The sequence below is a fragment of the Camelus bactrianus genome, chromosome 36, assembly GCF_048773025.1.
Source record: "Camelus bactrianus isolate YW-2024 breed Bactrian camel chromosome 36, ASM4877302v1, whole genome shotgun sequence".
NCBI lineage: Eukaryota > Metazoa > Chordata > Mammalia > Artiodactyla > Camelidae > Camelus > Camelus bactrianus.
The window spans coordinates 8,945,300-9,089,478 of NC_133574.1; the positions used below are offsets into that span (position 1 = coordinate 8,945,300).

General features: G+C 37.7%; 3 protein-coding genes and 10 pseudogenes across 3 annotated transcripts; 4 read left to right on the top strand and 9 right to left on the bottom strand.

The window, feature by feature from the left end:
* Positions 1–1,115: 1,115 nt before the first annotated feature.
* LOC141576089 (olfactory receptor 5M11-like) lies at positions 1,116–2,372 on the bottom strand (annotated as a pseudogene).
* Positions 2,373–9,943: 7,571 nt separating this feature from the next.
* On the bottom strand, positions 9,944–10,881 carry LOC141576139 (olfactory receptor 5M5-like; annotated as a pseudogene).
* A 2,780-nt stretch (positions 10,882–13,661) lies between these two features.
* LOC141576090 (olfactory receptor 5M5-like) lies at positions 13,662–21,708 on the top strand (annotated as a pseudogene).
* A 5,483-nt stretch (positions 21,709–27,191) lies between these two features.
* LOC141576128 (olfactory receptor 5M10-like) lies at positions 27,192–28,139 on the bottom strand. The gene has a single exon (XM_074358615.1). It carries the CDS (start codon positions 28,137–28,139, stop codon positions 27,192–27,194), a length of 948 nt encoding a protein of 315 aa, XP_074214716.1.
* A 9,342-nt stretch (positions 28,140–37,481) lies between these two features.
* On the bottom strand, positions 37,482–38,413 carry LOC105071220 (olfactory receptor 5M10-like; annotated as a pseudogene).
* Positions 38,414–51,169: 12,756 nt separating this feature from the next.
* On the bottom strand, positions 51,170–52,111 carry LOC141576188 (olfactory receptor 5AP2-like). Its single transcript, XM_074358653.1, is given in 1 exon segment — positions 51,170–52,111. A coding segment is annotated over 1 exon segment (942 nt).
* Positions 52,112–65,765: 13,654 nt separating this feature from the next.
* LOC141576071 (olfactory receptor 5AR1-like) lies at positions 65,766–66,679 on the top strand (annotated as a pseudogene).
* A 7,521-nt stretch (positions 66,680–74,200) lies between these two features.
* LOC141576134 (olfactory receptor 2B8-like) lies at positions 74,201–75,130 on the bottom strand. Its single transcript, XM_074358620.1, has one exon. It carries the CDS (start codon positions 75,128–75,130, stop codon positions 74,201–74,203), a length of 930 nt encoding a protein of 309 aa, XP_074214721.1.
* Positions 75,131–90,974: 15,844 nt separating this feature from the next.
* Positions 90,975–91,893, top strand: LOC141576091 (olfactory receptor 9G1-like; annotated as a pseudogene).
* A 3,020-nt stretch (positions 91,894–94,913) lies between these two features.
* LOC141576092 (olfactory receptor 9G19-like) lies at positions 94,914–103,045 on the top strand (annotated as a pseudogene).
* An 852-nt stretch (positions 103,046–103,897) lies between these two features.
* Positions 103,898–104,861, bottom strand: LOC141576185 (olfactory receptor 9G4-like; annotated as a pseudogene).
* An 8,827-nt stretch (positions 104,862–113,688) lies between these two features.
* On the bottom strand, positions 113,689–127,807 carry LOC141576093 (olfactory receptor 9G19-like; annotated as a pseudogene).
* Positions 127,808–138,049: 10,242 nt separating this feature from the next.
* LOC141576156 (olfactory receptor 5G9-like) lies at positions 138,050–139,001 on the bottom strand (annotated as a pseudogene).
* Between the last annotated feature and the right edge of the window lie 5,178 nt (positions 139,002–144,179).

A 144,179-nucleotide genomic window follows, 5' to 3' on the forward strand; every position in this document is an offset into this window, starting at 1 on the left:
CTTGGTGATGGTGTTTTGTGTATGACAACAAAAGACAGGCAACAACAACATAATTAGACACATGAGACTACATTCAACTTAAAGCTTTTGCACAAGAAGAGAAACAATCAGCAAAATGAAAATGAAACCTATGGTTTGGGGAGAAAATATTTGCAAAATTTTTTTAACCAAAGTATTTGTAAACCATGTATAATTAAGAAGCAATCACATATATTCACAAAACTAAAACTGAAACCCATGAAATTGAATTTAAAAAGTAAATAATTTAATTTTTTAAAAAATAAGCAAAGGACCTGAATAAATATTTTTCCAAAAGAAGACATACAAATGGCCAACGAGTAGATGAAAATGTGCTCAAAATCACCAGTCAAGAGATGAATGGAAATTAAAATCACAGTTAGATATACATTTACATTGTCAGAATGGCTGGTATCAAACAGACAAGTGATAACTAGTACTGGAAAGAATGTGGAGAAAAGGGAACTCATTACTGATGGAAATGCAGATTGGTATAGTCACTACGAAAAACAATACAGAGATGTCTTTAAAATTCAAAAATAGAACTACCGTATGCTTCAGTAAATGCATTTCTGGACTAGAAGTATATCCAGAGGAAATAAAATCATGACCTATAAGAGGATTTTGCTCCATGTTCATTGCAACATTATTCATCACAGCCAAGACATGGACACAACCTAAGGGCCAATCAATAAATTAATATATAAAGATGATATCATACACACACACACACACACACACACACACACACACACACACACAACATCAGAACATTATTCAGCCTAAAAATAAAAGTAAATTGCTATCTGCTACCACATGAAAGATCCTTGAGGTCATTATGTTAAGTGAAATAAGTCAGACAAATGGAAAGGAAAACACTGTATGATCTCACATTTATGCTGGTCCACGGACAAAACATTGAGGGGAAAGAGCCTAGACTAATAAGTGCAGCTCATTTTCTCTCAGACCCAAGGACATCTGAGACATATCCATAAAGAATATGAAAACTCATCATAAAATGCAAAGATATTTAGCCAAGAATTTAGAGTTTATGGTTTATTGGAAACTGAAGGCGTTGCCGCCTTAGTGACCATATTTTATCTGAGGACTCTCTTCAATGCTCGTTTTATGTCTTTGTTCTGCAGACTGTAGATCAGTGGGTTGAGAACTGGGCTTACAAAGGTGTAGAAGACAGCTATTATTTTGGATTCCTCAACAGTCTTCTCTGATGGTGGTCTTGCATACATGCAGGAGAGAGTCCCATAAAATGGGTTACAGCCAGCATGTGGGAACCAAAGGTGGAGAATGCCTTGTGCCTTCCCTCTGCTGACTTGATCTTGAGAATGGCAGCAATGATGAAGGCATAAGACACCAGGATGATGGTGAAGAATTTGGAGAGGTTGAAGCCAGCTGATATGAGCATGGCAAGCTCTTTGACATAAGTGTCAGAACAAGAAAGCTTGATGAGTGGCGGGTCAGCACAGTAGAAGTGGTTGACGTTATTGGTCTACAGAAGTTCAAGTGGAAGGTCTGGATGGCCTGGAACAGCCCATCTGAGAAACCACAGGCATAAGGGAATGTGGCCAAGCAAAGGCAGACACGCATGGACATCTTCATACTGTAGTGCAGAGGGCTGCATATATATAGCCACTTAGCAGTCATAGGCCATTGCTGCCAGCAAGTAAAAGTCAGTGAGGAGTAGTGCTATGAAAAGGTAACACTGTGCAAAGCAGCCAGCAAAGGTGGTGGTCTTCCTCTCTGACAACAGGTTAGTCAGCATCTGGGGGGTTGCATTCAACGTGGAGCACAAGTCCACAAAGGCCAGGTTAGTGAGGAAGAAGTACATGGGCGTGTGCAGGCGAGGGTCCAGTCTGATTACCAGCACCATGCCCAGGTTGCCTAGGAGGGTGACAAGGTAAACAACCAGATACAGCACAAAGAGCAGAGGCTGGAGCTCTGGGCAATCCATGAGCCCCAGGAGAATGAATTGTGTTATCACACTGTCATTGGTGATGGGCAATCTCTGAGCCTGTGCCTGCACCTGGAACAAATGCAATGAAAGCAGACGTGAAGGTGCAAATCGCAGTACTGACTATTGAAATGATTTTCCTCTCCGCCTCCAGATACTATCCCAAATAAATACTGCCGTAACCTGATGTCATACTTCTGCTGAATCATTATTTCCATTTTCTCTATACTGCACTACTATTATATTTACCCTAGGTTCACCTGTATGAATGGCTGTACCTACTGATAAGTATACTTATGCCTAAGCCATTGTCTAAGCTGTCTATATACCAAAATACTATTGTATTTCTCTCTCTTACCTGCAGGCTGTACCTATAGATAACCATAATTATACCTACAGCTCTACCTATCTATACATCAAAGCTGCATATCCCCTACCTCCCTGCACTGTTTTCTCCCTATAAGGCTCAATTTAAAAGCCAGTCCTTTCTGAGAATGTCTCAGCCCATTCCTGTCGTATATGAGTATAAATTAATCCCTCTCTACTATTTGCTTCATGCACACCCTACATACTCTATTTTGAGCGCATTATATCCCCATAATGTATCCTCTTTCTACTCATATATTATTTCTTCAGTGTCTGGGACAAAGTCTAGTTCATTATTGTACTGTGACTTCTAGGCATATATTTATATACTGAATTGTAAAAAGGAAAAGAAAAAAAAAACAGTATGAGCATGAAAGAATGAATTATTTGAAAACTTGCACTCATCTCTGTATCCCTACAGAGCTTTTTGTGACGTCAGATCCTTAGAAGAGCTAAGGATTTTTTTAACTTTAGTGTACAAAGCTTTTATTTGAGAAGCTTTTTAATCAAGCAAATTGACAGAAAGTTGGTTTCAGAAAGTGTCACGTGGGATACTGGAATCTTCACGTTTAACAATTATCCAGGAGACTCTAATGAAGATGCTCCTAGAATCACACTTTAAAAAGGCACAGTCAAATATGTCAAATAAATGAATAAAGAATTATCAAATCAAATGAATTCTCAGGCAGTATTTTGAGAACAGTCTACAGTAAAGACATAATATGTTGATAAAGAAAAGAAGTAACTTTGGTGCGGTTAGTATTTAAGTTGTTGATCACAATTGTATTTATCCAGCGGTATTACAGTCCTGATGGATTTTTATCTCGCATTCACCACTTAACTATCCTGAGTCCTCTCCTCCTTTCTCCCCAGATGCTTTTGTTTTTGTCTGTTCACTTTTGGTTAATTTTTCAAAACCTACACAATTCTTGTTTCATTTCTATGTTACTTTATTATAAGTTTTAGAAAGGTAGTGACAAGTTATTTTGCACCTATATCTCCTTCACCAAGAACATTATGTGCTTAGTTAATATTTGCTGAATATGCTAATAATAGTTACTGATAACATACAGTGATCCTTAACCAAGATTCATGTCATTTTTCTCATTTGCAAATGGACATAATATCTGTCCTGTCTCCTTCTCACGTCTTTGTGGATGTCAGACTAGATATTCATAAGACAAGTATTTCTTGGTACTCAGCATATTGTGTGATTAGGCACTTCAGTTACAAAATGAACAAAACCTTCAAAAACCCCTGCCTTTGTGGCACCCAGATTCTAGTGAACAGACTGTGCTGTAAGTAAGTCCATAGTGGTTCAAATGGAATTTGGAAGACAGGAAGTTCACATTTTAATAATAATACCAACAAAATTCATGAAAAGTTGACTCTTTTAGCAACAAATTGAAGGAGAAGGAAAGCAAGCAACAAGGCTCTTTTAAGAAGGGTGTTCTAGGAGGAATAAACAACAGAACTACTACTGAGCTGTCACCCCCACTCCTGGGCATATGTCCAGAAAAATACCAAAAGCAATAATTTGAAAAGATACATGCACCCCAATGCTCATAGCAGCACTGTTTACAGTTGACAAGGTATGGAAACAATCTAAGTGTCCATCTGCAGGTGAATGAATAAAGAAGATACAACGTATATGCAAATGGAATATTACTCAGCCATAAAAAAGAATGAAAATTTCCCATTTGTGGCAACATGGATGGACTTGGAGAGCATTATGCTAAGTGAAATAAGTCAAAAAGAGAAAGACAAATACTGTATGATATCACCTCTATGTGGAATCTAAAAAATACAACAAACTAGTGAATAAAACAAAAAAGCAGACACAGATATAGAGAACAAACTAGTGGTTACCAGTGGGGAGAGGGAAAGGGGGAGAGGCAAGTTGGGGTAGAGGAAAAGGGTTGTTATGGGATTATACAAAATTATGTGTGAAACTTTTGAAAACTGTAAAGCACTACAGAATTTAAAGAATCTTTCATTCAATAAAAATTACAGTAAAATACATATAACATGAAATTTATATAAAAAAGAAAATATGAAGACACCATACGTGACCTTTCTTTGAAACTTGTACACATGGGTACAGAGTTCACACAGAGCAGCACAGAAGGTCATAAGTGAGGTGTTTCCTAAAACACAGATGTTTCACTTCATTGAGAATCTGATCCATCTCTACCTATCAGTTTCCTGCCAAAATGTCACAACCTCCACTGGAGAACAGGAGTTGGTGGTTAGTTGCAGCTTCTCTGCAAGAAGTGTCAGCAAGAAATACTCTGAGAAAAAAGGGTATCTATTTGTATGACAGCAGCAAGGTGGCTCAAGAGAGTCCTCATACTCTTCAGCACCCAGAGAGAGAGAGGTGGCGGTTACCAGGACAGAACATAATGGAAAGACAAAGATCAGGATGCTGGAATTCCAAAGTTATAAAGACACAGCAGGAAACTGGACTTGAGGTTTCACTTGCAGAAGGTCTCATTTATTATATGTCACTTAATGATTGCCTGTCGGATCTGAAATATCTTTAACTCACAAGCTCAGAAATTTATGTGGGATACAGACGTAACCAACTGAAGTAGAGCAGTAGTGCTGATAAGTGGAAAGAGGTTTAAAAAATAGGATTATAAAGAGTACGTGTTTACAGAGAAGGAAAATCACAGCTGGTCTGGCTGCCTGAGTCAGGCCAGAGGAAAGATTTGAACATCTTCTGCAGGTGGCTATTAGATTCCTGTGCTCTGAGGATAAGAAGTCTTATATTTAGGATCAGCTCTGTCTTATGCATGAAGACATGTCCTTATAATTGTGTGGGGTGAACAGAGTGTTTGCCTTTCTTGGTTCTTTTGCTCTAGCAATGGGTCTGTAAAATGTTGTCCAGAAAGATCAATAGAATTTCAATAAGTTTTTTGTCCAGGAAATTAGTTGCAGTTCAAACTCTGATACTGAAAACAGAAAGGGTTGCTTGTATATATTTTGAGCAAACAAGGTACAAATATGTGGGCATCAGTTTGAGACTTTAATACAATCTCCTCTTGACTGAAAATAAAGTAGAAACACAAAGACTTACTTCTGGTTCTGATAAGCATCTATTTTCTCAAACTGTGATTGAGGGAGTTCACTAATGCCTCTGTAAGCCCACAAAGGCAACCATATTTCTAGCAGGATATGGGAGGCAGGGGCCTGCCCTTAAAGCAGATCTCAGAAGGACTGAAGAGCTGCAGGAATGAGTGTGGCATTGGGAGTCACTTTTTTCAGAATTAATTGGAACACTTGGGGATCAGAAAGCAAATTGCAAGTCTCAGTCATATTCTCCATAATTTCAAATTACTGTTTTACCCTAAGACTTTTATGGGAACCACACGAAGAATTTCAACTTGAAATTCTGATGATCGTCTGAGTTTTTATGTTCTTCTTTTATACTGAAACTGTCTCCTCTCCAAAATCCAGAGCTCTTATCAGAGTTCTCCTTGATGGGCATTGCTGTCTGGAACAGGATCAGGCATAAGCAGAAACAGACAAGGTAATTGGCAAACACCTTTTATGCAGGTAATTTAGTTGATTTCTCAAAAGAAAAAACAAAAACTAACAGATAGGGACTTATTCTGAAGTCTTAGCTAAAGAAGTAGAAGCGCCACTCCAGGAACAGTGATGTCTAACTCACCCTGCCACGTGGCTGTCGAGTGGGGGGTGGGATTTGAATGCCTACTTTCACATACCAAGTTGACTTCTTTTTCTATTGTAGGTAGCTGCCATCCCTCAACCTGAAGTCACAGTTTGTCTTCCTTTTCTTCACATTTTTTGAAATATTCCCTTAGCTTTCCCTTCATCAGTGCTTTCCTTATTCTCATCAGATTTAACTTGGTCCTGGCATGAATTGAAGGGATCACATTGAAGTCTTCTCAAAAGATCCTTTCTCTGCCTCCCCAGAACTAGGTTTGACCTTCATCCCCCATGCTGTGGTACCACTCTGCCCCATCCTTGGGTAACACCCTGTGTTTTATTTACCTGCTGATAATTCTGTAGCCAGCATTAGATTGCAAACCCTTATGAACAAAGACTGTAACCTCGACTGCAAGTACAGGCTGCGGAGATAACAGCTGTTCAATGAATATTGCTGAACGGTTTAGGGAGTGTGCATGTTTAATTCAGTGAATGTACAGTAAATCTTGGGTGTTTCTTCCCAAGTAACTTTGCTTCTTATTGAATGTATAACCTCAGCCCTCAAAAGTGAAGCTCTGCAGAGAGATGATGTGGGATGAGTGAATAAGTTAAAAAAAGAGGAAAGAAAACAAACTGGAGTAACTAGTGATAGGTACGAGGCACTGAATACTTAGTCTGTGCCAGGCATTAGCCTTATTGCCTCACAAGACTGAGCTCACTATTCCTCACAAACATCGTGGGTTGTTAGTATTATTATCTTCATTTTACAGATGGGAAACCGAGGCCAGTAGAGGTGAATCAACTTTCACTTGTATATAGAGCTAGTAAGTTGAGAGGCTGGGATTCAAACTGGCTGATATGTAATCTTCCAAATCATCTTGCTTAGGAAAGACATGTGACAAGCTCACACAATAGTACACAGTCTCTGGGTACAGGGGCATTCATTCATTCATCCATATAGTTAAATATTTAGGGAAAACCTTCTATTTGCCACCATATGGTCAACACAGAGGGTGTAAGAGAAAGCCAAAAGGTGATTTGTGTCCTTAAAGTGCTTCTGCTTTATGATGGGAGGGACGAGGCATGAAAGGTCTACAGTCAGGTTTCAGATTATTATGAATTAGTGAAAACCATGTTGGGAAGGCAAGAGAATAGAGCTTGCACTGCTCAAAGAACTATACTGTAAAGGGCATAGTGATTATTAACTTAATAGATATTTATTGAGAGCCATTTATATTCTAGGCTTGGGGATAAATGCTGACCTTAAATTAGTGAGCAAAACTAGAATGGACCTGGCCCTCATGAAGCTGACAATTCTCCGGCAATATAACCATGAATTGATCATACAGATAATGTTAAATTACAGTTGGGAAAAGTTCTATAAATCAAAGTTATATGGTACTGTGAGAATGTATATTAAGAGGATAAGACGTTGAGAGATCAGCCAGGTAGGCACTGAAAATGCAAGAGGAGATCTATAACTAAATCCCAACAAAGACAAAAACTGAAGCTGAAAATTAGCAAATTAAAAAAAGCCAATATGTTACTTACAGAGAAATAACCAATCATCTGGCAGGGCAACCATCTGTACAACCAAACTAAAAGAAGCCAGAAAATGAAACATTTTTCAATACTGAATGCAAGTATCTGTCTGTCTACATTCATACCTAAATAAATTCTTCTTTGAGAATGAAAGTTAAGACAGGAAATTCTCAGACAAGTGAAAACAGAGAAACTTTCACTGAAAGAATTGATTAAGGGCATTCATCTCACAGAAGAAAACGAAATCATGAATGAAGGGTAAAAATCCTGAAAGGGTAGAAATCATGAAAGAACAGTGAGATGCTTTGAAAAAGGTCACTAAAGTTAAATGAACATTGATACTGAATAAATATTAAACACAATTATAATTGTTATCATATGTAAAATATATACTAATATTTAATATTCATCATTAAATAATTTATTATTCTATGCCTGCAAATGAAAGCATATGTTAGAAGCAGGATGTAGCCAGACTTAAACAGTCTAAGTTTCTTTTATTGCAAAGTAGACTTACTGATCAATGGAGACTTAGTTAATTCAAGTAGGTATATTAAAACTTAAGGGAATTATTAAAAATAGAACATGGAATGTGTAATAATCAAAGAAGAATTAAAAAGAAAAAGAATTTAGAAAATACAATTGAATCCTTAGTCAGTAAAGGGAAAGGCAGAGGGAAAATTTTTTTAAAGCACAAAATAACCTGTTAGAAAGAATCCCAAAGTATCAATATTCACAATAAAATAAGAAACTCGGTGATTAAAAAGACTCAGGGCTTGAAAATAAGAGTATTGTGATAAGTGAAAAAGTCAGACAAAGACAAACACTGTATGTTATCACTTATCTGTGGAATCCATAATATGAAACAAAACTAGTGATTATAACAAAAAAGAAACAGACTCACAGATATAGAGAACAAACTAGTGGTTACCAGTGGGGAAAGGGAAGGGCAAAGGGCCAAGATGGGGTAGGAAATTAAGAGATGCAAATGACTGTATATAAAGTAAATACCTTATGAGGGTATATGTACAGCACAGGGAATGCAGCCAATATATTATAATAACTATAAATGGAAGATAACCTTTAAAAATTGTAAGTCACTGTACTATAAATCCAGAACTCTATAATATCTAAATCAGCTATACTTCAATATGAAAAAGGGAGAAATACACACAATAGGTGTTAAGTAACTAAAAATGATTTAAAAAATACTGCTTATGGTAAATGCACATCAGACAGAACAGGCTTTTAGAGTGTAAGTATCAGAGATGGGATGAAAACTATAAATAGTAAAAGGAATATTATGAGTTTATTACTTGACATGGTCTAATTTTAACCTCAAGGTTTACAAAGAAAAATTGCAAAAAGAAATAAAGTCCACAAACATCTCTCTCAGTTGTATGTATGAAACAAATGCTTGGAGGGATAAGACCTGGAAAAAGCAGAAAATTCAACTAGATTGACTACTAGACCCCTGCTCTGCTCAGCTCCCATCTTTTATGAGAGATTTTCAGCACCAGAGGCTTCCCTGCCTTCTGTGCCTGAGGAGGAGACACCAAAGAATGCGGTGGGGCCCATGACTGGAGAGGTGCGCAGTATATGGAACAAAAGCAGCTTTGAATGAAGACTTGACAGTGATCAGATATGCTTGAATGAGCGGTCTTTATGGCATTTTCTATTTTGGGGTCCATGCTGGTAATAGTTTATGATGAAAAAAATGAAACCACAAAACCAGTTTCACTACAGGGATATATATTGTTTAAAAAAATTAAAAGAAATAATAAAAAAAAATTGAAGGAAATCAGGCATTTCCATCAAAAAGCTTTATGAATGAGGATTCTATTGGGCCAGTGCTAACATGGAAAGATAGTTCTTAGAGTAATGACCTGAGATCCCTAAAGATCTTCATTGATAAATAATTTGAACAGAAGGAGAACCCAACCAAATAATCAAACAAAAACCTCTCATGCTACGGTTAACAAGTTTCTGGAAAATAGTTTGGAAGTCATTAAACCCCCCAAATTCTAACAAATTGTCATTGCTGTAGCATCATCTTTCACTTATGTCTTTTATAACTTTGTACCTGTATGACTACTGTGGATAAAATTATCTGTCCTTTATTGACTATTGAATTTTAGAGCAATAACAATGCTATCTAGTCTTGTCTTTGACTTTCTATGTGTGTGTGTTTTTTTTAAATAGAATGAGGCAATGCTGTGAACACAAGCTAATACTTTGACACTTTCTTCCAAGTCTCACAGGCAAATTACAGGAGACAAAAACAAACTCCATGACAGATAGTGATTTGTTATTTTAAATGCTCACTAATTGGTAGAGAACATTGATATGTTACATACCTGTGACCAAATGTCTATGCTACTGGGCAAACAATTTCTTTTGAATCACTTTCCTTACTGTGTTTTTAACATCTTTGTTTCAAAAACTATAGATCAAAGGATTTAACATGGGACTCACAAAAGTATAAAAGACAGCTACAATTTCCCCCTGTTCTACAGATGCCTCAGAAGGGGGCCTCAGATGCATGCAGAACAGTGTCCCATAAAAGATAGTGACAGTAGTCAGATGGGACCCGCAGGTGGAGAAGGCCTTGTGCCTCCCCTCTGCTGAGTGGATGCGCAGGATGGCTGAGAAGATGAAGATGTAGGAGATGAGGATGATGGTGAAAGAACAGGTGAGATTGGCACCAGCCACCACGAACATGGCAGTCTCTTTGACGTAAGTGTCTGAGCAGGCCAGGACCATGAGAGGTGGGTCTGCACAGTAAAAGTGGGTGATTGCATTGGGTCCACAGAAGGAGAGGCAGAGCAGCAGGATGTCTGTGCCAGACCCTTTGCAAACCCATAAATATAATTAGCAGCAACAAGAGAGAGGCAGACACGTCAGGACACTTTACTTCCATATGACAAGGGTTTGCAGATGGCCACGTAGCGGCCATAAGCCATCACTGCGAACATGTAATAATCTGTGATCACCAGGGCAATGAAAAGGTGGAACTGTATAAAGCAACCTAGCAAGGAAATGGTTCTTCTCTTGGACAAGAGATTAAGCAGCATCTGAGGAGTGACACTGGTGGCGTAACAGAGATCTACAAAGGAGAGGTGACTGACGAAGAAGTACATCGGAGTGTGAAGTTTTGAGTCAGTTCTGATTAAGAAAATGACGCTCACATTGCTGATTACCGTGATGAGGTAGATGACTAGGAACCCTGCCAAAAGGACAGGCTGCAGCTCCGCCCAGTCTGTCCGTCCCAGGAGAATAAACTCAGTCCCCACAGTGTAGTTTGTCCTTACCATTATGCTTGCTTAACTTCAAATGAGGTCTAAAGTAAAGGAAATAAAAATGCATTTGTCTCTGGTCATTTTTCCATTACCCACATCATGTCGTCGGATACTTAATCCTCTCTCCAACTTGTAAAAGCTGTAACACAAGGAAATAGCATAGCAAGTATGAGATTGATGTTTCAGGTACCTAAACTAATAGAGTTCCCTTGTGTATAGGCAGTCACACTTCCAAATCCTGTTTTGAAAGTTTTTCATACTTGAAAAGCTTGTATTCTTTCCTGATTTAGTTTTCATAAATTGTTTACTTATACTTCCCTTAAACATTACTTTTCCTTGAAATTAGGATCCTTTGTTTCCTATTATACCTTTTTTATTATATTATATTATTATATTACAGTGTTAATTTCTGGTGTACAGCATAGTGATCCCATTATACATATGTATTTATTTACATTCTTTTTTTGTATTGTTTTTCCCTATAGGCTATTACAAGGTATTGATTATAGTTCCCTGTACTATCAGTATGCCTTTTGATGTGGTATCAAAGCATCAGTCACATGTTTTCACAGCTACATGGACTCAAGGAGGTGGCACTGATAAATGACACGGATCTTTCTAGAACTGGACTCTGTCCACCAGCCCTTCTAAACTCAAGATCATTTTCAGGATGATCCCTCACCCTGCAATGCATGTCCCTTTCCCCTGCTCTTGTCTGTATCAAATGGCCCACATATCACCAAATCTTAAGATTCAGCTCAGGATACCTGAGCCTTTGTAAAATATAGCCAGTTATTGGGGGCATGAGTGTGTTCATGGGGCATGAAAGTAAATCCGTGCTCTTTGTGTAGAAACAGATAAGCATGCCGCACATGAACCATATGCCTGTGGCACGTAACACCATGCATGACAGTGATAGTAAATACTCAAGCTGGGAAAGGTTAGGGGAAAAATAAAATATTAAAAGACACCCTGGATGGGGAGGAGACAATCATCAGAAGAATAGCAGAATTTAGATTAAGGTGTTTGATAATTCATCAGAATATGTTTCAGGCCATAATTTTATTTTTGTTCATTAAAATATTTATTTCTGGGGTGTAAAGTGTATTTTAACAACGACTAATCCTACCTGTGAAAGAAGAGTGATTCTCAGTGACAGCGTGGCTGGGAAGGACCAGAGGACTTTATAGCAGACTCGTCATAGAGGGACCAGCTCCCTGTGGTGCAATTATTTCCAGCAGACAGCCATTCAGACTATAGACAACCACCACTGTTTTATTCTTTTTAAATTATAACCTGATTGAGAACATGATTTTCTTTGCCACTCCCCAGTATCATCAAGACATCAAATCTCCTGAAACTGAAGCAATGGGATTCATTATTTATTTTAATTTATGCCTGAGTGCCTCGATATTTGGAGACTTTACTTGGGAGAAATATTAAGTTATCTTGCTTACAAAGGATAAAATAGAGCATGGTGTGCGGAGTAAGTTTGGGGTCTAGAAAACTGTTGGAGATCAATCAAGTATTGTTGAACTTGGACTGGTTATTTCCTGATTTTATTTTATTTTTTAATAGGTATTATACTGCACAGCAATGGAGTCACTGTGGGTATTCAGATAATATAAATGTGCTAGTGATTCTTCCTTTGTCAGCCTGCCCACCCAGACCCGCTGTCTTGTTTCCAGCTGATTTTTGCCAGTGGGAGAAACCAGCAGCATGTCAGAGGTGGGAGGAAGAGAAGAGTAGCCAAACTGCCCTTTCCTTTTCTCCCAGTTTCACAGTGAATGCACTGGAGTAGCTGCATTCTTCCAAGTAATCTCCTGCTGGGGTGTGTGTTGAGAAGAAGGTGGCCAGGGCTCTTCCTGGTTCTGGTCCTCCCTGGACTCCAGACAGTTGTCCCTGCCTGGACCACATCAGGGCTACGATGGAAATTGCCTTCTGCAATCAGCCTCCAGATGCTTAAGTCTTTGACTGATTTCTTTAACATTTCTTTCACTGATTCTCTGTCTTTTCCTTAAATTCCCTTCAGTTAAACCGTCTGAGTAGCATTTTGTTTTATTCCATGTCCCTTATTCAGGTGAGAGTGGTACATGGTACTTACTCAATAAATATTACATTGGAAGTTGGAGCAGTAATAGTCATTATTGTAATAATAATTACTCCTCTTGTTAAAGTTTGAGATATCCCTGGCTTCATCATTGTTGGATGTTAAAGGGGTCATTGAATCACCCTCCTTCTGGCTCCTGATTTGGCGGAACACTACACAGGGGAGTCAGATATTAATATTACTGGCATTGCCACAGGTAAAGTCGGTTTCAGAACGTGGCTTAGACATGCTTTCCTGCCCCTCTCCTCTGGATGGAAGTCACCTGGGCACAGCAGAGCAGTGAGACAACTCTTGTTCCCTCCTTCCCTTTCCAGAGCCATGACACATCAGCACATCTGACTGAGATGAGACACACGTGTCAGTCACATAGAGAAGAGGATGTCTTGTACTGACAGCCAGGCAGCTGCAAATGATGCTTTTCATCATCTCACCAATCTCCATTCACCCTGCCACAGCAAGCCTGTGGGGGTCGATGGAGAGAAATCAGAAATGTCCTTCAGTCTCTTTTCCTCCAAAGTCATTTAAAAACCTCTGCCTCAATCCTTGTTATTGCAGTTGGCACCCCTGTTCACCTGTGTACATCCCAGAAGTCTCCGTCATCCTTGATTTCCTCCTCCCACTCCCTCCCACAGCCAGATATCACCTCCTTGACTTTTTAAATGCCTTAAGAGTCAAATTTTCCCACATGAGGAAGAAGAAGGAGAAGGATGGGGAAGAGGAGGAGAAGATGGAAGATTATGAGGTGGAGGAGGAGAAGAGAAGAAGGAAGGAATTCCTGCAAATAAAAGTAACCTTAGAGGAGTTTGCAACATTCCTTTGACAGTTATTGGGAGATCGCCTTTCTTAAAAGCTAATCAACTTTTATTAATTCATTTCTTAAATAAAAATTTCAACTTTAAGGAAGTGCCATGATCTGGAATTGAAAGATGCAAGAAAAGTAAGTAACGGCTCTGCCCACTTTTTATCTCATCCACTGCCAGCACACTGTCAGCCTAGTACCAGTCCTCTGTGCCTAGATGTATAGAAATCATAATATATTTTATAATATATATTATATAATGCATACATTTGTATATAAGTATATGTCTATGTAATGAATATATGTATATATATTCCTAAATTTTGAGAAATCTGAAACATAACTTACTATTAAACATCTAAACCCCTATGGTTTGGAGTGATTTCAGAGCCAGCCCAGAAATACATAAGACAGCAGTATTTGATTTGAAACCTAGCTCTGTGTTCTAGGAAAAATTGATTTAATTTCTCTGATATTCAGGTCTTTAATCTGTAAGAAATACTTACAATATCTGTATCACAAGGACATTGCAAATGTTCAATAAACTTTGTCTTTCCTTGGCAATGAATGCGTACAACCATTTCTCAGTACTTAGCATACTCGTGGCTGCTATCTGATAAGCACTCAGCAGAGGATACCAGCTGTCATGCTAAGAGGGTTGCAAATATATGTGCTCCACTGCCAGACAGGGTAAAGAAAATGTGAAAATGTAGCTTGAAAATCTCTGGAAGTGCTCTCCTCTTCCACAGGAGTCCAATCCAGCTGAGCAGAGAGATGGTAAAACAAGTTTTTAGTGTGTGTTTTTTATTAGTGAATCAACTATAAAACCAATTAGTTCTATTTGTTCAACCTGAATTTAGGAAAATCCAGAGATAATGGAGACTACCAAGGGCATGTATCCAAGATTATAAGGCTGAAGATGACTGTAAAAACATCTGCAAAACCATCTCAACATGTCAACTATCATAAGATTAGTGAGCAAATTTGAATTTCTGTAATGAACCCAACATGTCACTTTAATGAGGAAACATAATTTCTTAACTACTTGTTGAAACATAATTTCTTCTAACCAACATATTTAATGAAGGATTTGACAGTGGCCTATATTTAGGCCCAAGTGTTATAAACTATGAATAAATTATAATATTATAGAAGAACTTTCATCCATTTCAAGTTCTTTATTTTACTATTCTGAAAATAGTTTTTGTCCAGTAGGTTTGTTGAAACATGGCTTTGTTTTTTCCCTAACCTGCAAGATCTTTGCCCAAGAGCTTTTGTTTCTTCCTTGCAATTTTATGGGAACTAGTGTATAAAAATTATATATATTTCACTCATCTTTTCAGAAAAAAATGTTAATGGCCCAATATCTTTAATTATATTACCTGGGGCCTTACGTCAATGTGTAATTACATACATGAACTTGTGAAGTGTGGTTTTCTTTTAAAGAGCAGCTTTGGGCTTAGTCAATAATTTAAATAAACTCTTTTGGTGGATCCTTCCCTTCAAGGCAATGGCCAGCCCTTCATACTCTCATCTTTTTTTCCCTCATATGACTGAGGAGGCCTCCCAGCACTGGAAAGGGAGGCTTTGATCTGCACTCATTACCTTCCTGCTTCTCTCTGGTCTGTCTTGGTCTCTGACATGGATGGTTACTGTTTGCTCTGCTGCTGGCCACCAGGACCAGTGCAATCTGGGGTCACTATTCCCTCTGGGCTGGACAGGGCCTGCTGACCCTCCCTGCTGACACTCCCTGCTAACCCAGCTGCATCTTGGCTCTTAAGGGAATTACAGACCCTGCTTAGGTCTGCTCTGTCTACATCATGAGTCCTGGCCTAGAACATCTGCTGTGGGTTCTCAGCTTCACTGGTGCACCTGTCCCAGTCATCCCATTTAGCTATTTGCCTATTCCTCTATTAGGAAGATGTGGAATTTTGGAAACCTGGGTGCTGTTTATGTCCCATGAAAATGAGAAACTGTCGGAGCATTAACCCAAGTCCAAGTGCGGATGAACTGCTGTGTGAATCCAAGGTTTACTCCGCTGTGGCCGCCCACCAGACTGACTCAGGGCCACGCCTCCAGCAAGTAGTGTGGGACAACCAGGCTCAGAGAGCTCTCCTAAGGCCTTAAATCATTTTTTTAAAATGGATTATTAGTATGCCTATGCCCAAAGGCAAGACTTACTGCTGTTTATTTTTTTCTGTAATAATCTACATTTTTTTTATGTGAGTAGTGAATGGTAGATGGAGTTAAAGAGAGGAAGATTGGCTTAATCATACAGAAGTTATAATATTATTGCATTATTTTTCTTATTTATAGTAGGATTATTATACATCTGGTCAGAAATACTAGGACTTGACTCTAATTTCAAGCACTAATGTAGATAAGGACTAAAGAAAAATACTGTGTGAGTTAATATATATCAGGAGTCATGAATTAAAATATCTTTGGATAAGTGGTCTATGCTAATGTCTACTTGAATTAATTTCATTTAAACTGATCTTTCAGTTGGATCTGAGGGTCTAAAAACTGATTCCCTGTGTTTTAATTCACAAGATGAAATGTTCTTAGATTACTCACAAAAATGGGATAATGTACTGTTTACATGAAAGTCCATGAATTCACAACTTTCTGCCTAGCATCATTATTTTTTTATTCAGTAACTCTTCTTTAAAGATTAAATATGCACTCAAAGTGTTTACAGATTGCTACTGGGGATAGCAGATGAAATTGGTGTTAATTTTGTCCTTAGACAATTACTGTCCTTAAAAGAATAGAAAAGTTAAGAAGGAGGCATGGACCACAAGAGAGGTAGAGACAACAGTGGGCACTAGGAAGAGGGAAACATTATCCCAGCTGAGGATAAGGTACGCACACACATGGCAGAGACCTTTCAGTATAAAGGGAAGAATAGCTTTTTATCTGCCCAAGAACTACTTTCAGTATCAAAATCAGTAGGATGTGTTTTTGCATTTTCTAAAAGACACTATGTACATCTAATGATTAACCCATAAATTAAGATCTGCTTCATTAAGATGTAACTTTCATCAGCACCTCTGGAGGGAGTTCTAATGACGTTCCATGGGTGATTTCTTGATGAATCCTTCAGGGCCGGATCCCATTCAGATATAAACCCCCCTATTTGGGGACCTTCATGGAGGCCAAGAAACCACTGTTCTCCACAGGTAAGTCTGACTGTTCTGAAAATCAAGAACTCATAAGAAATACTGCTTGTTTTCTTACTGTTTCTTCTTTGGAACACAAAATGGAATTAGTAGTGACTATAAGATTGCCAGATTGAGACCAAACAGGAGGCAGACAAAGTCCAGACTCCTTCTGCCAAAGACAGCAAGTGACTTGTGATGTATCAGGAGGCCAGGCAGGACTTACCACCACTCCAGACCTTAGTTACAGATGCATTTTCCAACACAGCTAAGATGAAAAGCAAGCTTAGATGTGGAGCTTTAGCTAATTCAAGGAATTTTAAAGATATATTTCTCTTTTAACTTGTTTTCCTTCCCCAAGCCTATAACCTAAAAATTTGCTACAAGAAAATATACTCCCACTCCATATGCCTTTAATGATTTCAGACACTTATTTTTAAGAGAAAAATTTAAAGGGATTTAGATGAGTGTAAGGCTAAAGATGAGAAGAAAAAAATATGTGAACACCTTTCCTTCCTCATCTGGAAAGGCTTCTGTTAGGTTTTTTCAATTCAGTATTACATTGAAAAGTGATAGCATTGCTCCCTCCGTAATAATCAAAGCAGATTTACATTGCCTTGTGTAGTAACTCAGTCTCCACTGGTATCATCAGGGAAGTAAGAAATCTACATACCAGGAAAAGTCAGGTGACATGAGTGGAAAAGTGTACATTACTCATTCCATCCATTCATTCAACTAATGGATCCTACTCATTGACCACGATTCAAGCATTTGCCCAAATTCTGGGGATATGGCCCAAAGAAATTCCCTAAAATTCTAAACATGGGAGGGCTGACAAAACATGAAACTAAACTTATTTATGTAAGTAAATAATAACTTCAGAAGTGATCAATGGTAGAAAAGATAGATCATAGTTCATGGTAAAAAAGCTATGTGAAATGGAGTCACTTAGACAAGTGGTCAAGCCAGCCTTTCAGAGGAGGCGTCATTAGAAGAGAAACCTAAATGAAGTGATGGAATGAGTCACTTACAGGTCTGAGGGGAGAATATTTTAGGCAGAGGGACCAGTGTGTGCACAGGCCTTGAGGCAGGAATGTGCTCAGCATGTTTAAGGAACGACCAGAAGGTCACTGTGGCAGGAAAAAAAGGACTGAAGGGAAAGTGGTGGAAGTGTTTGGAGTGATGGAAGAGATCACGTAAGTCCTTGTGGATCCTGGTATGAAGTGAAGATTTTAGCCCAAGTGTGATGGAACGTTAGCCAAACACTTTAGGTCACTAACAGGATGTGATTTATGTTTATAACAAGATCAGTGGCTTGTGTTGGAGGATAGAAAGTTTCCAACTGGAAGAAGAAAATCATTAACAGTAGCTTTGGCAAGAGATAATTTCATCTTAGACCTGACTGGTAGTGGAGGAGATGCTGACAAGCTGTTCTAAGATTCAATAGGCAATGTGCTGAAGTAGAGCAGAGATTTCCTGCTAGTTTAGATGGAAGGTGTGACATCAAAGGTATGAGGTTAAATGAAATAGGAATATTAAATATACAATACAATGAATATTAAACATATAATACAAAATAAATTGGGATTTTGTGGGACACAAAGAGATTAGTGAAATCATAAGGAGTACTGGGGGAAGAAAAATGCAGACTATCAATTGTTGGTTTGAAACAAAGGTGACAGGATGAAGAGAAATTCAAAGGACCCAAGAGGTTGATTGCTGTTGGAGAATAAGTAAGAAATCAGGAAGAAACTGAATCTGAATAAATATACAATGAGGCTCTCAAGGAGTATATGCCACTCCAGTTACAGCAGGTGTGCCTGCACTGGCAATGATAGAACCAATCTCCAGAAAGCCAGTCACCCCCTCCACTCCCTCCCTGATCGAGCACTGATGTCATGGTCAGACACGGGCAGCAGTTATGTTTGAGCATCTGAGGTTCTGATTCCAAAGAGGGACATGAAAGAGCCAACTCAGGTTCAGACGTGTTGGTGGGTGTTGCAAAGCAGCCAGCACAGGTGGTACAGGGACTTCAAAGGTAAGGTGGGTGTTGCAAAGCAGCCAGCACAGGTGGTACATGGACTTCAAAGGTAAGGTGGGTGTTGCAAAGCAGCCAGCACAGGTGGTACATGGACTTCAAAGGTAAGGTGGGTGTTGCAAAGCAGCCAGCACAGGTGGTACATGGACTTCAAAGGTAAGGTGGGTGTTGCAAAGCAGCCAGCACAGGTGGTACATGGACTTCAGAGGTAAGGTGGGTGTTGCAAAGCAGCCAGCACAGGTGGTACATGGACTTCAAAGTATGTTTATCAAATATATTTTCCCATTTAAGCAGCACCACCAACCGCGGGAGGCACCTGCTAAAACTCCTCCATCTCTGAAGGAGGTAACAACTTATTGAAACCTTTCTTTTCAAAACCAGTTTTTTGGGGTGCTTATCCATTTTTATCTATTCTTGAATTGCACACAATTAATTTCTCTTTTTTACACATGAAAAATCATTCTTCTCTTAAAAGAGAATATGAAAATGAAGCTATTTCCCTGGTGCAATGGCCCCGAGGCCACCGAGTTTGTTCTGCTGGGACTGACCACTCACCGAGACCTGCAGCCCGTCTTCTGTGTGGTCTTCCTCCTGAGTTACCTCGTCACGGGAGCCTTGGGATGATTTTATTAATCAGATTCACTCCCAGCTGCAAACCCCCATGTGCTTTTTCCTCACCCACTTAGCGTGCGTAGATATGTTTTATTCTACGAATGTCTCTCCTCAGATGCTTGCACACTTCTTATCTGAGAAGAAGACCATTTCCTACACGGGATGTCTGGCCGAATGTTTTGTTTTTGTGACCCTGCTCCTTACTGAGTATTACATGCTTGGTGCCATGGCCTATGACAAGTACGTGGCCATCTGCAGTCCCCTACATTACAACAGCAGAATGTCCAGGCCACTCTTCATCTGCCTGGTCATCCTCCCCTACTTCTGGAGGTCCATAGTGGTCACAATGCAGGTGATACTGACCTCTCACTTGTCCTTTTGTGGATCCAACATCATCAACCATTTCTAATGTGTGGACCCAGCCCTCTTAACGTTGACGTGTTCTAACACTTACGTAAAGCAAACCGCCCTGTTTGTGTCCACTGGGATTAACCTCACAGGTTCCCTTCTCATAATCCTCATCCCCCATGTTTTTGTTTTCATCACCATCATGAGGATCCGTTCCAGTGAAGGGCAGGGCAAAGCCTTCTCCACCTGTGGCTCCCAACTGACAGCTGTCTCTATGTTCTATGAGTCCCTGTTCTGCATGTATCTGAGACCAGCAAATGAGCAATCTGTTGAACAAGGGAAAATTGTCTCAGTGTTTTGTATTTTTGTGAGTCCCATGCTGAATCCATTTATCTACAGCCTGAGAAACAAGGATGTGAAACAGGCTTTGAGAAGGGTATTTAGAGAAGCCTTGGTACAATGGGGAAAAGCTCTATCTTACCAGTTTCCCAATAAAAGAAGAAAGAATCCCTCAAAACAATCCAAAAGTATCCCTTGTTGGTTCTGCCAACATTGGGATGCAACTCTCTGGAACAGCAGTCATAGTTTATATGCACGCAGGGCTTGGGGTTGAGTGAGAGTCTATGGAAACAGAATGGCAAAGCTGAGTGGAAATGACGGTGGGCAGGAATCACGACAGCAGAAGTCAGTTGTCTACGATTCAGCCGGTTCATGGTTTTAGCATCACTCAGGAACTCATTTCCACTTGGTTAGTTAGCAGAGAAGTTCTCCCTTTCACTTCCTAGGTCACCAGTATGGAGCATCCCTAAGCTGCTCTCACCAGCAAAGTGATGCACATTGTAGTAAATTTCCTCAAGAAACTGGTTTTCTTCCCTGGTACATCTTATGTATATTCCTTAAAGAAATCTGATTATCTTCTCAGAAAAATCTCATTTCTCTAATTTTCTGTGTTTGCTCTGAATAAATCTTTGATGAATTTTTATGTCTACTTTGCTTGAATGGAGACCCATATATGTTTATTCTTTCAATCAAAAACCTGATGTTTTACATTTTAATGACCCAATGATTCATTTCATTTCCTTTAAATAAAACACCCTTATTAATATGAGATACCCATTCCTGATTTAGAATTTTCATTTCTTAAATAAGATATTTATATAATCTTGTCCCTACAATATTAACAATTGTTTGTGCCACAGTTTTACACATTTCTTTTCAGGTCACATCTCGCCACAAACAATTTTAAAATAACATCTAGTTTAATATGCATGAAATTTCGTTTTAGTGTTTTGCAACTAAATTGTAGCATAAGCATATTTCAGGCTGCTTGATACTCTTTGGAACTGACCTTTATTTAAAAGCATAATGTAACAACACTGACATGACATATATAGTTCACCACCTCCTTTTAATAATTAGGGAGTTTTTACTTTTGCCTCTTTAGGAAAATCTTTACACCTGTAATTTATTGCTTCTGATCAGTTATTATATTAAGATAGATTTCCACCATTTTATTCATTGTTGCTTTATATTTCTCTCATTTTGAATGCAGTGATATAAGAAAGCAACACCAGCCAATGAACACTTTAGTTTCCCCACATCCTTAATGGCCTTGGGAGTCTCATTTGATTGTGTGCATGTGTGAATATTGTAGATATAAATACAATGCAGAAAGCATTCATGCATCAAATACAATTTGTTGGAACTCAACTTTTACTTATTTTACTTTTTCTCAATTTCATAGTGTGCTAGCTACAATGACAGTGATATTTAATCTCAAGAAGAAAAGAGCCTTTATCCAGAGGAAATTTCTCTTGAGAAGTAAACTTCTGAATGAAACAAAAATTGGGGTTCCAGATTAAAACATTGTAGGTAGAGAAATTGACAGTCAGTGGCCCTCATCACTCACTCCTAACAGACACATAAGGATAGCTCTGATTACCTCTGAAGATCTCAGCCTATCCTGAAGAACAATATATTTAAAGGGAAAAATAATAGAAGCTTGATTTAGAAGGACCCTGAGTGGCCATCCAGTTCAACAATTTTACAGAACATATTTGAGTCCCTGCTTTTTTTTCCTATTTTCATATTCCAATTCTAACATTAATAAATAAATATTCTTTAATTTTATATCTTGGGATATGGATAGTTTGTTGGTTGTTTTTTCTTTTTAAATTTCTTTTTATCCCCTTTTATTAGTGGGGGAGGTAAGTAGATTATTTATTCATTTATTTTAATGGAGGTATTGGAGATTGAACCCAGACCTAGTGCATGCTATGCATGCACTCTACCACTGAGCTTTACTTTCTCCCCCTCGATGAGTTTGGATATATGTACTTTTTGTTTTTGTGCTTATAAAGCAATAATTGTTTATCATGGGAAATGCGTGCATAAGACATAAAGAACAAGTTTTAATTTTTGCTTAACCCTAGTATTTTATAAACTATCATAATGTATATATTGAAGTACCCTTCTTTTTCATAAAAATACATATAAAATGATTTGTCCTTTTTTAAATTGGGAACTTCTTTGTTTTAATGTCTGTATACATTCTAGTGCAAAACATGTCACATAATATTTAAACTCTCCTCTAAGATCACAGCCAGCACAACCTTCCGGGGGTTCTAGTTATATACAGCAGGACTCAGTTCTATTTGCATATGTCTGTGCTTAATTGTGTATTAAATGTAGGCAGGCCTCACTTTGAATATGCTGTGGTCACAGAGTTCCATGCAAAGCAAAGACACATTTCCAGGTTCCACCAGATTCATTTATAGGAGATCACGGAGAGTGAGGTCTGCCTGCATTAATATGTCAGTGGTTCCCTTTTTCTCAACTATAAAACTGACATTATGATGAAAATCTTCACCTAAGTTTCTTACTATACATTCAGCACATGCTGAAAAGTAGACTGAGTAAAAGTGTTCATTTCTAAGGCTCCTAAAAACATAATGTTAAATTAATTTCTAGAAAAAAATGTATTACTATTTTTCCTGACATCATCAATGTACAAAAAAGTGCCAGTCTTTCAACTCTCTTAAATATAATACACAAAACAGTATTTAATTCATATTTTTATTACCAAGAGTTTTACTCACTAATTTTAACATTTTAAAATTTTTATCAATTTTCTATTCATAGCCTTCAACATGTTGTTATTTGAATGATTTCTATGAACTTATATTTTGGTACTGTCTCCACTTTGTTTTATTTGAAGTAAAACCTTTTGTCAACATGTTGGGTGCTGCTTAATTTTAAATTGTTTTATGATCAAATTCAAGTGACTTCTATTGTGAATTTCTTGCACTGCTATTAAGCTGAGAGACATCCTTTCACATTGCAGAAATATTTCAGTTATTTCAGTTTTGATCAACACGGAATTTTTTCAGTGACTGACTCACAGTTGAGGGTATGCATGGCATGTCAGTTCTTTAGAGGGGCAGTGGTTGGCAAAAGGAAATTCCAGTAGGAATAGGAGTCTGTATTTAGATATCTTTGTTGGAAAACTATGTTACATTATGGACACCGGGATGGTGCAAAAATATGTTTTTAGAAATGTTGATAATTAAACAGCATTAATGTCCCTAGGTTACATGATTTCCTCCTCATTTATAGGCCACGACCTTTCTGGCAAAAAAAAATTAAGTCACCTGTACATTTCATCCCTAAGCTGCTCTCCCTGAAGCCCCCATTCCATACATCTGCTCTTTGTATCTGGGGACTGAACTATAGCGATACTACTATTTTAATTTTTGAAAATTTTTATTGACATGTAGTTAATTTACAATGTTAGTTTCAGGTCTACAGCAAAGTGATTCAGTTATGCATGTACATTTTCTTTTCAGATGTTCTTCCATTATATGTTATTATAAGAAATTGAATACAGTTCCCTGTGCTATGCAGTAGGTCTATAGCAATATTACAAATAACAAAATATGTTTGAACATTTTCCAGTAATTTACAGTAAATATTTATCATGTGTATGGTGATATTCAATTGTTTGTTTTTATGTATATGTATGCATATAGCTCATAAATTGAACCACTATATACATAATTTCTGGGTTGAAAATATTGGATAGCTAGCAATATCTGCTTTGTATTCTCCTGAGATAAATTTGAAAGGGAAAAATAATGAATATGGAATTTCTCTACTAGGAATTAAAGTGTGTTTTAAATCCACATAAATTACAAGAATTTAACTTAAAATACTTATAGATTGGTCAAAGAAGAAATAAAAAGATTCATTCATTGTACAGAGAAGATAGAATCATAAATTGTGGGAAAATAAAGCATTGCTTAACAAACAGCAGTGGGAAATGGGTTAAAATGTGAGAAAAATTTTATATGTAATATTACAACATACAACAACATTGTATCTCAAATATTCAAGATACTTCTGTAAAATATGGCTGTGAAAATATTTAACTAATGTATGTCCTTTACTGGTTAAATATATATATATATTGAATTCTTCTGTTCCATTTTAAAAATTCCTTTCCTAAGAATTTCAGTTGAGACAACAGAGAAGCTAATAATCTTAACTACTATTTTCTAACATTAATAAAATTACAATGAATGAATGTGACAAAGCAGAGGGATTCTGAAGGCAAATTAGTGGCTACCAATGGGGAAAGGACAGGGGAAGGAGCAAGACAGGGCTATGAGATCAGAGGTACAAACTACTATGCATAAAATAAGTAAGTTGCAGTAAAACATTGTACAGCACAAGGAGTAAGGTGGAGATTTTGCTATCACTTTCTTTTTTTCTTTTTTTTTAATTAAAGTATATTCAAATTATAATGTGTCAATCTCTGGTGTACAGCATAATGTCCCAGTCATACATATACATACATATATTCATTTTCATATTCTTTTTTACTAAAAGTTATTACAAGATATTGACTATAGTTTCCTGTGCTGTAAAGAAGAAACTTGTTTCTTTATCTATTTTTATATATAGTAGTTAATATTTACAAATCTCAAACTCCCAAATTTATCCTCTCCCATCCTCTTTTCCCACAGTAAACATAAGATTGTTTACTATGTCTGTTTCCATTTTGTATACTACTCAGCCATAAAAAAAGAATAAAATAACACCATTTGAAGCAACATGGATGGAACTGGAGATCATCATTCTAAGTGAAGTAAGCCAGAAAGAGAAAGAAAATACCGTATTATATCACTCATATCTGTAATTTAAAAAAAGAAAAAAAAGGAGACACTAATGAACTCATATACAATAACTTTAAATAGAGTATAATCCATAAAAACATTGAATCACTCTGTTGTACACCTGAAACTAAATAATACTGTAAATCAATTATACTTCAATTAAAAAAAAAAAGGAAAAAGAAAGGTACAGTGAAATGTTTACTCTCAAACATTACTAGTCATAAGTGTACATGGTTGATGCCTTCTGGAGAAAAATTTACCCACAGAAAAATTTAGCACTTAAGTCAGCATTTCCACATTTAGGAATCTATCCTAAAGGAAAAATCAGAAGGATATATACATAGATATATGAGACAATCGTAAAAACAAACAGGATAAATATGATAGAATAATGGTTTCTGAAATAAACAAAAAATACATCAAATGCAGAGAGAAGCTCTCTTTTAATAAGAGATTACAAATAAATTGTGCTTTTATTCAAAATTGAAACTACATTTTATTCCAAAATTGAAATAGCTTTCAGTATTTTCAATTTTATTTTCTACAACAGATATGTAATATTTTTATAATTAAGTTTAAGTATGATTTGATATTATGTATTACACTACATTAAAAATTATGTTCACTAAAATTTAGTCTGTATGAAAAAACAAACATTATATTATCAAGTAAAAATCAATATTCAAATTTGTATGTGGCATAATATTCCAACTGTGTCTTATTAATTATAAGAGTATATAAGAGTATCAATTTATTGAAAAAATATAACAAATACATATAGGAATTTTCCTTTGGTTTGGGACATACCATTGGTAAATGCTACTTTCTCACATCTGTCCCCATATTTATTTATCTATAATGAAAATATTCAATAGAATCAGTCTATTCAATCAACTGAGACTTAAGAATGAAGTTCAGGTTTCTAAAACTGCAGGTCATCTGGATGATTTTTTGGAAATTAATTTGAACACATTATAGTAAATTTAGACATTGGTTCATATAAGCACTTAGTACTGTGGTCTTAGTTAAAAACAGAGTACACGATATTAGAATACAAACATTTAAAGCAGTTTAAAGAAAGTTAAATTGGTTTTTCAATTTGCAATCATCTGGTTGACCACTAATGCACGAACAATGTGAATGATTCACATATCTCTTTATATACACTTCTATACTATTGATTTTCTCAATTGAAAATTTGAGAATGACTACAATAATCTTATCTAAAAAATAATGTTTCACAGATAGATTTATAAACCAAAGTAAACATTGGGTGTTCTCTTCCAGAGAGATGGGTAGACACTTATTCATCTGTATATTGTTTCAAGGCATTTTTTCTATCTACAGGTCAATTGATAGACTCTATTAACTCTTGATAAAGTAGACCTGAGTCAGCGCTACTACATGAAAAGTACAACGAGAATACCATTGTACTTTTTGATGACTGAATTGGATCCATATCCCTGGAAACTCATGGAGACATTGACAATTTTTATTTTCAATATGGAGGAGCATAACCCAGTATTTACAAATGGACAAAAAGTTTCTCAGTATATCTATGATGTGAGTTGGGGGGAAAATTAAATTAAAGTTTAAAGCATTGGGAGATCCATATATTTAAAATTTCCCCAAGATGAATCCAGAGATTAATTAGGCACTGGAGCCATTGTTCTATATCACAGATTGAAGAAGAAATTAGCTCATAACATTTCTAAAAAATGAAGTGTAAAACAAAACTCAGTTTAGAACCTCACGGTAATTCTGCAGACCATTAAATTCAAATGAGATGAATTTCTAATGTTACCATCACAATGAGTTAATTATAATATTTACACTCAAATATGTAAAGATGTTAAATTGTTATATGGAATTATTGAATATTACTCAATTTATTTTCAGAGGTTCTCCAATAAAGAAACTATATTTTCATTTCAACATTAAAGTTTGTATTAAAATAATTTGTCTTGAAGGTATTAATTTTGAGGAGATTTTATGAAGACAAATTATGACTATAAAGGACTAGGTTTCCTTTTGGAGGGAATCACTATGTTCTTACAGACACTTAGTATTTACAAACAGATGGCTAAAGTGCAGTTCTGTGAAAGGGATTTCCCTTAACCATTTGCTTCATGGCATAGATCACGTGCTTATTCCGTAAACTGTAGATCAACGGGTTCAGCATTGGACTCAAAAAAGTATAGAAGACTGCAATTATTTTGGACTGCTCTACAGACTTCTCAGATGGGAGCCTTAAGTACATGCAAAAGAGGGTTCCATAAAATATAGTGACTGTTGTCAGGTGGGAACCACAAGTAGAAAAGGCCTTGTGCCTGCCTTCTGTAGAGCTGATCCTCAAGATGCTGACCATGATGAAAACATAGGACAGGAGAATGATGAGGAGAGAGCTGCAGAGGGTAAAACCAGCAACTGCAAACATTGCCATCTTCTTGACTCGGGTGTCAGAGCAGGCCAGCATCATGAGAGGAGGGTCAGCACAGTAGAAATGGTTGATTTCATGGGAGCCACAGAAGGACAGGTGGAAAGTCAGCAGTGCCTGAGAGAGCCCATGAAGGAAGCCACAAGAATAAGGGACAGTGACTAGAGAGAGGCAGATGCTCTTGGACATCCTGCTGCTGTAATGTAAAGGGCTGCAAATGGCCACATAGCGATCCAACGCCATTGAAGCAAGGATATAAAGCTCTGTGATCACCAGGGCAATGAAGAGCAGACACTGTGTGAAGCATCCAGGATAGGAGATGGTCTTCTGGTCTGAGAGGAAATTGTACAGCATATTTGGAGTGATGTTGGATGAATAGCAAATGTCTACAAAGGACAGGTGGCTGAGGAAGAAATACATGGGGGTTTGGAGGTGGGCATTGGTCCTGATCAGCAACATCATGCCCAGGTTCCCTGCCAGTGTGATTACATATATCACCAGAAACACCCCAAACAGTATGTTCTCTAACACTGGGTTGTCTGTGAGTCCCAGGAGAATGAATTCTGTCACCAGAGTGTGGTTTGGGGAAGACATTTTTTGTGCCTTGAAAACTGGAAGTGACAAAGAATGTGAGGAGTTTTGTCTGATCCAGTTTCTGCATTTATTCCATCCCTTTTATGTTTACTCACTGACCTATTAATCTATGGAGAAATCATGCTTTTCTTTCAATAAATACATCAAAATTTCTACACAAACATTTTTCCTGTATATCTGGCTTATCGCTATCTTCTCTATAGCTCAAGCTCTCTTTCTCTCCCCTGTGTATATACATATAGGATTAATTCATTATTAATATACAATTATACTATATATGGATATACTCTAAAAATATTGTGTATTTTAATACATATATTCATACATTTATACCTGTCTTCTTGGAGAACTTCACATTCGATATTTTTTCAAACTTTGTGGGAAAAAAAAGCCAAAGGAATGAAAATCAGTTATAAAAAGCATCAGGACATTAGCATCACTCAAATGGACAAATGAAGGAGTTTGGGTTTCTAGGATCCCAGCAGCTCTGATAGCCTATTGTTCAGATACAAAACAGAAGATTCATGTTCAGTACAGCATTTTCACCTGAACCGCATTGCTGTCTGGCTTGATTTCATTCAAAGGATGTTGAATTGGTGAAATTTATCTCAACATATGGCTAAAAAGTTTCAGAATGAAGAATTTTTCTCTCTGCTCTTTGTGAATTCACACACTCATTTATTCTTTTACGCTGCAGAGATTGAATTTTTTTTCCTGTTTTAGTGTCTGGTGTTACAGCAATGAACAAATCCCCCAACCTCATGGAGCATATATTGTAGGAGAAGGAATAGATTAAACACACAGATACAGATATATCACATGACATCTGTTAGAAGTAAGTACAATGAAGAAAAATACAGGTGAGGTGCTTTTAGATGCAAGTTTTCCACATGGTGAAATATTAAACTCCACACATAAGAACAAAACATATATTTAGTGAACAAATGTATGAAATTACCTACCTGTAAAAGTGGACCTACTATATTTTGAAAAAAACAATGTGGGAAGATTTATAATGTATTTCCTAAGTATATTCCCTAGACTATTCTAAAAATCATCCTAGAAAACAATTAAAATTGTCTTTGATTCTCAAAAGCGTAATGATAATTTGATTCTTTGGGAGCTAGACTCTCCTTTGAGGCCAAAATCACTGCATAACATCTATTTACAGTGCTTCATACTATGTGTGAAATATTTGGCACAGACAGAGAAATTAGCCATTAATTTTAGTACCATGGGATGAAGAAAATGTGAGCCGAGAAGTTTAGTTTTTAGGTTATAGAAAGGACGAGGGAATTCCAACCAAAAGCTTTGTTTATGAACACTAAGATGAGGTCACCTGATGAAATTGAGAAGTAGAAACATGAAGTATGAAAGAGATTTGAGGAGCAGAAAGTCTAGGAAAGCCACAGATTAGGGAAAAATACTCATATTCAGTAATTTTAACAAGGATTTCTATTCAGAATACATAAAGACCCTCCACTGTTCACTGATCAAAATACAACCAGGCTAATTTTTAACAAGTCTAAGATGTGAAGAGATACTTCATAAAAGAAAATATGAATATCCAATAACCATATGAAAAGAATTTCAATATTTATAATTGTCAAGAAAATATAAATTATAACTACCTAGACATACCACTTCACAACCCCATCAATTAAAAAATTAAAAAATTGCCAAACTATTGACAATGACAATTTAAATTAACTGTCATAGTACATCACTTGATGAAGTGTAAAATAATTCAGCTTCTTTGGAAAACTAGTTTCTTCTTCTAAAATTACTTAAAGTGTTTTAGTCCCTTATACAACTATGACCCAGAAAGTATTAGGAGTTTATCAAAGAACAAAGAATACATATATCCACAAAGAAACTCACATGTTGGAAGCTATATAGATAAACAAATTCTGATACACCCATATAATGGAACACTACACAGAAATAAAAAATGAACAAAGCACTAATATAACTTAAATGAATCTCAAAACCATTGTATTAGAAGGAGTTAACTTCTGAATGAAGTGTGATGGCCTCCCAAAATTTGCTCTTCCACGAAAACACTGGCAAAACTTGTCAAAGTTAACTTTTCAGAATTCTGAATAGTAACTGAAGGCTTGAAAAAAATCCTACGAGTATATATTCAACTAAAAATATCAGAATCTCACTAAGAATGAGTTTTGTGGGTTTTTTTTTTTGCACCCTATTCCCACGCCCTCTCCCTACCTGTGTAGCTGCCTTGAAAACTTGATTTATGATTGCATGGCTGTGCACAGTTGTCCAACTGCATTAAACATTTCTACATTTTATTCTAAGTAAATTTACCTCACCGAAATTGATTTAAAGGTAAGTTTTACTTTCATCGAAGTCAAGCAGATCCAATTATTCACCGGATGTTTAATACTGAAATACTCTTAATACAAAACAACAGAGGCACAATGCTATCAGGAGTCTTCCTAGCTATGTTAAAGCAAGTCAGAAGCTAAGCATTGAGATCTCAGGTTTTCTCCAAGCCGATTCTTCACCTGAACAGTTTTTTGGTTTTTTTAAACAATTACATCAAGAATGGAATTCAAAAAAGCTAGCTGGCTTATCTCTGATCTCCACTCATTTACTTGTTTCCAGTATCAAGAAAGCCTGGAAGAAGATTGAGGAGGAGGAGGGAAAAAAGGGGGAGGGGGAGGAGGAGGAGAGGAGGAGGAGGGGAAGACAGAGGAGGAGGAGGAGACGAAGAAGGAGAAGAAGAAGGGGAAGGGGAAGTGAGAGGGAGGGGGAGAAAAGGGCTTAGATGAGGAGTTGTAAGTAGCAAATTGGAGTGGGCAAAAGAAATACTTAGGAGACTTCTTTCTGAACATTCACGACTCTGCTCCTCACCAAGTCTTAACTGCTCAGTGCCATGGATATGGTCAGCCCATGATCATCTGCATGGACAGCAGAATGTCCAGGCCATTTTGCATTTGCCTGGTCACTCTCCCCTACCTCTGGGGGTCCATGGTGGCCACAGTGAAGGTGATACTGACCTCTTGCTTGTCTTTTTGTGAGCCCAACGCCATCAACCATTTCTACTGTGCTGACCAGCCCTCTCGTTAACGTGTTCTGACACTGAATGAAGCAAACTGCCCTGTTTGTGTCCACAGGGATTAACCTCACAGGTTCCCTCCTTATCATACTCATCTCTTACATTTCATTTTTATCACCATTATGAAGGTTTATTCCAATGAAAGGCAGAGCAAAGTCTTCTCCACCTGCGGCTCCCACCTGACAGCTGTCAGTGTGTTTTATAGAAGCATGTATCCAAGACCACTAAATGAGCTATTTGTTGAACAAGTAAAAAGTGTGGTAGAATTTGTATTTTTGTGGGTCCCAGGCTGAATCCATTTCTCCATAGCCTTAGGAACAAGGATGTGAAACAGGCTTTAAGAAGAATATTTATGAGAAACCTTGGTATAATGGAGAAAAATTCTATTTCAACAGGCTCCCAATTGGAAAAAAAAAAGTCTCAAAAACAATAAAAAATTATCCCTTTGAGGTGGGAAGCCCCATAAAAAGACTAGTAGGACCCCTGGGCAGGGCCGCTGCTCTCTTCTTAGCACCATCCGGTTCCCTGGCCCAGAGGCTCTATCTCACTTTTTGACTCTAATGTGGATAACTTACACCTAGAATTCTATTGGTTCCCTGAGCTCACTTTCCTTCACTCCTGATTGGTTATTATTCTCACTTCTGATTGGTTATTACTCTCACTTCTGATTGGTCCATTTGTAGTACTTCATTTGCATGGAGCTCACTCCTGATTGGTCTATTTCTACAAAGCTTGTTCCTGGTTGGTCAACTTCTGTTGTACTTTATTTGCATATGATGTTGCAAAGTGTAAAACTGGCAGCCTATAAAAGGCCTGTGTAAACCTACAGACAAGGTCCAGAGCTTAAGTGTTAACCTTTGGGCTTGATGGTATAATAAACCTGAGTTCTCCAACTCTCCGAGTGCTGCTTGGTTTCTCACCCGGATCCAGGATGCTGTCACAACTGAGCTATAAAACCGAGCTGTAACACATTTTTCTGCAACACCTTGTAGGTCTGCCTGAATGTAATTCTCTGGGATAACAGTCATACAATATATATATTTGCAGAGTTTGGGATCAGGTGAGTCTAACTGAAACAATGAAAGAGAAAATTGTTTGGAAATGACAGTTGATGGAAGCACAGCATCAGAAATGAGCTATTAATGCTTAAGCAAAGTCATTGTTTTAGTCTCATTCAAGAACTTATTCTGGTAGATTAGTTAGCATAAAGTTTCTTCCTTTCACTTCCTAGGTCAGCAACATTTAAGCCTGGCTGAGAAACCCTTACCAGCAAAGTCAAGTGTACTGCAATGTATTTTATGAATATGAAAATGATTTACTTTCATAGGATGTATACATAGTCCCTTTCCTGGAAACTGATTATTTTCTCAAAAGAAACTCAAATCTCAAATTTTGATCATTTTTTTTACTGCACTTTTGGTACATTTCTTAGTCTGTTTCTCTGGAATATAAAACTATATATGTTTCATTATTTCAACAAAGAACTTGATAGTGTATATTTTTTAATGATTCCACAATTTATTTCATTGGTTTCTTTCAACCAAAACAGATTCCTTTCTCAATAAAGGATACCCACTTGTGATTTAGAATTTTCCTTTTTTAGAGAAGTGTTTTATATCATCTGTCCCTACAGCATTAGTAACTGTTCTTATACTTTACATATTACCTTTCATTTCTTATCTTCCCACAAAGAGTTTTGACTTAGCTGCTGCTCAAGTACACATGAAGATTAGGTTTTAGTGTTTTACAAATAAATAGCAGCATACGCATGTTCCAGATTGCCAGATATTCTTTGAAACTGGTTTTATTGAAGAGCATAATATGACTTGACATTGATATGTGACATTTTATGACATTACCTCCTTTTAAAATTTAGGGAGTTTTTTATTTTTTCCTTCCTTAAGAAAATCTTTAGCATATAAGTTATTATTTCTGATCATAAACTATGTTAAGGCAGATTTCTAAAGTTTTATTTTTACTTCTCCTTATATTTCTTTCTTTTTGGATGTAGTGATGTGTGAAATTACCAACAGTTGAGAGTACTCAAATTTTCCTACATCCTCAGTGAAACTCATTCTGTTGAGAGTGTTCATTTCATTGTGTACATGTGTGAATATATAAGCAGATATAAATTCAACACAGAAAACATTGATCCATCGACATCATTTATTGGAAATCAGCTTTAATGTGTGTCACTTCATCTCGATGTCATCGTATGCTAGGAAACTGACAATGATGTTTAAGCTTGAGGAGATGGGAAAAAAACCTTTTTGGATGAATTTTCTCTTGAGAAGTAAACTTCTGAATGAAAGAAAAATTTTGTTTTCCAGATTAAAACACTATGGATAGAGAATGATTTACTTGCCCCATCGCCTACATAACAAATATAAATTTATAGCTTTGTTTACAACTGAAGAAATTCAACCTATTCAGAAGCACAACAGTTTTAAGGGGGAAAATAATAGAAGCTTGAATTAGAAGACACCTGGATGACCATTTGGTTCAACACTTTCATAGAACAGGTTTTGAACCTCTGCTTTTTCCTACTTTTATATTTAAATTCTAATAATAAATAAAGACCCTTCAACTTTGCATCTTGGGATCTGGATGAATTGAAAATACGTAAGTTTTTGTTTGCTTGTTTTCTTGCCTATCTAAGAAAGAATTGTTTATCATGGAAAATCGGTACATGGATATAAAAAACAAGTTTTATGTTTCCTTAATTCTCATATATTACAAAGCTATCAAACACTTCTTTTTCCATAAACAGCTATGCAAAGTGATTTTCCCTTCCCTTAACTGGGATCTTCTTCATTTTACTGTCTATATACATTCTAATGCAAAATCTGTCACATAATATTCAAACTTTCCTCTATGATCACAGGCAACACAGCTTTCCAGGGTTTCTAGTTACATACAGCCAACCTCAGTTCTATTTGCATATGTCTATGCCTAACTGTACTGAATGCAGGAAGACCCCACTTTGCACAGTATTGTGTTCATGCAGATCCACACAAAGCAAAGACATTTCCAAGTTCCACCAATTTCAGTTGCAGGAGATCGTGCCAAGTAAGGGCTGCCTGTATTAATACATCACTTCTTTCCTTCTTCTCAGCTATAAAACAAATATTACTATGAAAATTTTACCTACATTTCTTTGTATGCCTGCAACACGTTTTTTAAAAAATAGGGCTTACAAAGTAAAATTTTTAAAATAGGACTTACAAAGTAAAAGTATAGAATGTTTTTAAGACTTCTGAAAACAACATTAAATTGATCTCCAGAAAAACTGTATATTATTATTTTTCCTGACACAAAGTATATAGTGCCAGTCATTTTGAACTCTCTTAAATATAGATACACAAAACAGTATGTAATTTCATATTTGTGATTACTAACAATTTTTCTCATTAATTTCAGCATTTGGGGTTTTTATTAATTTTTTTATATTTAGCTTTCAACATTAATTTATATGATAACGTTTTTTGTACTTCATATGATTTCTATGAGCTTATCATACATTAATAAGTTTACTACTTTACTTTATCTGGGGCAAATACTTCACCAAACTATTAGCTGTCTCTTTTACCATCAAATTTGACTGATTTTTCCACTGTGAATTTCTCCACTGCAGTGATGCTCAGAAATATTTCCTTCTGATTATTTAAAAACTTAAGACATATTTTAACTTGGATCAATATAGAATTTTTCTCAGTGATTTGAAATTACTCACAGTGGAGGAATATGTGTATTTGGACGACAAGTCCTGGCAAAGGACAACATAGTTAGGGGTAAGAGTCTACATTTATACACCTTTGTGGAAAAATAATGTTGCATAATGGAAGTCTAATAAAAGGTAAAGTGCAAAAATAACTGTGTAAAAAGTTAATAAATACACAGCATTAATGTGCACAGGTTAAATGCTTTTCTCCTTGACTGTGGGTCACTTTTCCAGCCAAAAAAACTTAACTCTCCTACACCTTCTATCCCATCTCTGTGGGCTCCACTGCATACATCTCCCATCAGACTTGGGGACCAAACTAGAACAATATTACTAAGATATTTCTCCATATTTTTCAAATAATCTATAATAGATATGTAATCTGTGGAAAGCTAGATTGGAGTTTCATGTTTATATGTGCATATACTTTCTAAATTGAACTCTCATATGCATAATATCTTAGGTAAATATATTGAATAGCTATAAATATCTGATTTGTGTTCTCCTAAGATGAATTTGGAAGCAAAAATAATAAAGATGGAATTTCTCTATCAGAAATTAAAACATATTTTAAATCTACATTAGTGATAAGAATTTGGCTTAAAATACATAAACAAACTGGTAAAAAAAATTAACAGAAATGGATTCATTTAGGGTACAATGAAAGGTAACATCACAAATTGGTGGGAAAATAAAGGGTTGCTTCAAAGAGAGCAGGAAGAAATAGGTTAAAATGTCAAGGGAAAAGTTACACATTTTTATATATTTTCAGTATTTCTTTGTTTTTTATAATCAATATGTATTATTTTTGTAATTAAGTATGATTTAACTATTAATATTAATGGCATTAAAATGTTGTTCACAAAAATAGTCTGTTTGAAACATAAACCTTATACTATCAAGTAAAAATCAATGTTCAAATTTGTATACAGCACATGATTACAATTTTATTTTATCAATTATAATAATATATGTGTATAAAAATATTGAGAAGAAATATAAAAAAACACAAACATAAATAATCCTTTGGTTTAAGACATAACACTCATACAAGTTATTTTTTCACATCTCTTTGTATTGTCTAGTTATTTATAATAAACATGTGTGCTTTTATAATCTGGAAAACATATTCATAAAATACAGTCTAGATAGATTTTCCAAATATCAAAATTGCCTGCTTTACATGAAACAGTGAGACAACTCTACTATAATGATGACAGATGATCATGTTTACCTGAAATGTCAGAGGAAACCCACATTAGGGGTTACTAGTCATATCCTCTCGTCATGATCACCATGAACACATATAGCAACAACCTCATCAGTTTATCATCCCAGCATTTGCAGAGTGTTAAGGGGTTAAATCACTGCAGTGTGAATTGGAAAGAGAGAAAATTTGGAATCAAGGGATTCCCAAAATTTGGGAATCAAGCCTCTGTACTACTAAGTGGCTGAGTGACTTTGGGTAAGTCATTTAATCTCTCTGCCTAGGATTCCAAATGCTGTAAATGGAGACAATAATCTTCTCACTAATTTCTTTGGGAGGATTAAACTTGCAGTGATGTAAAAGTGAGCACTAAACTATAATTGAGTATTACTTATGATTATTTTTAAATCTGTTGATTTATGTTCTATCCTATCTCTGAAGAATTTATGAGGCTGGTTTCACCCAAAGACTTAAAAATGAAAAAAAAATTTAAATCACAAATAGATATAAATAAATAGAATATTTAAAAAAAGAAGGAGGGGAGATGTCAAGATGGCAGAGTAGAGAGACTCACAGCTCAGCCTCTCCCACAAATACTCCAAGAATTACATCTACAAATCCACTGAATCACACAAAACACCTGCTGAACTCTGGCAGTGTCTCTCACTTTAAAATACAGGAGGATTCTCACAAAATCGGATAAACAACAAGTCCATACTGTATAGCACAGGGAACTCTGTTCAATATCTTGTAGTAACTTATGGTGAAAGAGAATATGAAAATGAATATATGCATGTTCATATGTGACTAAAATATTATGCTGTACACCAGAAACTGACACAACATTGTAAACTGACTATACTTCAATTTAAAAAAATGCAAATATATATATATATAAAAAGGAGAGACCACAAATAGATCAAGCATTTTGATTAAGACAGTGGCCAAAATTGAGTTTAAATCTGAGTCCTGAAAGTCACAGTGGTTCTCAGAACTATAAAATAAAAGAAAGCACATAATTATTTACACAAACTGTAAGTAATTAGCAAAATGTATAAGTACTTTGCAGTGATTTTAAAACACATTTTGAAAGAGGATTATAAATCTTGATATGAGAACATTCTGATTGCTAAGAATAAGACACAATTCTTTGCTTAGCCAAAAGGAAGTTTGTTATAAGTTAAAGGAATGTCCCACACTAAATGATGTTGATCCTCAAAAATTGAAACTGGGAACTCTATCACAGACAGAATCCAATGTTACTCATTTCTAGGTTCTAAACACTAAGTTGCCACAGACAGTCATTTCAAATGAGCAGATCCTTAAACTGCTATTTTATGAAAGATTTCTCTTAATCATCTGCTGTAAGGCTTGGATAACATCCCCGTTCCTCATACTGTAGACCAACGGGTTCAGTATTGGACTAAAAAAACTATAAATACTGCAATTATTTTGGACTACTTGACAGACTTCTCAGATGGGGACTTTAAGTATATGCAAAAAAAGGTTCCATAAAATATAGTGACTGTTATCAGGTGGGAACCACAAGTAGAAAAGGCTTTGTGCCTGCCTTCTGTAAAGCTGATCCTCAGGATGCTGGCCATGATGAAAACATAGGACTGGAGAATGATGAGGAGAGAGCTGCAGAGGGTAAAACCAGCAACTGCAAACATTGCCGTCTTCTTGACTCAGGTGTCAGAGCAGGCCAGCATCATGAGAGGAGGGTCAGCACAGTAGAAATGGTTGATTTCACGGGAGCCTCAGAAGGACAGGTGGAAAGTCAGCAGTGCCTGAGAGACCACATGAAGGAAGCCACAAGAGTAATGGACAGTGACTAGAGAGAGGCAGATGCTCTTGGACATCCTGCTGCTGTAATGTAAATGGTTGCAAATGGCCACATAGAGATCCAACGCCATTGAAGCAAGGATATAAAGCTCTGTGATCACCAGGGCAATGAAGAGCAGACACTGTGTGAAGCATCCGGCATAGAAGATGGTCTTCTGGTCTGAGAGGAAATTGTACAGCATATTTGGAGTGATGTTGGATGAATAGCAAATGTCTACAAAGGACAGGTGGCTGAGGAAGAAGTATATGGGAGTTTGGAGGTGGGCGTTGGTCCTGATCAGCACGATCATGCCCAGGTTCCCTGCCAGCGTGATTATGTAGATCACCAGAAACACCCCAAACAGGATCTTCTCTAGCACTGGGTTGTCTGTGAGTCCAAGGAGAATGACTTCTGTCACCAGAGTGTGGTTTGGGGAAGACATTTTCTTGTCCCTTGAAAAACTGAATTGACAAAAAAGATGAAGAATTCTGTCTAACCCAGACTCTGCATTTATTCCATTCTTGTATCATTTACTTTTGATCTATTTATCTCTGGGAAAATTACTCTTCTCAACTAATGCATCAGAATGTTTCCATAATTATTTTCACTTTACATCTCTATGTTAATTCTCTCTATATATCTCACACACTTCCAAACTCTTTCTGTCTTAATTGTGTGTATGTGTGTGTGTGTGTGTGTTTGTGTGTGTACAATTTTTACCTGTCTTCTTGGAGAGCTTCATATTTGGTATTTTTTCAAATTTTGTGAAAAAGAAAGCCAAAGGAATAAAAATGAGATATGAAAAGCAGCAGATTATTTGCATCATTCAAGTGGACAAATGAAGGGAGCTGAATTTCTAGGTTCCCTGCAGCTTTGATAGACTAGTGTTTCAGATACAAAATAGAAGACACACTAAGTACAGCATTTTCACTTGAAACTCATATTTGTCTGGCTTAATTGCATTCACAGGATGTTGACTTAGTAAATTTATCTCTTGCTATATGGCTAAGAAGGTACAGAATGAAGAATTGTTCTCTCTGCTTGGTAAATTCACCCACTCATTATTTATGTACACTGCAAATATTGATTTTTTTTCTGTTCTAAGTTCCGAGGTTACAGCAGTGAAGAAATTCCTCAGCCTCATAAGCATATATTGTAGGGGAAGGAATAGATACTAAACACACAGCCAAGGATTCACAACAGAATTTCAGTTAGAAGAAAATATTATGAAGAAAAATAAAGGTGGGGTGCTTTCAGATGGCCATTCAGCAAAGTTCTCTCTGAGAAGGCAGAAATGGAACAGTAAATAAACAATTCAAGTATCTGAAGAAAAATGTGGAAGTTTTCTTTGTCCCCATTTTTTGCAACTAACATATAAAAGAAATTTGTTTAGGGACGCACATTAGGATAATGTTTAAACATGGACTTAGATCGCAGCTGGATCCACTGTCTCCGGTTTGTTAGTTTTTTTTTTTTTTTTTTTTTAAGAAAATAAGGTATAACTGGAAAAAAATGTGCATTAATAATTTCACCCTAAGGCTATTTTATTTAGTTTTCACATATACATCAAAAGAGCCTGCCAAAGCTGACTTACTATATTTTCTAAAAACAAGGTGGGAAGATTTATAATACATTTCTTAGGAACATTCCCTAGAGTATTTTTACAATAAATTTAAAAAGCCAATTAAAGTAGTTTATATTTCTCAAGGATATAACCTTTGATGTATTGAGGCATCAGATTCTTCTTTGAAGCCAAAATCTCTGCCAAACATCTGTGTATTCTGTTCAGTATTAGTGCCTGAGATCTTTAACACAGATTGAGAAATCAGCCATCAGTTTTATGGAATATGGGAGGAGGAGAATGTGGGTAGATAAGTTTTATATTTTTAGTATATAAAAATGAGAGTATCCTCATCAGAAGGCTTCAGTGTTTCTCCATAAACACTGAGGTAAAGTCATCTAATAAGAGTGAAAAGTAAGAACATAAAAGAGATGCAAGATTTGAGGAGCAGTGTGTGAGGAACAGAAAAGTGAGCCATGGGAGGAAGGAAGTCAGGGGGAAGGCTCATTTGGAGGGTGGCATCATGGGCTTATCCTGGAATCAATCTGCCCTAATGAGTTGATTTCATCAATACTCTAGGAAACAAAGATGGGTCTGAGTATCAAGATCATTCATAAAATTGATGATTCATAAAGCTGGTGATTTAGGAGGAGGTTTCAAAGTGGAATGAAGATTATTTGGACAGTATCAATTCCATAGCACTGTGTTTGTTAGAGAATAAGGAATCAAGAGATGACCATGCTAGTCTGTATCTTCCAAGGCACTGTTAATTCCAGTCAACACAGTCACAGGAATTAAAAGTGTGCTCTCACCAAGACAAGAGAGGCATCTTTAATTATGTTAGATCTCCAAATGATGGGTTACACTGTGAGAAAGCAGCCAGTGAGATAAATCTGTATAGCAATACAAAAATGTAGATTGTTACCAACGTATCACATCAGAGAAAATTTGAGCAGTACCATGTATTTTTTAAATTGAGATGGAAAGACTTCTGTATCTCAACTTTGATGTGCTCTTTCCTGATTCTTTGCAAAAATAAAATAATACAATTTAAAGAATAAAATCTATTGCTTAAAGATTCCCATGAAATAACAGTTTTTTGTTTGATTTTAGAGCTCATTATAGGATTGTAAAGTGCATGATTCCTGTTCCCTTAACGTGGAGAGTCCTTGTTTTACAAAAACATAGTTGAAGGTTTGGTCCATCTTTAAGTAGAATGTCAGCTTTTAGTTTGAAGGAAAATTTTGCCTAAAGTACTTATGTATGTGTTTTATGATATACTTTAAAATATAATACCATTACAATAATCGTAACATTTACAAAAGCTTTTTAGAACAAGAGATAGGACTACTCGACAGTAACTGAATGGGTAGCCGAAAGGTAGTGTATTTGCTATTTCAGATCTGGAAGGGCAAAGTATCAATATTTTTCAGTATGGGATCCCTTGATCAGAAACCCACAACAAGAATTTGATGTTTTTTTTTTTTATATATATCATGATGAATAAGATTAGAGGGCACAGACTTTACCTAGATGTATGATGCTAACTCAAAAAAAGAGTTTTATGCATTCTTATTTTATTTTATAGAAAGCCTTCAGATGATTGTGTTTAAATTATACTTGAAGACATGAATTCCTTCCTTAATATCACTCTGCTTCAATTGCAGTGACTAATTGATGTGTGTCTGCTAAAAGAACACAATGACTTTAGCTACACAAATGTCACAGCAGCCTTATAGTTGGAAACATCCCACTGCCATTGTAAATTTGTTACTTGTGTTTTTGTGATTATTTAATTGGCTATATTTTTTGAGTTATAGCAGATTAAACATTGTACTGGAAGTTCTAATCTATATAATAAAGTTGCACTGATTGGAAAGGAGAAAACAAAATCATGTTATTCACAGGTCACATGAGAGCTTACATAGAGTCTCCTTTTAAAATATGTAAAAGAAATACTAACTAGACTTATTGTGCTGACCATTTTGCAATATATACTAACATCAAATCATGTTATACATCCGAATATTTTTTAATATGCAAAAGTAAAATTAAGAGTATGTTTCGGAAGGTCACATGACTATAAGATCAATATACATAGATTATTTACATTATTATGTAGAAACCAACCACAACTGGAAAAAATTAATAACTCTTATAATAACAACAAAAGCATAAACCACTTAAAATGAATATTAAAAACCTGGAAGAGTTATGTACTTAACTATAAAACACTGCAGAGATAAATTAAAGAAGACCTAAATAATGGAGAAATATATTTCATGGTTTAGAGTATTTAATATTTTTAAGTTGCCATTTTTTCCAAAATTGATCAATAGTTTTAATGCCAGTCCAGTCTACATTTCAATTGGCTTATTTTTTAATGGATAAACTGATTGTAAAATATATAGAGGTATAAAAGAGATTTATATTCACCAAAGCAATTATGAGAGAGAAGAAACATTATTAAATAATTCACACTATCTAATTTTAAGAGTTAACAAGAAACTACAGTACTCAAAACAATGTGCAGATCCAAAGATAACAAACAGATTAATGATACAGAATAGAAAATCCAGAAATATGTCCACTCATATATAGTGAATGGATTTTAGAACAAAAGTACAAATGTATTTCAATGGGGAATATTATTGGAAAAATTGATATCTATATATAAAAATTGACTTCAATCCCTATATCACACCATAATCAAATATTTCTATATTAATTTGATGTGAATCATAAGACTAAATATAAATACTAAGTCTACAAGTCCTCTTGGGAAAGGAAAAATAGAAGAAAGTCTTTATAATCATGAGGTAATCAAAAATTTCTTAGGAAGGACAGAAAAAGCATTAATTGCAACACAGAAAATATTGTGAAACAAAAAATTGCTACTATAATTGCTTCAGGGAACCACAAACTGTTCCCATATAAGTAAAATTAACCAATATTGTGTGTGCTCCGACTTCTACACTAACCAGTATTCCCCATCTCCTTCCCTCTACTAGGGCTTCCCATTTCTTGAGAAACAATATTGGAATTAAGTTAGTTAATAACCCTACAATAACACCAGACCCAGAAGATCTAGCCAAAGTAATTAATGAGGATGACTACACTAAAAAACAAATTTTCAATGTAGATGAAATATCCTTATATTGGAAGATATCAGCTAGAACTCTCGTGGTTAGACAGAAGTCTCTGTCTTAAAAGTGTCAAATGACAGTATACACAAGATCTTATGGTAGCTTACAGAGAAAAAAATGTGACAATGAATATATATATGTTCATGTATAACTGAAAAATTGTGCTCTACCCTGGAATTTGACACAACATTGTAAAATGATTATAAATCAATAAAAAATGTTAAAAAAACAAAAAGTGTCAAATGACATGCTGACTTCCTTGTTAGAGATTAATATAGCTCGTGACTTAAAATTGAAGTCAATGCTTATTCACCATTCCAAAAGTTGTAGGGCCCTTAAGAAGTACAAAAAATCTACTCTACCTGTGCTCTATAAATGAAACAATAAAGCCTGGAGGGCAGCACATCTCTTTACAGTGTGGTTTCTGACTATTTTAAGCCCATTGCTGTGATCTACTGTTCAGAGAAAAAACTTTTTTTTTCAAAATATGATTACTTAGCAATGTTGCACCTGGTCACTCAAGAACTCTGATGGAGATGTACAACAAGACTAATGTGTTTTTAATGCCTGCTAACACAATGTCCATTCTGCCAAGGAGTCATTTTGACTTTCATGTCTTACTGTTTAAGAAACACATTTTGTAAGGTTATGGCTGCCATCGATAGTGATTCCTCTGATGGATCTGGGCAAAGGAAACTGAAAATCTTCTGGAAAGGATTCTCCATTCTGGAGGCCATTAAGAACATTTGTGATTCTTGGGAAGATGTCAAAATATCAACACTAGCAGGAGTTTGGAAAACATGGATCCCAACCTTCAAGGGATCCACAAGTCTGAGGGGTTCAAGATTGCAGTGGGGGAGTAACTGCAGATGTGGTGGAAACAGCAAGAGAACTGGAATTAGAAGTAGAGCCTGAAGGTGGGACTGAGTTGTTACAACTTTATGATCAGAATTTAACGGATGAGGAGCTGCTTCTCATGGATGAGCAAAGCAAGTTGTTTCTTGAGATAAAAATCTACTCTTGGTAAAGATGCTGTGAAGACTGTTGAAATGAGAGCAAAGAATTTAGAATACTATGTGAACTAAGTTGAAACAGCAGTGGCAGAGTTTTTGAGGACTGACTACAATTTTGAAGGAAGCTCTACTGTGGATAAAATGCTATGGAACAGGATTGCATGCTACAGAGAAATTGTTTGTGTAAGGAAGGATCAAATGATGTGACAAATTCCATTGTTGTCTCATTTTAAGAAATTACCACCTAATATTCAGCAGCTGCTGTCCTTATCAGTCAGCAGTCATCAACATGGAAGCAATATTTTCCTCCAGCAATAAAATATTATGACTCGCTGAAGGCTCAGATGATGGTTTGCAGTTTTTCCAAATAAAGTATTTTTAACTAAGGTATGTACATTTTTTTAAAGACATAATGCTATTGCACACCTAATAGACTATAGTATAAATGTAACTCTTAAACATGCATTGGGAAACCACAAAAAATGTGATTTGTTTTATTGTGATATTCACTTTATTGGAGTAGTCTTGAACCAAACCCACAATATCTCTGAGGTATGCCAGTACTGGGTTTTATACCTCTGAACAGGGAGTTGAAATGGGATATTTGGTTATTTTCAAGCATATAGGCTCTGTGGAATAAGTGGGATTTATGCAGAGTGACCATATTCCTCAGGATGCCTGGGACATTTGGTCCAACCCTGCTATCAGAAAAAAGCCTCACTAGGGTATGTCACAGCTCAGAGATAGAGCACCTGCCCAGCATGCACGAGGTCTTGGGTTCAATCCCCAGTACCTCCAGAGATTAAAAAATTAATAAATAAATCTAATTACCTCCCCAAGAAAATAAAAAAGAAAAGAAAAATTAAAAAATGCCTCACTACAGAATGAAATGGACCCAGGGTGAATGGAAGAGGACTGGTCATTTCTAAGTTATCTCTGAGTCCTAAAATCCCATGCTTTGATGATTCTAAGTACAGAAGCAAAAAGAGGTTGTTTTAAAAACTTTACCTAAGGAAATTTTGACTTCCTTGTTTCTCAAACTATAGATGAGAGGATTCAACATGGGGATGACCACCGTATGAAACACAGACACCACTTTGTCTTGGTCCATCGCATAGCTGGAGCTGGGGTGCAGATACATGAACAGGATTGTGCCAAAAAAGATGGTGACCACCATCAAGTGGGAAGCACAGGTGGAGAAGGCTTTGTACCTCCCATTCACTGAATGGATCCTCAAGATGGCCATGAGGATATAGAGATAAGAAATGAGAATAGTCAGGAGGCAGCTCAGTTCATTAAAACTGGCAAAAGAAAAATGAGAACTTCATGGACACGTGTGTCAGAACAAGAGAGTTTCAGGACGGGTGGAATGTCACAAGAAAAAGTGGTTGATGACATTTGAGTGGCAGAAAGACAGTTGGGAGGTAAGGCCAGTGTGAATGGCGGCATTTATAAAGCCTGCAAAATATGTGGCCAACACCAGCATGACATTAAGATGGGGGACATAGTGACTGTGTAAAGAAAGGGCTTGCAGATGGCCACATAATGGTCATAGGCCACCACAGTCAACAGGAAGCCCTCAATGCCAGCAAAGGAACCAAAAAAGAAGAACTGAGTGGCACATTCATTGAATGAAATGACTAAGTTGTCGGTCCAGAAATTTACTAGCATATTAGGGGCAATGACAGAAGAATAACAGAAGTCAACAAGGGACAGATTGCTGAGGAAAAAGTACATGGGCATGTGGAGATGCGAGTCAATCTTGATTAACAGGATCATGCCGAGATTTCCAAAAACAGTGATCATATAGATGACTAGAAATACCTTAAAAAGGAGACACTGTAAGTCTAGATGATTACTGAATCCCCAGAGAATAAATTCAGTCACTGTGGAATGGTTGCTTATACTTTTGTCTCCAAAAGGGTGAGTCATTTGCTGAGATAAGAAACCAAGGAAATAAATTACACAAAAATATCAGGGAAATCAAACAACTTGTTCTTTGCTATAGGTAAGATTATTTCCAAGATGTCCTAAGAACATGAAAAAACCTTTTTTTTTTTTTACTGCCAAACAACAACAACAACAAAACAATGTAACTAAACAGTAAAATAACTTATTTTATTTAAAAATGAATATTTATGCTCGTGTGTGTGTGAAGGCTTTGATAGTATATTTTTCTATATCCTAACCTACCCCTCAAATTTTATCTCCTCCCTCCTTGATCATACTACCTTCACTATCTGTCGTCCAATTCCTCTGCATTCCTCTTGCAATTAAATGTATGATACAGTTGAATAGACTTGCTGTATCCAGTTCTGCTTTTCCTGTTTTCTCCTAAGCCCACTTTAATCAGGCTTTCATCCCATCACTCCACAGAAACTGATCTCTTCAAAGTCATCGGGGGTCTTTATGTTGCCAAATCCAGTGGTCAATTCTCAGCCATCGTTTTGATCTATCCATAACATTGGGCAGAGGTGATGGCTAACTACATCTTGAAAAAGTTCCTTCTCTTATCTTCCAGGACACCAGACTCTGAGTGTCCCTCTTACGATATGGTTGTTCCTTCTCAGTCTTCATTTATTCCTCTTCTTCTCTCTGACCCTTAAGGTTAGACTCACTCAGAACTCACATCATGACCCTCTTCTCTTTCCTGCTTACACTCTACCTTGGTGATCTTACTCAGTATCATGACTTTAAATTCTGTCTACATACTTACAACTCCTGAATGTACATATTCAACCCTGACCTCTTTTCCAAACTCAACTTACAATTCAGTTGCTTACTCGTATCTCCACATTAATACTGAATAGTGGCGCGACATGACCCAAATCTGATTTACTCATGACCTCCTTTAATGTATTCCAAATATAGAATTCCCTGCCTCAAGTCAGTGACAGCTCTCTACTCATATTTGTTCAGATAAAATTAAATATAAACAAATAAATACTAGAGAAATCATTCTTTTTTCTTTCTCACACACTCCATAACCAGTCTCTAAGATAATTATATTGTCTCTACCTTCAAGAAATCTATATCAAGAATCCAACTACCTCCTACCACCTCCATTGCTATCGTGAAGGCTCAAGCCAACATCATCTTCCACCTACATAACTACAACAGTCTTCTGACTGATCTTTCTATCCCTAAACTTGGCTAAAATGTTATCCTGTAAAATATCACTTTTAAAAATTTACAGCCATTTTATAAAGCCCTACTGTATGCATACATATACAAGTATAAATTTTATATGTAACAAACACATAAAGTGACATAAATGGAATATTAGCCTATATGATATATATGATCCTATATGTATGTGTATGTGTATACATATGTGTTTGGGTATATGTAGATAAAGGCTGAAAATTGCAGTCATTTTCTCAATGGGTGCATAAAAAGCATAAAATAATTTGCTCTTACATGCACACATGCCAGGTACTTTGCCACTCTCCCTGCACAAAATTAAATTTCCCTGCTTTATACACACACACAAACACACACCACATATACATATATTCACACACATATGCTTGTATACATATACTTATATGTATGTGTATGCACATGTTGAATATTTGAAAAAATTATCATCTGTTATTAGTCATTCTAAATTTCTCTCTTCTAAAAAAATCCATGTTAGTTTAGTTGATACTATTAAAATCAGTGTTTCAAACATAGTGCAATTAAGATATTTAATCTTAATTACTTGAATGTTTTTTGAGTCCTCCTGGAAACTTTCTATACCTCAACACTTTGAAGTAAATTAAATCATCTTACCTTTTGTCCTTAAAAAATATTCCCTGGAAGTAGTGGTGTCTATTAGTTTAGTTTAGTTTAGTTTTATTTTTTGGGTTTTGGAAGAATACAAGTTTTCTTCTTTACAATGTGAAGTTCACAGCTTTGATGAAAATGGAAGTGGCATCACAAATTCAGCTGTGGTAGAGTTAAGGCATAGTTAATTAATTAACTATGAGCAGAAAGAGTAGAAACAATGCTGCTTCTGAATCTGAGGCAGAGGGTCAGCCTATTAAGTTTGTGACAACGCTCTTGAGATTTAATCATCTCTACAAAACACTAAAAAGTCTGAAGCTTGAAATGTGCTAATCCAAAATTAAGGCATTCATTTATTTTTCACTCAGATAATTGAACTACATTCTCCCCAATGAACCATTTATACCCTGGGGAGTAACTTAGGCATTGAGAGAAACACAAAATCTCTTTTATAGTCTCAAGCCTCCACTGTGCACAACATTGAATTAAATGGTACAGGATTGATTAAATCCTGCCTCTAAATTTCAGAATTGCACTCAAAATAAAATCTCTACTCCTTTCTATTAGAATATAATTCATATCACACTCATTAATTCATTCAACAAATATTTAGTGAATTTTTTTTATGTAGCAGAAGCATCCTTGGTACTGATAGAGGAGCCAACAAAGTCAATCTTGTTTATTTCTTCATGCAGTTTTCAGTCTGGGGTGGGGGGAAAACAGCTATTACAATGCAATATGAAAAAAATAAAGTCCAAGGCCTATTTATCAGCTTTCTTTATTATTCCTTTTATAAACCAAAGAGGGTCTTGTCTCAGGGCCTTTGTATTCACTGTAATTTTATGTGTAAGGCTCTTCCACAGACATTCATGTGATACTCACCCTCACTCAAATGTCATTTCCACAGTGAGCTCATCTCTGACACAGCCAGTCCCTATTCTCTTGTCTGCTTTAACTTCTTTAAAGCACCACTCATATCCATGTCACACACACACATACACACACAAATGACTATGCACACGTGCACACAAATTAAGTACAGACAATGATGTCTTCCTCGTTTGAATACAAGTTTCATGAAGTGAGAAACTTTGTTTTCTCACCTGTGTATCTTCAATTTGTATTACATGCTGGTTTTTCCACTAATAGTTTTGTTATTGTTGTTGTTGAGGGGGAGTGGGGAGGAGTCTGGATCAAGGTGGCAGAGTAGGAAGATGCTGAGCCCACATCCTTCCACAGACACACCAAAACTACAACCACAGCAAAACACCTGTCTCTGAGAACGACCTGAAGACCAACAGAGCAGATTGTCTACAACTAAGGATATGGAGAAAAGGCCACATGGAGATGGGTGGGAGCAACGGAGACATGGTCTGGTCAGAACCCACACTCTGGTGTGGAGACCCAGAAGCAGGAGGGACATCACAACCTCAAAGGTCCAGTCTGAGGGGTGAGGGGTCTGGGACCTACATCTGGCTCCCCAGCCTGGGGGACCTGCACTAGGAAGATGAGCTCCCATAACATCTGTCTTTGAAAACCAGCGGGGGTGAGTTCTGGGAGAGCCAGAGGACTGTGGGAAACTGAAACTTCACTCTTGAAGGGCTTGCAACAAACTCACCACTGAGTCCCAGTACAGAGGCAGCAGCTTGAAAAGTGTTGGAGCCACATGAGAAGAAGATCCATTGATTGATTTTACAATATGTGCCAGAGGGGCAGGGATCTAGTGAAACCTTCCCTAGTAATGAAAGTGCTAGTGGGCACCTACTTTTTTTCTCTCCCTCCACCTAGCTGGCCCAGTGCTGGCAGGACTGTTTCTGTCACTGTCCATCAGCCTAACCAACATCATACACCCTTCCCCAGCATACTCCTGAGGACCAGCTCACTCAAGCCTTCTACCATGGACAGGTTCTCCAAACCAGCTTCTTTTCCACCCCAGCTGGCAGGCAGCCCCATCCAGTATTAGCACCCTTCTTGGCTCCCACCCTGTCTCACCCACAGGTAACCCCAGCCAGCACTGGCTCCCACCCAAAGATCAGCAATAGACAGTGGAATACTGAGGGTTTTTTCTAACTGCACGAAGTAGCTTAAGCGGAGGACACGGAGAAGTTAACGATTAAGTTTAACTGGTTGGGATTCAATCAGATGCATACATGAAGAAAATGTAGAACCATGGAATGGAAAGTGATTGAGAATGAATCATTATATAATGGACCATGGAATCTCAGATGGGCAATCAGTGAAATGTGGATATAGGAATACTGATGAATAATGACAAAATATCACCTTTTTCTTTTTTAGATTGGTGAATAAGAAGCAGTTAAAGGATAGATATTATACTGGATGAGTTAGAATAAAAGGGAGCAGGGAGGAAGGTGCCAGCCATGATAGCTTTGAATGTCTTCGAGAGAAACCATGGTTAGTAGTTGACAGAGGAAGTTGTAGGGAGACCAGAGAACTGTTATGGGTGGATAGGATGAGTTTTCTCTTCCTTTGTGGTCTCTCAGAAGATTTTCAGGGATGAGGTGGTCTAACCTGGAGCATGTGGCACACTAGTGTTCTCTGTTCTTGTCTTCCGTAGATAGTGGGGTGGACAGAAATAGGAAATAGACATTTACCTGATTCCAAATCATTATTTAGTCCTTCTTCAGTATGCCATACTATCAAAGAAGTATTTTTTTCCCATTGCTCTAAGATTGACAGCCCCCAGCCTTATAATAATAAGCTATAGGTAGATAAGTTAATTTGGTAAATGTTTATTGAAAACTATCTAAACTTTGACAAGGCTAGACATAAAATTTTAAATTACTTTAACTTTGAGATTACTACCCTCAAAATATTCCAATTCACAAAGTCAGTAAAATATTCACCTGCTATTGGTGTGGTATCCATGTTACTATAAGACCCGATAACACTCTTTCTTGTGTATTGTTTGGTACTCCTGACATTCATGTGAGGGGAATAGTGTCACTATTTATAATGCATGCTGTGATACAGTGTCCAGATTTGCCTTTCAGGGTTGAAGTATTTATTTCCCCAGCTTCTAAGTGTATTGGCAACTGATATCTCACAGCTGAGTTCCACTCTTGGAATAATCTTTGCTGCATGGAATTGTCATGCCCAAGACTATACCCCCTTCCAGTAGGGGACCCATATCCAAAACTGGTCATTGTGGCATTACAAATACCTGGCCCTTTTTTCACAATTTGGAATATATCTAAAGGATCATCTCAACCCCAGGGTTCTATGTGGAATTGGCTAAGTCCCCTGTTGTGACTTCATCACAATTCAACTTCTACCCAGCCCTGGTTCTTCTACTCCCTTACACATACCGTTCCTGGGAACACTCTCCAGTCAACTTCCTGCATGCAAGTATCTGTCTCACAGTCTGTTTGCCCAGGTCCCAATCAAAGACACCAATATTTGTAAATAATAAAACTGAGAGTGAAAAAAGCTAAATATTGGCATTGAGACTTAGACCCAGGTCAGCCAATTCCAAGTATTGATACTTTACCAGACACCACGTCCCCCACTATGTTGATTCATCCTATAAGCCCATGAATACACATTTAAGACACCAAGAGATTAAGAAGCATACCTCACTTTAAACAATCTGCCTTAACACAGAAAAACAGCTTAAGCAATCTGACAATACAATTAATACAAAAACATATTTTCTTCTTCGTAACAGGGTGATGTGTAATATGGCTTTACAGTATCTGTTTCTGTAAGATCTTCTGTAGGGCCCCTTTCACATCCTTATTTTTCAAACTGTAGATTAGAGGATTTAGCATAGGGATCGCTACTGTATAAAAGACAGAGACAATCTTATCCTGCTCCATTGAGTAGCTAGATGTAGGGCGCAAGTACATGAAGAGAATTGTCCAAAAGAATATGGTGACAGCCATGAGGTGAGAGGCAAAGGTGAAGAAGGCTTTGTGCCTACCCTCTAATGAGGGCATCCTCAAGATGGCAATGAGGATTCACAGGTAGGAAACAAGGACAATTGCAACACAACTGATGACATTAAAACTGGAGAAAGCCATGGTCACGATGCCATTGATGTGGGTGTCAGAGCAAGAGAGTTTGAGCAGGGGTGGAGAGTCACAGTAGAAATGGTTGATCTTATTGGAGCCACAAAAGGATAATCTAAAAGTTATTCTCGTGTGTATGGCTGCATTCCCAAAGCCTGCTAGGAATGAGGTAGCCACTAGCAAGGAGCAGATTCTCCCAGACATGAGAACTGGATACAGCAGAGGGTTCCAAATGGCTGCATAGCGGTCATATGCCATCATGGCTAACAGGAAGCATTCAGTCCCCAGGAAGGAGCCAAAGAAGTAAAACTGGGCAGCACACCCATTAAAAGAAATGGCCTTATTTTCAGACACGAGGTTCACCAGCATCTTAGGAGTGTAAGAGGCATCAACAAAGGAGAGGCTGCTGGGAAAGAAGTACGTGGGGGTGTGGAGACAGGGATCAATCTTAATTCGCACGATCATCCCCAAATTACCCACCATGGTTGCCGTGTAGATGAACAGAAACAATCCAAAGAGGACAATTTGTAGATCTGGATTCTCTGAGAGTCCTAAGAGGATAAATTCTGTCACTTCTGTTTGATTCTCACCTTGGATCTCTTTCATATGCCTGATCATCTGAGCTGCAGCAAGAGAGAAGATGAAACATGGCATTTGGTCAGATGGATACATGACAGAGCTATAAACATCATGTTACTGATATGCACACATGCAAATTCTAACAGAAGACAGCAAAGTGAAAAACTTACTATGAAGTGTGTTGGACTTGATGCCAAGTCAAAAGACATGAAAAGAGTTGAGTTCTACGTGTGTTGCACACTAAGAAATGACCTTGACACGAGTGACTTAATACCCATTAACTAAGATCACTTCTGGCATTAACTATTTATTGGGTAATTCCAGGAACTTATGCTTAAGATGCATCATTATTTATGATAAATAAATTAAGTGATATATTAATATACCATTTAGACACAACTTCTAGAAAAAAAAGGTCAAAATGAATTCAGGCCACTAATTATTCTTCCACAGTACTAATGGAATGTACACAAAATATTGAAAGTTAGTGAAATTAATAAACATCACTAAACAATAATAAGTCACTAAACTAAATAATAATAATAATAATAGTAATAATAATAATAATAGTAATAATAATAATAATAATAATGAAGTTTGAATTTCCTGGGGGTGGGAGAAATTTTAAAAACTGAAGGCCAAGCTAGGAGACAGGATGTTCCCATACAGCTAGCATGGTTCTGACCCTACCCTAATTTCTCAGTATCAGCATTTACAGGAAAAAAAGTTAAATAAATATTGAGCATTTTGGATAGTTGCCTTCAGTATTTAGAGAATCAAGTTGTAAGAATGAGTAGACATCCCAGATGAAAACAATAGATCAGATGCAACAAAGAAAACTCCTACATAACACACAGATTCACAGAATCACCACAGAACCAGAACACATCACCACCAGCATGTGGAATATTCCAGCCACTGTATTCAGTCTGGGGAATAATTTTAAACTAGGTCATCTAAGTGGAACTAAAATTCACCCCTTGCAGTGTGTAATGAAGTGAAATTCCAGACTAAAGAAAAAAGAAAGATACATGGAAAAAGATAAAAGAATGAAAGAAAGGGTGGAGGTAGGAAAGGAGGGGAAGAAGGGAAGAAAGGAGGGAAAGGAGGAAGGAAGGGAGGAAGAAAGGAAGGAAGGAAGGAAGGAAGGAAGGAAGGAAGGAAGGAAGGAAGGAAGGAAGGAAGGAAGGAAGGAGGAAAAATCAAAATAGATGTCCAGCCTAGATCTCTCAAGTAAAAGTTTAGGCAACAGCTCCAGGGGAATTCTCCATTTCCACTTTAACTCCCTACCTCGATGACCTCAGATTATTAAACAGTAGATAGAATGGTGCTAATCTAGCTGTCAAATTATAGCTCTAAGTGTTAAATCCTCTATCATTTGCAACAGCAAGTTATTTGATATTGTCTCAAATTTAAATGTGGGATCAAAGTAATCCACTATGTGCGCTAACACCGGAGCTAAAGGATGTACTGAGCACAGTTGGGGAGAAGGCTCATAGACACTGCCACACACAGAACTGCCTATCTGTGCTCTGCTCCACTTGCTTCCCCCTGGGGCGGGCGGGGGCTCAGTGCCCTCACCAGCAACAGAACCTGGCATGTTTGTACAGTATTGCAGTACTTCTCAAAGTGTCATTGCACTCATTATCTAATCTAAGCCTCCCCACGGAACAGTGAGGGGGATACGCATGAGTCCAGGAGTGTTAATAAGACAACCTTCTGTTACAAGAGGTCAGTGAAGTAGAGGAGCGAATCAGTGGTGAACCCTGGGTTTCTTGATGCCACATTGTTTGTTCCCCAGCACTACCTTGCCTCCCTTCAGATTTCACTGCACAGAGGTACAGCCTAGTCCTCTTCCTTGAATAATCTTGCTGTTTGAATTTCAAAGAAGAGCAGAAGGAATTAGAAAGAAGGAATAAATCTTTTCCTCTCATCTTCAACCAGAAAATTTCCCTTTGAGTACCTTTCTCTCAGAAATAGTAAAAAGAATAAAATGCCCCAGACATTGTGTGTGTGTGCTAGACACACAAAGAAAGGCAATGATGGGTAATGATAACAAGTACTGAACTGTGCTGAGCATTTCCCATGTTCTGTAAGCACCATGTTAAGTATTCTTCCTACACTATTTTATTTAAATCCTATGAGATAAGCAGTGTTGTAGTCTTTTTTATGCACGTGGGAGATGGGAGGCACAAAAGATCGGTGACCTTTGCCCAAAATCCCAGAGATCACCTACCGATTTATAGCCAGCCAATGCAACACTTGAGGTGATTTATAAGGACCCCATCAGTGATGGATGTGAGCACTAACGCACAGAGCAATGGATATTGTAATTCTCAGAACCTCATTGATGCGCTAGAACACACTTAGTTACATTGGGAGAAATCCGTATACCTCCTGAAGAGAAAATACCGTTACGGTGGTTGAAAACTGTCTTTCTCAGAACTCACATTCATTAGATAGTATTTTTAGCAAAATACCACTTGTTTTACATCTAGTGCTGTGGAATACATGCTTCCATCTTTCCTCTATGCTAGCAAATGCATTGCCTGTTTCCTCTGAAACATTCCCCTTCCCCAGCCTGAGACTTTGCAGTCAAGCCTCTAGTCCAGAGATCCTTCATCTGGGTTGTCAATTTCTAGGAGTTTGTGAAAATATTAGTGAGATTTCCTGAGAATTGCTGGTGTTTAAAAAGGTCTTGAAATCATATTATTTATTGATCCTTATAATCTTCCTAATGACTAATAAAACTTTATTAATAAAAATGGACAGAGTATTTAACATACTGTCTTAGCCATTCTGTACTCTTGGAACTTTGGGTCTGTGGGTAGATTGCAGAAATTAACAGGATATTACATTTTTCCTCAGGTCAGTAAATTATATGGACACAACTTTTTATATCTTCTTCTTACCTTTGATCCTTTTGCTTGTTCTTGTCTAAGGCTTAAATTCATCAAAAAAAAAAAAAAAAGAAAAAAGAAAAACAAATGTTCTTCTTAGAGGAGGCAGTCACTCTAATTCTCCCAGGTTAAGCAGCAGGCAGAGTTGGAATGCACTTTAGACATCATTTGTTAAAGAGATAAGAAAACTGAAATGCTTTATACCTTCCCTGTCATAAGAGAGTCATGCCTGCATTCAGCAGAGATTGAGTCTTTTCTCCTTCACTTTTTCTTACACTGTCCCAATCTGTTATGTTACAGTAAAACACAATTCAAAATACAGAAAACATTGCTGTGGTACAGCTGTGATACTGTTTGCAGTTATTTCCAGTTGCAGAGGCTCTAGACCAGAGTCTGGAGTGGGCATCCTGACTTATTTTAAGTAGGAGGCACTTCTTGTTCTTTGGTCTCTGGGGACTTCAACCCTCACGTCACCTCATTTTAATCTACTTGTTTTTGTTTCCCTCTGAAACTAAGGAAAGCACATGTCCTTTCCATATTTCTCTCCTTTACCCTCAGGACACCTGGGCCCAGTGAAAAAATGAATTTTCAGTCCTTTATTCCAAACAATTATTCAAAGTTCTTTTTCTGTCTCTTCTGATAGTTGGTGGCCTGGTCCCCTTAGATACATTGGAAGAATCCAAAGCAGAGCAGGTTTGCTCAGCCGTTGTTCTTGCCTTCTCTAAGGACTTCGAGTACAGATGAGAAGTTGTGCTGCCTGAATCACAGTGAGGGGAAAACTGGAGGGGATGCAGGGACATAGCAAGGACAAGGATGGACTTGGTCTTCAGTCCTGGCTCCATGCCTCTCTGGTTCTGTGTCTTTAGATAGATAGTGCACTAAATCTCTTTGTGCCTTAGGTTCTTTATTTCTGTGTGAGAGTACTGATACCTGCTTCACAGGGTGACTCCGTAGGTAAATCAAAGAACATGCATTGTTGCATCACATGAATATAGACAGGTGTTAATAAATAAGACTTCCCTCCACCCTGACTCTCCTCCTAACTGTCCAGAGTAAGAAAGAGTTGTTAGCCCATAAAGTCGAGATGGAGACTTACAAGCTTTCCTATTGCCTAGATATATCTTCCATACAAGAGGTACAGGGTCTGAGACAAATTGATCATCATCTGATGAGCATTTGCATTATCTGCACCGCTTTGAGAAGACACTCTGACTTGTCTCTCAGTACAGTGTAATCAGTTTGCACTAAATGCTGGGGGACACAAAAGCTTAAAGGATGTGTTGCTTTGTCTCTAGCAATTCACACAAAATTCACATTATTTTAACTCTTAGCCACTCACTTTTTTTTTTTTTTTTTTTGGTATTTTGGAGGGAAAACATAGTAAGCTCTTCTCAACACAGAGTCTGAAGCAAGATTGGCAAATAGTGAATTTTATTTAATAAGCAAATAAATACTCTTCCTCAATTAAGAGTGAATTAGTTGTTATATAGGAACAAACTGATATTATTCTTGTTATAGCCATGAGGCCCCTGAAAAAAAAGAAACAAATCGGGGTGGGCCTTGACTTACTGGTGCAAAGTATGTAAGGATGCTTATAATTAAAACAGTGTATTACTGATAGATCAATTTTACAGAATTGGTGAAAGAACAAGGGAACAGAATAGAAAAATACAGATACAGACCCAATAAAATGAAATGAAAACCCAATATATGATAATAGCATCTCAAAACTGTGGGGAAAGGAAACTTTTTAACAACAATTGTTGATAGCCTTATAGAAAAAGAGAAAACTTGGTATTTTCCACTTACTAGACCCTGTAAAATTTCAATGAGTTATAATTATAAAAATTTAAAAATATTAAACAACACAAGCACTAGGAGAAAATATGGTGCAGTCCTTTGTTAATGGAAGCATAATTTAAAATTACATGACAGTTATTTTTCATTTTATCTTGTCAAATACACCAATTTTTAAATTTAATTGCATCTGAACTTTGAATATAAATAGGAATCAAAATCCAGAAATAGTAAAATTGAAAATTGGTAAATCTGACAAAATAAAGGAAAAGAAGGAAAAGAAAGGAGGTGTGGAAGGAGGGGAGGAGGGAAGGAAGGAGGAAAGGAGAGAAAGAGAATGAGAAAGGGAAGGAGGGAGGAAGGAAGAAAGTAAAGAATGGAAATTATTGTATGGTAAGGAATTTCTTAGCATAATCAAAAGAAAAATGATAAATTGGGGAAAATTCACACCTTATATACTAGACAGACAGAAGATGTCTCCAATATATAAAGAATATCTAAAAATTAATAAATAAAAGAATCTGTGAATAAATCCAAAATACAGAAGAGATATGCCCTGGGAAAATATGGATACAAGACATGAACAAATATTTCAAAAGTAGAAATACAGATGGCTCTTAAATATGTGAAAGTATTTTCAACCTTTCTATCAGCCAGGATCCAGACATGAAACAGAAAAACCACACAGTAATTATATCAGTAAAATTTAATGTAAAGATTTATTACCTGGTAACAGGGAATTAACTAACATTGAGTGATCAAGAAAAGTCTAAATTATACAGGAAGAATAGACACAAAGGGCAGCCACTACCTCTGGGGCTGAGGCAGCACACAAAGCTGGGATCAAATTTGGAAGAAGCCCCCAATCTCCAAGGCTCTTTTTGACATAGTTATGCTGGGTATGCCTATAACTCTATATATGGCCAAGACATTCTCTGGCCAGGTCTACTAATCAAGAAACCACTCACTAGTGTTCCACTGAAACTCACTGGTCAGCCATACCCTGAGGTTCCAGCAAGACTTGCTGGAAAGCCACCTCTATGGTACTAATGAAACTTGATGGGAAACTACTTGCAGGAGTGTTGGTCAACCTTGATGAATGGTGCACACCACTGAGTATTCCATATGCCGCTGGCTACCACACATCATCCAGCCACAGGAAAGAACACATCAGTATGAAAAAGAGAGCCTTCTCCTCCAGCAGAGTTCCTCCAGCATTCTCTACTGACTAGCATAGTACTGTCCAGCTGGAGAAGGGGAAATGTTCATAGTATGAGGTCCAGTATCAACAAAGCAAAGCAGAGATGGATGGTTTTGGAGCTGAGAGACAAAAAATATTATGCTGGCATGATATTATTCCTAATAAGAAAAAAATATAAATATGACTACCCTCAGAGAATATTTGCCAACTTTTTTTTAATTGAAGTATAGTGGATTTACAATGTTGTGTTAATTTCTGGTGTATAGCATAGTGATTCAGTTATATATATATATTCCTTTTCATTATAGACTATTACAAGGCATTGAATATAGTTTCCTGTACTATACAGTAGGACCTTGTTATCTATTTTAGTTAATATCTGCAAATTCCAAACTCCCAATTTATCCTTCCCCACCCTCTTCCTCCCCATAACCATGTTTGATTTCTATGTCTGTGAGTCTGTTTCTGTTTTATAAATAAGTTCATTTGTCTCATTTTTTAAAGTCCACATATAAATGCTATCATATGGCATTTGTCTTTCTCTGCCTGACTTACTTCACTTAGTATGATAATCTCTAGGCTTATCCACATTGCCGCAAAATGGCATTATTTCATTTTTTATGGCTGAATAATTTTCCACTGTGGAAAAATATTGTATTTTTATCACTGAGTAATATCCCAATATTTCACATTTTCTTTATCCAGTCATCTGTCAATGGAGATTTAGGTTGCTTCCATGACTTGGCTGTTGTAAAAAGTGCTGATGTGAAAATTAGGGTGCATGTACCTTTATAAAAATTTGAGTTTTCTCCAAATATATGCCCTAGAGTGGGATTGCTAGATCATAGGGTAATTCTATTTTTTTTAGTTTTTAAGGAAAGTCTGTACTATTTTCCATAATGACTACACCAAACGACATCCCCACCAACAATGTAGGAGGGTTTCCTTGTTTCCACACCCCCTCCAGCATTTACCATTTGTGGACTTTTTAATGATGGCCATTCTGACTGATGTGAGGTGATACCTCATTGTAGTTTTGATCTGCATTTCTCTGTTAATTAGCAATATGGAGCAGTTTTTCATGTGCTTATCGGCAATTTGTATGTCTTAATTGGAGAAATGATTATTTAGGTCTTCTGCCCATTTTTGGAATGGGTTATTTGGGTTTGTTTTTTTTTTTCTTGTTGTACTTAAGTTGTATGAGCTGTTTGTATATTCTGGAAATTAAGCCCTTGTCAGTTGCATCATTTTCAAATACTTTCTCCTATTCCATAGGCTGTCTTTTCCTTTTGTTTATAATCTCCTTTGCTATGCAAAAGTTTATAAGCTTGATTAGGTACCACTTGTTTAGTTTTGCTTTTATCTCTATTGCCTTGGTAGGCTGACCAGGAGAACACTGCTATGATTATATAAGAGAATGTTTTGCCTGTATTCCTTTCTAGGAGGTTTATGGTGTCTTGTCTTATGTTGAAGTCTTTAAGCCATTTTGAGTCTATTTTTTGCCAATTCTTAGATTGGCAAATATAGATAGTGAACTAGAGAGAGAACAGACAGATAAATTTAGATGAGAAATAAATACAAACATTTGGCAACAAACTTTATGGAAGACTGTGGGGAAACGGGCACTTTCATACACTGCCAGGGGAAAACTATAATATTAGCAAAGTTGCACATTAAATTTCCCTTTGACATAACAATCCCACTTCTAGGAGCCCACTCACGTGATGTGCTGGTAAAAGTAGGAAAAAGCATATGCACTAGGCTATTTATTGTTGCATTATTTTCTTCCAATAGCAAAAGGTCAGAACCAACTCAAATGTCTGTCAACAGGATGCTTGGTAAATAGGCAATGGTACAGCCACACAATGGGTTACTACGAAGCTGGAGATATGAGAGAATATCTATTTTAAATCAAGTTTGACTTGAAAACAAATTTTATTAGTAAGAAAGTATGTAAATGTTATTAGAAATTAATTTTTCATCATAAAATGAGATTTTAGAATAAAATTAAAGAAGCTAGATTAGAAAACAAGATTCAACTATATACTGTCTAAAAGAGTTCCTTAAGGACACACACAGGCTAAATGTGAATAAATGGAAAAGTATTACAAAGATTTTTTATTAGCTTCTTTGATTTTATTTTTAATGTTTTCTTTTTGGATAAAAATTTATCTCAGGTCAAGTAGAATTTCCAAATTAAGTGGCTTTTTAAAAAATTGTGTAAGCAGTAATATTCTTAAAACCACTAATTTCCCTTTTTCTTTATACAATGGAGAGCTGAAACAAATTTATATGCCATCTCTTGAAATTAAAAAAGAATTAAAGCATGTAATCATGTTTTTGACATTTGAATCTTATCTTTCTTTCCTCCTGTTTTCTTTGTGAATATATACCAGGGGTAAAAAAATGGAAGTGTCTGGAAAGCTGCCCTAGATCTCTTCCTGGGTAGGAATCTTTGCCTTATGAGTGGCAGTCTTCTCGCCCTTCTTATCAAAGGAGACGCAGCATGAGCACTGTACTCAGACAGATGAGTGTTTTCATTCTGAAACTATTAATGCTAAGTTGTGTGTCCTGGAAAAGTTAAACAATTCTCACTCATTCACTTAACCTATAAACCAATGAGTCATTCACTTCATCTGAAACCAGAGGCAATACTGTTATCTTCAGAAGACTCAGTTGATCACATGTGGAAAGTACCCCACAAAGTCTCTGGTGAATAAGTGTTCCTTAAAAAAAATAGTAAAATTAGTTTCATGGAGCCCCAGTTGTTCCTTTTCCTGCCCACCAAATCAGCCTCTCAAAAAAGATCAATCTCACTAGTTTTTGTTATGTGAAGTTTCAGTCCCTCATGACAGATTCTCTCAGGTTAAAACAGAATTTAACTTAAATGTCCATCAACAGATGACTGGATGAAGAAGTTGTGGTATATTTATACAATGGAATACTGCTCAGCCATAAAAAATGATAAAATATTGCCATTTGCAGCAACATGAATGGACCTGGAGAGTGTCATTCTAAGTGAAGTAAGCCAGAAATAGAAAGAAAAATACCATATGATATCACTTATATGTGGACTCTAAAAAAAAAATATATATATATATATACACACACACATATATATGTATAAACTATGAACTCATCTACAAAACAGAAATAGACTTGCAGACATAGTAAACAATCTTATGGTTACTGGGGAAAAGGGGTGGGAGGGGATAAATTGGGGAGTTTGAGATTTACATATGTTAGCCACTATATATAAAAATAGATTTTTAAAAAGTTTCCTCTGTATAACACAGGGAACTATGCTCAATACCTTGTAATAAACTTTAATGAAAAAAATATGAAAACAAATATATGTATGTATATGCATGACTGGGACATTGTGCTGTACACCAGAAACTGATGCATTGTAATTGACTGTATTTCAATTAAAAAAATATAGTTTAAATATGGCTACTCTATATAAGATGGGAAGTATCATCATACTCTTTGAAAAAACTTCAGGCATCAGCAAGCAGACCTTTCTAAATTGCCACCAAAATCACACCATGAAGGCAGCTTTGGGCTTGTGAAAATAATGCATGCAGCACTCATTACTGACTCTACCATCACAACTAGAAGGGAGAAAAGAATTTCCTTCTTTTACCATTAAAATTGAAGAAAGTGAGAGTGAAACTCCTTAGGGGATGACAGTTCATCAAATCCTTGAGTCTCCTGTGAGTGCAGAAGTCATTGCATCACATTTTCTCTGGGGATGATTTGTGACTCTGAAGCTTAAATGCCTCCCACAAACAGAAGCAAAGGTGGGATGGGCAAGTGGCTCAGAGACAACTACTAGAGTGATTGACTGTCTTTGGATTCTTCTCAGAATATTTGTTCAGCACAGCACATTAAGAGAAGAGGAGACATTCGACCTCTCCCCAAAGGTGAAAAACAGGTCAGTATTTGGGCCAGAAAGAGAATGAGACATGATCTTCTGGCAGTGGAGCATTATTCTACCCAGTGCTCATTTGGGCATGGATTTCCCTGGCACCAGGCTCATACCATCTTAACATTTCAAAAACAGTCGTTGACCATGGGTTTGGCTTTTGGGTGTCTCATTATAAGTCAGAATTCAAAAATTGCTAGAATTGGAAATTATTATAGAGTGTTCATTGCCCCATTCATTTCACAGACAAGGAAGCTTCATCTCACATAGCAGTTCATCAAGTTGGAACAACTAATTTGTAGGAAAAATGGTACTATAATCAGGATTCCACACTCTTAAAGCCCCAGTATTATTCTCATATAAACATGCAAAAGCAGATAATATGTAGAAATCTAAAATATATTTGCCTATGTTTGCTTCTGTAAGACAATGCTTTTGCTGGTCTTTCTAAAATATTAGAGTTTATTATTAACCATAGAATATGTTTCTTTACTCACTGACCATTTCCTCAAGAGTCAGATCACTTGAACTTTAGTTACATGAGACTAAAAAGAAAAATACAGACATTTTCTTTTCTCTTCTTTTGTCTTAGCCAGCTTTGATTTTGAATTTTATAGCCTCATCACTACTTGTTTTATTATTCAATGGAAATGCTATAGAATTAAGGTCATACCTTTCCTAAAAGTTAAGACAGTCCATGATATATCACATTTATGAAATAAGCATTGAATCCTTTTATTTCAGGGAGTCATGAGTACACACTCATCTAATGAATTAAATCACCTTCACTTACACACAACTGCCAAACGTATTAGGCACTTAACACAAGTTACTAAATTCACACCATATGTATATATGTGTACGTGTGTGTGTGTATATAGAGATAATAAATATGTATATATAATATAACCATTTTGCATAAAGTTACTAATCTTATTTAACAAATGAAAAAACCAAGACTCCAAGAAGGTAAGTAGTGTGCTAGAAATTAATAGCAGAAAGTAGCAAAACCTGGATTTGTCTGTTCACTATGAGAAAGCAAGCTGGGTACTTTATGATTGGTGAAACACCTTCTCACCCCCTTCATCACTTAACTGGAATATTGAATCTACAAGGGAGGAAAGAATGGTTTTTGAATCACATTTTCAAAATTGAGTGGAATTGCTCAGCCCTGGATCAGTCCTAACTCCCAGGGCTGTGTTCTTACCAGGCATCTCACCCTCCTCTAACTGCTACAGCCAGGGATCACCCTTGTATTTTGAATCTTGATGTCTAGGTCTATTTCCTCATTTATGAAATTATGAATCTGGACTAAAGGAATACTTCCAGTGTCAACAACAGGATTATTTTCCTTCTTGCTAAAGTGGAAGCACAAGTTGAGAGGGGAAGGACTATGGTAGATCCTTTTTATATTTTTCATGGTGAGTTATTTTTATATTCCTATGTGAAGCAGTTGGATGGTGGGGATGAACACAGTGCTATAGATGAAATTGGCAGGTTCTGATTCCACTGCTGGTTCTGCAACTAACTCACTGTGTGACTTCATGAGTTATCTCAGCCCAAGTTCTTGTTTCCTCATTAATATAACCTATGAAATAATGTATGCAATCACATGTGGTAAGAATGAGCTGAAATGAAGTTGAGATAGGTAGTTTGTTCTTTTCTAACAGTTTTATTGCGGTATACCTGATGTACAATACATAGTTTATATTTAAAGTATAAAATTTAATATATTTTAATATATATATATGCCCATGAAACCATCATCATAATCAACATAGTAAGCTAATCCACCTTCCCTCAAAGTTTCCTTATGCCCCTTGGTAGTCCCTCCTTCCTGCTCCTTTTCCCACACACCTGTACCCCGGCAGTCACTGATCTATTTGTCACTATTGACTAGCATGCAGTTTCTAGATTTTTAGAAATGGAATCATATAAGGTACTCCTGTTTTGAGTTTCATCCCTTGTGTTGCAAGTATCAACTGTCAAGAGGTTTCCAAAGTGTTTGCACTATTTGACATTCCCACCAACAAGGATGAAATTTTCAGTCCTTCCATTTCCTTGTCAACGATCAGGATGACCCACATGTTTTTAATTTTAACCATTCTAACAAACGTGTAGGAATATCTCAGTTAGCAATAACCATTCTAATAAAAGTGTAGCAATAAATTTAATTTGTGTGCTCCTAATATGAATGATGAGAACATTTTCATACATTTATTAGTCATTCATACATCTTCTTTGGTGGAGTGTCTGTTTAAACATTTGGCCCATTCTTTTGGGGTTATTTTCTTATTATTAAATTTAAAATTTTTCCTATATTGTGGTTACAAGTTCTTTATGAGAACTGTATTTTTTCAAATAATTTTCCCAAGGTTTGTTTTTTCATTCTCTGTTTCCTAATTGACCTAAGGTATGATGGAATGATGCACACATTCACAATATATTAAAAAAGAATTGAATAGGGATAAATATAAGTACTTTACAAATTATAAACTTTCAGACAAATGTATGGTTTTGATTATCCACTTTTAGAGCAGCTTCTCTGTTGCAGGTGCTTGGGTTCTGTGCAGAAACTTAAGGATGGGGGCACCACTATCAATCATCCCAGGATTTAAGATAGCCACGCCCCCATGAAAGATGCATTATACTACTCTGCTTTCTTGTCTTAAGCAGTAAGCCAATTAGAGAAGACACAGCATGACTTCTTCTTTCAGGTTTAGGTAGAGGATGCTACTTATTTCTAACTTACTCCATGTTTGGGTTTGGTTTGATTGGGTTTGGTTTGGTTTTGCTCACTTCCTTCTTAGAATTCTTCAATGGACCAGATATCCCTCCAATCAAAGAGAAAAAAAGTTTACCAAATCCATGCTTCTCTTGCCCACAGAGTTGGATAACACTTTCTCTATTTCTTCTGAGACAGGGACCCTTCAGTCTTAACCCCAAACTGAGCTGTGCAATGATCTGTTGGCTAGGCAGTAAGACTGTCCAAAGACACAGCTGTGTCTTCACCCTGATTATGCATCAGGCCAAACTTCTGGGTGTTTCTAAAGATCAGGGAAACCAGAGACTAATTCTGTGTCCATGCATAAAAGGCAAGGCAGAAAAAAGGACAGACACAAAAATAAAGATACATCAACTCCATCAAATCACACATTCACAGAAGACAATGAAGTGAAGCAGTCTATACTCAGACAGACCCAGCTCAGCTGTTTATTGGCTGTTGACTGTGCTAAAGTTACTTAGTATCTAGCCTTGTTCATTTCAGATATAAGATGGAGATAATGCTGGCATTTACTTAATAGATTTATAGTGAGGATGAAATTATATAATGTGTGAAAGCACTAAAAATTCTGGCATATAGTTCACATTCAGTTAATTCCTGGTTTTTTAAAAATTATTATTATTCACTACTCTTTGTAATATTTCTCACCCTCTGCTCCAAGTATTTCTCTTTCTGTGTGTGTGTGAATGTGTGTGTGAGTGATATGTTACATGTTAAGACCCCTGTGTCTTTCCTTTTTTATGTGTGCCTATCTGCAGTGAGAGTTAATGTTTATCCATTATCTGCTTTGTTTTAGAAAGAAGAAAGAAGACACTCAAAACTGTTATTCTTTACTAATTAATTATAGAGATAATTGCACAGATCAGGTCAAACATTTGGTACCATGTGATAAATGACAACAGGGCACCAATTTCTTCAGAGAAATTGCTTATTTGACTGGATTGCTGGAGAAGACAAATGACCATCGCTCTTATCAAAGTCATTTGAGTTACCCTATGGGTCACAGAATCTAATTACTGGGAAGCTTTTTAAGAGTCACCCCAAATGATAAAGCAAACCGAGGCACACATAAAATTGGAAAGATGGATAAAGAAAACCACTCAGTGGTGACTGAGTTTATCTTTATGGGCATCACTCAAGACCCTCAGCTGCAGATCATCTTCTTTGTGGTCTTCCTCTTGGTCCACCTGGTCAACGTGGTGGGGAATGTTGGTATGATTACCCCGATCATAACAGACACCCAGCTTCACACACCCATGTACTTCTTCCTCTGCAACCTCTCCTTTGTCGACCCAGGCTGCTCCTCAGCCATTGCCCCCAGGATGCTGGCTGACTTCCTACCAAAGCACAGAATCATCTCCTTCTCCAGCTGTGCCACCCCGTTAGCTTTCTTTCTAGGTTTTGTGGATGCTGAGTGTTATGTCCTGGCTGCCATGGCCTATTACCATTTCATGGCTACCTGTCAACCCCTCCACTACAGCACTTTCATGTCCAAGCGAGTCTGCTTGGCTCTTCATGCTGGGTTCCTACCTGGCTGGTCTGGTGAGTTTAGTCACCCACACTTCCCTCACCTTCAGTCTGAGTTACTGTGGTTCCAGTATCATCAACCACTTCTGCAAAATCCCACCTCTTCTAGCCCTCTCTTGCTCAGACACCTACATCAGCGAGATCTTGCTCTTCAGTCTGTGTGGCTTCATTGAATTCAGCACCGTCCTCATCACCTTCATCTCCTATGCCTTCATCCTCATCGCCATCATCAGAATACGCTCCGCTGAAGGAGACCTGTGGGTCTCACCTCACTGGAGTCACACTTTTTTATGGCACAGTCATGTTCATGTACCTGAGGCCAACATCCAGCTACTTCCTGGATCAAGACAAGTGGGCCTCTGTGTTCTACACTGTTATCATCCCCATGTTGAATTCTTTGATCTACAGTTTATGAAACAAGGATGTGAAAGCTGCTTTCAAAAAACTAATTAGAAAAAAACCTCAATAAAAACAAAAAAGGGGAAAATCTGTTATTGCCACATGTAAAAAATAGTGGTAGATAGGTGGTGGCAGAAGGTGGAAAATGCAAATAACTTTCCAATAAACACTACTCAATGTACCAGCTACCTGCTTCATCAACCTTATTTTTTTTTTAACTGAGGTAGAGTTGATGTATCATATTGCATAATTTTTAAGTATACTGCATAGTGATTCAAAAATTTTAAAGGTTATACTTCATTTTTAGTTATTATAAAATGTTGGCTGTATTCCTTGTGTTGTGCAATATGTCCTTATAGCTTACTTACTCTGCTTTGTTACAGTCATTAGTTGTATTTTTAGATTCCACATATAAGTGATATCATACAGTCTTTGCCTTTCTCTGTCTGACTTATTTCACTAAGCATAACACCCTGCAAGTCAATCTTAAATTCTGGAGGGTTTTCAGGAAACTTTAACTCTATGGTGTGAAGCAAATATAAATTAGTATTTCTGAAAGTCATGCAGAGCAAGATGTATTAGTTAATTTTTATTTTTAAATTAAAATTGGCTCACGTGTTGATAAGAAATGGAGACAAGACTTGAAAAGGGCAATAGGTAGCTAATCACTCTAAAGCATATTTGTTTTCAGGGTCATGAGGAATGACAGACACAAATGTTGAAAAGATATTTACTATGAAAGGGAGTCAGAGAAAATTTAATTAAACACGTGGGAATGGGGCTGGTGTGAGCGGTGACTTAATGTATCCCAGAATCCTATCACTCATGTACTCAGCAAAAACTTACAAATGCTAGATTTGTGCCTCCAGAGGACACAAACTTAAGACACACCTGTGCCAATGACAGGAATTCGATGTGCTTCCAGTTACTCTGTTATCTCTCAGAAGCTGCTGCCACCAATACAATCAGGAGACACGCAAAGCCCAAGAATAACAGCTGAGATTAGGCTCTGCTAACTAAGTGTGTGAGTATTGACAGCATCCTTTTTTTTCTGTCCTCAGTTTTCCCTTATGTCAGGTGGTTGGTTCCACCTAATAATCACTGGACCCTTTGGTATATTCTAAAGGGGTGGGCATCTCATTTTTGTCCACCTCGCATACCGACCTCCTCCCAGCCCTCAGGGAAGCCCTAGGATTCTAGGACTGTGGAAATTTTTGTAAGAAAGATATAGTTTAGATCCATCCCTAAGGCTAATTTTAGCAAGACTGTAATGTCTACAGGACTGATTGTCCTGATCAATCCCCAATCTCCCCTATGCCTTTCTCTCCCCCTCTTCTAATCTCAATTAAACCCTAGCCTTTTCTATGGCAGCTAAGCATCTTCATGCTTTCCACCATCATCCCCAGGCCCTTCTCAAAGCATAGTTTCGTTAACCCTGATGTATCAATGACAACAGAGGAGGACATAACTCCTCTTTGCATGGTCTCAAGGCTATAAATCTTGAATTAAAAAACAGGACTGCCAGGTATCAGCAGCAGGTAAAGGCAGCAGACTGAGATCTGAGGAGAGCTAAGGTTTTCTCAGATGTGCTGAAATTCCATCACACCATCTGTTTCAAATACTGACATTTAATAATGTTTTTGTCTCAGCCTTTCCTCTCGTGCAGTATAGTCAAGGGTCAGGGAAATGCAGTGGCTGCCCTGAAGTATAAGAGCAACCTCATTCATCATGAAAGGTACTAAAGAGTTTTAGAGATAAAAGACTCAGGATTCACCACACTTTCTAGTGGGTGTCATTATATATGAGTTGAAATTGACCTGGTTCAAAATCACTCAGTCATATTATGAATTCCTAAAAACATCCCTGATGTCACATTATGGAGAAAGTAAAGGGCTTAATAGACAGGTGTGGAGTGGGCAGTCCTGAAATAGTCCAGAGATTTAGTCTTCAGGTTTTCAGGTTTTTTAAAAATATAATCCAATGTGTAAATCTATATGCTGTGTGAAAAACAAAAAATTAGGGTAGGACTTTCCTTTTTCATTAACTACAAACCAAGTAGTCTATGTCCTAATTGAAAGGGCAGTTGCCTCAGGATAAGGAAGATCTTTGAATCCCACTTCTGTATCTCTACTCACTGACCTCGTTGCTAAAGGACTACTTTTTTTTTTCTTAATTTATTGTTGTATCCAGTCAATAAACAAAACACTTTAAATCTGTTTAGGTTCTTACCACAATCATTAGATATAGGTATTATTCTCATTTTAAAGATGATAAAACTGACATAGAAAAGTCAACAACAAACTTGTCAAAGTTAAGTAGTAAAACCAAAAACTGACCCAGGGGCTGCACTCTCCACTCTGACTTATGACAAAACTCAGGCTTTGGACTATTTAGAAAGAAGCCCTCACTCAGATTCTGCTCTCTCTTTCTGTAGGACCTTGGGCAAGTTACTTAATCTCTATAAGCCTAAATTTCATCTTACAAATGGGAATAACTTACTTTTTAAGATTTTTCAAATGATATGCTGTAATCCTTGTAAAGAATCTGTCACATAAGAGACATTTAATAAACAGTAGCTCCTTCTATTTTTCCTTCATTTACATCTTAACTATCTGTCATCTTGGGTCAATGTGTTGTCATAAAATGAGGAAGCTTTTTTCCCCCATGTAATTGGTTTTAGAAGCACAAATATCAACTTAAAATGACAAGAGAAAAATGGATGGAAGTTGGATCACGTTAGTCTTTGTCCCAGTCCTGCCAGTAATCATGTCGGATAAGTCCCATAATGTCTCTGTACTTTAATCTATTCATCAATGAAATAAGGGATATTATTTACACCTCATCTGTCCTTTTGGTTTGCTCAAATAAGCGGTAAATAAATGTCTGATGTTTGAAAAGGCCTGAATTCTCCTTTATACATTAAAAACTTTAGCCAGTACTAAAAACATAGCAAAAGTAGACATTTCAATCATACTCTCTACAAATAGACTGCAAAAATCTTATGAACTGCTGTTTTCTCTAATCAGAAATGAGCTGGTAACTACTGCACTAGGAGTTATAAAAGGCAAAAATCAGTGCAGATGTGGTTAAGATGGAAGGGATCAGAATGAGAAAAAGCTGAAATTAAATTCTGCTTTTTCCACACTCAAGAAAAATCTCAGGTGACATTTTTTTAAACAATCTGTGTTTAAGACTTAAGACTTGGTGGGTAGATTTATAGATGTAGATGTAGATATCAATGCAGATATAGATGTTCTGTCTTTACTGAGTTGACATGCATAGGGAGATAAATTAAATGCAAATATCATGTATTACAGGAAAACAAAACAATAAATATGAGAAGAGGACTGCAGACAAAGTGCTGTGGGAAGTCACACCTGAAAGGCAGCACCTCCTCTTGGGAGATCAGGGAATTTTATGGAGGAGGGGGCATGTGAGTTGTTTTTGAAGAAAGATCCAGAAATTAAACAGGAAAGAAAACCAATAGGGAATGCCAGAAGGAAGAAACATAGTGAAGAAAGGTACAGAGGCTGGAAACCGTGGGACTGTTCCATGGGCCATTTTGGCCAGCTGTCCAGTGGGAAAGTTTGATGGTGAAGCTGGAATGCAGCTCAAGATCTGGCACCAATTTAAGGACAAGGGAATTTGTAACTTGGGGAGTAGGGAGTTTATCACTCATGAATTCTGGAGACGATTCCTCTTTGCTCCCTGAAGTCCTTTCACATATCCATCCACAGAAAGACCTTTGGAGAAACCAGTGTAGCAACACAGCCTTTAGGTGGGTAAATCCAAGTAGACATTGGCTACTTCAGATAGGTTTAGTGGCATAAGATGGTATGCTTTTCTTAATAAAACTTGAATAAAACTCTTACCTTTAGCCATAATTATGTGTGGTCTTCTCCCAGGGGAGGAATGTAAGCTGAAGTCTCTCCCTTCAATTTCTGCCATAGAGAGGCTACCTGGAATAATTAGGGTCTAAGATTCCTTGTCCTATTCCACAGTTACCCCTATTCCCTAACACATAAGCTATAAAATTGCCAAAGTCCTTTGCTTGGCACTCCAAGTCCTCTTCCTTAAACACTGCATGGTATTATTTCTCCCTGATCTCTTTGTGCAACAAATTCTCCTATAAAACTATTTCTTGAATGGTCTTGACATTTTTCTACCTCTGTATTTTTACCAGTTCTCTCCTCTTTCTACTCCCTGCTTCCCTGATTATCCCAACTCCATGTCTCAGAACATCCAAACTTGGCTCTTCCTTCAAGGACCAGCTAAATACTACTCCTCCAGTTGCCCTCTTTCTCTGACCTACTGGGCTGGTAAAAAAAACTTACTCTTCTGAACAGCAAAATCATTTCATTTGTAACTTTCTTGTGATTGTGTGTGGATGTTATAGTTATGCACATACACGTGTAAATGCCTAAAATGCAGACACTGTGTGAGATGTACCTGGGTGTCCCTCTCACAACAATGAACACTTAAAGAATGTTTATGAAAAGAAAGGAGTGAGATGAAATGTTTGGTGTCTAGATTGCTTCAAACAACCAGACACCAAAAATGTGCAGCCAGTGAGGGGCTTTGGAAGCTGGTGTGTTGGTATCTGTGTGTTTAGCTCTGTTAGGGCAAAGTTAGTGAGAATAATGAGCCTTGTTCTGGAGACTGGAATGGGAGCCTATGATGAAATCAACACCATGAATGCCATCCATAGATGACATCTGAAATTCTACATTTTCAGCTTCATCTTAGTCATTTCCTTCCACATCCCACCTCCCAGAAGTTCAAGTTATGTGGAACTCAAGTACACCTTAAACTTCCTCCCTTTGCATACTTTTGCTTATACGAGTCTATGCTTCAAACACCACTAAACCACCTAGAAAACACGTTCTTCTGCTTTCTGTCACAAATCAACCATCACTTCTTCTAGAAATCATTCCTGAACTCACTTTCCAGGTTTTCCCATCTGTAAAATGATACCAGTAATGCCTACAACATGGGGTTTCTGTGAGAACTAACCAACAGAGTGTTACCATGGCCAATGGCCCCCTTGCTTAGGAGTTTTTGCTCATTGTCCTGGGATAAGTATCAACAGTGCTACATTTCACTCTCAAAAGTGCTCTAATCCAGATATTAAAATATGAGAAAATCCTAAGGCATGCATTTAAGCACTTTGGGGCTTAATTAATGGCAGCTGCCCTTTGGGCTAGATTCACACGTAAATCCGCTATAACATTAAAACATATGCCCCTTATGAGTATGATAACTCACTTCTGCTGAGCCCTAGTCCAGTGTTCTGTAAAACAGGGAAGTGTGCAACATGGTAGAAAGTGGCAGGCACAACTTGAACTGGGGAAGTGATTAGGGAAGCTTTGTAAGTGTCTGGCCCATGGTCGTGTTCAGTCTGATGTTTTGATTAGTCAGGACTTAGACGGTGTTGTGCTGTGAAGCACTTGATGGAAGACTCACATGGCCTGTGACTGTGGTGAGCTGATTCACAGCAAGTTCAAATAGCCTAAAAAGGCACTATTATAGGAATAAATGAAGGCAAGAGGTAAAAGAGATGATAGCAAAGAAGCAGTTCAGCTTTCAGATTATGCTGGAAGAATAGTACTAATGAGAAATAATTAGCTTCACTGGGACTTCCTTCCTTTTCAATATTTTACAATCCTCATACTTACTAACTGGAATGCTGAATTAGTGTTTTTCACTTTAAAGGGAAAGACACCCATTAGGAAAGCTGGTAACATAATGTATGGTTAGAGTGTTTTTTATATCCTCTATACCTACAATGATGACATTAAAACATTTCAATCTTGCATTATTGTCCTTAAAATTAATCAGCCACGTCCAAAAAATGAAAGCAATTTCCAAAGAAATTCTGACAGGTTTATAATATATAAATTTTATAATCAATTCATAATAAGTCTATTCTAGAGAGGATAGAGATATCTAGATAAAGACAGATGATTGATTGCTTGCTTTTTACATTTTAAGTCAATTCTAAGCCAGTGATGTCTACATTACTTATCTCATCAAGGAGACTTCATTTATGTATTTGCTGATTGTATACAACCTTTGTATGTAGTTAGAAGAAATGGTATTTAATTATTGGATATCTACAAGAGGAAATATATTCTTTTTATTTTATTCTAAATCATGAAATAAACAAGTTGGAAAATTTTAGGAATTGCTTATGTCTAATGTAACAATTTAGTCAAAGGCCATATTTAAGCTTATTAAGTAGACTAATATAAAGTTATATTTTCTATTCTCTTAATTTGAAGAATAATTCTTTTCTAAAGATACCACTGGTTGAAAAGCTTCAAAACACAGGAAATATTTGTTTCCACCCATTTGTGACACATATATGTATATCTTTCTCCCACACGGCATCCAGGAAAACCTCTCAAAAAAATAAGTGGTGTCATACCACCCTTCTTTTTAACACTTACACTTTGCTGAAAATACATCCCTGCTCCTGACCATAAGCAGCATTGCCCTGCATGGTGCATCTCCTGTCTGCCTCCCCAGACACACCTCCTGTTTCTCACTAGTTTCCTTTATCCCCTCAAATGAACAAACCATCTCACATTTCCAGTCTTTGTCCACAACCATGCTCCAAACAGAAGCTCCTCTCGATCTGACTCCTACCCCTCCTTCCTTTGTGTGCAGCCTCCTCAGAGAAGGTCATCCTTCCTATGGCTGTCACCACCCCTTGATAATCATGCCCCTTATTCCATTCAGTAAAATTTGTCAACGGAAGTGTGTATAGTATATGTTATTACAAATATCTATATATGAAGAAAGGAGTTATTTCTATTTTATTTGCAATTATAATCTATAGCCATTCAACAATGTGTAGTGAATGAATTAATTAATCTATTAATACTTGATCAAATCTTCCACTTCTGATCATTGCTATCCCCCTGTCCATACAATCAGCCTAAGACCACCGGGAATAAGCCTACAGTCACATAAAATCAGATTTATTGATCCATTGCAAAGAAAAATACCACATACTAGGATTTGGGGGGAAGGGTGGAGTTAAGATAAAATTTAAATGAAGCAACATTTTGAGAGATTCATTGCAAAGCAGGGCTATATATAAAGGGGTCAAAATTAGGTTTAAACCACAAAGTAGATGCAGGGTCCTGTCTCCTTGGAAACTACAAAACTAAGATCGATGCAGAATGTTGCAACCAAAGACCCTTATGTGAAGTTCTGCACCTGAGTTGAATGTTGAGAATGCTTCTCCCCGCCAAAGTGTTTTACATCCTTCAGGCAGGAGTAAGATGTTTCTTCTTACTGATATAATTTGAAGCAATTAATTTCAGAGAGTCTGTGATTTTAGAGAACCAAGATTTCTCAAGGAGTGAGAAATTAGTAGTCACTCAATAAAGGATGTTGTTCTGAAAGTTATGGTTTGCCCTTAGGGGAGACATGTTTCTTGTTGAGTCTGCAGCTGGAACCAAGTGTCTTTTATGAATGATAGGGCAGATGCTAACTGTCCCAGCTATTTTATATTCTATCATTTCATATTGGAAAGTCCATTATCTTAGGTTAACAGTTAACCTCAGTGTCACACTAAGAGCTGTCATGTCCTCTGTTTCACAACAGCTCTCCTTAAAGCTCCTTTTACATCTTGGTTCCTTAGACTGTAGATCAAGGGGTTGAGCATGGGTGTGACCACAGTATAGAACACCGCAATGATCTTGCCCCCAGCCCTGGAGGACTTTGACTGGGGTCTCATGTACATGAAGATGGCAGTTCCATAGAATAAGGCCACCACTGTCAGATGAGAAGCACAGGTGGATAGTGCCTTGTGCCTTCCAGAGGCTGATCGCATCCTGAGGACTGATAGAAGGATTCTGGCATAGGAAACAACAATAAGGAGGAAAGGAATGAAGACAATGATGACACTGAAGATAAAGACAACCATCTCAGTAACTGAGGTGTCAGTGCAAGCCAACCTCAGGATGGAAGGAACTTCACAAAAAAGGTGATTCAGGACATCGGGCCCACAGTAGGGCAAACTCAAAGTGAGGATGTTGATGACCATGGAACTCAGGAAACTACTGGACCAAGAAATGGCTGCCAACTGGATGCAGGTGCTCTGGCCCATAATGAGAGTATAATGATGGGGATGACAAATAGCTACATATCTGTCATAAGCCATGACACCAAGAAGAACACACTCAGTCATCCCAAAGGAGAGGGAGAAGAACATCTGAGTAGCACAGCTGGAGAAGTGGATGGTCCTTTTCCCCACCATGTTGGACAGCATTTGTGGGACATTGGTGGATGTATAGCAGATGTCCAGAAAGGATAAATTAGTGAGGAAGAAGTACATGGGGGTTTGGAGAAATGGTTCTATCTGGATAATAAGGATAATAATAACATTCCCCACCACTGTTAACAAATAGAACAATAACATAATAAAAAGAATGAGCCTTATCGTTGGCTGAGATGAGAGCCCCAGTAACACAAATTCAGTCACAGTGAAGTTTGTTTTTATCAGATTCATTTCTTGGTCACCTCCCTCTCATAGAACCATTCACTCACCTAAAGAAAAAAAATCAAATGCCCTATACGTCACAGTGCTGAAAATTCAAGATAAAAATAAGATAGCGAGGAGATTATATCTTGAGTATCTGAGTTGTACTATCTATTGAAGTATCTATTGAAGGGGATATTCCAAAAGAATATTCAAACTCAAACACTGATTAAATTAAACAGATATTCTAGTCTTTACTCTGAGGGGAGGCCCTCTTGGCTGCTCATAATCTTTTCAAATCATATGCATTCTTCAAAGCCTTGCTCACGCTCACCTATTCAGAAAGATCTGATTATGTCTTTGTTCTACACCCAACACAGAACAACTCAAGTAAAAGCCAAAAAAGACACTGTTTGATGTGCTGTTCACAAACCTAAAAATAAAGGCCAGAACATTGGCTTGCACTTCTGTATCACCCTGATGCAACTTTCTACTTTCTAGTGTTTAGACATCCTGAAGCCCTAAGAACAAAGACTGTGGACACCAACAACAAAACCCATGATGGGTCACACTAACTGCCAATTCTTCCAGCTTCACCACTTCCATGCAATGGGGGTCTTTGATGGGTTTATTATATTTACAATAAGAATAATGATGGAACCATTTTTTGAGGATTAAATTGAATAGTGTGTATAAAGAATTTAAGGCAATGCTTACACATAGGAAACAACCCACAAATAACAACTATTATTATAGCCCTAGTAACACACAGTATTCCTACCCTTAGCCAGAATTCACTTCTTTGATAAAAACCAATTCAGAGAAAAAAGATTATTAAAAAAGATCCAGACAAGTTACCAGGTCTAGTCACTGAGCACGTCTTAGCCCCCACCTTGTGATTGCTTATTTAGTTTAGGGGCAGAGTTAACGTGTTTGGTTAACTGGCTTTCAGCAGATGAAAGCAGGAAGTTAGAAGGACATGGGGTGAGGAAGAGTCCTGGAGGCAGGCAGAGCTGTAAGGGCAAAAAGAAGCTCCCAATCATTCATACATTCATTTGTTCATTCTTTTTTCTTTCTTTCTTCTTTTTATAAACTATATTTTTGGTAATCTAGTATGTACCATATGCTGAGCCTGTTCTATTAAACACAACAGACATTTTGATACTCTCATAAAACCTCACAGTCCAGTGGGAAGCTGAGATGAAGGAAGCATTCTGATTCCTGAAGGAACAGGGACTCTTATGAAGAAGATATTTGAAGAACCAAGTAGATGCAGGTCATGAAAAAGACTACTTCATGCAAAGCATCATTTTTCAAATACTATTAATTTGCATATAATATATTTTAGACAGCTTCCTTATCTTTTGACTTAAACAGGGATTTTTGAATCAAATAAATCATGAACTGGTAAACTAAGTGATCTAAAATATGAAGTCCAGGAGTAAAGGAGGGATGAGCCTGGAGACAGGAGAGAGGAGTTAAGTCACAGTCCTGTTTACACCAAGGGTAGGAAGGAAGGGTGGTTACAGAACTCCCTTCCAGGCCCTCCAAACAATGGCTAGAAAGTCCTGCTGAAAATAATAACTGTTTTGGTAACATTTAGGGGTGATTATGATGACAGCAAGGGACATCCACAGTGAGTTTCTGAGTTGACAACAAGGCGGCACACCATCAGATCATGGGACTAGTGGGGAAGCACGCAGAATCTGGAGAGCTGAAATCACATGCCTAGTTCCACCACATGCCAGCTGGGAGGCTTTCCTTGCTCAAGTCACACGGCCAGTCTGTGCTTAACTTTCTTTATCTGCAGGAAGGGGGCAAGAGTGACATCCTCATACGCAGAGCTGATGGTCGAGGTAAATGAGGTAATACATGTGAAGCCCAATAACCTAAAACTAAAGATCCCTTTCATTAGGGGATCTTTGTTACATGTGCAGAACAGGAATTATTGGCACTCCTCATCCCCTCCCCAGGCCAATGATGGAGACACTAAGACTTTAAGACAGTAAACAACTTGTCCAAAATCACTTGAAAAATTTCTGAATATATATGCAAGCACCCACAATACATGTATATAATATATCTATATTTATATCTATAGTAGTAAAACCAGGACAAAAATAAAGTCTTGGTTCCAGAGGCATGCATGCTTATGTAGAATTTGTTCCCATGAAGGAACATAAATTTATTGGTTCAACATTTAAACACTCTGTAGTTTGATGACTCAATCAAAAAGATAGTCTCATGGTTTCTTCAAATGCACAGTTTCCTCAAAGAGCATTTTTAGCCACTTTACAGCTGAAACTCCTCAAAGCCAGCTTGACTCTATTCAATTGTCAGTTTTTCAGGATATAAATCTGTTTTTGTTTCTATAAGAACACACAGAACTTCATCTCCCTCATAAAGACAAGAGGAATAAAGACACATTTGTAAATAAATATAATGCCCATAGTACAAAGCAAACCCACCAAATTAAATATGGGTTTGCAGAAGCCCTGGATGTTTTGTAATTACCAGTAGATTCTATATAATCATCTCAATCAAACAGGAATCACTGAGTAAACTGTACACCCTCCATTTCACTTCACAAGATGAAAGCCACTGTTGCCACATGCCTTCTTGTCTGTCTGGAAAACTCCTAATGAATATTTTACATACTAAGCATGCATGACATCCTCTTTGAAACTCTCCCTCATTTAACTCACCCAGAGTTAATCAGAGTCTCCTCTGCTGAACCACTTCCATCCTTTAACATACTCCATTGTTGCACATGTGGGTGTATGTGTATGTGAATAAAAATGTATTAGCCGATCTTGCCAATTGACTTTGGGTTTCTAGGGATCCTGTAGGTCTTATTTATATTTTTTGCATTCCTTAGTACATAGTAAGCACTCTGGACAAGGACAATCAGAATATAATTCTGACTCCACCGTTTCTCTGCTGGGTCAGTTTGTAAGTTTCCCAACTTCTCTAAGCCTCATTTTCTCACATGTGAAATGGGAACTCTATTAATCCACAGAATTATCTTGAGGATTACATTAGAAAGTACATCTAGTAATTTACCACAGTATCTGACACATAGTGAAAATATTATAGTAACAATATTACATAAATGTCACATTATGCAGTTTGCTAGAAATATACTTGTGCTCTAAGAGCAGAGGAATATTAGACACAATCACATCAGCAGTACTTGATGTATCACTGCAGAGGTGTTCAGAGCCTGCACAAACTCACACACTCCATATGCATATTTAGTATTGCCAAAGTTTGTGATTTCATTGGTTATCAGCTCATCAATCAATGAAACTTACTGTTTAAAAAATCAACGTAAGAACTAAGAAGTTTAAGGACTAAGAGTAAAGAGAGCATAGGGATGATTCTGCTCCCTCCCTTACTAAGGAAGAATAATTGGTAGGACTACCAGGAAGACCCTAAATATTTTTCTAATGAATCCACCTCTGAGTTATGAAAATATGCTAGAAAAGGGATGACCATTTGAAGAAAAATACCACTTACAGTGTTTATAAATTGCCAATGTTCATAGAAGCACTGTTTATAATAGCCAAGACATGGAAACAACCTGAATGTCCATCAACAGATGACTGGATAAAGAAGCTGTAGTATAGTTATATAATGGAATAAACTCAGCCATAAAAAAACAAAAATATAATAATATAATTTGCAGCAACATAGACGGATCTGGAAATTGTCATTCTAAGTGAAGTAAGCCAGAAAGAGAAAGAAAAAATATCATATAATATCACTTATATGTGGAATTAAAAAAAAAAAAAAAGCCAAACTTATTTACAAAACAGAAACAAATTCACAGACATAGAAAACAAACTTATGTTTACCAGATGGGACGAGGGTGGGAAAGGATAAATTAGGAGTTTGAGATTTGCAGATGTTAACTAATATATATATAAAAGATAAACAACAATTTTATATTGTGTAAAACAGGGAACTATAGTCAATATCTTGTAGTAACTTCTGGTGAAAAAGTATATGAAAATGAATATATGTACGTTCATGTATGACTGAAGCATTGTTCTGTACACCAGAAATTGACACAATATTATAAGCTGACTAAATTTAAATAAAAAAAAATTAAATTGCACCGTAGATGATAATGTACCACTTACTGTGAATTAGTTTCACAAATCCTCTTGAACAAAAGATTGGGATCTGGTTTTAACAGCACATGGGAGAGAAAGAGGAAACTATGACAGCAGGGGCTCCTGGAAGGCCCTGCTCTAAGAGAGGCCAACAATGCCATGTAGCAAAACATAATAAAAGTTAATCAATTCTGATGCTTAGTAGAGACAATAAAATCATCTTTCCACCCTCTCGTCCCAAGAAAAAACCTTTCTCTGTGGAAAGGAAAAAAAAAAAGTCACTAAAAGAAATCAAATGCTACCTATTATAATTCTCTATTACATGACAAAGGTGTGTAAATACTTTGCTGGTAGTAAATCACATCTTTACAATGACTGCAATGTATTTATATCCATTTTAAATATGAGAAAATTGAAGATCCTAGAGATTATACACCTGTCTCAAAGTCAGGACACATGGCAAAGCCATAATTTCTACTTGAGTTGAACTTTTTCCAAAATGTCCTTTAGTTAAATAACTGATAGTTTTATTTTACTATTGCTGTTGTTTTTGTAATATTTTAGTAAGCAATTGTAATCATAGGCACAAGAGATAAAAAATATCCTAATGTCATAATGATGTGTAGAAATAATCTGTTTCATACCTGTCTTTACCATAGTCATGCAAAAAAAGCCCATGAAAGACAGAATAGACATGATATCCACATGCAAAAAATATATAATTTCATAGAGATACAAATAAATCTTCTCCTATAATAACCACAAATGAGATACTGCTATAATACAACTCAGCCCTTTTATAGATTAAAAAGAGAGTTAATGAATGCATACACAGTAAAATCCCTAAGTCACCTGAGTTTCCTCATTTTTGGATGTTAGGCTGAATTTTAGATTGCTGAGGGACAATGTCCCAGACCAGTAATTAAAATGTAATGAGTTGTTCTGAGGGATTCCTGGCTGATGTGGGTGTTACTTGCTCCCTCTCTTCTCCCTCCCGAGTGTGAACCTTCGCCATGATTAAACCATGCCTTCCAAGTGACCTCAGTGTTCTCATCCTGGAATGTAGAGATGTTTATGATCCTTGTATATATTCAATTGTCCACATAGCAAATTCAATCTCTAGGGTCTCTTCTCCCCAATCACAGCAAACTCTGGAACCATCTTCAACTGCATAGCTAGAAAACACAAACTTTTTATAAGGAAACAGTAAGGCCAGAAGGGGCACTACCAGTTTGGTGAGCTCAAACATATCATGTCACTTTCATAAGCCTCGGTTTATTCATTTTTCAAATGGGTGTTAAAGTATCTAGACCACTGCATTGCGCCCCTGTCGTGGAGCTCAAGGGAAGAAAAGGAGGAAGAAAGGAAGGGAATAAAAAGCAAAAGGTTAATATTAATTAAGTCTTTTCAATGTACAAAGAGGCAGCTGAGTCAAATAATGCATCCAAATGACAGTGTAACTTAATCTCAATATTCTAAAATCCTGGATGCAGTGGAGTTGGTTGCTGTCCCTTATTTATTTAATATCAATGCCCAGGACTTATTCTGAGTTAGAATCTCTGCAGACAGAACTCAGATATATGTATTTTCCCAAAGCTCCCCAGGGGAGCCCTTGAAACCTTATTTTCCCAATATTTCTACTGGAAAAGGACACAATTGTGGTTTTAGACAAACCTAAGACCCAAATCTGTATTCTTTTAAGGAGTTTCATGTTGTTACTTCCATTTTTTCCCTACCTTATTCCAACTTTTAAGAACTGTTGTGTGAAAACAATCTAAAATTTACAACCTCCACCAAAGCCTTTTTGGAACATCCAGTTCCACTTTGCCTTCTTCATGAAGCTGGGGACTCCAGGACTGGATCCCCACTGGGTGTCATCCCCCTGAGGCTGCACTGTAGTAGGAGCTGCTCAGTGGGCAAAGGAGAAACAGCACATGGCAGACATGGCATCCTGTAAGAGACGCTTTCTCACATGAGTCTCACAACTCCGGGAAACAAAGGGGGCTACGCTAGGATGAGATCTGATAGGAGCAGATCACTTGGCCTGTTCTGTGTCATTCATAAATCATGTGAAAAGCACATAAACACTGGTGAGATTGCCTTAAACTAAGAAAACATCTGCACATCTCAGACTACCCTTCTTCTGTGTTAAACGGAGATGACCCATTGCACTCCATGAGGTGCTGCAAGTGCAAATTTGGGTCCTTAATCTGTATCCCTAACACTACTCACCTAAAAGAATAAAACATTCTTGGAGGACAGCTCAATCCATGTTTTTAGAGTGAGAGGACAAATAGTATGTGCCTAAATATTCTGTTGTGTCTAGAAAACATGGATGCTTCTACAAATGATAGAGTCAGAAACAAAAGAAACTAACTTCAAGAGTCTCATGCTGGTGACCTTGTGACGTCCTGGAGATATATATATATATATTATTAATTAATATATATATTAATCATGATAATAACCAAAATAATATTTTCAGTTGTAATATATTGAACCAAGAAAAAAAAAAGCCAAGGATGTCTAGGATTCTCAAAAAATGAAAAATGTACACAGACAACATAAGAAAGGTAAATATAGTAGATCATTTCATTTTGATTGCATTTTTAAACATTTTTTATTGAGTTATAATCATTTTACAATGTTGTGTCAAATTCCAGTGTAGAGCACAATTTTTCAATTATACATGAACATACATATATTCATTGTCACATTTTCTTTTCACTGTGAGCTACCACAAGATCTTGTATATATTTCCCTGTTGACTGCATTTTAAAAGTGTGTTTTGACTAAATATATAGTGCATAGAAACAGAAACTCAAATAAATATAGATACATTAATTTTTTGGCATAAGCAGCAAATCATAAATATAAAGACCCATTTTCCAAGCAGTTCCAGTAAAATTGGAAGCTCTACAAAAAACAAGAACAGTCAGCACTGACAAATGCTACTACTAATAATAATCAGTAACGGTTGTCACACGGAAGAGCCTAGTTGAGACAAAGTTATTAGATAATAGTTGCTAAATGAAAGCTAATTATGCGGACTCAATTTCTGATATAATAGATGAAGATGGAATACACTTATTAATTAATTAGAATAATTAATAAATTATTAGAATAAAGTTCTACAATTATAATAAAGTTATTACAAGATTAAATTATTCATGAGTAATTCTCATGTATTAAATTAATACAAAATAGTAACATAAAACAGGTTTCTTAATGTTGGCTGAGAAATAAAAAACAATTTTAGTGGGAGAAATCATTATTAAAAAAAAGCAAAATTTTGTTTAAAGTGGTGGATATAAAAGTCAGATTGACTTTATAATTTTATTTAAAAAAATTTAACCATTTGATATATTGCTCCTGTTTTATTTACTTTAGGAAGGCTGTTTGATTTTCCAAATAAGAAATCACTGCTAGCCTGTGAAGATTTTTACTCATTTTTATCTTGTAAGTTTACCTCAACTACAGGGAAGGTCCAAATAATATTACTAAAACACAAAAAGATTACAAATAAGCATATAAATATTCTTAGTAAACCACAACAGTAAATAGAGGCATAATGAAGAAATTAATTAAGCCTATGGTACTGATGTTATCCACATGTTTTGCCATCATTTCATCAGGGATATTTTTCTCTTCAGTCAGTATTAAACAGTTCAAAAGAATCAGTCAGACTGAATGCTTAATTGTAGTTCTTGAGGACACACAGTGAATTCCTGAATCTCACATGGGTGCACCTGTGTTGATAACCTTGGTTTGAATAATCCTTATATTTCATTCTCCTTGGTTTACCACTTTTAGAAGCCAATTGCATGCTTTCTAGATTCTTACTAATAGAGATTAATGAAATCTCATAACATTTTTTAGTGTGTATTTCCTCTAAGAGCAAGTATTTGATTTCATCATCTGGGCTAAGCAATACCCAGCTTTCACTACAGAGGCAATGTGGAGGGGTGAGGGTGGGTGCTGAGGAGAATCACGTGAGTTCATAAGGCAACTCCCTGAGTACAGTCATTAGAAGAGTTTTGTACAGAGAAAATCTGACTCTCTGAGGTGGGGGAAGCTAGGAACTGCCTCTTCAGGCAAAGATTTTTGTTTTTAGCTCCATTCTTGTCTGCCTCATGTCCCTAACCCATTATTTTATGACCTCAATTCTTCCCTCCATCAGTTCCTTTCCCTTACCATAAACCATGTGGTGATGTTTGGAGTTTGATTGGTATTGCTTGTCTGCAGTCCTTATAATCAAGCCCTGGCTTGGACCTCAATCATATCTTTCCTAAGGGACCTAAGGAGATGAGAAACTCCTTCAAACCTACTGCTGAGGCTTTCCAAGTGCCCTTTCATGTTCGCAGAAGGATAGTCACAGTTTTCAGTTCAGAAGACCCCATAATTTCTACAACCAGTATTATGGTCACCATCAGTGCTACAACGAACTCATCTTTCAGTGATTGCTCTCCAGTTGCAGACATGCTATGACGTTACTAATGATCATTTAAATTATCATGATTCTACCACTTGCCAGGGCTCCCCAGTGTCCCATTTCTCTGGCAAGTGATATATTTGCTCATTCTTTAAATGTGCGAGCAAACTAATCCCAGAGACCCAGCTTAAAGGTTTGATTCCAGGGCTACAGCTAATGCTAATTATGTCACCAGTCAGAGACCAAATGGCCCACTCAAATCGGGCAATCTGAGAATTTAATAAAGGGAATATCTATAAATATGTGAACAGAATATGGGAAAATGACAAAGGATAGACTCATTCTTTGACACAACATCATACTACATCTAGGCCTGAAGGGAGAAAGGGAAACAGCAGTTACCAGAGCCCAGAGAGAGAAGGAGAGTCTGCAGTGAGAGAGATCAGATAAAAGCCGGGACGGTGGTCTAGGGATTAATGGGGCCATCACCACCTGTGCAGGACAGAGTCTGGAAATAAGTTTTCCAAACCCAGCGTTTTCTCTCATTTTAGTTCTCTCTCCATTGTCCATCTTAAGTAATACAGTTCATTTGGGTTGGTTTCCTGGAAACCAGAGAACAGGTTGGCAAAGGATGGCAGCTTATCTAGAAGGACAAATGGAAGATATCTAAGCACCTCACAGATATATTGATACCTATGTGTTTTTTAATATTCATTTATACATAGTGAACACATGCCTTCTATATACATATTTGGATTCAGCAAAACTCAATACAGAATGTGAAGGAAAATTATGGTTGAATATATCTGTCACTGGGGAAATCTCAGTCTCCAAACAAAACCTGTCTAAGTCTTATTAAGTAAGATTGACCTGACTTTGTCAATGCATAGTTTTGCTTTAATTGCCTTTTTGCCATTCCCCCAAGCTACAAAACCATGAGGAATTCCAAGAATGTAAAACCCTTGGGATCGACTGTTATCAAAGATTCTGGAACTCACCGATTTAAATATTAGAATGTCGGGATGAGGTCTTGCTACAAAGCCTGGTAAGTTGTGTGATTCAGATTTACTGTTGGCACAGAAATCTTTGTTTTACTCCCACAAAAACTCAACAGTCATTTCCATTCTGTTATGACAGGAGCCTCAAAGCTTCCTTTTTATACCTCACAATCATTCTATGGCAGTTTCTGAAACTGAGTAAAAAGGGAGACTGGGTTTCCCAACTATTTGTGGTGAGAAATGACAACTTACATTAAGGGGAGGAATGAAAAATAAAACTATAATTGACACAAAAAATGCAAAAAACAATTGCCATTGAGAACTATTTACCACAGGAATAAGCTTTTGTGACTAACACAAGAGACCTAGGGGACAGCAAACTAAAGAAAGCCATCTACACTCAGGCTCAAAATAATGAAAAGTCCAATTAAAAAAAAAATTTATCCCAGGGGGATAGGCAGACAAAAGATGCATTTAAAATGAATGTTGGACAGCAGCTTAGCATTACTGCCAAGTGGTCATAGCCTTCCAGTTGAGACTGACTGGGAGAGAACTCCTTTCTTAAGGTAAAACTTTTAACCTGTGACTTAGCATCCATGTTTAAGCCTAAAGGGAAACACGGTGAAAATGTGTGCACTGTTTCATTTGTGTGTGTTTTTGTTGTGGACTTGAGCATTTTCAGCTGAGATCCACAGAATTCAGGATTAGGGCCTGATGCTTAAGAAATCAAGGGTTATTTTCCCTTTCTCTTCAAGATGTGACTAACAGCAAAAATACCTAAAAGGAAGGAGGATTTAAGTCATGGAAAGGGAAAGGCTTAGGAGGGATTTGCTGTGGAAGAAAGAACATAGAACGTGGAGTCAGAGGCACCTTGTCTCAGACTCAGCCATGCCACTGATTTGGTTTATAATCGCTGGTGGCCACTTCGAGTCTCTAGGAGGGTGCCTCTTTCTTCATCGCCTAATCCTGACGTTGGCAGGAATGGAGTAGTGTGTTTAAGCACTCATTAATCAGGCTTGCTATGCACATGCTGATGCCCACAGTGGTAGCTGCCTCCCTAACGCCACCAAGATTTTAGCCACAGCCCCTGACACTTCAAGCATCTTAATGTTGGTCCAGGTGAAGACTTTGCCTTTGAGGATTTTGTGAATGTGGCATGAAAATACCTCTGAAGTCTCATCTAACATCATGCCAACAAATACGCTGCATAATCCTGATGGATCTGATGGACTTTGACAGTTCCTCCAGCCTCCATTCCATTTCCAGTTTCAGTGCCTTGGCGGCTGTGCCTTTTGGCAGAAACGTCTTCCTCCGACGTGGTAACTGTCCATGCATCTTCAAACTTATAAACATGTTTCTCCCTCCTGTGAAAAATGTCTCATCACACACACACTTCCTTCTTTGCCCCTAGCAAGCTCTCCATCCTGGCCTGCCTCTCACTATCTGGTACAACAGGTAGTTCCACCATAACTTGTTGTATTTGTTTACAAAGATGTGGTGCCTCCCAATAAACTCCACCTTCTTAAGGCCATGCCCCATACTTCAGTTCTATCACTTTCCACAGTACCTGGCAGAGTATCTGGAACAGAGTAAATGCTGGATAACTAGGATGATCTGGGGACAGATGATTAGCACAGAAATAGATTTAATCTTCCCTGTACGAGTCTTACATTTTGTGACTTTGAACAATGCATGTAGAATCATTTCTATGTCTCATATAGCCCACATCTAAAATGGGCATAATGATCATATTTATTTCACAAGATTACTGTGAAAGTTAAAATGCAATGACTTTTAAGCACTCAGTGTGGTGTCTGATGCATACTGAGTACTCAATAAATATTACTTATATAAATAATGGAGAAACTTGACAAGTTGCTTTTAAGGACATTAGCCAATAAGACAGGCTTCTTGCCATTTAAAAGTTGGGCAATGAGTTGAGGAAGAGTGAGGCCGGATATGCTTGGTGCAGAGCCTGTGTTTATAAACACTCGGGGTAAGTGCAGTCCGCTTTTGAAGCACTATTATCTCAGCTGAATGGAGACTCAAGCATTAAGTCTCTGAGGCACATTTGGTGTAAGGGGAAGACTATGAATTTTTTAATCAGATCACCTTGGGTTCAAACCCTGACTGCACTTCCCTGGGCAAGTTAATTAACTGACCTGATCTATTTCCTCGTCTGAAGTAGAAACGGCAATTCATTCTCCATAGGTGTTTGACAACTAAATAAAGACCCCAGGAAGATGTTTTACAAAAAGTAGTTTCTCAAATGTAGTAATTAGCATCATCAATTTTTTAACGCATTCTCTTCATTGGCACTGAGGTTAACACACTTTTTGGTTAGTTGCCTTTCAGAGACTTTCCAAGCTATGAAACCCTGAGGTGCTTAAAGATCAAATACACTGGGGAACTTGAATAAAGATAAGTCATCCGGACCCATGGTGTCCTCCTTTGTTGGCTGTGACTACGACAACTGCCGGTAAGTGTCCCGGTCCAGGGAGAGGTGAACAGAATGTTTCTGTACTTATAGACAGGACTGGCGGTAAATGGAAGAGACACAGGACTCTGATGGGAGATCATTTGGAAGCCATGAGTAAGTGTTTATCTGATGCGACATGTGTGAGGTGCTTACCTGTGACAGCATGAGTCTCTCAGAATTATCCTACCGGTTTTTAGTTAGGGTGTTGTAACCAAAAAGAGAAGGACCCACGGAGCCCACAAACAACTGTTACTCTAATGTCAGATATTAAGGGAGGTGACTTAGTGGTTAAGCGCCAGGTCCCTGGAGTAAGACAACACCACTTACTAATTGTGTAATGACTAACTACTCATGAAAACTCAGTTTGGGCCTCTGTAAAATTATTTCTGTTAATCCTTAAATATACCCATGATGGACAAATAAAATAATGGGAATAAATAAACTAATGCCTATGAAACATTGAGCTCAGTACTTGACTCAGAGTAAAGTACTCAAAATGCTCAGATGTTATTTTTATGTGTGATAACATTCTAGCACAAATGCGAGAATCATAAAACAAATGGAAACAGAAGTTATTAAGTTTAAGGTTTGGTACAAGAGTTTTCAACTTTTTCTCACAGGAAACCCCTTTTAGTTCTCCTGGGTCCGTGTTTTCAAAGACTTCACTCCATCGCCAAACTATTCTCAGTTTGTATTGACGTTACTCAACTTAGAATAAACAGCCCACAAAACGCCATAGTAAATGTACAAATTTAAATGAGATAAACACTGAGCTGATACACATTTTGCATCAAAAGCAGGTGGGAAAGATGATATTCTACTGAAGGGGAAAGAGAATACATTGAATTAACAAGAAATATGTAATACTAGAGAGTGAGCAGCACTAGGGAGAGTAATAAAGTAGAAGGGGGTATAAGAACGTCAGGGAAGTGGAGTGCACCATGGTGATCAGGGAACACCTGGAAAGGGGTAATGCGAGTGGCAACTGACCCCTGAGAAAAGGGAGGGGATTCTCTATAAAGATACCGAGGAAGGGCATTCTATCCACGGGGAAGAGTAACTGTCAAGGGCTCTGAGTGAAACCAGTTTATTCTAGGAGTTGAAAGGAGGGCAGCATTGCTACTAGGGTGAAGCGGAGTGAACTGGGAAGGAGAGAACAGGAGGGGCTGGGAGCAGAAAGCTAAGAAGCTTGTACATCTCTGTAAGGATTTGGACTTTTACTCTGAATAAACTGTGAAGTCATTGGAGTGTTTGAAGAAGAAGAGTAACGTGATCTGACAGGTGTTCTCACAGGATCACTCTGGCAGTCTTGTTGAGAGACTCAGCAGGGTAAGGACGGAAGTGGGGAGGAAACGGGAAGACCATCACGAAGCTCTGCAGTGATGCAGATGTGAGATAACAGTGGTTCAGTGCAGGGCTGAACCACTGGAGCTAGGGAAGGGGGTCAGGTTCTGGGTATATTTTGAAGGTAGAATCAAGAAGTCACTGATTAGTCAACTACAGAGCAAAAGACAAACAAGGGTCAAAAATATCCACTGATTATCCTTAAACTGACATGATGCCACTTACTACAGTGGAGAAGTCTGAGAGCAAAGCAGTCTAGGATGGACTATTGGAAACTAATTTTTTCCTGACCTTCCCAGTGGACATCGTGTAAGAGATGTTAAGCAAGAATTTGGATCCATGAATCTGGAGTTCAGAGAAGAGGCATGGTCAGGAAGAAACAGATAGACACACACACACACACACACACACACACACAAAGCAGGGGGAGGACCTCACATGTGAACAGCACTTAAAGTCATTAGACTAGATGGTCCACCAGAGTGACTGTGGATGGAAAAGAGGAGAGATTCAAGGGTTGATTCCGGGGCATTCCAAAATTCAAAGCTAGAGGCCATAACAACAAAGCTACTGGAAAACAAGTAGCTTTAGAAGTAGAAGAAAACCCGGGCAGGTCTGATGACCTGGAAACCAAGTGAAGAGAGTGTTTCTAGCAGGAAGAATGGATAAAGCACATCAAAAACTGCTGGTAGATCAAGTCATATGAGAACCAAAGCACCAACACTGAATTCAGCTGTGTGTGATTTTGAACCCACACAGGGACCTTTAGAAGAGAAGTGGTAGCAAAAGCCTCAGAGGGACAGTCTGATAGAGTCCTACATTTTACTCAGAAGTAGGTTATAGTAACACTAATACTGAGTCTTGGACAAACAGTGTTTTTATAAGTTCAAGATGGCGAGCATACACATCACTGTCATATTCACTGAAAATTTTGTTTATTTAGCTACAAAACAACTTTGGTTGGTGGGAAGTCAGTGTGACTGGAACTGTTCCTTCAATGCATGGATGCACAGACACTAGATGTATTCCTGTCTATCCACTTCAAGAGCACAGCTGGAGTCTACGTGCAGGGAATCCTGAAGAAAGTGAGCACATTTCTGTGTCATTGGATGGAATGCCGAGTCTTGTGGTCATATCCAAAGATATGTAATTTTTTGCCTAATTGTTATTAATATAAAAATTCTTGATAAAAACATTAAAGTGCATTAAAAGTTTTAAATAACTTGTAAGTTAATTCTCCTATAATGCTTACGTACTACATATGAATTGCTTACATCTAAAGTTGACTACTTACATACAAATAAAAATAGATTTTAAAAAAGTTTATTCTGTATAGCACAGGTAACTATATTCAATATCTTGTAATCATCTTTAATGAAAACTGTGAAAATGAATATATGTATGTATATGCATGACTGAGGCATTATGCTGTACACTGGAAATTGACACATTGTAACTGACTGCTTCAATAAATATTTTTAATAAAATAAAATAAAACTGGCTATTTAGATTATTGTCAAATATATTTTTATTGATAGAATAAGGAAAAAATAGTTAATCCTTTGCCTTTTATAATCCCATCTTTGTATATTATTTTCCTGCATACATTTCCTCCACCAAATTGTATACATTCACTTTACATTCTTATAATCTGAGTATTCTCTTATCCCTATAATTATTATTATGACAAGAATTTATAGGGATTCAGGGTGTCACAATATGCAGAAGTGCTAAAAGAAAAATGCTTGATTTTTTACAAAATACATTAAAAATAGGTGATGTTCAGAGTTCCAGATACAAACAAGTAACACTTTAAGCTAAGAAATCACACATTTAGCAGTAAAGTAGACTGGCATGATGAAGAAGGCTAAAATACAAGAAAATAGAAATTATAAGTACATCCTTCCTTTATTTGAACAATCATTCCTAAGGTGGAGGGGGGAACATTAACCACTTCAGACTTTTGGAATTGCATATCTAAAGTCATTAAACAAGTGAGCCATCAGACTAAGGTGGCTCTTATTTATATCTTGATAATGATTGTAAGCAAAATAAAACATTAAGCCAGAGTTAAGGACCTTGAATCCCAGAAAATGAAACTTAAGAAGCACCAATCACAAAGAGCCAGCTAGGGTTTCCCAAACTTGTCAACCACTTAATCTATGGCCAATCAAATGATTGTTTTGCTTTGATCTGTGTCTTTTCTGTAAAAATATCTCTCCTAGCTTTTCTCCTGGGGTACTCAGAATTAATTTGATAGCTGCCTGATTCAAATAGGTGTTGGCTCAAATAAACTATTGAAAGATTAATGTACCTAAATTTATCATTTAACAATATATATAATTGTAAAGTCTAAGTGGTTTATTACAAAATGAAAATGCTTTCTAAAATGAAAAATTACACTGTTGGTCATAGATTATTTCACATATTTTCTATGTATACAGGACAGTGATTTAAACTGAATTCTCATTTTTTTCTCTTCTTAGGTGAGATTCCAATAACCATGGAGAGAAGCAATGACACAGTGACTGAGTTCATCCTGCTGGGCTTCACAACAGACCCTGTGATGCAGCTGGTCCTCTTTGTGGTGTTCATTGGTGTCTACTTTGTGACCCTGGTGGGAAACATGATCCTCATGGTGTTGATCTGTAATGACTCAAGGCTGCACACACCCATGTACTTTTTCTTTGGGAATCTGTCTTTCCTGGATCTCTGGTATTCGTCTGTCTACACTCCAAAGATCCTAGTGACCTGCATCTCTGAAGACAAGAGCATCTCCTTTGCTGGCTGTGCAGCTCAGTTCTTCTTCTCTGCTGGGCTGGCGTACAGTGAGTGTTACCTGTTGGCTGCCATGGCTTATGACCATTATGTGGCCATCTCAAAGCCACTGCTTTACTCTCAGGCCATGCCCATTAGGCTGTGTGCATTCTTGGTAACAGCCTCATACCTCGGTGGCTTTATTAACTCTTCCATCATTACCAAAAGAACTTTTACCATGAACTTCTGTAATGACAACATCATTGATGAATTTTTTTTGTGATCTGCTTCCCCTGGTGAAGCTGGCTTGTGGCAGGAAGGATGGCTACCAGGCTGTGCTGTACTTTGTCCTGGCCTCCAATGTCATCACACCCACTGCAGTCATACTGGCTTCCTACCTCTTCATCATCACCACCATCTTGAAGATCCACTCCACCCCGGGTCAGCTCAAAGCCTTCTCCACCTGCTCCTCCCACCTGGCCTCTGTCACCTTGTACTATGGCTCCATTCTCTACATCTATGCTCGTCCACGATTGAGCTGTTCTTTGGACAGGGACAAAATAGTTTCTACATTTTACATTGTGTTGTTTCCCATGTTGAATCCCATGATCTATAGCCTGAGGAATAAGGATGTGAGAGAGGCTCTGAATAAACTCCTCATATAAATTAAGATTCTTTCCTTTTAGGAGATCCAGAGACAATATTTGATCGGGTTATTATATTTTAAGAAGAGCTGCCATTTTGTTCTATTAGGAGCAAGAATTCTTACAATGCCAGTTAAAGAATTTGCACCCTTAATGCATGACAATTCAAGAGAATTAAAATGAGAAAATCAGGGCAATTTAGGAGATAAAATTTAGGTATAAAATATAAGAATTTGTTTTGAATTTCATAGTACTCTAAATTAAAAACAACCAAAAAAACTTAAAATCAAACCCTCTTCTCTACCTTCATAAAGTGACAGAATAGCCCTCTCTTTAGCATGAGAGCATTTCTGACTGACTGGTATATATAGAATAGTATCCAATAGAAATAGGAGAATGCTGAATTAAGTTTTAATATTTTTATATGACTATTAACTACTTAAAATCATCACTTTCCATTCCCACAACAGAACTTCTAAAGCATTTTTACATGTAAGTTTTTTCCCCAGAGGATTTAGCACAAAAGCTCAGAGACACCCATCAAATATCCATAAAACTATAATCAGCAAGCTTAATATCTCCAATCTACATGTCTCTTAAATATGTTCCCCAATAAGGAAAAATTGGTCAAGTTCCCATGGACACGATATTTGTGAATCACTGTATAACTCCCTGTGCTTCTCTTTTATTTTATAGGAGTGAACCTACAAGGACTTCTACTTTCAAATTGTGACATTCATAACATCAAGATTACAAGAATAAAATTACAATAATATAAAATAAGTGTAGTGAGGTTGAACAACTTAAGAAATAAGTCTACGAGTACACATTACTCAGAAGAAAAATTTATAGATGGATTTTATTCACTTAGTGGTCAAATAGAAGAGGAAACATGATGAGATGCATATAATTTTGATTTTTAAAAGTGAGACAATGTTAATGTAATTTATATCAACAAAAAGTGAAGAATGCCCTTTTTCTATTTGTATAAACAGTAACAGTAGCAACAAAAACATTCAAGAAAGTGAAATTTAAGCAAGTATTCCCCCAAATTGTAGGAGACCCTCTCAGAGCAGGAAAAACCAATCAGCACTGGCCATGATACATATTAATCTGAAATTAAACCCATGGTGTATAATCCCTAGTAGTTGTAACACGTAGTAACCCAATAGGAACATGGCCCAATGGTGTAATTGGAAGATGCTTGGTTTAGGCAATGTTTTAAAAAGAAAAGCTATTAATGCCAACTTAGATTCTCATTTTCTAAAATCCCTTTCTCTATTTCCCACTAATAATAATGAAATTCCTATAAACTATATTATTTTTAAGTGGTTAACAGATCTAACTGCTGTAGTACAGTGACAGAAAATCAGGTATGTGATGTTGGTTACCTGAAAGTAGAAAATTCATCATTCCAGAGGGAAACATTAGTTACAAAAGGTAAAATTGATGTAATAGACCTATTCTTGAACATCCTAGTATTACAAATTCTGATATTTAACTACAAAAAGGATATTCAACTACTGATGAAAATTTTCTTTTCTAAAATAATTTCATTCTTTTAAGATTAACAACAAAGTCCTATTCTCAAAAAATTATCAATATACCCAGATACCATAAGTTTCACTGGTTTAAGCATATAATCATAATATTTTGTGTATTGACAAGTGATCTTAACTTCAAAATCAAGTCTAACATTACCAGGACCCTAGGTAGAAGGTAAAGTACAGCTGATGATAATCTTAGGAAGACATGAAAATACATAGTAATAATAAAACTATATTTCACATGGCACTGAAGTTTTAGAAAATGCTTTAGAATACGTTTAAATGTGGGATCAGTAGTAAGTATTTAAAGTGTTGTTGGCTACGTTTCATATGTAGTTTATAGTTATGAAACATTATGAAGACTCTTCCATATTAATTTAAAATTATAGTAGAAATTCTTAAAGGCATTTTATCAAATCACAAAGGAAGCTTAAAGTGTTAGAGTAGCTTCTATGTCTTTCAGTATATGAGTATTAAGAAATATTTTTAAGTACCTATGTTTATGAGTGTTCTCCATGCAAAAAATGCCTCAGATTTACATGTTTTATTTTTAAAAACAAACACATGGTGATCCTTCACAGCATAGACGATGCCAGTGGGTACTTCCTACTAGTGGGACTTATGGTATCTCCAAAATTATACTATAGGGTTTTTCTATTCACATTCAGTCTTGTTTCTAGGAAAAAATAAGGAAAAAGAAGTGCAGTAACAGGGTCTGTACAGCTGAAATGTACAAAACTAACTACTATCATAAATTCTACTGCCATCGTAACAAAACAAATCTCTCTCTCTACCTCCCTTCTTGCATGGCTCTAGTCCCTTCACACTTTCTCAGCACCTCAGTTGAATGAGAATTACCGGGTAAGTTGTCCAAATTATGTTATTGTTAGAACTGGGTCTTTGATTATCTTGTTTTTATTTGTTTGTGGTACTTTTCCTTTGACAGAGAAAGCTAAGGGGATGCTAGGAAATGTGCTGCTGAATCCCCTGGGTTCCAGCCATGATACTTCTTGATCTCATTTTATAGCCTCCAATAATTTTTCTCTGGTGATTGGCATCAATAGCCCTGCCCAGCAGAGTGGCCCCTATCAGTTCAATGCAGGAGGAGCCCAGCACAACCAGGGTACTTCCTGGATTCCAAAGGGTCAGAGCACCTGAGGGTGTTTTTCTGGGGAAGCATTCCGTCATTGTTCACTCATGACCTCCCCTTTGAAGACCCTCAATTCTTTTCCCTCAGACAAAGAGAGGAGTTCAATGTGAGGGACTGAGATCCCTAACCTGGCATCTTCAAGTTTTGATGAAAGCACTAATATCAGCACTTGCCCCCAGGGAGGCTACACTGCATTTTGTATACTGCCTTAGCTGAGGAGATCTAGGGGAAGCAATTACAGGAATTTCTACTTGAACTCCCAACAACGGTAATCCTCATTCCATGGGTCAGGGACAGGGAGCTAAAATGAGAGTTTTGTTGTATTGTATGTAGCTGTACCCAATATGATGTCTGGGTCTGGGTAAAAATAATCATCCACATATCTGTTCTGACTGGGCTCAATGAGAGATGCATGCAAGCCAAAACTATCTTTAAATTATTTTACAAGACCCACTGTTAAGTGTGTACCCCTGATGTTTTTCCATCACTGGAGGTTAGTGTTAATTCAGAGTCAATATCCAATAACCCACAGAAGATCTAGATATTTACCTTTTCCCCATATAAGATTACTCTCATAAATGGTAGCTAGCCATTCACAAGAAGCCTTGGAATAAGATGTACAGTGTACACATTGGCTAAGTTTCAAGATTCTTCCTCAAAGGATCCATGTTTCCCCATCGGTTCAAGTTTTCAGTGGCTGTAAACTAGCTCAGCCTGGAGAATTATCAAGGAGTGGCATTTCCCTACTGGACCATCTTGAGCTAGTTTTTATCCAAGTAAAGACAGATATTTTTTCCTTACAAGAAAAATATCACCTTTGTTGTTTTCTTAGCTACTTCATTCCATAAGAATCACCTAATCCATGAGACATTGCCATGAGTATCTGAACAACAAAATATTTGGTTATGATCTAGGGTTTGTGGCACATTGGGAAATTGCTCCCTTCTTGTCTCTGGAAGTTAAATATTGCAATATGGCTTTCTGCCTGCCTGTTTCTTTTCTTCTGTTGGATAGTCCAGATTTAAATTTCAACAAAAGCCAACTTACCAAAAGATATGTATAATTTCTATTTGTATCCCAAGAAATAGTGTACTAACCCTAGAACTAATAACTTCGGAGAGTGTTACTTCTCTATTCTTGATGGTGTAAGAACAGAGTGAGGTTATACGCTCTGGAGAGAGAGCTTGGAAATGGGTCACTTGGCAGGAGCTATGGTCTAGGTCCAGGGATGCAGACATCTGTGGTATCTTTGCAAACAAAGAGGACAGAGAAAAATCACTCTGACCTCACTTACTTCCTCGCTAGTGACAACACTGGTTAAACCCATTAAGCAGAGAGAGCACAAAGGAACCTACTGATACAGATAAGACAGCTGATCATCCTGAAGCAAAGAGCAGGTTAAAAGTATAGAGAATGGATTTGGAAAGACAAAAGAAAGGTATTCAACAGATAATAAAGATATCAGCATTACTGAATGTATATGCTTTAATATGCAAATATATGCATATAAATGTATAGTATACACAAGCGTGTGCACGTATGTTTATTTTGCCTTCTACATAACTAGAGAGAATGGCAATGGAAATTGTGACATTACATTTCACCAGGGAATTGTAGTCTCAAAAAATACATATTTCCCATCATTGAATAATACCCACTTTGTCAACATGCAATGTTATTTAATTGTCCTGTTAGTTATTAACAAAGCCTAGGAAAGCCTAAGGGGCTGCAGGAAGTACAACCCTGGGGATTCAGAAACTGGCATAAAAGATTCTGGGACAGGCAGATTTGAACCTTGTTGAGGTGATGATGTTGCTGATAATTTTAGGTAAGTTGACCAATTCAGATGCTACAGTTAGATGGAAAATGTTACCTGTTCCTCACAACCTGTCTTAAGATCATTCACATACTAAGATACAATATGTGCTAATGAAAGGGCATCTTTTGAAATATCTTCACCATCTTCCTACTGAAGTTTCTGAAACTTCTGGGAGTTCACAAGAAGAAGTAGCACTTTTCATTATTAGAGACAAAATTATCCATTAATACTACAGAAAAAGACAAGGGATGATAGAAAAATAATAATAATGACATAATTACATCAGAAAAACAACAAGCAAGCTACTATCAGGAACCACTTACAAAAGAAGCAGCATTATTAATATCTCAAGGGCAACTGAGGTAACTGGATGAAGCAGCAGTGATTACTAGAGGTTATTTTTCTAAAGGCCAAAAGACATTCAAAAAAGTTCAAATTTCTTTCAGTTTAATATTCTTTAAGATAGCACAAAGGCATATGGCATTTTTGAGAAGAATTCCAGCTAAGAGAAGCTTCTCTCAAAATATAAAAGGTTATATTTTAATCATTTTGAAAGAAAAGTGCATTGTTTAATTTGACACAGAAATATATCCTTAGGAAGGACAACACGTCAGCTGGTTAACAAACACAGCTGGATTGTCACAGTGTTCTGGCTCTGGTTAACAAACACAGAACTCAGTTCTTTGAGTCAGTCCCTGCCCAGGGAAATGTGTGCCCCATCTTCTCCTGTGTTGGTGTCAGAATTCAAAGTAGCTCTGTCTGTAGCTTCCCTTTTAAAATGTGAACATGTGACACATCTTTGCATTTGTTAACTCTTTGAGTCTTCACAACATTCAAATGGAGGCAGGACTCCTGATATGAAGAAAAACAAGGAAACAACTGATATTTATTCCAGCATCTCTCAGACTTGATCCGCAGACAAGCCCTCAGGCTGCTTCAGTGGAAGCTGGTTCCTGGGCCCCACCACCAGCCTGCTGAGTTAGGAGCTCTGGGCTGGGCCAGGTGAATGCCATGGGCATGACATTTGAGAACCACTGGTTACCTGAGTGTCTATGATGTGCCAGGCACTGAAATTAGTCCTCCCTTGAGTTATCTCAGTAACAACACACTGTAGGAGGGATAAGTTATCCTTGCTTCTCATATAAAGAAATTGAGCCTTTACAATGTTGACTAGTGATGGAGAAGTGGAATCCTTGTTAATTGCCTGAAAGTCAATTTTTTTTCATGGTATCCAAGCTGTCTCCGGTTTAAACAGTCAGCTCTGATTTCTAGAGCAGGGTTCCTATATCCATCGTGGCATATAATGACAGAAAGTCTGTTGCTGACCTGAAAAGCTTCTTACACTGTTGATTGAAATAAAAAAAGCACAATGTGAGAGCTGTGAGTTTCAGTTTTATTTGGGGACTTAGGACTATTGCCTGAGAGACACAAGGGACACCCTCTTAGACGCCTCTGAGGAACTGCTCTGAAGACACCAGAGGGGAGGTCAGCATATACGTGGTTTTAGAGGCATCGTGCAATCAAGCACACAGCTTGGTAGAAAATTGCTGCTGGTCACAAGACACAGACATCTTAGTGACCTTAGTGCTTCTCTTCCTAAGGGAAGATGCAGGAAATTGCATTCATAGAATTTTCTCCTGGAAATATCTATTTGAAGGCCTGTCCTGACAGTTTTCCCAGAGCACAGTGTCTCATTCCTTATCTCCAGCCTGAACTCTTTTCAGGGTGTGTTGAAGGTCGGCAAATTCAGTGGCTAATGACTTAACCCATGTAGGGCCAGATGGTGACATTCTTTAGCTGACAACACAGACTCAGTCCATTTGGACAAACAAATATTTGGTAAGGATATTTTGTAGGCAGATTTCTTTGTTTCTCCCTATTCCTTTCTGCAGGCAACACAACTGGCCAAGGGTTACTCGCACCAGAAAATACATAGAAGATTTCAAACAATTCTGTTGATAGTCAAAGGATAAAATGACATCATTAGAAGCCACCCAGAAAATTGATACTATGGACTTGTTTCTCTTGCAACTCATTCATTCATTCACTCATTCATTCATTAAATATGTATGTGTGTCTACTATATGCCTGGTAATATTCTAGGTACCAGGTGTACAGCAATGAACAAAACAGAAAAAAATTTCTACTGTCTTAGAGTTTGTTTCCTAGTGGGCTCACATCTCTGCATGACCCCAGAGACCCAGTAGACTCATGAAAAGGTGAACTGGGCACAATATCATCGCAAGTAATCTTACCCCTCAGGGATATTCTCCAGCTGTCTTTTTAGTCCTTCACATAACTCCTAGATAAAATGTTTCTCTGAGTTCTGGGAGTTGCTCTGGGAATTTAATCAAACTCAAGTTGGGGGCTCCTGGAAACCTCTGATTTATAGAAGGTTGTTCAGAAGTACAGGTAACAACCTGGGCTTGCAACTGGTATCTGAAGTTGGGAGAAGGAGCAGTCTTGTGGGACTGAGCCCTTTTCCTGTAAAATCCAATGCTATCTCAGGGTAGATAATGTCAGAATTGTGTTGAATTCTTGGACACCCTGCTGGTGTCCAAGAGTATTGTTTGTTTTATGTGTGGGAGAACAACTGCCAAATGGGATTTTGGGTCTCAGAGGACCAAAATGTTATATTAACTATAAATTTCATTTTAGCACCATAAAAAAAAAATTAAAGAATGTTTGTTGTAAAGTGGAAGTTTTTGAATGTGATAGAACTGAGAACTACCACTACAGATGGGATCAAACTGGGATGTGTCCTTTGTAGAATTGTACATGGCTAGTTATAAAAACTGGAAAACAGTGCTAAATCCTAGGCTTTTAGACCCCAAAAGAGCTTACAATTACTTTTTTTTTTTTACTTGCCATAACCAGATGGATAATTTGCAGGTCTCCACTGTGACAGTTCACTCTAATGCTCAGTTTGATTCTCTCTCTGGGATTTATGATAAATGTGCCAAAGGATCCTGCGGAATAACTGAGGGGAGAACTTCCTCTATGATTGTGGAGGAAAACTGTGTAAGGGAGGCAAAATTTTACTTTAGGGTCTGGGCCTGAAAATTAGACTGACATAAGACAAATTAACAGGAGAAAAGCATACACATTTATTTAGTATAAGTTTTATATAACAGGGAAGCCCTCATGAAGAAATAAAGACCCAAAGAAGTGGCAAAATCTAAATGATTTCTACAAGTTGAACAAAGAGAAGCAATTGTGAAACAGAGACTAAGAATATATGTGTAGGCAAAAGGAACGTAAGAATTGTTGCAAAAGGAAGGACAGAGCTGGAGGGCTCAGACATCTCAATTTAAAAACTTACTACAAGCTACAGGAATTAAAACAGTGAGGCACTGGCATAAAGGCAGACACAGAGATCAGAGGAATAGAATAAAGCAGTCCAGGAAAAAAAAATGCTACAATTGTGGTTTTGGTAGGTAGGATAATGCCTTCCAAAACATTCATATTCTAATCCCTGGAACATGTGAATATATTTGGTTACAAAGGAAGTGGAAAGTAAGGTTGCTAATCAAGTGACTTTAAAATAGATTATACTGGATTATAGGCTGGACCTAACATAATCACAAGGATCCTTAAACATTGAAAACAGAGGCAGAAGGAGTCAGAGGGGGATGTGACTGTTAAAGAATGGTCATAGAGACACAATGGTGCTGACTTTGAAGATGGAGGAGAGGGATCGTGAGCCATGGAATGTGGGCAGCATCTAGAGGCTGAAAGAGGCAAGGAAAGGGTTTTCCCTGAGAGTCTCCTGGAAGGAACACAGCCCTGCCGACACCTTGATTTCAGCCCTGTCGGAACCATGTTGAGCCCACCTTCTAACCCTAACGAACTATAAGATAATATATTCGTATTGTTCTAAACCACTAAGTATGAAGTAACTTGTTACAGGGACAACAGGAAACCGAAACAATAATCAACTGATTTTTGACAAGGGTGCCAAGATAATTCAGTTGGGAAAGAATAATCTTTTCAGCAATTGGTGTTGGAACAACTAGATATTTACACTCAAAACAGTGAAGTTGGTTCCCAGTCTCACACCATATACAGAAAACAACTCAAAATGGGTCATAGGTCTACATTTAAGAAATAAAACTATAAAAATCTTAGAACAAAAAGAGCAAATCTTTGTGACCATGGGTTTAGGCTATTGGGCTAGATTATTTCTTAGATAAGACACCAAAAACAAGCAAGGAAAAAATACATAAATTGGACCTTATCAGATTTAAAACCCTTTGTTCATGAAAGTACATCACCAAGAAAGTGAAAAGATAATCCAAAGTGGGAGATAATATTTGCGAGTCATATTGCTGATAAGAGACTTGTATCCAGAATATATAAGAACTCTTACAATTGAAAAATAAAAAGACAAAAAACCTAATTAAAAATAGGCCAAAGATTTGAATAGATATTATTCCAAAGAAGAAAAACAAATGGCTGATAAGCACACGAAAAAATGATCACCATTACTAGTCATTAGGAAAATGTAAATAAAAATCACAGTATTATAACACTTCAGAAACACTAGCATTGCTAACATTACAAAGGCAGACAACTTGTTTTGGTGAAAATAAGAAAAAATTAGAACCCTCACACCATGCTGGTGGGATTGAAAAATGGTGCAGCTAATGTGAAAGACAGTCTGGCAGTTCTTAAAAATGTTAAATATAGATTTACTGTGTGACTATGCAATTCTGCTCCTAGATTTCTACTCAAAATTTCTTCATAGCAGCATTGTTCATAATTGCCAAAAGGAAAAAAATTAAGTATCTGTCAATTGATGAATGGGTAAACAAAATATAGTTTATCTATATAAAGGAATATTGCTAGGCAATAAAAAAGAATAAAATAATGATACATGCTACAACATGGAAGAAAAAGAAAAAAAGAATTATTTTAACAAGGTCTCTTTGTGCAGAATTCTTTTGGTCTCAACTTCCTGTCTTTGATAATAAGAATATTTCTTTTCTCCTGGTATTGGGAGGGTGGCTCTGACATGAGAGTTTTTACTCTTGTTTTAAGGAAGTAAAGGGGAGATCAAACTGTACTTGGGTATCTACTGTTTTTTTTTTTTAATGCCATTAGTTTAAAATAATTCTTATGCCAAATTGGCATATTGGGATGATATATTCTACCACCCTTCATCTGTCACTACCTTCTAAACCACAGGTCCTTTCCCACATCTCACAGGCTTTGAATTACTTGTCCATTTGTAGCTGGGAAATGGGAAACAGATTTTTTCCCTCAGTGGTTGAATTTAATTAGCTCCACTCCCATTTCCTCTTCACTTCATGAGCCAGTTTAATTTTCTTAATATCATCTAGCATTAACTAAAAATATTTCTATACTTTTTTGTTTATGTATTATGTATCTCTCCCTTCTAAATGAAGACTCCATAAGGGTCAACCTTATCAACCTCACTGCTGTATTTCAATGCCTAGACAGCACCAAGGGCTCAAGAAATATTTTCTTAATACAAGAATAAATGGCCAAACAGCATGAAGGCTTCCTAATACTAAATTCATTTTAAAGACATAAATATGTTGTGGCTCAGAAAGTTTCCATCACTTGCCCAACCCAGCCAAGATTCCTGCTCAGATCTTCCTTACTCCAATAATCATGGCCTTGACCATATCTCACAGATTTGTAACAGAGAATTACCTCCTTTGGTACTGGTTGCCGTAAACATCTCACTCTTTCATTTGTAGGTGAGGTCTCCTTAAAGCTTGGAGAGAAGCAATCACACGGTCACTGAGGTCATCCTGGTGGGCTTCACGACAGACACTGTGATGCAGCTGGTCCTCTTTGTGATGTTCCTTGGTGTCTACTCGGTGACCCTGGTAGGAAATACCACTCTCACGGTGTTGATCTGTAATGACTCAAGGCTGTACACACCCATGTACTTTTTCACTGGGAATCTGTCTTTACTGGATCTCTGGTATTCCTCTGTCTACACCCCAAAGATCCTCATGACCTGCATCTCTGAAGACAAGAGCATCTACTTTCCTGGCTGTGCAGCTCAGTTCTTCTCTGCTGGGCTCAGGTACAGTGAGTGTTACCAATTGGCTGCCATGGCTTATGACCGCTATGTGGCCATCTCCAACCACCTGCTGTATGCTCAGGCCATGCCAAGGAGATGGTGCATCTGCTTGGTTATCTACTCCTACACTGGAGGTTTTGTCAATGCAATAATACACACCAGCAACACACTCAATTTGAGTTTTTGTGGTGACAATGTTGTTGATGACTTTTTCTGTGATGTCCCACTTCTGGTGAAGTTGGCATGTGATGTGGAAGAGACCTACCAGGATGTGCTGTACTTTCTCCTGGCCTCCAATGTCATCACACCAGCTCTGCTCATCCTGGCCTCCTGCCTCTTCATCATCGCTGCCATCCCGAGGATCCGCTCTCCCCAGGGCTGCTTTAAACCCTTCTCCACCTGCTCCTCCCACTGGCCTCTGTCACCTTGTACTGTGGCTCCACTCTCTACATCTACTCTCACCCAGCTAGTCCCTCGAGAGGGACAAATTGGTGCCCACATTTTACACTGTGCTGTTCCCCATGCTGAACCCCATGCTCTACAGTCTGAGGAATAAAGACGTGAAAGAAACTCTGAAGAAACCCTTCAAGGTAACATAATGTGAAGTCTAAATTACATACATTTCTCAAATCAGTGCTCAGTGCAAATAAATTGCTTCAGGAGAGGCATATGGAGAGGCATTAATAAAACATTTGTTTATCTAGTCAAAGAAATCCAGTGAAAAATATTTTCTTTTGTTGCATTGCTTTGTTTTACTTTAATGATCATGCTATAATCTATTCTACAAAAGATGGATTCAATGTAGTATTAGTGTATTTTTCAAAGAACAACATCAAGGTTTAATGTGATATAGAATATTATGTATTGCTTCTGGAATCCCAAATGGTTGAATGTTAATTTACTATCTCCCCTGAGATAGATCCAATTTTTTCCACCTACTTAATGAGGTATGAAGGAAATGTGAAGAAAATATTAAATTGATTCTTGAGATTTGTGGACTATACCCCAGATCCTTCTTGTTCAGTACCCACAGAGTGTCTGTGGTAATGGAAAAGAAAGGAATGTGAAGAATATTGTGATGGAAAAAGAGAGGGCAGTGGCGTGTTATTTAAAACTCTGCTAAGATTCAAAGTCAAAGTATGTGCGTGAAACCCTACCAACTCCTCTTTTCTCTTTCTAAAACCTCTCACAGATAATCCAGCTGATAACTTGTATGAAAATCGAGTACTGCCAAGAAGCAAAATACAACACTGTAGAACATCAAACAGCTTGGTATTTTGGATTTAAAATAGTTTAATCACAACAAAATAATTAAAAATGGTTTGATCACAATGTTTCATCTTTTAAGTATAACCTATTGTATTTACTTGAAATGTTGCAACATTTACAAACATGTTTATAAGCCAGTAATGTAGAAAGTGCAATGAGAGCATGCTGCCAAAAGATAAACTTCATCTCTGGCAACTTCTGGTCTGTGTTGCTTTCCAGAAGGCCTCCTTGACATCTTTGCTTCTCAGGCTACAGATGAGAGGGTTGAGCAGTGGGTTAACCACAGTGTAGAACAGGGCAGCCACTTTGTCTTTCCCCAGGGAGTAGGTGGAACTTGGCCTTGAATACATGAAGAGCAAGGATCCATAGAAGAGCATGACCAAGATGAGGTGTGACACACAGGTGGAGAAGGCTTTGCGCCTTCCTGAGGCTGTGTGGATCCTCAGAATAGCCAGGAGGAGGTTGAAATAGGAAATCAGGATGGCAAGAATGTTGGAGAGGACAGTGAAGCCCACCACTCCCAGGATGACCTTTTCATAGACCTGGGTGTCTGTACAAGACATTTTCACCAATGGTGGTGCATCACAGATGTGGTCGATGATATTTTTGCCACAGAACCTCAGTCAAAATGTGTTGGTGGCATGGGTGATGGCATTCAAGAAGCCTCCTGTGTAGGAGCCAGCAATGAGTCTGGTACAGAGAGAGCTGGACATAGTGCCTGAGTAGAGTAACGGGTTACAGATGGCCGAGTGGCGGTCGTAGGCCATGGCCACTAGGAGATGGCACTCACTGTAAGTCGCAACACAGGAAAAGAACAGCTGGGCTCCACACCCAGCCAGGGAAATGTGCTTATCTTCTGAGACACAATTGGCCAGGATTTGGGAGTATGCACAGAAGTGTACCAGAAATCCAAAAAAGACAGATTGCCAATGAAAAAATACATAAGTGTGTGCAGGCGGGAGTCGACGTGGATCAAGATAACTAGGGTCATGTTCCCTGACAAGGTGGTCAGGTAGAGCACCAGGAATATTCCAAATAGAATCAGCTGCCACTAGGGGTCTGAAGAGAGACCAGTAAGATGAACTCAGTCAGGACAGTGTGATTTCCTATTTCCATGTCCACAGAGGGGAAAGTCTGATAACGGTCATGAGAAAAAAAAAAACTAGTGATTTTTGTTTTGAAAGAATTAAAAGTATATGGATCAAGTCAACAATTCATGAACCCCTACTGTCTAGATAAAATGGTAAAAAATTCAGTCTGTGACTTGGAAATACCACTGGAATGGGAGTCGGGATCTGATTTTGAAATTAGGGCTTTTACTTACTAATTGTTTCATGCAGGGCAAGTCCCTTAGTCTCATCCAGCAGGTGAGAAAAATGATGAGCTATGACAGGTGGTCTGATGGAGTTAAGGAGACATAAAGGAAAGCATCCAGCCAAATGCCAGGCCCACGGTGAGCACCCAGCATGTGAGTGTCCCGTGTGTGTCAGTGAGTGTTGACGTGTCAGGCACATGCTGGTCGCTTTACAAATGCCAGTTCATTGTGCTACTCCTGCCACTGTTAATACAAACAGACTAGTAAAAACATGACTCACTGTGCTCAGAGTATCCTCAGTTCTATACTTAACCACCTAATTCTTTCCACAATGTATATGGTAAGTATTATTATAATCCTCACACAATTTAAGAAACATTTCCAAGGTCCCAGAACTAGTCAACAGCAGCTGGTATTTGAACCTCAAATTTTCTTTATGAAAAGTATGTGCTTTCAGCTTTTAAGCCACTTGCCTCTCTTATTAGTAAATATACTGTTTCTCTTGTTCCCCAATTAAGGCAATCCTATAATCCTCTGACAACCTGAATTTCTTCACCTATGAAAATAGATTTTTTTAAAAGTGTTTTTATTCCATGTTTTTCTCTAGTTAACGTGAGATTTATATACATATATATATACACACACACACATACATATATGTATATATGGTTTAAACATTTTTTGATACAGTAGGTGGTGAATAGTAGGAAGAACCAAATTTTTGGTGTTAAAGATATATTGAGAAACCATGAATCCTTCAAAGTTTGTATCTTGAACTTGCATGGCTCTCAGAGAGAAGCTAAGAGAAGGTATCTAATGTCAAACACTATAGAATTAGTGCTAATGCCCCAGTGACCAGCTTACTTCCCCCCAGGCAGAGACGCAGTGAGAGCAAACTAAAATTAAGAAGATTGTGCTTTACTTAAATGTTAAAACACTTATCTTTGAGCTAAGCCAGAAACAGTGTTATGACTAGAATGCAAATCCAAGTTTCCTACTTCAAGTTCTATTGTTTTCACTTGTTACTTTGTGAGATATCTCTCAGAGATTGGGTATCCTAACCTTTCAAATGTAGCTAATAGGTTCAGAGAGGATGTGACTTGACTGATGACACTGTGGTTAAAGAGGACCATTCCGTTTCTTTACAGTATCTAATGGATCACGTCTCATGAACACACAAAGCACAGATGCTCTAGTCATACATCCAAGGTTCTAGAAAGTGGCTTTAACATAAACCTCTACAAATCTCTTCCTCACCACTTTTCACCTACTAGAACTTCCACCAAACTACATCACTCACATGATTGATTCCCACACATCCCAGGAGCTCCCCAGTTACAGTACTATGTTGTTATTTATTTGTACAACTTCCTTCTGAATATGCTCAAGCTTGAGTAGAATTATCTTGGCAGGAATTTTTGGTTATTAAATTGGTAGCAGATAAAATGGTGGGTCATGGACACCACCTCAATGGTTACTATAAACTATTTCTGCTATGTTATCACTTGTCTAAGGAATTTTTTAAAAATCTGGAACTTCTGAAGCTCATTTTTAATACAATATAATTTGGGGTGGGAACCTAAAATATCTGGACAGAGCCAATTACTACTGTAGTAGTAGTAGTAGTAGACTACTGACTTAGACAAATAACTGAAAAAAAATTAATGTTCTGGGTTTATGTGCATATATATCTAAGCTTAAAGTCTTCTCAGAAGAAAAGATGTATAAATTTGATCTGAAAAATGAACACAATACAGCCCATTGTTGGGGGGAATGAGAAGGGAGAGCACATCCATGAGAAGGAAAAACATGTATCAGATCCCTTACATGAGAGAGTCTGGAGAGTTGAAGATGCTGACAGGGGCTAAATAAAGATGGCAAGGAAAGAGGAACCAGAATGAGCCATAGAGTTATCAGCTCACAAAATTCACTGGAATCCAGATTAGGGATTTTGGCCTTAAAACCAGCACAAACAGTAGTCATCACCATTATGAGAAAGGGACACAAGCTGGTTAACATTTTCAAGGTTTACTCTTGCCTCAGATCATAGAATGGATTAAAAGAGAGGAAAATTGGTGGGAATATAGTTTGGTGCAGCCATTATGGAAAACAGCATGGAGATTTCTCCAAAAACTAAAAATAGATTTACCATATGATCCAGCAATCCCACTTCTGTGTGTATATCCAGAGTGAACTCTAATTAGAAAAGACACATGCACCCCAAAGTTCACAGCAGCACTAGTCACAATAGCCAAGATATGGAAGCAGCCTAAGTGTCCATCAGCAGATGACTGGGTAAAGAATTTGTGGTATATTTACATAGTGGAATACTACTCAGCCATAAAAAATGAAATCATGCCATTTGCAGCAACATGGATGGACCTGGAGATCATCATTCTAAGTGAAGTAAGCCAGAAAGAGAAAGAAAAATACCATATGATATCACTTATATGTGGAACCTTAAAAAAAAAAAAGACACAAATGAATTTATTTACTAAACAGAAACAGACTCACAGACATAATAAACAAACTTATGGTTACTAGGGGGATGGGGTGGGGAGGGATAAATTGGGAATTTGGGATTTGTAGATACTAACTACTATATATGACTACTATATATAAAATAGATAAACAACAAGTTCCTACTGTATAGCACTGGGCACTATATTCAGTATCTTGTTGTAACTTATAATGAAAAAGAATATGAAAATGAATATATGTATGCATATGTATGATTGAAACATTATGCTATACACCAGAGATTGACACAACATTGTAAATTGACTATACTTCCACTAAATTTTTTAAAATTAAAAAAATAGCTAAATTAAGAAAAAAATAAAAGAGAAGAAAAATCCCCTCTTACATACAGAACTTCTCTGAAATCCTTCATCTCCATGACCTGTTGAGGCCAGTTTCTGATAAAGGTAGGACAGATGTACTCAAACTCATTGAATTACGGGATTATGTAAACTGGGAGCTTATCCTGATAAACAAGACTCAAAGATTCTCAATCTCAATTTCTCTTCTAACCAGGAATGTGTATTTATACAGTAATTTAACGTTATACTAGAAAAATATTAAAGACAAGATCCCTTCAAAGGATTGGTTGGTAATGAAAGCATCCCCTGTGTATTTTGGTAAGAAAACTACAAGAAACTACAAAATCTTGAAAAGAGTGGATAAATAAAATTGATATGCCTTAGAACATTCTATTAAAAGCCTGAATCGTAGTCACCATTCTGACTTCTGTGTGAAACATAACTGTATCACAAATTAATCATATTATATTTGGTACCAAACCTCTAATATGGAAAAGAAGAAGTGATAAATTAACCACAAACCAATGATCTACATGATACATACTTCTTAAGTGACTGCAATTCTTCACTGATTTCATGATATAAGGGGTAGATTCTGTTATGCTTCCTTTCAATCTGGGATGGTCTTGTGACTTGTTTTGGCCTGATTTCATGATATAAGGGGTAGATTCTGTTATGCTACCTTTCAATCTGGGATGGCCTTGTGACTTGCTTTGGCCACCAGTTGACAACATAGGCAGCAACATGAAGATGCCAGGCCTCAATCTCAAGAGACACTGAAAGCTTCTCTTCTCACTTTTGGAATTCTGCTACCACGATGTAAGTAAGCCTCGGTTCACTTGCTGAATAATGACACTTATGGCTGCATCCTTTTTGGGACCTCAGCAGACAGCAAGCTGGACCTGTGACATGAGAGTAGGGCCATTCCATTCTTTGTAATCCAGCCTTCACTGACCTTATGGCTAAACACAGACATAGCAGCAAGCCCAGCTGAGAGCAGACGGGGCTGCACTAGGCAGCCTTGCAGGGCTGACGGGGCTGGGATAAGCAGCCTCCCATGACTGCATAATTGAAAAGGCACCTGAGTTCAAATCCTGATTCTGTTCCTTGGTAGCTCTGTCACCTTGGGAAAGTCCTTAACAGCCCCCAACCCACATTTCTTCACCTTTAAAAAAGGTAAGAGAGCTATCAGAGCTATGGATGTAACATGCTTGGGCTTGTGTGTCACCAGAAAGTATACCTAACTTATAGTAGCTATTTTTATTCTGAGAAAAATGAATTACATCTGATTTACTTTTAAAATCTGAGCTCAAGAAAAAACAAAACAAAACAAAAGGCCAAGTTTCCACCAAGAGACAGTTTAAGCCAAAATAGCAGTGTCCTTCATAATCTTTCTGCAATCCTGAAAGGTTTTTTGTTTTTTGTTTTGTTTTGTTTTGTTTTTTTTGCTCACCTACTCACATGCATTTCACAAGGAATTGACAGGCTTGGAAGTGCAAATTCGATCTGCCTTGGACTGAGGAGTCCTGTGATAGGGACAGAGCTAATCACCTGTGTGTTTTCTTTCCTTTTTTTTTTTTATTGAAGTGTAGTTGCTTTACAGTATTGGTTAGTTTCAGGTGTACAGCATAGAGATTCAGTTACTTTTTCTGATTAGATTCCATTGTAGGTTGTTACAAGATAATTTCCTGTGCTATACAGTAAACCCTTATTGCTTATCTATTAGAAGTATGGATTAACAGCTACAAACCTGTATGCTTTTAAGAGTGCCACCTGTCTTCCCTGGAACACAGTCTTACCCACATGCCAAAGTGATTGATCCCTTTCCAGCATCCACCTTCTATGACTTCAGTTTGTTAAAGCCTCTTAGAGAATCTATCATAAATATAAGAATAGATAACCTCACCTACAACAATACAGTGTGTGGAAGAGATTAATGACCCTCATACATGGATGCATCTTTGGAGACATCAGACATCTTGGTTGAAGTTAGAGAGGAAGTGTATCTTATTTTAACACCACGATTTGCATTGTCATCCTTGTTTCCATAAAAATCAATCATGTGAGCTGTGTACATACCTTAACCTCTTTACCAGGAAAATCATTAATTGCTCTGAAACTTTTCTACTGCTGGATCTCTTTGAAAACCTCACAAAAGCAATACATCTTCCCCTCAACATCCAAAACTGCACATAGGCTTAAGCACACAAAATTTTAGATGGTTCAACAAATCCCCAAAATTCTATCCATAATTTCTGTGGTTATGATTTGCAATTAAAATTTCTACCACTATAAGATGCCCAAGTTAAATTCTATAACTATAAGAGATAAGTAATAAATACTTCTAACTTGACACATTTACATCTGAACTGTTAATCTTCAGTCCCCCAAACTGATCTATCTGCTCATTTCTCATATTAAGTAAGAAATTTTACTCTTCTTGTTTCTCAAGCCACTAACTGAGAATCAATCAACTCTCTTTTTCTCCCACCTTCTCTTCAAACTTCCAAAAAACCCTGGTGCCCTTACCTTCAGAACATATCCTGAATCTTAGCACTTTTCATCATCTCCACTGATACAACTGTGGTCCAAACTACTACCATTTTTGCCAAGAACATTGCAAAATCCTTCTAGCCGGTTTGTATGCTCATTCCTCTGTAGTCTATTTTCAATATAATAGTCCATGCAGTCCTTTACAAACACACAAACAAAAAGTAAGTCATGTCACTTCTGCTCTTAAAACAACCCTACAAATCTATCAATTTATTCTAAGTTAAAGTTAAATTCCATACAGTGGCCTCAAGTTCCTCTATGAGCAAACCCTCTATTACCTACAAGTCCTTATCTCCTAAGACTCCCCCATCCTTCAGTCTCTTCAAGCCTTGCTGACTTTCTGTTTATCAAAAACAGCAGCCCTGCCCCAGCATCAAAGATATTTGAACTGTCTTTTCCCCTGAGACACTCTTCCCCAGATATTTGCCAGGTTCACACTCTCAGCTCTCGCAAGTCCCAACCAAATGTCATTTTCTGACATTTCTGCCCACTCTCATCACCCTATTTTAAATTCCATATCCTCTTCCCACCAACCATCTGCATCTTTATTATTCTGCTCAGACCCTGCTCTGTTTTCCCCAAGACCTACAGTAATCTTCTAACTCTTGTTTATTAAGTTGTATATTATTTTTCCCCACTAGAATGCATTAACCACGGACCAAAAAGATTGCTTTGCTGACTGCTGAACACCAAAGTATAAAACTGTTCCTAACATCCAATTGGCATTTAATTAATATTTCTAAAGTTAGTTAATGGTTAATTACTTTTATCACTTGAGGCTCGTTTTCCCCGAAGTATCATCTACTTCTATCCTAGCTCCAACTGTTCAGGACAAACCTTCCTTCAAGTGGTCACCCTGGGTCAGTGTATGACATTGCCAACACACTAATAAGAAGGGAGAGTAAATAACAGAGAGGACTCATAACCACTAAGATGGGAAGATGGGCTAAAATAATTCTTGAATTTGAAATGAATTGGAATTAAAAAGTGAATAAAATAAATGACAAAGAAGATGTCAGAGCCAGTCATGCTAAAGCATGCCATATAGAATGACGTCTCAAGTCATGTGTCCCCTTCAGAAATGCTGTTCCTTGCTCCCTCCACTGGAGCACTTAAAATTCTAGGGGAGAGTGTGTCCCTCTAGTACCAGAAAATCAGCACCAAGAAGTGAATATGACACACTAGCAGCTTGGACAGCTCAGAGGACCAGAACCACTAGTCAAAAAGCACGTCACCATTTTTGTCCTCTTGTTTTCTCCACTGTGTAAGGAAGTACATGATGTCCTAGGGTTAACTACCGGACTGAGTTTGAATTCTAGGTGAGGGTTATATATATCATTAATGGAATTCTCTTTAGAAGACTGTGTGTGTGTTGTGTGTGTGTGTGTGTGTGTGTGTGTGTGTGTTTGGTATAAGAACAACCCTTTGAGAGCCAGGCCAGATTCTGTCTGAGGTCACAACTCAGATCACAGAGAAGCCAAACCACTTAGCTGCCCCTGAGCCCAGCTGCTTACCTTGGTCAGGAAGGACACTCCAGGAAGTGACACCCTATGCCCCCTCTTCTGATGTCTTGGCCTGCTCTGTTGGACCCAATATATGTATTTCCTCAGCAGCCCTTGGGGACCCCTCCCACAGAATAGCCCAGAAACAGACACCTCAGTCTCCAAAGACACAATTAAAGTTCATTTGGAGTATGGGGATAATATAGTAATTAGGATATAATGAAATGAGGAGTATTTCATTAAAAGTGGACTCACAACATGGACCTAAGTCACAGTGTAATCATATATGTAGTCACATGTATCTGACAATAGAAACTCCAAATTGTGCTAATTAGACTTTTCTAGGGATTATCTGGGGAGCCATAAGGTTTTCCCTGCCATATGCGCCTCTGTCTGTCCAGGCGATGCTGCCCTGTCTCACTTTTCAGGAAACCCCTATCAACCTTTGGTGCTACAGCCTCCGTTGTAACCCTCCAAAATCCTCATGTCAAAGCCCTACCCTCCAGTGGCCTGAGAGGTGACTGCATCTGGGGACAGAGCCTTTACAAAGGTAACTGGCTTAAAATGAGGTGGTTAGGATAAGCCCTAGTCCCATCTGAGTGGTGTCTTTACAAAAACAAAGATCAGAAACTTGGACACACAGAGAAATACCAGGGATTCTTGTGCACAGAAAAAAGACCCTGTGAGGATCAAACAAGTAGGTGGCTGTGTGAGTGCAGCGGGGAGAGGCGTTAAAACAGATTGGCCCTGACGGCCCCTCATCCTGGCCTTTTAGCCTCCAGAACTGTGAGGAGTAGAGTTCCTCTGTTTATGACACCAGCCTGCGGCGTTTTGTTATGGCAGCCTTAGCAAAATGATGTACAGCTTATCAGCATCAGGGCCTGTTTATGTTGGTAAACTCCACATTTTATATGTATAAAGACTACTGGAATTAGGAAATGTGATCCATCAAAATAAAGCATCCTTTAATTTTTCATTAAGTCATACATAAACTGAACAAAGAAATCCAAACATTCATGTGACCTTGTATCAATGATTGGTTTAGCTCATAGAGAGTTTCACTCTGAATTCTCTCTTCGATGTAAAGCTTTTTGAAGTCTGTCTCTCTGCTCATCTGTCTCTATCTATATGTCCATTTCTGCCTGTTTCATACAGCAGTTCTTTTGCCCTTGGTTCTTTTAATTCTTGGTGAAAATATTCTTTTATTGGAATCCTTCAGTGACTCTAAATAAAGATGTTTGTTCTTTCCTATGTACATTGTCAAGGAAATCTTTGTATCATAGCAAGCAAAAATATGAAGATAAGAAAAGAAAAAATAAGTGTATTTTGCAGGGCATTTTAAAGAAGGTAGTTTACTTATGACCTCATAAGTACCTCTCCCTCCTAATGAATAACTACATACCTCTGGAGCCAGAAGCCCTGGGTTTGCTTCTTGTCTTCTCACCCATGAGTTGCTTGACTAGAAGCAAGCCATTTCATCCACCTAAATATGACAGTGAGTCCATAACTAGAATCAGTATTCCATATAAGAGATTGAAATGTTGTACTCACAAGCAGCTTACAAACTGTCAAGTAATATTAAAAACTGGAAAAAAAAACCTTTCAACTTTCCCAGAATCCCAGTAGTACTACAGACTGTTCCCAGCTAGCATGCATAGCAGTTTTCCAGCAGTTGCTTATTTTATTTATTTCTGAGACCACAGGCTCTTATCAATGACATAAAGAATATCCTAAAAAAAAAAAAATAATAATAATAATAATAACAATAGTACAGCCTTAGTTTACCAAAGCCTTTGTTTGAGAAACTCAGCTCTATCTATCATTTCCCTCAGGGCATCTTTAATGTCTTTATTTCCTAAGCTACAGATTGAGGGATTCAACATGGGAATCACCACCATGTAGAACACTGACACTGTTTGATCCCTTTCCAGGGCATAGCTAGTACTTGGCTGGGAGTAAATGAAGAGAATGGAACCATAGTACAAGGTGACAGCTGTCAGGTTGAGAGCCACAGATGGAGAAGGCCTTGAGGCAGCCTTGGGTGGGGTGGATCTTCAGGATGGCAGCAATGATGAAGAGACAGCAGGCCAGGATGAGCACAGAGGGAGTGATGACATTGGAGGCAAGTATAAAATAGAGCACCGCCTGGTAACTCTCCTCCACATCACAAGCCAACTTGACAAGTGGAGGCAAATCACAGAAAAAAATCATCAATGAGGTTGTCCCCACAGAAGCTCAGGGTAAATGTTTCACTGGTTATGATGGCTGAGTTCAGAAAGCCACCAAAGTATGAAGCTGCAATGAGACTGGCACATAACCGTGGGACATCACCTGGGAATAAAGCAAGGGGCTGGAGATGGCCACATAGTGGTCATAAGCCATGGCGGCCAACAGATAACACTCACTGTAGGTGAGACCAGCTGAGAAGAAGAACTGAGCTGCACAGCCAGCAAAGGAGATGCTTTTGTCATCAGAAATGCAGGTTACCAGGATTTTGGGGGCATAGACAGAAGCATAACAGAGATCCAGGAATGAAAGGTTTCCAATGAAGAAATACATGGGCATATGGAGCTGAGAATCAGCACAGATCAGATAAATCAGGGTGATATTCCCTAAGAGACTGAAGATGTAAATGATGAGGAAGATGCCAAAGAGAACTCTCTGTAACCAGGGATCTGTCGTGAACCCTAAAAGCATGAACTCCTTCACTGTGGTGGTTTCTCTCATCCATTGATTTTGGGTCTCTTTGGTTCCTTCCTGTGAAAAGATTAGTTAACATGTCATGATTTAAGATACAGCTATGTCAGTTCCCCATCATCTGCCATTGTAGATCACTGAAGAACTCAACTGCTGCAAACACATTTTTCATTATAGGACATGTTTATACTGAGCTGGGTGTCATTTTTGTCAGATAACTGAGGATTATTCTATGCTGTCTTGAAAGATATAGTCATTATGCACAGAACATTGTATGTGTCAAGCATGTATTTTTAATCTAATTGTCCTCCTTTTGAGAGATGGTGACTTGTTCATCTTCTCTTCTGTTTGCACTTAGGGTGATTGGGGACCATGTGGAAGATATCAAAAAGGGACTTTGTTTCCTCTTCACATCCTTGAATCTTTTGTCTTTACTAGAGAATTACATGGAGAAGCATACTTTTATTATTCTAAACATATTCTGGAATATCCTTGGAAGTACATTTACTATAATTTTCTTGAAGACAACACTTATATTTTATTCAATATTTTCTCCACAAAGTCAAGAAGACAGCTATACATAAAGTCAAAAAAAATGTGTAACTTGATAATAGATTTTCTTAGATTATAGGAATTTGAGACCATAGCCACCAGTATGACACTCAAATGTATGCTGAAAGGAAGCAAAAATATTAATCCATGGATAATTGTGTTCAAAATGTTGTTGAATTGCCAATAGAATCAGAGGTTTAAAATAAAATAAAATAAAATAAAATAAACTGGCCAAACTGAATGATTTAGGGGAATATGGTAGGCTGTATATGATCCATAAATATATTCAAGTTCTTTTTTTAAATTGAAGTACAATTGATTTACAATGTTATATTAATTTAAGATGTACAACATAGTGATTCAGTATTTTTAAAGTTTATACTCTATTAAAAGTTATGACAAGACATTTGCTATAATTCTCTGCTGTATAATATATCCTTGTTGATAATCTATTTTATATATAGTAGTTTTTGTCTCAATCTCATAACCCTAATTTACCCCTCCTCTTTCCTTTTCCCTGTTGGTAACCACCAGCTTGTTTCCTGTACCTGTGAGTCTATCTCTGTTTTGCATTATATTTACTTGCATTATTTTTTTAAATTCCACATATAAGTGCTCTCATACAGTATTTGTATCTCTCTGTCTGACTTAGTTCACTAAGCATAATATTCTCTAGGTCCATCTACATTGCCGCAAATGGCAGAATTTCATTCTTTTTTATGGTTGAGTAGTAGTCCATTGTGTGGTGTGTGTGTGTGTGCACGTGCACACACGTGCATGCAAGCATGTGTATACATCTTTTATCGATTCATCTGTTGATGGGCACTTAGGGTGTTTCCACATCATGACTAAACAATGCTGCTATGAACACTGGGGTGCACGTATCTTTTCAAGTCCATATTTTCCTAATTCCTGGAATCTAGGGCTGTTACTTAATGGAGAGAGTTATTAAGTTAAAAAATAAGAGTTTTGAGATAAGAATATTATCAGGGTGAGCCCTGAATACAGCTGTAAATGTCCCTGTAAGCAGGAGGGAAGAGGGAGTTCTGACTTCAGACGCCAGAGAAGGAAGCAGTGTGACCACAGACATGGAGACTCGGTGACACAACCACGAGGAATGCCAGCCCCCACAGAAAGCTTGAGAGGGAAGAGGAGGGTTCTCCTGTAGAGCCTCTGGGTAGAGTGGGATCCTGCCAACACCTTGGTTTTAGCCCCTGATACTGAGTTCTGACTTCCAGAACTGAGAGGGAATAAATTTTTGTTGCTTTAAGCCACCAAGTTTATGGCAGTTTGTTAATACAGGATATATGGAATTCAACCTCTAACCGTCTTCCTTCCTTCAAAATTAGAAGCAGGAGACTGGACTGTTGCCTGCAATGGAGGAAGTACCATCTCTGCTTGTCTAAGTCACAACCCACAGGGACCGTCCGGCCACCCAGCACAATCAAAAAAGGAGTAAATTACAATTGTCAGGGTTTTGAATATAATATTTCTGCTATTAGATCCAAGGCTTTCAAAATCTCTTATGATTGGGGAGAAAGAAAATATTCTTTTTACGTGATAGACTTAAAAGTAAGCTAGAAAAATAAAGGATTGTTCTCTTGGAACTTATCTGTTTGATGGATGGAATCTATAACTTTTAACTTTAAAATAAATGTCAATGCTACATTTATTATCAAAGTAGAAATGATTCATAATAAGCAAAAGAAGACTGGAATAAGTAATGTTTCAAACCTTAGACTTTCAAGGCTGTCAGGGGCTAAGACCTTTTTTAATGAAGCACATTCTTAGAGGCAGCTTAAGATCAGGAGTCAATAGACCCAAGTTCTCATCTGAGTCAGATGCTGTCAATTTTAAATAAAATTATAACCTCTAAAACTTTATTTTCTTACCTACCTTGCTTAGTTCAGTGAGACTTTTATGAGATCACCAATGTGATTATGCACTTTGAAAACTGGAAGTTAAAACTACATATTGCATTCTCTATAACTTCATGATTTCTTCATCTCTGTAACCTATCATTCAGCTCTATATACTTTACCTTCCAAGGATTTCCAACTATATCGATGCTACATCTCCCTAGTTTCATGTGGTCTTATGCAGAATCTCCCTCTTCTTTAATGCATGGCTTTTGTGCAAGCTGGGAAAATGCTGAGCTCACTTGCAGAACTGCAATTGGGAATGTAAACTGCAAAAGATATTTTTTACCTAATCTGTCTCATTTTCCTCTACAGGTATTAAAACATGAAATAGACATACATGTGAATGTCTACATGTGTGGCATCTCTATCAATGCTTTTACAAATAAAAAAGGGTTGAAGATGTCTTAATGCAAGACACAGGGCATAGATAAATAGCGTAAATTTTAAAAAATGGAAAAAGAAAAACAAGCTCCAAACATAGTGTTAAGGCAAGGATAAAACTTACTGAACACCATCAGGTCCTACCCACTGCTCTGTGCAAGCCACAAATCTGCCTCGAAACTTTCTAGCAGCCCATGTACACAATTAGTAGCATTCAAAAGGCAAGCAAATCGACCAAAAAGTTGCTGTTCTTGATACCAACTTTGAAATCATTTCTTCCAAGGATCCTTGTAAAGAGAATGATCAAAATGTAATGAATAATATAATATATTCAATGGTAGTCTTATATATGTAGACACCAAAAAAAGAGGTTTTTTGAGCTACCTTTACTTGCCATTCATTCACAGATTTAAAGCTGGCTGCATGCCTTGTTAGATTCAAGAGACACTCAGAGATCCTCTCCCCACAGAAGATCTCTCCTCTTCATCTCTGAAACATCTCCCTTCATCAGGAGAACTTTTTAAGAGGTAGATGCTACTAGGAGTGGTCATCCAAAAGGATCTGATGTCTTAGTGATCTCTCAATCCTCTCCAGGCTTGAAGGACCTGCTGTCTGTGTCATTCTGTTTGATAATTAATCAGATACTTCTTGAGTTATATATTAAGCATAATAGTACAGTATGACCCCAAGGACATAGCTATATATAAAATCTATCTATATCTATATTTTATATGCAAATCTTAGGTGTTAAAAAGTGACCTGTATAGACAGAAATACAACTGCAGAGATATATTATATACTGAAATAGATTCAGATACTTAAATATATGCAAATAGAGACATAGAGATAAATAGATATAGATTAGTGGAGATACAATTGTACTCCTTCTCTTAAAGAGCCCTATCCCACTCATTTCTTAACACAGAAAAAGAAATATTTCAAAGTCTTGAAAATATTGACCCATACCAACATTTCCACACTCTGACCAACCCTTAAGGATGAATAAGTTTGCGGCAAGATAACAGGAGGGGAAACAGTGGGCCACGCAGAGAGCTACACGTAACTACAGAGGGTTTGTGAGACTGAAAACATCTATCAAGTACACATCTAATTGTCTGTTTCACTGAAAAGGAGGATAAGAACGGAACAAAATACATTTGGAGACATTTCAGCTTTCTCCATCAAATATAATCACAGGAGAGAAAACCTTATTGTATTTCATGAAGTAGAATTATGTTATGGTTGGGTTATACTAAAAAATGTTTTGGTTTTGTCCATATGGTGATTTATTGGCCTTTTACACCAGGTTAATTATTAACGTAGTACTTACCTCATGAACATAAACAGTTATTTTATTTGAATTTCAACTCAAGTTCAGATTTTCACACAGTACCTTAGAATAAAAAGTGCCTTCTAAAAGAACGACAAAAATCCTATTTCCAAAGGCAACAATACTGGGAGAAAATATAAACCTGAGCATCCTGCTGGGATATGCTGCTAAAAGCAAAGATCTCCATGAGCTACTCTGGTGCCAAGTGACCAGTTATAATGCTTAGTTACCTTTCTGGAATGAAGTAGAGACAGATCATTCATCATGAATATAATTGGTCCAATTAACCTGTAAAGTCCTTTGGCTTTGAGTTTCATTCATGCATTTGTGATAAAAGAGAATTCGGCAGAAGGGAATAACCCACAGAATATCAGCACACAAGAGACGCTCAGGAATTATTTGCAGCCCATAAGGATAATGATAGTGATAATGATAAAGACCACACCACATCTCTCTCTGCTTCTAGGTCCAAAGACAGTCCTATCCAAGCAGGACCCAGGTGGAGAGCACAAGGGCTGCCCTGAGAGGGCACGTGCACACACCTGAGGTGCAGTGGGACCGTGCAAAATTTCACTGCAAGGTCTGGGAAGTTTGCCAGGAAGGCAGACTAAGGAAGTTGAATAAAGATGGATAAACCAGGAAATAATAGCAACAGAAGTCCACAGTCAATACAGCTGAGATGCAAGACCGTCCTTTACACACTGTAAAGGAAGGAGTCTAAAGCTTGGGGAGGCAGGAATGATGATGTAGTTTAAGTGTGTGCAACCTATTCAATCATCAGCTAAAACTGTGATTCTCAAAACTTTTGACCTAAGCCACCCTTTACACTCTTAAAAAAATTACTGAGGACCCCAAAGAGATGTTGTTTATGTAGGTTTTATCAATCAATATTTACCATTTCAGATATAAAAATAAGAAATGTTTTATTAATTAATTAAAAATAAAGAATATACCCATTTGCATATTAACATAAAATAGATTAATAAATACAGATAACTATATTCCCATACCAAGAAAAAAGTGGTGAGCAGAGTTTTATATTTTTAATTATATTATATTATAATTATATTATATTTATAAATGTCTGGCTTTAACAAGACAGCTGAATTCATATATATGTTTTCAATTCAGTGTACAGTTGATCCTAGAACAACACAGATGTTAGGGATACCCACCCTCCCTGGAGTCAAAAATCCACATGTAATTTATAGTCAGCCCTCCATATACATGGCACCTTTGTATCTGCAGTTTCGTGTTGTGGATTCAAACAGGGGACTGGATTGTAGCATTTACTATTGAAAACAACCCACATAGAAGTGGACCCACACAGTTCAAACACCTACTGTTCAAGGGTCAACTGTCTCAATGTACATTGTTTGGGTTGAAGCATATGAAGAAAATTAAGTCTTAAACACACAGGCAATTAGAAAAGGGGAGGATATTTAAATTGTCTCCAGACAATTGTGATACTCTTTTCTGACACTATAACAAAACCCAAATAGTATTCTTTAAGTTAACTTCAATGTAAAATATACAGCCAGTATCTGTAAAATCACAGGCTCTGATGAAAATACTGAGCGTATGGACTCCATGAAAGTGTAAGACCACCCCACCCCCCGCAGCAAGTTCCCTAATCTGCACTCTGAGAACCTGTCATGAAATAAGCACAGGAAATGTGTGAGAGATGTAATTATAGATTTATGTAAAATGTACAGTGAGAGGAAAGTGAGAGAGTCAGCATCAGATTTATAAGGGAAATAAAATAGTGCAATAGTCTGACAAGGTTTGTATAAAGGAAGAGAGATTAATTTGTGTTGAAACATCATAAACACTGATTGACTAGTAAGCTATTGCTTCTCAGCTTCAAGCCCACTCCCATACTGCGCTTCAGGATGCTTTGACTGGGACACTGCAAACCGCAAGGCAGAGGGAGGCTGGAGGCCTGGAGAGGAGGAACAGACTTGCTCCTTTCTGCTTTCACTTTCCGTTCCATCAGTGTCACCCTAGAGATGCTTCTTCACCCCAGTATAGCAATGTTGTTCCTGCAGTAGCATTTGACACCAGCTTGCAGTCTTTCCAACACCTTGTTACAGCACCTCAAAGACAAATGCCTCAAATATATGGGACTCAAGATCATGTGGCAGGTGAGGAGTGGAGGGCCCCTGAACCTCCCTGAAGAGCTACAATTTCTCTGAGGTAGGTGTTTTAGCTTTTCAGGCTCTTCAAATTTTTTAAGTTTTAATAATCTCAACTTTTCCCCCTTTTTTTGCCCCAGCCCTACATGCTGTGGCTGCTTCCTAAAGTTGCTACTTCTTTCATACTCAAGTTTTCTTCTTGGTCTTTTCAGTGCTTCAGCCATTCGAATAGCAATTCTTTTCATTTAAATTTTCTCTGTCAATATAATTGCTGGGGTTTCTGTCTCCTGGTAAGACCCTCACTGATACAAATTTTTTTTTAACAAGAAAACCATAAATGCAAAGACTTGGAAGTATGCAAAAAATTAACTCATGAATGAATGAATTATAATACATTGAGTCCTTGTAATACATGAGTCCTTTTCCTCAAAACCCTTAAAGTTTATCGGAGAGAAGACTTGTTTCAAAACCTGCTCTATTTTGTTAAATTTCTTAGCACATTCTGTCTTTTATTCCCCTGATTGGCTCCCGCACAAATTAAGTCCAGAAAGCCCTAACTTGAGGCAGGCATGGTCATAACCATTCCTAATCTCATTTATCCTCCCTAGAATCCCATATCTACCACTATCTCCAAGTACAGGTAGGAGACTGGTTTAGGAAGCTTAGATCAGTTACCTGAGGCACCCAGATGGCAGGAGCTGGAACTGGGGATTTAAATTAGGCCCTCTGTCTGCAGACACTCCGAATAAAGGAAAACAAAATCTTCCTTGGAGATTGCTTTCATCATTGCAATAACAGTTTGTAATAAAGTATGAAAAATTTTAAAATGAAACTACATTTACTTTCACTCCCCCAACTAAGAGGGATGCTGCTGGCAGGCTGATCCAATACCCCACTTCACACACACCAGACAGACTATTCACATGAAGACAGCAGGTCTTGTCTGATTTTCCCCCAGAGGTTTATCTCGGGTTTACCAGTTTTCAGTTCCTGTAACCCTTGCTGAACCTGCTGCAATGCATTATCTCGAAAACGTCAGCCCCATCTGGCTGCCACCCTTCCGTGTTTAGACTCCTGTGCCATCAGTGGACTTCTGGCCACTGGTTCCTCCTGCTTTCCATCCTGCCTCCACACAGCTGCTCTGATGATTCTCCAATAACTTATACCATATTTTTACTCTAGTATCTTAAGACCTATCCTACTGGTTCCCCATTTTCTACAAAATTGAAACAGTTCTGTATATGGGTGAGCTTAAACTGTGGGCCTGTTTTAATTCAAGTTATTTCAGGGGCCATAAGGATAGACACAAGTGTGGGTGCATAAATGTAAATTTACACACAGAACCAAGGAGCTTCCTTGGGCAGCGCTCAGCCTGGGGAAAAAGGAGTCCAGTTGTGCAGACTTCATCCAGGAGCATGGGGGCAGAGGTTATTTGTGGAACACTGTGGACTAAGTTGTTATTCAGCCATCAAAGAGAAGGAAACCTTTCTATTTGTGAAAACATGGACAAACCTGGAGGACACGTTGCTGAGTATTCTGAGGCAGAAAGAAAAATACTGCAGGAACTCACCTATGTGTTAAGTCAAAAAAGTCAAACTCCTAGAAGAGAGTAGGATGGTAGTTGCTGTGGCTGGGCAGTGGGAGAAATGGGGAAATGTTGGTCTAAGGGTACAAACTTTCAGTTTTAAGATTAAGTTCTGGGGGTATAACCTACAATGTGATGACTGTAATAAATAATACTGTATTGTACACTTGAAATCATCTAAGTGCTCTTACAAAAAATTACGGTAAATACATGAAGTGATGTATGTGCTAATTAGCTTAATAATCACAATCATTTCACAATGCATATTGAAGTATCATGTCGTACATCTTAAATATATAAAATGTTTTGTTTGTAAATTTCAAAAGCATTGCCTTTTGATGGAGTATGCAAGGATTCATATCTGAACCTTGGAAAGAAAAGGAAGAAATGATAGTATGTCGGTCAAAGTGCTGTATCTTAGAATCTCTGTAAAATCTACAAATCACTCCTGCACCATGACTTCAAGTCTTTCATCACTACAGGTGGGATAGGAGAGCACTAAATACAATTAGTGACACTGTGCACGAATGATATGTTTACAGATTTTACTTTTCTATATAATTATTTATGTCCACATGTGCACAGTCAAAAAGTACATTCCAACTTCATCCTAGCAAGGAAAGACACTATCCTTGGAGAACTTTTGCCACCTTGTGGTGTGTAAGAATAACGTCACGTGCAGAGTATCTGTACAAGAGGCACCTTCCACCAGCCAGGCTCTGCCACTCCAAATACTCACAGAATCCAAGTCCTTCCAAGTGTCCATGACCAAGAACCCCAATCTCGTAGCCCTTATCATGCTGAACAATTTACATGTATTTGCAGCTGTCTGTTTCCCTGCCTCTTCCCTAAACCACAACCCCCAAGAAAGCTGGGTCAAAATTTACCTTTGCTCACCAGTGCATTATACCCCTGCCCTATCCTGGCCCCCTGCACAGCACCCAGCATGGGAGCACGTGATAAATTCATGCTGAGTGAGTGAGTTAGTTAATATGCTGAAACATATTCATCTCTGAGTTATTGTTTAAGTTAAAAAAAATAAACAATGCCACAGTGTGTACAGTATCTTCCCATCTGCCAGGGTATGCAAAGATATATCCATACATATTCCTGTAAATGGATACAAATCCTCTGAGAGGAAACACAGAACTGTTTATACTGACCCATGTCAGACAGGGAAGTGGGAGGTCTGGGCTGCAACCATCACTTCTTATCATGTGCTCATTTGCATAACTTATTGGAATATTTACCGTGTGTATATTATTTTTAATGTAAATGCATAAACAATAAATAGTATAGTGACTGCTGAATGTAGACAACAAATTACTCATACTTTTTTATGATGTGAAAGGGAGAAACTAAACCTCCACATTCTTCTTTTATTTTTTTACCTGTATATAGTTAAGGTGTATAACGTGATGTGCAGTATACATATACACAGTGAGATAATTATTACAGTCCAGCTGATGAACATATCCATCTCCTCACATTATTATCATTTTTGGGGTATGGTGAGAACACCTGAGATCCATTCTCTTTGCAAATTTCCAGTATAATATGAAGCAACTATTAACTAGGGTCACCATGCCTTACGTTCAATTTCTAAAACTTATTCTTCCTTACACAACTGAAACCTTGCACGCTCTGACATCCCCCTATTTCCCCCATATCTCTGCCCCCAGTAACCTCTATCCTACCCTCTACCCATACGGATTTGACCTTTTTAGATTTCACATGTAAGTGAGATCATACAATATTTGTCTAAGTCTGGCTTATTTCACTTAAGATAATATTCTCCAGATTCATCCATGTTATTGCAAAACACAGGATCTCCCTCATTTTTAAAGCAGATTATATAGACATAGATATATAGATATAATCACTATTTCTTTACCCATTTATCCATCAAGGACATTTAGATTATTCAAGGTATTGCTTTTATTTTCTTTGGTTGTGTACTGAGGAGTGGGATTACTGGATCACATGGTAGCTCTATTTTTAGAGGAACCCCCATACTCTTCCATAATGCCTGCAACAATTTACATTTCCATCAAAAGTGCACAGGGTTTGCTTTTATTCACACTTAGACTACACTTATCTTTTGTCGCTTTGGTAATAGTCATCCCAACAGGTTTGAGGTGATATCTCACTGTGGGTTTAATTTGCATTTTCCTGATGACTAGTGATGCTGAGCATATTTTTATACACCTATTGGTCATTTGTATGTCTTCTTTGGGAAAAAATGTCTATTCAAGTCTTCTGTCCATTTTACAGTAAGGTTCTTTCTTTTTTGTTGTTGTTTATTTATTTATTTATTTATTTATTTATTTATTTATTTATTTATTTATTTATTTATTTACTATTAAGATGTTTGAGTTCCTTACTATTTTGAATATTAACTCATTATCAGATCTATGATTTGCAAATATTTTCTCCCAACACATATGCTGTCTTTACATTATGTTGATTGTCTTCTTTGCTGTGCAGAAGCATCTTAATTTGCTATAGTCCATTTTAGCTTTTGTTCATTTTAGCTTTTGTTTTCTGGGCTTCGGTGCCATATTCAAAAAACCATTGCCAACACCAGTGTCAAGGATCTTTCCCCTACATTTTCTTCTAGTTTTTACAGTTTCAAGTCTTACATTTAAATCTTTAATTGATTTTGAGTTGATTAGTACATATGCTGTAAGACCAGGGTCCCCCATCTCTCTTTTGCATAAGGACACATGCCTTTTTATTGCAAACTTCTCATTTTTATCTTAAACCTTAGCACTGTAATGTCTATTTGGACATATGTCATCATTTCAGGACCCCCCTCCAAGCTAGTTTAAGGTTTGCTCTGTCACATGTTTGCTCTACTTAGTGTGTGTATGTGTGTGCATAGTATGTATGTGTGTATATATATGTCTGCACATGCCTTGCATTGGCTAAACTACATTTTCTGCATTTTTTTAACTTTTGAGTCAGAAGCATCTGACCAATAAGTATAAATGTTATATATATCATTATGAAAATAATATTGCTGTGAGGTAATAAGCCATATGTGAATGTTGTATTCAGCTTTAGGGTTTGCATTTAATTTTAAAGTATTCACCTTCTTTCACATTTATTTAAACTATATTCCTATTTACTAAGTGGGGAGGGGGCTTTTTCACATAGCATTTCATTGTTAATAAGTCAATACCTGTTCTGTTTCTGGGACGTTCTTTTTGTGAATTTTTTTTTTAATTTGAAAGACATAAATATTACCTATATTAAAAAAATAAAATATATTTGCATAGCTATATCCATTAAAAATATTATATCAATCAAATATATTACAGAGGAAAGATTCATTTAAAAAATTTGGGTAGAAAAGAGAACAAAGTAGAGGTAATAGAGAATAAGTGTCATTATGTCATTATTATCCTGAGTGCTTGAAACTATTTTCTTCCCTTTATTGGCTTCATCAGAAAGGACCAGGATGCACTGACTTTCTTTTCAAAAATTCTTTTTAAATGCTCTATCATAAAATTCTAAAATTCCACAAAGACATGATTATCTTTTTTTTTTTAATAGAAGTTCCTTTGGGAACAGTCATGAGTTAATCATAAAATCTTTCATATTCCCTTTCAGTGTGATTAGCTATTTGAGTTTTCCTTCCTTCTTTCTTTCCTCTCTTGTTTTATGAGCAGGTACCATGTACCCTACAAGGAATGATTGCTCTAAATATCAGGAGGACCAGGTTCTTAACCAGACTGAGCTTCCAGCTAACCCCATGACTCTGAGCAGATCAATTCTTTACTTCTTAGCAGATCATCTCTAAGGTAGTTTTCACTTCTAACATTTCTGTGACTCCAAAAACAAAAAAAAAAAACCAACACCCTATACTTGAGTTTGGAACCTGAGCATTCAGTAGTTAACTCTTCAGAGAAATAATTAGAGCAAAAAGCTGAAGTAAAATATGCCAATGTGAGACTAAGGCTGCAAGACCCAACATTTTTACTGATCTTTCTAACAAGATGCCTTGGGCATTATTAAGACTGATTGGGTGCTCAGAGATGGGCAGTTACTAAACTTGAAAGAAATTATTTGCCTCACTCCTAAACAAGTTTCAGAGGAACTAATTAATGAAGACACTTCAAAGTAAGAAAACTTCTTGGGTGATAATTGCTCTTCAGCATCAAAGTTAGCTCCTGGGGCCTGATACAAGTCAGACAACAAAGCACTGGCCTTGGGGATAGGCAATGCCTTTGTAAATTGATGCAAGGCAGGAAGGCGGCTTTCTAACAGTATCAGCTCATTGATCACTATCCTGGCTTCTTGGATTAGATCTTTTGCCCTACAAAACAAACAAAAGAAAACTTCATTCCAATTTAGAAAAAAGTGGCAAACCCAGAAGATTAAATTAATTGGTAAAAATCAGAAGATGGAGACAAGGCTGTAATTCAAAATCTTCCTACGTTGAAGAACATGTGTCTTGATCTGAAAGGGCTATATATTTTATTTTCTCCATTACATGACATTTCAGAAAAGGCAAAAAAACAGACAGAGAAAAATATCAGTGATTGCCAGGGGTTCAGAGGACAATGGATATGCTGAGCAGGTGAAGCACGAGAGATGTTACCATGGAAAATTAGGTAAAGGATACATGTGATCTCTCTGTATTATTTCTTACTGTTGCATGTGAGTCTACAATTATCTCAAAATAAAAAAGCTTAATTAAAACAGAACAAAACAAAGTAACGTGTGTCTAAATTGGAATACCAGCTCTTGATCTCAAGCAAGTTATTTAAACCTCTTCAGCTTCAGTTTCTTCAACTGTAGCAACAGGTTAAATAATGGTGCCTGCAATGAAGAATTAAAGGAGGCTGTGCGTATAGTGTGCCTGTGTCACAGTAAGAACTCAGTTAACATTCATCGTCATTTTATTGTTTAATCATCACTCTTATTCTCACTCAGGCTGTTGTACTAGTTCCTCCCAGGTCCGCTCCCCTCTACCCACTCTTCATCCCTGACCATCCTACACAAAGCCACCTCTCCGACTGGGTAGCCCTGCATGTTAGAAATGTTGACCTCTTCCTGGAAAAGGAAGAATATCCCAACTCCCCAAACTAATTAGACCATAATCTGACTCCATCCTTTTTGCCTTTCACACGCCACACTTTATGTCACAGTTCCTATAATCCCAGTGACCCCTTACTTGTCATCATTATGCCCTTCCATGTGCCATTCCTTCCACCTGGTATGCTCCTCACCTTTGCCAGATGTCCACATCCTACTGTCACTGCCAATCTCAAGGGTCACCTCCTCCACCATGGTTAGTCACCGCCTAGTCTGATATGAAGTTTCCTTGTTTCCTTCCTTCCCTCCTTACTTCCTTTAAGTCGTCATCACTGTTTCCTTCTTATGACACTTACATTCCATCATGAATTTTAGTTGTACATTAGCTGTGCTTTATTGGGGTGGGAATTTACTAAGGATACAGACTTTTTTTTTTGGTTATTTTTATTAATAGTAAAAGCAAATGCCAACAAATCATAAAGTATTTTAGCCTTCATAAATTATCCTTAGTTTGTTCCTCAGAAATGGCTGTAATTCTGTTCTATAAATGAGAAAATGAGGCCTTCCTAGGAGCGAGGTAGCTTCTGGAGATCACAGATAAAATGAGTGACAAAGTTAAGCCTTAAACTACTCTGTGACTTCCTATGCAGTCATCTTCCCAAGCCAGTATTTTCTTAATCTTATGTGTACAAGGTCAAGGGTCCTGTATCAGTGTTGTCAATGGTCTTATGCCCTCAGGCTTCCCACATAAACATATATCTGCCAGGGTATTAGTTGGATCTCAATTTTACAAAATTATGCAAAAATTATAGGCATTTAACTTTCCCAATCCTCTCCTCTCTCCCCACTTTCTGCTCCTTCCCTCTCCCCAAACACAGTGTTTCCCACCAGCGGGTCTACAGGCCCAGAACCTCCTAAGAGCCTTTAGAAGAACCTCATCATGACACTGGGGCCTCAAGTTTAAAACCAGGTAAATCAAAATGTGGAGCAGAGTAGAGAATGTATCTTTTACACGAGGAAATGATAATAAATCAAATATCTGAAGCCTGTACTCTGGCAAGGCAACATTTAAAACAGTGTTATTGACTGATAATGAGTAATAAATAGATTAGCCAGGCTTCTTCTCAAATTCCAGCCTAAACCAAAACTAAATAAAAGGAGAGTTACTACCCATGAAAAGGACAGTGGTGAATTAAGTAGACATTCTGAAGAGAATTTCAGGGTCCTTTTTAAGTAGATATTATTAAAACACTCTCATTCTAGAAAGCTTAAACAATAATGACACAGAGAGAAAAAGTTTTAAAGTCATATGTGATCTCATTATACAAATAAAACTGCTACTAATTTAGATGGCTCATTTTTTTTTCTTTTTTTTAATCTTTCTTCCTTGTTTAGTGTTTTGAAAATAGGTATATAACATTTTATTTTTATTTCTTATTTAACCAGGTAACAAATAATACCTTCATGGTTTTGTAGACACTTGGTTGAGACTGGTAATAGCTAAATCATATTTCTTTATAAAGGACATAATGCTCTAGTTCACTGGGCTTAAATGTTCAACAGAGGGAAATAACTATTTTAGTAGTTCATTGTCCCATCTGTCACTTGGAGCATCTGGGCCTGCAACTTTTACTTTCAAGGATGAAAGTCATAAAAAGACATTTTCAAATCATTATGAAGTTCCCTTTTTTTTTTTTTTTTTTTTTTTTTTACAAAAATAGAGTCTTGGATACTTCTTTAAGGCAGAGTATGTTCCCTTAGTCTACATAAATCCTGTCAGTTTTTTTTTAATCATCGTAAAATATGTACAACATAAAATTTATCATTTTAACCATTCAGGTGTATAATTCAGTGACATTAAGTAAATTCACACTGCCCCACAATCACCACTACCATCATCTCCAGAATTATTCTTTCACCATCCCAAACTGAAACGCTGCACCTGTCATCAATAACTCCATACTATCCCTTCCCCCGCCCCGGTGTCCACAGCTCTACTTGCTGTCTGTGTGAACTTGACTACTCTTAGTACCTTTTCTAAGTGGAATCACACAGTATTTGTCCTGGCTTGTTTCACTTAGCTTAATGTCTTAAACTCCATCCATGGTGTAGCACGTGTCAGAATTGCATTCCTTTTAAGGTTGAATCATATTCCATTGTATGGATATACATTTGATTATCTATTTTTTTGTCAGTGGGTATTTGGATTGTTTCCACATTTTCGACTACAGTGAATAGTATTACTATCAGTATCAGTCACCTTTTTAGACATGCAAAGACAAACCAAGGATTTTCTGCTGAGATAAGGATGATCACATAAATATTAGTCATTTATAAACACTCATTCAAAAAATAGTCTTAAGCAACTACTCTGTAGCATAGGAATGATAGTGAACAAAAAGAGCTTTTCAATAGATGTACCATTTTCATTATAAGGAGAAATCTCAACATTGCATTTGTCAAAAAGAGAAAACGAACAGCTTCAACATCATGTCTTTCAATTTAATGTCAGGTCTTTAAATATTTAAGTGAAGTAAAAATTAAATTTTAAATTATTACTAAAAATTATTCTTCATGCTGTACACCAGAAATTAACACAACATTGGAAATATACTATAATTCAATTTTAAAAAAATTAAGTATTCCTCAGACATTGTGCACAGTCATTTCAACCAAAATCTTAAGGTAAAACTGTTGGAAGCAAACTCAAGTTTTCCATTCAAAATTTTGGAAAAAAATTATTTATAGCTTTTATATAAATTCAAAACATATTCTCATCATTTTGTATATTATTATTATATATTTTAAAATAATAAAATATCTGAACAAGTCCTCTCCCACTGTCTTCAGGGTGCTGAAGAGTTACCATTTTTCTTTCTTGTACTGTGACATGGACTATGTTGAGCACTGCCATGATTAATTTCATATGTTAATGTGGCTGAAACGCAGTGCCCACATATGTGGTCAAACATTATTCTGGATGCTTCTATGAGGGTGTTTTTGGATAAGATTAACATTTAAGTGAACTTGGAGTAAAATTAATCACACTCCATAATGTGGGTAGGACTCATCCAATAAGGTGAAGGCTTGAATAGAATAAAAGACTGATCTTTCCTGAGCAAGAGGGAAACCTGCCACATATGGCTTCTTTCAGATCTGAACTACAGCATTGGATCTTCCTGGGTCTTTAGCCTGATGGTCAGACTTGAACTGTCTCATGGACTCTTCCCTGCACCTCCAGTCTGCTGTCCACACTGCAGCTCCTCCAGCATCTTGAGTTAATTCCTTAAAGGAAATCTCACTCTACCTTTACACCCACCTCATATTGGTTCTGTTTCTCTAGAGGACCCTTACAAACACAAACATCAGTGATAATAGCAAACAACTAGTGCTCATTACCTACCAAGGCACCATTCTGGTCGTTTTACAAAAATAACTATGTAACTATGGTTATCATCATCCCCACTCTATATATGTGGTTATAGAAGCTCAGAGAGGTTAAGTAACTTGCTCAGGTTCACACAGCTGGTAGGTGCCACAGACAAAATATGAACCCATGTTTGGCTATTATCTAATATTTAATATACTGCCTCTCTAGAGCTAAATGAGAATACCACTTTTCAAACTGCAACTGAAGCCCTATTAATGGAAATATTCATAAAATCACTTTAGTAGGTCATGACCAACATTGTTTAAAGGAATAGAATAGAATAAAGCAAGAGTCATCAGAGTTTTTCTATAAAGGGCTATTAGTAAATATTTTAGGGCTTGTTGGCATGCTGTCTCTGTGACAACACTCAACTCTGCTCTTGTTGCCCCAAAGCAGCCATGGACAAGCATAAATCAGTGGCTCTGGTTTATATATTTTTGTCCCACAGAGGACATCCAGATACATTTTTGTTTTAATGACCGGGGTGGAGGATGCTACAGGCATCTAAAAACTAGAGGCTAGGTTGTGATTAAACATCTTACAATGCAAAGAATGGTGCCCACAGCCAGTTATCCAGCCCAAAATGTCAATAATGGAGCTGCTGAGAAACTCTAATGTAAAGATGGCTGTCTTCTAATAGAACTTTATTTATGGACACCCAGATTAGAACTCCAAATAATTTTCTTAGGTGATTATTCTGCTTTTGATTTCCATTTAAAAATGTAAAAACCATTCTTAGCTTGCACGCTGTACACACGCAGGTGGCGGGCTGGATTTGTCCCACCAGCCATAGTCTGCCAGTCCCTGAATGGTTTTCAGCACAGTTTTACATCTTGTCAAAGCAAAGAACATTAAACATGACAAGAGTACATTCCATCAAGATTTCAAAAAAGGCAGATCAGTTCATACACAGCGAATCAGTAAGGCCTTGGCGCCTGGAAAGGGAGTCTTATCATCGAAGGAGTTCCAGCATTGGTGTCCCAGGATGGGAGGCATTTCATCTTTATGCTTAAAAACCAGGACGTTTTTACTCCTGGCCAGTGCACCCTTTTTTTTATGGTTAACACAAATGTACAATGTATGTCTAACAGGCCACAAAGCAAGCTGTTCCAATTAGCATAAAGTTTAAGTTAAATCATGTATAAGCCAGAACGACTTCTCCAAAGCTCAGTATATGAAAATTTATTCCATCAGAATATAATCTATAAAAATATCATTGTGCTGTACATCCGAAACTAATATAATACTGTAAGTCAACTATACTGAATAAAAAGTAATTTGAAAAATATTCCTTCCTCATGCCTTTCTCTTTTCAATTTCTAAGAAACTAAGAAAAATTTAGAAGACATGAGTAAAGAATATTGGCAAATCTTCTCTTTGTCACTCCTCAAAGTGCAATTAATTCTACCTCAAGTGGAAGGAAATATCTGTATCTCAACCACATCTTCCCTTTCCCTATGAGACAATGGTTTTCAAACTGTGACCTGGAACAGTATTTCCACTGCGTGCATGTTACTAAGAGTTCTTCACAAAAGGCTCTACTTCCAAACAAGTTTGGGAAACACTAACTTCATCAAATATAAACAAGTTTATTTAGTGTCAGATTTCTATGAACATTCTGTATGAGTCACCAAGGGGTGGGGTGGTGAAGTGTATAAGATGTAGTCTTCCTCAATTTATTTCATTATGATCTTTCTCTATGTCTATTAATTACTCACAGAGTTGGGGGGCATGCTACCTTGGGAAGATTCACTAGTCCATGTGGTATCTTCTGCTCCCTCTGTCCCAAGCACACAAAAGGCCAAAGAATGAAGAAGACTGACATATGACAGTCATTGATTACTGATTATTGATTATCAATGCGTATCACAGGCATGACATTGCCTGTGATAAAGGCACTGGCTACAGTGGAGACCTGCCTATGAATCTGGGTAGCCCCCACAGCTCACTGGTTTCCTTAGAGGACACAATCCCCATAACGGATCAGCAGTTACCAACTCACTTGGCAGGCTGGGTTTCATTAAAGTCTATTTGGAGTATGTGACAGTGTCACAAGAAGCCGTCTGTGCCCCAAAGTAACTAAGTCAATAAAACAGGAGCAGTAGACACGCAGATGTGGGTCTCTAGGCTACAATGTCTGAAGGCAGCAGGAGGCAATACAAGATCAATACAAATCCACGCATGCAGTGATTGTTATGGTCCAGATGGTGTGTAAAGTGCTTAATAATGCATTGCCTTCTGCAGTGTTTCAGAGAATCTCATCCCAAATGTGGCTTTATCGTGGTATGTTGATCTTTGTTTCAAAAGAGCCTTTTATTGAACATCTTATTCTGAAACACTCCCATTATCCAAAAAGTAAATAAAACAAAATAAAAAATACTTCTCAGAAACAATACTATAGGATAAATATTGTCCTTGGTTTACATGCAGAAAAACCACTTAAAAGCACACAGATAATTCATGAGGGTTCCCATATTCCTATTCTCATCCCCTCCTCCAAGATACAGCAGAGAAGAGGGTTTTCATGCCTCTCTAGGTCTCACTGCTTTCCCTACAAGCTGAGAGCACTATAAATTGTGGGACACAAACAGTACTTAAAACCCAGTGCAGAGAGAGAAAAATATCTTATGATATCTCTTATATTTGGAATCTTAAAAAAAAAAAAAAGCCAAACTTGTTTACAAAATAGAAACAAACTCACAGACATAGAAAACAAATTCATGTTACCAGAGGGGAAGGGGTGGCGGGGGATAAATTAAGAGTTTGAGATTTGCAGATACTAACTAATATTTACAAAATAGATAAACAAGAATTTCATACTGCATAGCACCGGGAACCATATTCAATATCTTGTAGTAACTTATGGTGGAAAAGAATTTGAAAACGAATATAAGTATGTTCCTAAATGGCTGAAGTACTGTGCTGTACACCAGAAATTGACCCAACATGGTAAACTGACTGTACTTCAATAAAAATTTAAAAAAAGAAACCCAGTGCAGAATTATAGGATAAATTAACTAAGCTATTATTTCTGACAGTTTCATTAATTATACAAAGCAAACATAAAGATCTTTATTCTGAAAACATTACCACAGAAATACAAAAAATAACTCTGTGATTATGTACATTTTCTCAGTCAATGGAAATCTCACAGTATTGAAAATTTGTAAGGTATTTGTAAAGTACTGGTAATGAAGCATCAGGTAATATTACAGAAACCAACTTTTTTTTTTACATGCAGCAATGTTTAGGGACTGTCACAGGTGGGAAAAAAATGCTTTAGTCAGTGTCAACATGGTAAAATAGCCTCTATTTATTGAGAATTTATTATAACAAGGCACATAACTAGGTTTCTGCCATTTACTATCTGATTTAAATTATAACAGGATGCTCAGATGCTGTCTTGGAGTTTTTAGCAGAGGCCCCTGAATCATGGACAAAATACTCTGTGGCTGAACTTGCTGAATTTTCACACAGAGCATGTGGATGCCCCTCCCTAAGGCTGTGGGAACATCTCACCCTGGAGCCTCCAGGGTTGGCAGATCAGATCATTCACCTCTGATCTCTCTAACCCTAGGGAAGAGGAAGCTGTGGAGAGGAGGCAAAGACAATTCAGGGAGGATTTCTTTGGAGAGAATCGTCAATAGGCTACTCTTTTCCCATTACAAGTCAGGGGACAGAGCCTGCCCTTCCAGACTTTGGAAGGACCAGAAGTGCCTGCAGTCCCCGTGAGTCAGATATGGGCCTGATGGAAGAGGGAACATTCTGGGTCATCTTAAAAAGGGACTCCCTCAAGTCAACCTTCTGGAGGGGTGGGATAATCACAGCCCAGAGTCAAGGTCAGAAGCCAGAGAGCTGCAGGACTGTCCAGACAGAGGAGGACCTGGCTTCACAGAGGACTAAAGGGCTGAATTCGGGGGTCACAGGTAGTTGGGGTGAGGGGCACTCTGGCTCTGAGGAACCCACCAAAGCATCCTCCAAGAGAAAGAGCCAGTAATCGGGCATCTGTCATTAAAGGATGCTGACACCAGATCCCAACTAGTCCCATCAACTTTCCCTGCTCTCTGGCCCCTCTTCCTTCCACCCTGGCCTTTGATCCAGGACTGGCCACACACAGCAGTGAGAGTGGGAAAGGAGGTGCTGCAATGAACCGAGAGTTGGATTTGCCCCCTTTCACCACTCAGGCTCCAGAGCCCAGGATGAAGGAAGGACAATGTTTCAATATGGAAAAGGGTGTGTCATTGGACATTACAGTGGACTTGACATTTTGATACCTGGAAAAGGAAATCATTTGTTTCTTCTGAGTGCAAGGAAAAACTCTTGGATCTGTCTGTGATGTCAGGGAGTGGTAGGAAGGGCTGGAATAGCACAGCAGCATTTTGAAGGGGCAATAATGAAAGTGAGTAATGCTGCCTCCTGCTTCTCTCCTGTGAACATCAGCTCCTTTACAAGACTAGTCACAGAGCTTCGGTAGCTTTGGCAATCCTCTCCCTGGCTTATTGGCTGGGTTAAAAGACAGCCCTAAACAATCAGGACCTACTGTCAGGCACAGGGAACTAGATTCAACTTCTTTTAAGGACCTGTAATGGAAAAGGATCTGAAATGTATGTATATGTGTGTGTGTGTGTATATATATATAAGTTTATGTATAACAGAATCACTTCACTGTACACCTGAAACTAACACTGTAAATCAACTTCATTTCAATAAAAAATAAAACTAAAAAAAAAAAAAAAAGACAACCCTAAAATCATAAAAGTCAAGTGAGAGATCTAGGGTTCTCAATCCAGGATTAGAACATGGGTGACTTCTACAAAATTCCAGCTCTTTCCTGCTCAATACTGCCTCCACTCCCCTTCCCATTACCACATTGCAAACTCCTGGAAAGGAAGAAATATTGAGGAATCTGAAACACTGTGCACCTACCCTATAACACCTTGGTTTGAAAATGTTGCTGTTTCCACTAAGTGGTTTTTGCCTAAGTTGTTGTTTTTATTTTTATGTATCTGGTAGGTTGGTTACTTTTCCCAACTTTGGAGAAGTTGCCATTTGTAGGAGCTTGTCCCATATGTGTCCCAGCAGAGCACACCACTCTCATCACCAGGGCTCTATGCCCTAGGGGTCCCCCCCACGAGGGCTGTGAGGGTCTGTCTGTTGTGGTGGGATGACTGCAGGGGCAGCCTTGTAGGCTTGGTTGACCCCTAGTCCTGTTAGTTACCAAATCACTGGTTGGTGGAACACGGTCAGGAGGTGGTTGACTGTGGAATCCTTGGGGGCCCAGGGGATAGTGCTGGGTTACTGGGGGTTGGAGTCAGGGTCAATGAGACCCCAGGGCTGTTGCCCACCCACTGGTAGTCCTGCACTCATGGCAGCCTACTGGTGGGCAGAGCTGGGTCTTGGGGTCTGGTTGCAGGGCCCAGGGGTCCCAGAGCTGATGTTGGATCCCTGGTGGGTGGGGTTGGTTCCTTACACAGTTGGATGCAGGGGTCCAAGTGTCTTCAAGCTTGTGTTAGCCTTCTAGTGGGTGGGCCAGCGCCCAGCTGGTCCCTGGGCAGGGTCTGGCCTGCTAGTGTGTGGCCTGGGTCCACAGGCTGTGAAGCTACAGTTTTCTTGCAGCTGATGTCTGCCCAATGGTGGGTGAAGCTGGGCCCTAGGCTAGAGCAGGCTCACTGGTAAATGGGGCCAGCCCAACCAGTCTCAGGGCAGGGTAATTCACTGAATAGATTTTATGAGGAGACAGCAAGATATGTTTACAGTTTATGAAGTAATTCCACATGCCTTCTCTAGTTTAATATTTACAGTGGTCTTATGATAAGGTAGACATTATCAGTACTTCCATTTATCTTGTTATGGGCTTGAGGGATACCCCAAAAGGGTGATGAACATTAGTACATCTTAGACCTGCTATCCTATAACCTCTGAGGACATTTCTATAGCATGACACTGCAATGTCATCTACAAATGCTGATGCATTTCCTCAGGGAAACGCTGTCTTTTTCTGGTCCCTTCATCCCAAAGTGAAAAGGCACAGCCAGACCAAGAGAGGTAAGATAGAAGTGGCACCCTTCCTGGGTCTCTGAGAGGATGGGGAGACCCTGGCAGGGTGACCACTCTCACCGCTCAGTGGTGGTCCATCACTGCACTCAGACCTGAAGGCTGCCCAGCACTCAACACACACAGGATTCAAAACCATCCAATTGAGCTGCATGGATGCAGTTCCTCGTGATGCTACAAATGTACTGACCTTACTAAGAACAGGCAGATCTAGACTGTGAGCCTACCTCCAACCATGGCATTTCCCTGTACATTCCTGACAGGGGAAGGACTTCATTGTCAGGGCTCAGAAGGCGCTGTCCTACGTACAACCAAGCCCCAAACCAGAGATGCTTAGTTAATCCTCTAAACGTCTACCAGAACATTGAATCCTGAGAAAATACAGTCTTACCCCGTTCGATCAGAAGCCCTTTCAGGTATGAAATGTATCAGAGATAAACACTAGGGCCTTTATTACTGTAAACAGGGCCCATCTGTCGGAGTTGAACACAGGTCCATCTTCAGTTCCTGACACACACATAGTCCTTTGTCTCAAGGCCTTCCCCCAAGCTGGTGTGTATAGCCAAGAGCTTCATTTCATTTATGAGTTTAAACATAAAGCCCCACATCATTTTTTTGTACAGATGCCTATTGAAGGGAGCTAGATGTGCATGTAAAACCCAGCCCAAAAATTTTTAAATTCCCATTTTTGGGAACTGGAGTACTTGTCAAGGAGTCAGCAGAAAAAGAAAATGTGTTAGTGGGATGATTTAAACAATTAGTAACTGATATTAAATAATAACATTGTTTTGAAAATAATTGGACTGTGAGGTGTCTGAGAGAAACAAAATTAAGTGGGTGTGGGTTTGAACGGTAATAGAAGATCACATGCACGGTTTAATGAATCCACATTGAGTGACCAGATGAATGAATAACTGGATGGATGAATGGGTGAAGGGGTGCCACCAGGCCCCCACTCTCAGGTGGCCTGGAATCTTTAGGAATCTACACAATTGGTCTGTTCTCTTTGATTCCGCCCCCAGTGTCCTTTGGAGATAAGAATCTAGGCCCTACAGAACTTCCTCTTTGTGACCATCCTGTGGATAGCACCTTTGACCTCCTTGTTCCTCAAGCTGTAGATAAGTGGGTTCAACATGGGGATGGCTGCAGTGTAAAACACCGACACCACTTCATTGAGATCCAGGGAGAAACTTGCACTAGGCCGCACGCAAATGAAGACAAGATTACCGTACAGGATGGAGACGACCATCAGGTGAGACGAGCAGGTGGAAAAGGCTTTGTGCCTCCCCTCAGCAGAGCGGATCTTCAGGATGGCGATGAGGATGCAGACATAGGAGACCAGGATGGTCAGACCGCTGAAGACTCCCATGGCTCCCACCACCACAAAGACGACTAACTTGTTGAGCCTGGTGTCAGCGCACATGAGGGAAAGCAGGGGGGACATATCACAGAAGAAATGATTGATGACACTGGAGGCCACAAAAAGGGAGGTGAAATGCATTTGTTGTGTGCATCATAGTGTTCACGAACCCAATGGTTGGATAAAGAGTCTCTGGGACATGGCAACTGAATACAATAATGGGTTGCAGATGGTGACATAGTGGTCGTAGGCCATGGACACCAGGAGAAAACACTCTGCCACCACAAAGAACCCAAAGAACCACTGCTGCAAAGCACAGCCCAGGAAGGAGATGGCTTTCCTCTTCGCAAAGAAGTCAGCGAGCATCTTGGGGCTCATGGCTGAGGAGAAGCACATGTCCACAAAGGACAGGTGGCTGAGGAAAAAGCACATGGGCATGTGAAGGCGGGCATCGATCTGTATCAGAACAACCGTCCCCAAGTTTCCGGTTAGGTCGATGACGTAGAAACTCAGAAAAAGCAGGAAGAGAAACACCTGCAGTTGGGGTTGTAATTCAAACCTCTGAAAATGAACTCAGTGACCCGCGTGTAGTTTTCACTGGCCATGACCGATGCTGATTTCCATCACGGAAAGCAGGCGCATCACAACAGATTGGGCGGAAGTACTTTCAAAAGGAGGACACAGGAGAGCATTGGAGAGGATATGACTTAGCTACACACTATGGCTAAGGAAATACAGGCAAGATAGAAGCCAGCACAAAAGATCAGACCTGAAGCTACAATATTTTAAGACTCTATAGAACCCTGTCAACATATGGATGAGAAAACATCAGCCTAGAAGCTCGAGTCCATAACTAACCGATAGCAGAGATAGTTCCAGAATAAACACCCAGTGACTGCAGCTTCAGTGATTTCACCAGGTGGACGCACACCTGGTGAAGGGATGCAGGAGAGTGGAAATGAGGCAAGCTGGAGAAGAAGGAGCAGCCACTCCGTTTCAGGCTGAATGCTGTGCTCTTGGTGATGATACAACCCAAGGCTAAGTGTATGTTCTACAGTGGCCCGGGAACCTACCTGTCTGACCCTGGGAACCCTGACTTTTCTTCATCTGTGGGGCAGGATTAATAATAGTAACAACTATGTTGTAAGTTGTTGTGAGGATTAAATGAGATAATGCATGCAAATCATGTAGCAGTGTCTTATTAAGAACCGAGATAAGTGCAGAATAATTGTACGTATTTTTGCCTTATGTAGTCCCTTTAATAACCCTGAAAACTAAATATCATTTCACCTTATTTTTTAATGCTACCTTTGATTTTTAATTTTATTATTTTTTAATTTATTTTACTTTGATGGGGGAGGTAATTAAGTTTATTAATTAATTAATTTCTTTATTTTTTATTTATTTCTTTAACGGAGTACTGAGGATTGAGCCCAGGACCTCGTGCATGCTGAGCACACACTCTACCACTGAGCTTTACCCTCCCCCCATTATTTCACTTTACATAAGAGGAAGACTGAAGATCAAGGAGTGCTCATAATGCTAGCAAATGGCAGAAATGGGCTTAGAACATGTATTGGTCAAAACAGACTGTGTCCTTTCCTTTTGCACACTGTGGAAGTGTTTCCTGTGTCTTCACAGATCCTGTCATCTCAAAGAGATTCAAAATTCATTGCAGTATAAGTACAGGCAGTGCATTTTTGGCTTCCTATTCCTGGTGTTAGGTTCTAGCCAATGGTCATTGGTAGGAAGGCCACTGGATAATAGACTGTCAAGCTTAATATCCCTTTTATGGAAACAGTATAGGGAACAAGCTAGGAAAAGAGCCTAACTTATACCACCTCTATATCATCCATATGTCCTTTTTAACCCACTATAAGGGTAACCTTGGTTACGTCAGCTGATCTCTTTGAACCTGAGTTGCTTCATTCATTCAGTGTGGCTAAAACCCTTGATCTCCCAGAATTCTCATCCACTTAGAATGAGAGGGTCGATGAGTGCTCAGAAAACTTCTTAAACTTTACTTTTAACTTTTTTTTTTTACTAGCCCATGAACATTGGAATTCAACAGCAGCCTTATGCTAGACAGTTCCCTTCACTTCTCTAACTTGAAATTGATCATTTGACTTTAGCAAGGCCTCCTCTGAGGGCAACTACTACAGCTAATATGCCATCCTTCACTCCAGGGGAATTAAAGAAAAAGATGGATTAGCCAGTCACACTGTCCACCCATCACACGCAGCTCTTGCTCAAGTCTCTTCAAGAGTCTGACAACTCCTCCAGGATCAGTCAGTATTGTCAGTGCTACTTCTCATTCTTCCACTTGACAACTGTCCAGAGGTCCTCAACGCTTCCTTGTCAGTCTTGGTTCCTAAGCCTGCCCAAGCCTTCCATGCACATTTTAATGTCTCGGTTTTTCTTTGTCGCTTGGTGCTTAGGATAGAATGCAGTGCTCCATACGGGGTGGGGGACACAATCAGATCTCAGGTCTGGAGCCCGAGGATAATATTAGCACAGCCCATGACAGCCTTGTCTGAGCAAGGACATCACCTGGTGGTTTACACCGGGCTGTGAGCTGAATTCAGTGCTGCCTTCCCCCCGACCTGCTACTGCAGTGTCCCTGTCCCATTTCATACTTACTGATTATACTTTGACCCAGTTGCAGAACCTAAACCTATTTCCCCATGTCATCCCTCCTGAGACCTTCCTCAGTCATCAAACAATGGTGAGGATCATGTCGATCATGGCCAGGAACCACATATATCACTTATTTCGATCCCAATTTCTTTTATGTTCTCCTAGCTTGCTAAACGTCAGGCAGAAAGAAGAACAGATAATGATGCAGAAGGTCGCAACTTACGCTGTAAAGGGCTCCCTCTTCTTTAAAGATGGCACGAAGAACTAAAGCAAAAGCGAGCCAGTTTCCCAGGTTTCATCTTCCCTTAACGTGGCTACCTCCACACACACAAAAACGGGTCAGAATTTTCAACAGTCATTTAATTTTATTCTGTATTTTCTTCCAAAAAGAAAACATGGAAGACTCCACTGTAACACATATTCAGCATCTTCATCAATTAGCTAAAAGCCCCCTGAACTAGTTGCATCATTTTGTCTTTCTTGTTGTTATGGAAGATGCTCGCTCCCCAAAGTGTACCATATCCTGAGGATGAGCTGCTAAGGGAAAGCCCAATTAAAGTTTTGCTTCATAGCATAAGGAAGTCCCATGAGATCTATTTTCTGGTGATTTTATGTTTGTTTCTGCCTGGATATAGGCTCTCCATTTTCTCTAGTTCCAAGCTAAGCAAGGAGACTCTATGGAATCCTTTGTAAATGAAAGCAGCAGAGTCGATGGTGTCACTAGAGGACATAGCTTTCCACGTCCTTCTTTCTTGTGAATTAATGGTTTGGGAACAAGGGCAAAGAATGCAGAAAATGGGCTTTCCTCAAATACAGCATTCACCACACATTGCCAAAGAAGTTCAACTTCCTGAGACTTTGCCCAAACCACAAAAAGAGTTTTAGGTGCATCAGGTAGTCTGTCAATTTCATTTGCTTAAAAAAATTTCACCTGAAGCTCACTGCTCTGTTTCCACATCCAGTGCACCGTTACCATCTTGGGATGTCCTTTAAACATAATTCTTCATGTGTGCATCATGGGTAAAAACATGCATAGAAGAGATGGGTGTGTCTGTGCCTGAGCAGGAGGAATGCATGCTGTCAGTCAGCCTGAGCGCTCAGAGAAGGTAAGCCATCAGTAATCGATCATGAAAAACGCCCCTAAGCCAGGACATAAAAACAGGAAACACAAAGGAGTGGCGCCATTTTTTTCCTCTCTTGCATTGGCCCACTCCCAATTCTCGGGGTGCATCACACTCTTTATCTCCTGTTAGAAATTCGTTATTTGGGGGGAGTGAATAAGAACCAAAGTAACTTTTATTCCCCTACTTCCGCTAACAGAGGGACCAGGCAAGGATTAACTTAAATTCCAGGGCTCACAGCTGGAAACTCAGATGTTTAAGATCATTTAGACTGATTAACCACATTGGCAGAAATGACACTTGGCAGCAGACAATAGGCGAGTCATCTGTGGCAGGAAATCTGTTTAGTGAAGGCATTGGAGCATTTACACTGCTTAGTCTTTTATTATCTTAATACTGGCCACTGCTTCTCAAAATGTTTATCTATATTTATACAGGTGCCACCCAGATGAAAATGTAAGTACTTTTTTTTTGTACCATGGGAGAGAATTACAGCAGACACCCAGTGATTTATGGAAATACAGTTTAAGAAATAAGAACTTAACCAATAAAGTGCTATGAAAAGTATTACTCAAATGGGAATTGTCAGAGTGAGGAATGTCAGGGAAAAGAAACCACAGATTGAATGAAGTGACTCCTGTTGACAATTTATATAGAAAATTTCCATTGACAAATTACCAGATTTTTATAAGGATTTTTTTCAAATTTACATTTCATTGAAAAAATAGATTATTGATGTACATAAAACATTTCATTAGTAAATATACCGAGAAAAATTCCAAAAGTGGTAAGTGAGGCACAAAGGTCCAGGCATACTGACCTACTAAGTGAAAGACACTGTAGAACAGTAAGAGTTAGAACCGGGTGATACTGGGACCTAAGCGGAAGACTGAATAAAACAGGTAGCAGTAAGATGTCATACATATGACAAGGGAGACAGTGGATGAAGGGGCTTGAGAACAAAGCAGGATTTATCTGACATCTGTGCCTGCCATTTCCTGTGAGGCTTCAGGAAGTCACTGCCCTTTTAGGACCCTCAGTTTTCCTTGTCTCTTGAATGAGGACAATTCCTACCTTACAGAGTTATCTTAAAATCATCTTTACAGGACTTACAACACCACTTGCTACTTAAGAATTTTACATCACCTCTTCTTAAAGAGTGTTTTAACAGTCAACTGACAGTAGCATTTTACAATTACCATTATTATTAATATTCAAGTATTATTTCACGAAGAAAAAAGTGATTACTCTTTAGGTATTTTAAAATTCCTGAGTAATTAGGTTAAAATACACGTATGCAAAACCATAAAACATAAAAATAAATATTTGCCAAACACTCCAATCTATGGTCAATATGTATTTAAAGATGAAAATCGTAATAAAAATTTAAAAATACATAATTTTATTTTTTAAAGTTGCAAAGGATACACTAGAAAATATTTGTAGCTAATGTTAGAAAGTCTGTTATTATCATTACGGGGATGTAAGGAATTATAAGAATGTTGATGGAGTAAAAATCTCTGAACCATGTGTTTCCAGAAGAGTGCCATAATTCTGTTATGTATAATAAGAAATCATTTTCCTCCTTTATGCTTTAGTTTCACAAAATAAGAAAATGAAAATCAGAATGTTAGAAGAGATGAGGGATTTTAAATTTTTATGTGCCATGAACTTTAAAGAAACTGTAAGACATTTCTTTTCTTGTACAGAGGTCCAAACACACAAAACTTGTATACAATTTCACAGCCCTTCAAAATCAGCTCTTAGACTTTCAAAAGCTTTTTTCCAAGCCTACTATGTTCACAATTCTTTTGATTACAAAAAGAAACGTTAGTGGACAATTTCTGTGTGATTGACACGCTGATGCTGCCACCTAGTGGCACAGTTTAACAACATCTTAAAAAGGAATGACGTCAGTCATTGCACAATAAATGGTGTATACTCTTTATTTGAACAAGTCTATACTCACAGAGACCGTGTTAATAGGAGATGAATAAAGAGCAGAAGGGGGGCAGCTAATTAAGA

Bases quoted from the DNA above. Each gene is read 5' to 3' on its own strand.
- LOC141576128 (XM_074358615.1), bottom strand. From the start codon at position 28,139: ATGTCTTCCCCAAACCACACTCTGGTGACAGAATTCATTCTCCTGGGA.
- LOC141576134 (XM_074358620.1), bottom strand. From the start codon at position 75,130: ATGAATCTGATAAAAACAAACTTCACTGTGACTGAATTTGTGTTACTG.